This window comes from Agelaius phoeniceus, chromosome 10, assembly GCF_051311805.1.
Source record: "Agelaius phoeniceus isolate bAgePho1 chromosome 10, bAgePho1.hap1, whole genome shotgun sequence".
NCBI lineage: Eukaryota > Metazoa > Chordata > Aves > Passeriformes > Icteridae > Agelaius > Agelaius phoeniceus.
Genome location: NC_135274.1, coordinates 26433620 through 26574889, shown reverse-complemented (window position 1 = coordinate 26574889; position 141270 = coordinate 26433620). Strand labels below are relative to the sequence as shown.

The window sequence follows — 141270 nt, the reverse complement described above, 5'->3', positions numbered from 1 at the left end:
TAAATTTTGTCTCTTTGCAAAGGAGAATGAACTGTTCCTGAAAAAGCTTCTCATATGCTGAGCAGTATAATTAGAGAACTAGTTCTGCAAATGTCACACAAAAATGACCTTTAATGAAGCAATATCAAATGAAAAAGCTATTAAAGCTATGCAGCTTGAAGAAGAGCTAAAAGTTGAATTATTGAAGTGGGTCCTGGGCCTGCTGCTGTTCAGATCCCCTATGTGGGCTCCTTCTTGCATGTGACAGAGAGAGGATGAGATCACACAGTCATGTAGTGTACTTGGCACAGGAAATTGTGTAAGAGCTTGAAGGAAGAATTTCACTTTGTGCCATCACTGGCTGCAGAAAGATGCCAGGATCTGTTACCTACAGGGGCTGTGAAAAAGTACCTTGTCTTGAAGGACAATCCCAGTTGGAATGACTTCCCTTGAAGTTTTATATCATGGATTTAAAAGCACTTCTCATAAATCAAAGTACAAGATATAATTTTACAAACAAATCACAGACAGCATCAAAAATCATGTTGTGAAACATAGATGATATAATGACTCTCAAACTTTTTTGTTGCTGATTGCAGTGTTTCCTTTTCCACATTTACTATGTGTCTAAAGAATCACCTCAGACCAGGTTGATTTTTTCTTAAAGTTTTAGTCTATGTATGTGGAAATATTACTGGGAGGGGAGAAAAGAGACCAAATACACAAAAATTTTTGTGTCCTCTTTTTTACATTGTGGCTTGAAAAGCCACATAGCAGGGAGTGTGTTACAGGGTGGTTATGGCGTGTTAAGCAAATGCAGAAAGGGAGCGACTGAGACCCTTTCCATGACCTGCCCAGTACGTGGCCCTGGTTTTCCATCAGCCTCCACTGTGTCCTGCACAGAGAGCAGGAGAGCCTCCTCCCTGGGACCTGCCAGGGGGCTCCGTGGGCAGGGGACTGCTGGGAGGTGACAGCGTGTGCCAGCCAAACTCTGCTCACAGGACACAGGACCCGCTTCTCCAAAACTAATGAGTGAAATGCCAACGACCTTCCCGAGAGAAATCAGCAATTTCTGATTCATGCTGCAATGTGGGATGGAGATTTTTATTTGATTGCAAGTTTCTTTCATTCTGTAAGAGTTTATTGGGAAAAAAAGCACTGCTGGTCTGTCGGAGTCCTCAGACACTTCATGCAGGAAGTTGGCACCAAAAGTTTATTTCACAATGTTTAAGTTTGTGGTGATTCATACTGCAGAAAAAAGTTACATTTTTTCCTCCAGATTTCTGCCAAATAGCACTTCTGTGCTAGGGCTGTTCTCATCTCCAACATCCCAGCAGGGTTTCAATTGTCTGCCCTACCCAGAGGTAGTGCTGCTGTCCTTTTTTGTTCTCTCAGAGTGGAGTGGTCTGTGGATGGAGTACCATGACAGAGAAGCCTCCAGGATCTGGGAGCTGATTTGGTGTCCTGCTCTGGCGCAGGTTTTCTGTGTGGCCTTCAGCAAGTCTCTTACCATGTCTATGCTTTACTGTCTTTCTGTGTCCAGCCCTCTCAGAAGTGAGATGGTTATCCACACTAGTGCCTTGCAAGACAGCACGTGTTGGAATTTCCACAAGGAGCCCTTGGAGGTTTCATCCTCTGTGCAGTGCTGATGCTTTTGAGAGCTCAGCCCCAGCTGCTTGGCTAGGGCTCCCAGCCTGTGAGCTGTGTAAGCGCTGTGGTACCAACTGGATGGTTTCCTGTGGGTTACAATTCCCTTCTCCTGTATAAAAATAGAGTACTCATATCTGATCTGCCCTCAAATGAAAGGGAAGGATTTCTGTTCCTCCCTGCTGCCCAAGGTAAGGTGAACACTGGCAGCAAGTAACAAATCCACCTTTGCTAATGTGTTTGGGCCAAGGAGTTACTGACAGACCCAGAGCCTAAATTCCCTCTACACCTTGACCTATTTCATCAGTATCAGGAGGCCATCAAAAATGATGTGACAGTAAATGGCTTCAGCCAGCAAGCTCTCATGCAAAATGTTTCAATGGTTGCTGAAGCATTAATCCCTTTTCTCCTCAGCTGTACACTTAGCTGGCAGTGTTTCATTTAATCTTATTTACCTCTGTTTACTTGATCCAGTAGTGTAAAAGCAAAGCACTTTATGGAGGAAATAGATTTTATTTGTTTGTTTTTTAAATGAGTAGTGGTTTTTTGCTTCTTCAGTCTTGTTTACTTTGAGTCAGTGAATTAGTGAAAAAAGACTTTGCCTGTAAGTGCCTGAGTTGTCCCACTCAGATTCTTGGGTTTGCAGTCAGACAATTGCTCCCTTCCTTTGCCAAATGCAGGCTATAAGCACTGGAATTGCGTGTTTGGGGGAGGTGGCTGCCCACAAACTCCTGAGCCCTTCAGTCTGTGCTTGCACATTGAACAGAGTTAGCAAACAGTACCAGAGCTGGGGCAGCCAGCCTTCAGTGGCTCACTGGCTTCTGGTTCTGACAGATGTGACTTGGTTTGCTGTGCGTTTGGGGAGTTTTTCACCCAGCTGAACAAAATACTGTGCTGACTTCAGATGTTAAGAGAGACATGAGGCCATGGAGCAGATCCCTGACTCACGGTGGTAATTTTCTCCTGTTTCCTCCCTAAGCCTTTGTTTGCCAACTCCTTGAGGGTGGGCTTCTGCTTTGATGTTTTATTGTCTCTCAAATCACTGGTTTTACTTTTAGCACCAGTAATTTTTGGAGTACTTTGGAGGGAGGGGGGAAGGGAGAAAAAATAGATGTAGTAATTATTAATGTATTTGGTTGGATTATGAAGTCTCAAAGCTCATTAAAAATGAGAAACCATGGCAACCTCGACAATCCCTCCTACACATATTATATCTACCTAACAATGTGCAAAGTACATTTAGTGAAGAGAAATAAAGCATAAAGAAAGGGGAAGAAAAAGCATTCACTTTTTATATTACTATTTTTAGTTCTCAGCTCCTGCATACCAACACACTTGTGCTGGCAGCCCTTCGAACTCTTCCATGTGAAAAATAAGTAACTGATTATTGGATCTCTTCTCAGTATTGCTCTTTATTCATCTGACATTTCCTATGGTGCATTTTTAGTAAAGGACAGATTTTATGGGAGGTAGGTAGCTGAAGAAAGAAAATGTTTCTCTGGTCTTGTCCCCTCCTGAGACTTTGGGAGTTTGGGGCAGTCCTGCCTCTCCTTGACTGTGTACAAGTGTAAATCTAACATTGGTACTAGTCATCTATCAAAAGAAAGGTGAAATTGCAGCTCTCTTAAGATCACTTAAAGGATTTTAGAGAATACTGGGTCTTACATCTAATTATGCCTATTTTCTGTTTTAAAGTACAGAACATTTGCATCTGAAACTTAATTCAAACTGTTACAGTGGTTTGTGTGGAACAGAAGATAACACTGATAGATAATGCAAAAGCCAAGAGGTTCTGACCTCCAACAGGCTTTCCTGATAAAGGTTTTTCATTTTCTGCGTCTGCATTGATCCAGGATGTTTTGGTAAAAACTTGGAATAATGACCCTGACATCACACTTGAACTGCACTGGCCTGCTCAGGAAGCTCTTCCTGTATTACAGCTCTTCAAAAGGCATGCTTTCCATTGGGGCCATTCATTCCAAGCTTATCCACGCTTTCTACACAAAGTGCCTGGATTCAGATCTTTCTGTTTAGTAAGGCATCAGAATGAAATCCTGATGAATGAGGCCGAGAAAGTGAATACTCTAGAAAGGAGTGCCTGGCTGAGCTCTCTGCCTCCCTGAATTAGCTGCTCTGGAATGGAGCTATCAGCATGGCTGTGAGTGGAGCAAAGGCCTGGGGCAGGGTGTGCACAGCCAGCCCTGGGCTGAGCGGTGCTGTGAGGAGGGCAGTGGCCACAGCAAGCTGTGACTGTGTGCTGCAGCAGCAGCTGGGAGGTGCTTGCTCTCCAGAGTGGATGTAACCAGAGGGAAGGTTCTGCTTTCCTCCTTTTCCTTGGTCCTCTCCAGTGCCCTGACAGGACAGGATAGCTTAGACGTGTAGGAGTTCCCCAGGAGTCAATAAATTCTGCAGAAGGAAAGATGCTGGGACCCCCTCAAAGGCATTTGAGGTGGCTTGCACTGCAGGGGTGAAAATTCCTTACAAACAGGTGGGATTTACAGCTCCCAGGAATCTTTGTAGATAGGCATACATTTTTGTGGAGAAGTATGGGGATACTCATTTATATGCATAGCAAGGGCAAAACCTTTATTTAACCAGTACTGGTTAGCTGACTCCTGGAATTTCCTGGTAGCAAAGGAAAGAGCTCCTGGTGCCTGGAGTATTCTCTAACGAGAATGTATCAGACAGCACAGTGTGGGAGGACTGAGTGTGTTCACAGTACATGCAGTACCAAACTGAAATAGCACGTTTAGCACCCTGGAGACTGCCTGGGGACACTGATGCTTTCTGTGCTTTCTTTGCAGTGAAAAATAATATTATTTGTTTCAGCAGAATGCTATTTTTATATTGAGGTGGTGTAACAACCTGGGGCTAAAGGAACCTGTAGATTAGCATAGCCACAGGGTCTGAGAGAGTGTAAAAATGGGTTAGAGTGCTTCTGAGGAACTGTTTTCCCAAATGCTGTGCATAGGGAGTTAAGAATCCCAAGTCCAAGGTTAATTAATTTCATTTATCTAATGTACCATATGCATGCTGTGCTCATGGCAACAGTGTATGAAATTTAGGGGTACAGTAAGAGGCAGTTTAGCACCAGGGAGCTGAGCACTAATGAACTGCTCTGCCCCATTCAGGCCATTACAGCACCTGGGTTTTAGCAGTATAAAACTCACAAAGGGATAGAAACTGAAGAGATTTTTACCTCTGTGTGAATTCATAAAATCTGATCATTATTGCTTCCTTAATGGTTTCTCTTTAGCAAAAGTCACTCTTGCTTTAGCAAAAGTCACTGTGGCTTTTCAAGGAAGGATGAATTCTGCTGGTTTTCCTGCCAGCTTCTTAGGAATGGCATGTTCTGTTCCTTTGCTGAGGGAATAATACTGAAATTACAAGGGTTAGCTGTAACTGGAACAACGAGGAAAAGGGGATGGCATATTTGGGATCATAATGTTAGAGAATAAGGATGCTGCTGCTCCCGTGTGTGTGCAGTCCATTATCACCAGCACCTGGAGTGGTTTGAGGGACAGTGGCTCAGAGTGAAGACAGATGCCTCACCAGAAGGGAAGGATCCAGTTGCTAATGGTTGATGCAGAGGTTGTGCACCTGTGAGTTACAGCCTCTGCCGTGTGTTTTTTACTGACTGGCCCAACTTTTTGCTTGTGCAAGCCATTATAATTCTCATTATGATTTAACTACGTAACCCATATTGATTTTTAGGTTTGAAAAATTCTTCAAGTTGGTGGTCTGTACAGTGAGAAATAGCCCAGGCTGCTATTTCTCTCCAGTCTTCAGCTTTCAGCATGTGACCTTCAGTGCTGTCCAGGAGCCATTTGCTTCCCTTTTCCAAGAGCTATCACTGCTTTTTTAGCTGCAGTTTTTCCGTGGCTTAAACTGAACAATGCATTCTGAGCTGGGATTTAAGCTGAAGCAATTATTTCATCTGGTATTTCGCATAGGGAATTATTGATGTATATATTGGAATGGGAAGATTTCTTGTCTTATTTTCAATTCTTATTACTCTTGCATTTTCCCTGGTTTTAGAATAATAGTTCTTACTTCCTATAGCAACACCAAGCTCCTTGGTGGAGGACCCAATTCATGCTGAGTCCTGGATGGATTCCCTGGCTGTTGAAGCCAGGTAGGCTTCAAAGATTTAATTTACTATCACAATTTTGCCTCAAAGTTTCTGCGGGGCCTTGGAGAGCATTTGGCTCAAATGCATACACTTAAAATTAGACAGTTTTAACTACTTAGCCTGGCAAGTGGCTTCTGTTCAGTTCTCATTGGGGGTTCAACCAGATCAGGTTGATTCTCTCTGCAGTACATTCTGCTGGGTGTTACACAGTGGTTAGCAGGAGAGAAACAGATTAAATAATTATATAACTGTGTGGGGATAATTACAGGAGTTCATGTTTTATTAGTAGCATGTGTTCAGGATTTTCCTATGTGCATCATTACAGCAAAACACACAAGTTCTTTGCTCTCTGTTGACTGCACTGTGTGATGTCTGGCTAAGGAGCGGGCAGCAGCCCCTGCTCACCTTTGAGCATGCGGATAGGATATGGAAAACTGTAGCATGTTTTAGTCACTTAACTCTTAATTCAGTAAACATGCTGCAGTACACGAGTGCACTGTAGCTGTTGGAACAACTAGTTAAGGTGTGGTTGTCAAATAATTAACACATTTATTTTTGATGTGTAACTCTTACTGCTTTCAGATATTCTAGTTTAAATGGTCAGGTTTTGAGGACAGGGTCATTGAATATGAGGGAATTTCTGATTTGGAGCAGTTGTGAACTACAAGCTGGTGAATAACTTAACCAATGAATAGTTCTGAATGGCTTGCTGTGTTCACACTTTGCCCCCATTCTTGGTGTAAATGTTTTCTGCCTTAACGTGCACAGTCGCTGCACACTGCCCCTGGGGTGGGAGCTGGTTCCCACCTGATGCAGGGAGAACAGGGGGTGACATTTCCCACACCCAGGTACGCTTTTCAAGGTGAGCCAGGATGCAGATCTGCAGCTCAAACCAACGGAAAGGAGGCATTCAGCCATTTGTTAGCATGCTTGTCTCTGGAGACAACAGGCGGCAGAGTTCAGGCTGTTTTGTCCCAAACGCCGCGTGTGGAGCCCGCGGCCGCGCTGTGCGCAGGGCCAGACCTGCGGCTGCTCCATCTCCGCTCGGCTCAGCTCAGCCTGCCGCTGGCCTCTGCTCCATCCCTGCTCGGCTCGGCTCGGCTCGGCTCGGCTCGGCTCAGCTCAGCCTGCTGCTGGCAGCTGTCCACTGCTCCATCCCCGCTCGGCTCGGCCCTGCCGCTGGCCTCTGCTCTGTCCCCGCTCGGCTCGGCTCGGCTCGGCTCGGCTCAGCCTGCTGCTGGCCGCTGGCCTCTGCTCCATCCCCGCTCGGCTCAGCTCTGCCGCTGGCCTCTGCTCCATCCCCGCTCGGCTCAGCTCTGCCGCTGGCCTCTGCTCCATCCCCGCTCGGCTCAGCTCTGCCGCTGGCCTCTGCTCCGTCCCCGCTCGGCTCGGCTCGGCTCGGCTCTGCCGCTGGCCGCTGTCCACTGCTCTATCCCCGCTCGCCTCGGCTCAGCTCAGCCTGCCGCTGGCCTCTGCTCTGTCCCCGCTCGGCTCGGCTCAGCTCAGCCTGCCGCTGGCCTCTGCTCCATCCCCGCTCCTCTCAGCCTGCCGCTGGCCGCTGCCCCGTCCCCGCCTGGGAACCGCGGGAAGGGTTTGTGCGCTCTCCCGGCGGCGAGATCCTCCCACCGCCAACCTGCTTTCTTTTCTCCTCTCCTTTCAGGAGCGTCCCGAGTCTCTGAAATCGCCTCTTCAGGCCCTGAGGCAAGCTGTTCGAGGCATGCCTTTTTATCTCCTCTAGACCATGGAACTTCTCTGACACAGAATTATTATTGTGGCACATAATTATGATTGGATGTCTTCATCATATAATTGCATGATATATAATGAGCAGCAAAAGCTTATTTCCTCTGCTCTTTGAATGCTGAACTTCTGAGATTAATTAAGCTGATACTGAAAATGCTTTTAATTATATATGCTGCATAAACAGTACTATTAAGATCAGATGAGAATATTATTGCCTGAACAGTTTCAAAATTTTTTCAAATACCCACTGTGTGTTTTATATTACTGTTTAAAGAAATGTGGGGATTTTTGAGAGGATAAAAACCTCCCCAGACAGTGAAGGAATACCTGAATATTTGCTGAAGCAAATCAGCTACTTTGCTCTAATTGCAGTGTATAAAAGCAAGAGACTGCAAAATTAAGAGTATTTTATTTGAGTAAATAAATGCTTTCTTCCACATGTCTAATCCCTGATCTTTTGAGGTAGGAAATTCATAAAGTGTGTTTCGATCCTTCCTTCTAAAGGTACAGTCACCCCAAATCAGACTGATAGTGATGCCAGAAATGGTGCAATCAATAGGACACAATCAATTCACTGTGCCAGGCTCCCTGCACAGCAGTGCCCAGAAGAGGAATCCTATCAGCTGGGACTGCTTTCAGCAGCAATCTGTTCTCCACTGACTGTCACTTTTTAAGTATCTATCTAGTCACATCTCTGGTGCCCTTTGCTAGGGGTATTTTTAGCATGCCAGCAGAACACGGGCAGAATAAACTTGGACTTTCTGCAATACCATTTGTCCTCTTGTGTTTCAGATGACTTAAAAGGTTGACTAAGAATTACAGTTCTGTAGACTATGCTGCTTTGTGCTGCTGTCTTTATCCATCTGTAGAGCTCCCCATCTCTTCCACAATGGGCATTTTGGTGTCTGTCAAGTGTTCAGGAAAATGGACTCATTTATGTTTTCCTGTCCCTCTCACTAGTCATTTGCAACCATTTGAAATGGATGTGTATTTGCAGCAAAGAAAACTCAAATTCACTAATTGATGCACAAATACACTCATTTACATGCAATTTGGGGTTTTTTTTTGAAATGCATCTATTTGCATAAATAAAACCTCTTTCCCAAATATTAGTGTGAACAAAAGCCGTTTTCAGGGATGCCAAAAAATGGCTGAATAGAAAAGCCAATTCAAAATTTGCATAATAGTTACTAATTGTTTTCCTTGCTATTAGCCTGTCTCTGCTTAATAGGCAATATTGGCTTCTGTTTCCTTTCTGGGTGCAGTTTGATGCAAGAATATTGAGCTACTGTAGAAGATCCTAATAGTTTAACTTGCCTAGTGTGCATTTCCAGGCCTGGTTCCACAGGGGAGCAGGGCAGTGGCACTGGCAGAGGCCAGCGTGTGGCCCCTCGCCAGGAATGGACTTCCCTCAGTGGGGCAGCACTAGGAGATGATTTATTCTCACAAAACATTATGGGGTTTGGGGGAGATCTCAGTTTTTCTTTGGGGGAAGGAAGATGTATCTTGGTTACAGCCAACATGTTTGGTTGAATGTTTTGTTCTTTCCAAATAGTATTGCTAAAGCCTTGAGAGAGATTAGGGGAAACAGACACAGTTTGAATTGGCAGTAAATAAACAAATAAATTAATAAAGTACTGCTTTGGTCGAGTCTATTTTATCAATTTCCTTCATTTAGAGATACAGACAAAGATCTCCCGTATTTTTACTGTTCTTGGTATTTATTGTAGCGTTCCTATGTTAAAATGTGGATGTCAATATGACTGAAGACCATTAAGTCAGACTGAGCTATCAACTGTCTGCAGGAAACACAATCTGGTTTGCTGGGCAGGGATTTATTCAACAGAGAAGTATTGATTCTCCTTAGAAAGAAAGGGAAGAAGAGTAAACCAGATATGTTTTATGCTAGAGCTGAAAGGATGATTGCTTTATTTCACGGATGTTTTGCTGCACCTTAATACCTTCACTGTTCAAAATTAATTGCTTCATTTCAGTGGAGCTGGGGATTCCAGTGTGCCTGCCTGGAGCAGCAGCAGGGAGCAGGGAGGGTGGAACAAGCTGTGCTTCACCTGCAGCATGGCCCCATGGCAAAGGGACTGCCTGCTCTGGGAAACACTTAGGACTATTTAGAGCATGCACAGTGAAAGGATTCAGATAAAACTGCGCAGATTTAGGAGCTGGAGAAGTTTTGTAAAGCATAGGAGAGAGGAAAATCAAATGGCCTGCTTGGAGGATTTATTGGGAAGTGTAACTGAGATCCCTTTTTAACTCAGATTTGTCTGTCAGCATGGGATAAAATCTGGTTTGTGCTACAGCAGTTATTAATAGAAGAATTGAATTTCCTTAGAAAAAGGAGAAGCAACAGGGTAATTTTGGCTAAGTTTGCCAAAGCAAATTGCAAAGATTTGCAATTAATCTTGAGAAGAATGCATTGGATTTTTATTTTAAAGATCAAATTATAGAGGGTATCTGCTAGGTTTGTATAATATTTATTCAAGTACATATACAGAGAGGAGAAAACAGTGTATCTGCATCTGTATACACTCTTGTCACTTAATATTGTGAAATTCAATATTTAGGGATGAAACACTGTGTTCAACACCCTCATCCTCCTAGGTCCAGTACAGCTTGGGGAAGTTGGCATTCCTTGTCACTGTTTGTCTCCAGAGTGCCAGTTTGGGTGGCAGTGACCTGCCCTGAGCGGCCATGGTAAAGGTTTGTTCATCCCTGCTGCAGCCCAGCTGGCTGGGGTGAAAGGGGCTCTGCCTCTTTCAGGTGCAGCCTGGCACCACCACTCCTCCTGCCACCCTGCAGCCAGGTGGAAAGCTGGCAGATGAGCAGCCACACTGCTGGCTCCTTTCTGTATTAGCAGGGCAGAGAGATCCCGCTAAGGACACCTCCAGGCTCACCTCAGCACCATTCAGCACTCCAGCCAGTTGTGGGGGTGAGAAAGATTTCTTCCCTTATTTGCAACTTTCTTTCCTTCTCTTGCCCATACTTCCTGCTTTTCACAGCAGTAGTTGTAAAAGAATTTCAGGAAGTGAATCTATTATCAGTCTTTACAGATGTTTCTTCAACTTCTTGCCCCTTTCTGAAGCAAATCTGTTTCCTTTGAAGATGCAGTGCCCCTTTCCATGGCCCCAGTGGGAGTTCAGCATCCCCTGAGCAGGGCTGTGACTGGCCTCAGGAACACCCTGGTGAAGTTCTGGCTGGACATGTGTTCCTGTCTGCTCAGGAAAAGTGTGACACTGTGGTTTCCTTCGTAAGAAACGTATCTCTGTTGAAAAGGAAACATATTTCCTTTAGAAAAATGGTGTCACAAGAAACCCACAGGCCATTCAGAGCGGTGAGGCTGGAAGTGTGACATGGTCTGTGCCCTGTCCCCCTGGCACAGCCTGTGCTAGTCAGTGTGCCGTGGGAGCTGTGTCACCCAGCACAGAGAGGTGAGGCTGGAAGTGTGACATGGTCTGTGCCCTGTCCCCCTGGCACAGCCTGTGCTGGTCAGTGTGCCATGAGAGCTGTGTCACCCAGCACAGAGAGGTGAGGCTGGAAGTGTGACATGGTCTGTGCCCTGTCCCCCTAGCATGGCCTGTGCTGGTCAGTGTGCCATGAGAGCTGTGTCACCCACCATAGAGAGGTGAGGCTGGAAGTGCTGTGTGTGACAAGGTCCTGTCCCCTGGGCACAGCCTGTGCTGGTCAGTGTGCCATGAGAGCTGTGTCACCCAGCACAGACTGGTGAGGCTGGAAGTGCTGTGTGTGACAAGGTCCTGTCCCCCTGGGCACAGCCTGTGCTGGGTCAGTGTGCCATGGGAGCTGTGTCACCCAGCACAGAGAGGAAGTGTGACAAGGTCTGTGCCCTGTCCCCTGGGCACGGCCTGTGCTGGGTCAGTGTGCCATGGGAGATATCTCACCCAGCACACAGGTGACTGCACTGCCTTTCTGTGCAATGCTTTCCCTCTCAGCAAATTCCAGGATGTTTGACAAAAGAAAAGGGATAGTGCTATCATTTCCACTGTGCAGAGGAAGAGGTAAAGCAAAGAAGAGTTAAATTTGTAGGAAAGAAACAGAGTGCAGTGTAAGATTCAGGTCTCCTGAGACTGCTTTTTCTGTCACTCTGTTACATCCTATTGCCATTTATGATGCCTTTTTTAGAAATGGATGGTGAATTGGAGCAATAGAGATGAGATTTCATTTATTTATCAGCTAGTGATGGTCATCTGTTTTTTGTTGGTTGCATTGTCCAAGGCGCCAAAAATATTTTGCATAATCTCCTTTTCCTAGAAGATATTTCTAAACTGTTTATCAGTTTAAAAACATCAAAGATGAGCAAGTCAGTTGGGATATTTAATTTTTGCGTGGTCATTCAGCAAAGATGAGTGTAAAGGCTTTATCTTCCACAGTTTTTGATTTCATGTAGATAAGCAAAAGCTACATTAATCTTTTCCCTGTCATGCTTAGCAGGGGTCACCATTCCCATTAACCTTTTGACCCACGTGAGTCTCAGACTGGTTGGTTTGGGGGCATGCAGTGAGGTGCCAGTGGGAGGGATTGGCACTATAGATGCAAACACCTCATGTTCCCAGGTTCTCTAGAGAGGAGAAGAAATTGCTTTACTCCTCATTAATTACTCCTCATTTAATCTCCTCATTCAGTGTGAAAAAAAAATTGTGATCTAAAAATCAAAATTTACAAATACAGTCTTGGCAAGATTGACCATCCTGTGTTTTAGTCATGGTGATTTCAATGATGATATTTCTTTATTATTATTGCTACAAGTATTGGGGAATTTTCTTCTGCAAAATGCATCTCTTAATGGAGCATTCAGCAATCACCAGTTCTCTCTAAATCTGTGGTATCTTGCCTACTTTTTTAACCAATACAACACAAACCTGTGGCATAAAGAGGCAGGAATAACAGAATCAGTAAAGAACTAAATTTGGATTAAAGTCTCTTGATACCTTTTGCTTTTATCTGTATGCCATCAGTATAAATGATCATTATCATAATTTAAAAAAAAGGCACAGTGTGAATTTTTTATTCCGTTGATGATGCCACAGAAACAATATACATGAAACAAATGTGATAGTTGATATAAAGTCAACTTCCACACGAGCTTTTAAGCTTTGCTGTAAAGTCTTTGGTAGTTGCGCCGTTCATGCTGAATTAATCTCTCGCTTTTTAGTTCATTGTATATTTTGAAGCTGTAAAATTAATATTTACAGCTGTGTTATTGTATTGCTGTGTTACTCATTACTGTATTAATGAACAGTTCATCATAAATAGAAATAACATTATATTCTCCTAGAGCTTACTTAGTCAATGCTATTTATTTCTATTGTATTATTTCAGAAATCCTCACCTTAACAGCACTTGGAAATCTGTAAATATTATACTGCTTTTGGGCAGGACTTGAAATGCTCAGTTGCTTCAGAATTACAGACCAGTTTCCCTTTGCTGTTAGAATATGTGAGCTACACATAATTTTAAATACAATTAGAATACCAGGTGTCATGTCTTGAGCAGGGTGTGTCTTAACACATTGTATGAAATGTGGTACTTTTGACAATATTTCACTCCAAGGAGATATTTCATTTAAACCCTTGATGATTTTGTATTTGCCTCTTATTTTCTTTCAAAAACTAGAAGTCTGTTTTGACAAGAATTTTACACATAGAAACACTAATAGCATGGTAATTCTGCTCAGAAGCTGACAGTGCACAACTGGCATTGGGATAACCCCTTTCCCGGGTTGGAATTACAATCAGCCTTCAAAACTGGTGTTTGGGAGACATTGTTAATCTGCCTCGTGCTTACTCACTTGAACAATAACATCAGTTTAGGATTCCCTCAGGCAAAGTGTAATAATGATTTGTCACTTTTGGAAAAAGATGTTTCCATTTATTAATTTTCACTTTTTGACGGGGACTTGGGCTTCAGCAATTGTAGTTTTTTTAAAACACAGTGTTTCATCTGTTTGAATTTTTCCCAATGCATTTGTGTTCTGCGAGATTTGTGGCAGAATTGTCAAGACTCTAGAGCTACATCAAAAATTCTGAGCATCAACTGGGCTTAATTCAGTGGAAATTTTATTTCACAGCCGGTGGTTCCAGAGCTGCTGTGTGTAGCTGTCCCGGAGCGCGACGCTGGCTGTAAGGAATGGTTTCCTCCCGCAGGATGTCGGCTGTGCCTCGCGGCTGTGCCAGCCATGAAATGTGCTCAGGAGACAGCGGGGAGCCTCTGCGTGAGCCAGAGCCGGGGCAGGAAGCTGGGGCTGCCTGTGTGAAATCCCTGGAAAGAGAGGAGGAGCAGGGGTCCCAGCCCCCGTGGGGCCGAGGGCAGGCAAGAGGAGACTGCTGGAGATCGGATCACAGAGATCACAGGAGTCTTCTCTGCGTGGCAAAAGGAGTCTGTTATCCAGGGAAGGGATGGGGAAACCATTACAGTCAGGAGACTTTTGAAAAGGCCGTAGAGAAAACGTGGGAGATCACAGTGTAGAGCACCTCATGCGTCATGTCGTGTGGCACAAGAGAAATGGGGACAAGCCTTTGGGAGCCTCTCCTTAATCCTGGGAGAGAGGAAGTAGATCTGCACTTCTCCCTGACAAGGGTCAGATCCCAAATTAGTCTGTGAGTCTTTGTACTTTCATACTTTATGCTGTCTTGATGTCACCTGAGAAAACAGTCCAGACCGATAGCGTGGCTTAGCTGGATGTTTGCATCTCCTGCTGCCCTTCCATCTGCTCATAGGTCATATGTATTTCTGATGTTACTTTAAAATTATAGCAAGGGTTTCTGCGCCATGTTAACTTCATTATTAGCAGCATCAAGAAGAATATCAAAGCAAAATTGGGGGAAAAAAAGAATTTGAAGGCAGGGCCTGACTGTGTTATTTTTAGCACTTTTTGGAGTGACTGTTCTTAACTGCCAGGAGCTGACAAGCAGGAGAAACACAGTGTGAATCAAGATGTTCACTTGTCATCTGTTCACATGTTTAATTTGTGAATTTGACATGCAAACGGTTCCTGTGCCACTGGTGTTGATGTGGCTGAGTGATGTACCAGCCGTGCTGGTGCCTTAGAGCAGCTCTCTGGGGGCTGGGGTCTCATGGAAACGGGGAGCTCTGGTCATGGGCTGGATAATTCTGCTCAGAATTGTTGGTAATTGTGCCTGTGGGGCTGGGCATGAGGCAGCCTTGTTGCGTTACCAAGGCAGGACATCCTAATATGTGTCGGCTCTTCGTTGTGAGTGTGCTTGTTTATAATTTTTATAATAAAAATAGAAAAAAAAATCCCAAGGGGAGTTTTCAAAAGTAGGAAGTATTCTTATGTATGCTGAAAGTGGGAGAATAGTCAAAAACCTCCCAAAGAGAACAAATACTTCTCAGTCTCCAGTAGGCTCTAAGATGCTCAGCAGGAGACAAAATGTTCACTTGAATGAGATCCTTATTTTCAGGTTTCCCCCCACAGCGTGGTGTGGTGCCCACCTAGCCCAGGCATGGCCATCCAAGGCCTCCAGGGCCCTGCTGGCCAGTGCTCCATGTGCACATGAAGCCTGGCAGTGTGACTGCCACAGGAGAGAGAAAAGACTCATCACACAGAGCAGAGGGAGAGGCATTAAAAATCAGCAATTGTATCAGGAAAGGAAACTGAATAAATTTGTCAAATAGTGGAGATACAGAAGGAGGAGGAGAAAGAATGCATGGAGATGGATTGTTGCAAGAGAATGAAGGAAGCTACAAGGGAACAGTGAGGTGAACTCAGAGATAAATGGGATGAATTTAGCAAGGAAAACAACCATACCTCAGTGAGTCTGGAAGTCAAAATGTCAAGATGTTGTGTTTAGAGGTTTAATAGTTCTATGATGTGCTTTATGGCATGTACCGAGCTACAGCAATTTCATATAGTCAAAAAGACAATAGAAATATTTCCACTTGCCAGTTTTTCCTAAGGCTTTCTGGTTTTTACACTTTCATGTCTGTGGGGTTTTTCCACATGGCCAAAAGATTTCCCAGTGTAATGTGCGTGAGGGCTGAATGGGGGGTACAAGTGGGGTCTAACAAGATCTGTAGAAGAGTAATGAGCATCTGGTAACACTAGAGCTGACAAGATCCAGCAGCAAAGCCTGCAGAATGGCAGAAGGGCATGATATCCTTTATTCACATCATGGTGTCCCTTGTGGATGGGAAGAAGGGGGCGAGATTCCTGAGCTGCAAAACGTTCAGGGTGACTCGCAGCATGGATTTACTCTCCTGCCGACAGACACACTGCTCCTTGTGCAATTGTATGAGATTTTTTTGTTTGTTTCTGGCCAATTGCCTGGGTCTAGTGCATGGCTCGTGCAGCAGCCCCATGAGGAGGGCCCAGCACGTGCCCCTGGGGCTCCTCCCTGGCTCTGCTGGGGACGAAAACCCCACTGCCTGTGGCCTGACACTCGGCAGATTCTTTTGCTTGGTTTTGGCTTTTTATCTGAAAGAGAAACAGCTCCCACCTTTGTGTGGAGTACTGGGGACAAGGTTCCATTGCCTCAGCCCCTTCTGATAGGGATGTTATTCCAAACGCCTCAGCAGCTGATCTGGAGAAGGAACAGGAAAATGTGTTGTATTCCATAGTACAGCTGGGCTCCAATTCTACTGGATTTTTTAAAGCACTAGCTTAACATTTTCTTCTGTGATTCAAGTTAGCATTAAAACTCTGAAAACAGCTGTTGCTTAATGTAGAAGTGGCAAATAGATTTTAAAATCCAAGACATTTTCCTTCCCAATCACTGACATTCTTCCTACAGTACCTAAATGATTGCTGCTGGCTCATAGGGCTAATGAATTGGATTTTAAACTCTGTATTTGCTGCAGCTTATGACCCCTAATTTAGAAGATATATGAAATGTGGAAATGGGTACAGAAAGACTTCTCCACTATTTGCACTCCCTTGTCTGATGATATGTAAGGGACTGATTTTAAAAAATATTTTCTAAGTTCAATATATGAAGGCATTGGCACATACTGATTTATTATTATTGTTATAAACAGGTAAAAAAAATTCCACTTCTTTTGGAAAGTAATATGTTAGTAAAACTAAATGTTGCAAAGTAAGCAAAATATTTCTTTAAAAATATCAGACAGTCTTAATTTTGGGAAGGGCTAAACCTTCAGTGCTGTATTGGCCTTGCACTGCTTTATTACTTTTGTATCCAGTAATTCCAGGGACTTCACATGGGGTCAAGATGCCTGTGTGCTGCTGTTCCCTGCATAAGCTGAAGAATCAAGACCATCAGAAGGATACCTTAATAAAAATTGTACTTAAGATGATCAATAAAATCAGGCTGTGGCAGTCCTGATCAGTGCTCATCTACTTGTAGCTGTTTTCCTAATCAGTGCACACGGGCCACTTCTCTTTGTGTTTAGTTCCAGTGGAACAGAGCAGGGGCTTTCCAGAGGAGTCAGATGGTCAGGATCAGTCACGGGGAACCTGCAGTGTGGGTCTGTGCCTTGCTGTGGGGTAGCACCTCCGCAGACGTGTGGCTTTGGGGCTGGGTTCTGCGGGCAGACACCACGGCAGTGCTGCCGAGCAGAGTCCATCTGAGGTGCAGAGCCCTTCATCCTGATAAAGTGTTGCTGTGGGGTACCTGTAGCCTGTATCCTCACTGGTGGGGGTGAGCATTTCAATCCCAGCCATGGTTTGTAGGTTTATCAGTAGCTAAGTGGCTACATAGCCAAAAAATACTCTTCTTTTTTTTAATACTTAATTTCCTTCTTATCAAAGTGTATGACTACTGCAACTTCCTCATGTGAAAACCAGAGATCTGACTGTGCTGTAAGGGGATGGGAGGATTAATGACTCATGCTAATTGTATGCTTGGAATATGCTGTTTGGAAGACTGTAAATATCTACATTCAGCTTGAATGATCTGGAGTTAATGCCCTGGCTGGGCATTTCAATTCTCTGCAGAACTGAAAGTACCAAAGGCTTTTGTGGGACCCATCTGAAGACACAGTCCCTTCCTCTTCTTCTCCCAGACCACACGCCACTAAGTGATGATTGAAAATCTCTGCTAATGCAAGAGTTTGAGAGTCACACAAGCTGTCAGCTCAGCTGGACAGAGCTGGAGCTGTGTGGCTCTCCCCGGAGACCTTGGCACCGGTGGCGATCGTCTGCCGGCCCTCCGTCCTTTCATTAGTTCTGCTTGTCTAAAGAGATTTTCCTTCGGCTGTTGTGGCTGCTGGTGGTTTCAGCCATCCTCCAGCTGGCTGTGGAGCGTGCTTCCATCCCCTCCTTCCTGGAGCACAGCAGAGCCACAGCCACAGGCTGGGCCTGGCTGGAGAGCCTCCCCAGGTGCCCAGGATAGTGCCTTCCCTCAGAGACACGGCCTCCAAGGGCTCGGCCACCTCCCATGCTGCCACAGTGTACTGCCTTCAAACCTGGTCTTCCCGGCTCTTCTCAAACCCTGCTCTGCCCTCAGCCACCTCCCACACTGTACTGCCTTCAAACCTGGCCTTCCCTGCTCTTCTCAAACCCTGCTCTGCCCTCAGCCACCTCCCACACTCCCACACTGTACTGCCTTCAAACCTGGCCTTCCCTGCTCTTCTCAAACCCTGCCCTGCCCTCTGCCCTGACTTTGGTTTCCAGCCATGCAGCCCTGCTTGTTGTCAGCATTCCATGGAGTAAAGCATACTCCAAAAAGCTGACAACCTGGCATTTTTTCCTGATACTCTGTAATTTAAAGCTAAATATGGCTCCGGGTCTGCCTTGGCTTGTTTTGGAATTGCCTCTTAGTTATTTTGGCACCGTTTCCCTACTACAGTGTAGTAGGCTGCCATGTGTATAGACTGTTAGCTGTCATGGATGTGACTCACTGTTCACTTCAAACGGTACCTGGATTACAATCAGTCAATGAAACATCACCTGAATTTCTGTATGGCCCTTCTGGCAGAGCCTTCCTGAAGCTGCCCCAGCACCTAACCTCAGCTAGCCCTCCCCAGTCCCTTGGAATTAACACAAGGTGGCACTCTCAGGTATTATCACTTTCAGATTCACGTTACTTGGCTCTTAGAATCCCTACTTAACCCAACAGACTTTGTTTCCCAAATGATTCCAGAACTTTTCTGCTTCAGTAAGATGCCTTTTAGATATAATGAGTAAGAAAATGTAACCAAAACCCTACTGAGGGCTGGAAAAGTCAAGCTGAACCCCAGGACCAGGAGCGTGTGGAATTCAGGCCCTGCTCAGAGTATCAGTTCCTCCTTTTTCAGAGAAAGAATCCAACACCCCCCTGCTTTTGCTGGTTTGTTAGCACAGTGTATGCATTAGCAACTTGTTGCTTAGATGTTTGTGTGAGTTTGAGTCAGATGTCATCTCTAAATGTGTGGATAGTGCTAGAACATAAGTAGAAAAGTTCATCCTCTGCACATGCCTCGAGTGCTGGGTAAACTGAGCATTTTGAAGATGTATCACTGGTTATACAGTATGAAAACTTTTCACCAAGTTAGTGATTTCTGGGAATTTGGATAGATCATTCTCCCTTATTTCTCAGCTCAGATGAAGGCAGCCAGATTCCAGAAGATGAGAACATTTTCAGCAAAAAGTCACTGACAGTTTAATAGAGAGAATAAATTTGTAGCTGCAACACTCACAATAGCAAAAATGGGTGTGTTTTTTGTGCTGATAATAGAAACAGCATTGTCAAAAATATCAACGTGGGAAAGCTCTTGTGAGTGCTATCAATAGGGAATTTTCTGAGGAAAAATTACAGGCTTTGGCTGGTGCCTAGAGTGGATAAATTCCTTTTCCTTTGGACACCATTACTCAATGCAGCTTCAATATTTACAGTTCAACACCTACAAGAAACTCAGGATTTATCTTAGGGACAAATTGGTCCCATTCCAGCACTCACAAAGCAGCGCTCACAGCTGTCAAATTGAGTTTCCAAGTGCATTTAATTTTGTTTCTTTCTTGGAATGTAGAGAGGACTGGCCTTGGTAAGCCCCGTAACTGCTCGTGGAGCACTTGCTCTTTGCTCCTTCCTGCTCTGCTTTAGGAATTAACCTGGACAGCCCCTGTTATTCCCAGAGTTCAATGCTGGTGGATTAAACATAAAAATTAACATTGGGGCACAGTGAAGGGCCCCAGTGTGGGCTGTACTTTGCTACCTCACAGCTCACACTGCAAACAGAGTCACATCAGGGACCCTGCAGCGGATACAGGGCAGCAGATACATGTCTCATTGGAATTTCCACTTTATCAGCTTTCTGTGTTTCAGAGCATAGAGATCCTGTTCTTTGGACACGTGTATTACCTAAATGTTTCCCAATCATTCCTTAGGCACAGCATCTCTCAGGTCCATAAGATGCCCCAGCATTTACACAGTCCATTTCCTTCCTGTCGCAACATCCTGGAGCTATTTCTTCAGAGACAGATTGTTTGAGTTTCTGCAAGTCAAAGAATGTTCAGTACTGCAGAAGAATCACTGAAGCTACCATCACACGGTACTTCTGGCTGCACACACTGCATTCTGTTCATTTCTTTCACCTTCCAAAACCTATTTGGAAAGCGCCCTTGGAGTGCTTTAAAAATGTTAACACGTTGTCAGTCAGTATGTTGTCAGAGCTGTTCATTTGTCCTTTCTTGCTTACTTGGAGCTTAGAAATGATTAAAGAATGGAGCTGTTCCAGAAGCTTGTAAATACTGACAGGTTTTTCACTGCTCCCAGCTCCCAGTAGATTTGGCCAAACTCAACAGCAGTGAGCAAACACACAGGTAGTTCACGTACCCAACTTTCTCCCTGTTTTGTATCTAATTCCATGCTAGGACAGATGCCACATGTTGTCTGGAGTGCAGCTCTGTGTGCCAGGTACAGAAGTTCTGTGGAGAAAATGAGTGCTCCCTCTGAGCCCTCAGGTGCTCACCGAGGTGCCACATCTGCCCTGGGCTGGCCACACTGCCTGCAGAGCTGCTGTCTGTCTGTCTGTCTGTCTTTCCTTGCTCCTTCTCCAGGTGCTGTGAAATCACCATCCATAACAACTGATGGCCACTGCAGAAATAACCTCTTTCTCTAAACAACCCTCTCACTATTGCAGGTCATATGTTTTCTGGGAGAATCCAAGCAATGTTCTTGTCACAGACAAGAAATGCTGAGGAAGAAGCTCTGAAAGAGTGAATAGAATGGATCTCTGTCACATTAAGAGCGTTCTCCCACTCTCATGATCTCAAAGGTGGTGTTTGAGTGGTTGCTCAAGAACAAACGTGGCCTTCAGCAGGGCGCCAAGCAAGGCAGAGCTGTAGTGTGTCGTGCATCATCCACACTTGCCATGGCTCTCGTCAGGAGGGCAGGGCTGGGCTCACGAGCTGGCCACATGATAAGGGACAGGGAGTGCTTTATTTGTTGTTTATGCCTCTGGCAGCTACCAGGAGAGTGAGCAGCTCAGCTGCCTTGCCTTGCCCAAGGGGTGACTCCAGAGCTCCCTCCTGTGCACAGCAGTGATCTCCGTGCTGGGATCCCAGAGGCTGCTCAGCAAGGTGGCCGTGCAGACACAGTCCACTCTTCCCTCTGCTGAGTGCAGAGCCACAGCTGGGCAGGAGAGCTCCATTCTGCACAACCCAAACGGTCTGTAACTCTTCAAATGATTCCCTGGGCCAAAATAATTTAGACATACATATTCGAGCATAAAAAAATTGTAGTTCCGTTACCCTGTTTGTCTTTTTCCACACGAAGTGGAAGCTTGAATACACAGCTTCATTGAACATGTGTGTAGATTTTCAGAGATACATCAAGGAACTATTTCCTTTTTTTCTGAATTTTAAACTCAACAGCCAATGTGCTCAACCAAAACAGCAGAAAATACTAAAATGGATGTGAAAGAACAGTGAAAACCCCGATCAAGCCCTACTGGTGTGCAGTGGCTCTGTGCTGCAAACACACCGTGGGCTCCAGCCTCAGTTGTTAGAGCTGCTCTCTGCCTGTGCTCTGGAGACACGGGAGCAGATGGTGCTGGAGCTGTGCCACCAACAAGGCTCGCACATGCAAGCTTCTGAACAGAGATAAATCCGCTGAAAAGGGGAGTTCATCTTACCCATGACTGCTTGGTGGAACTCTGCAGGAACTTCTTTAGGTGCTTGCAGAAAATGAGGCTTTTACTTCCACTCTGAGGGTATGGAAAAATTCCCAGACACTTGTGAAACCCCACAATAACCAGGAGTTTGGTATAAAAGGAAATGATGTCTCAATCCTAAACTCATTCACCATTGCAGGTCCATCAAATGGCCGGTAAGGACTCTGCAGTGTGAAAGCTGGTAGGAACAACTTCTCTGAAAGGAAATAGCTCTGTGTTTGCTTCTACCCTCGGATACAATTTTCTCTGAAGTGAAAAGCAAGAATTATACACTTTTTTACATTTGACCTTCTTGCATTACAGTTAGGTTTTTAAAGAATCTTTAGTGAAGGATCCCAAGGAGAGCATTTTGAAAATGCATGTGCACTTCCCAGGGAGGTTTATGCCCAGTGTCCTCAGCCCTGACATGAAATGATGGTGACCAGCTTGCAGTGCCCATTGCTCCCCACATCCAAAAGGCCAGGTTTAACAGGAAAAAAGCTTATGACTTTTAAACACCTACAGCTTATGAATGTGATAATAGATATTGAATATTACATGTTCTGACACCAGGCCTTCTCTGTGGTGGTGTGTGATCTCAGCAATTGGAGCTAAAGGTGGTGGTGATGGTGGTCCTGGAGGTCACTTTTATGAATAGAAAAAAGATCAAATTCATAACTGATTAAAACAAAGCTAAAGCAAAGTTTATGCAACACTGACCAGAATGAAAAATGAAGCCCAGTCACTGTCAACTTGCATTGTTTGCACAGTTAATCATCTCCAGCAGCCAGCAAGAAGTTTTATTTTAAAATCTTTTGTGTGTTTTTATTTAAAATATAAATATGGATGCAATATGTAATGTTCAAAACTTATCCCAAAACATCTGGAGGCTATAAAAGAAAAAAAAATAACTCAGTCCTTTGTAAAGATGAGCACAGCTTTGCAAATTGGCCATTGGAAAGCAGTGGCTGGGCTTCCTGGGCTCTGTAGCTCCAGCAGTCTCTGCCCTGGAAGCACTGAACAGGGCATTTCAACTGCTCAGTCTCAAATCTCGTGTGGCTTCACAATATAAACCTTGAGCAACCAAATCCACAGATCATTCACATACAGGGCAATGTAGATGCATTTGGGGAAGGTTTTCTTAATGTGCAGATAAAATATTCTTTCTTTGTGTCACTTTTAAAGATAAACTAAAGCAGTTTGCAGTTCAGAATTGACTGCAACCTGTATCTTTTGTTCTTGGAAAAGACCTTAGGGCCAAGCTCCAGTAAGCTAGATCTGAGCACAGCCTCTGCCCCGAGCCTGCTGAGTAACCCAACTGTAATTAATGGCAGAAAACCCCAGGGTGTGAATTCCCAGCAAGCATGAAGGGATTACAGTCCAGCCCTTGGTGATGGAATGTCAGAGTGCACAACCTTTAAACCAATATGGTGCCTAACAGCAAGTCTGTGCATACAGGTACTAGTTTTGCATTCTTGTTTTGTCTCTGTGCAAACTTTTACCATCCCCATTCTCAGCCCCTCTTTAGTATTGAGCTGTTCAGTGTTAAATAAAACTGGTGAATATGAGTATTTTGTAATATAAAGTAAGAAATTCAGGATATTAAAATCAGGAAGTAGCTGGGGTTTTATAGGATGACTGAGAATTCAGCTTAATGCTGAATATGAAGAGTAATACTCATAGAAAGTCAATAAGTAGAACCAACAACATATCAGAAGTTGAGTCTAGGTGGAGGTGAAAATGATAGTGCACAGATTTGTGTGTTACTTTTGCCAGCACAAAACTCTGCCTCGGCAGGGCTTTGTTCCCCTTGCTTTCCCTGCTGGCTGATCGCTGTCTCCTGGGTGCTTTGGCTGTTAACACAAGCAATATTTACCCAAATGTCACGCCTAATTGCACGTGCTAATGCTCTGTGCATGAGAGATGAGGAGTACAAAGGAGCTTCCTTTCACCTATTCCGACAGCACAGAACAGCTTAAGATGCAACCTACACTTTACGGGGTGGAACTAAGATTAAAGGACAATTTTTCACATAGATAAATGCCCTTATCCAGTTTTATTCTGGTGACAGCAGTGTGTTCAGACTGGGGCATACCTGATTGTACTGCAGTGTGGCTCAGAACATCCCAACAGTCACTCCAGAAACAAGCTCTTAGATATCAAAATGGTGAAGAGTATTTTTCATGGGAAGGTAGGAACCTGGAGGCTGTGTTTAACAATGCTGTGCATATCCTCCTTATGCTTAGACTCACTTGTTTGAAGCAAAAGGATCAAATCCTGGGTCCAATAAGCTCAAAAGGCATCTTTTGCCACAAAATCCAGCAATTCAAATCCAAGAATGTCACTGCAGTCTATTTTTGAAAATGTCTGGTCACCTATTGCTCATAAGAACGTCACGTTTTCTCAGCCTTGCCTGAATGAAAACAGGCCTGGAAGGGCTGGGAGCACCCCGGGATGTTTGTCTGTCAGGCAAAGCAGCTGAGAATCGTGCTAAGAATTCGGTTCCAGTTGTTACTGCTGGTTCTGTTACTGAGAGTACGGCTTTCCTCGGGAGAGGAAGCAGTCTCTGCGGTTTAATTTGTACGGGCAAGCAGAGCCCTCGGTAACTCATCCGGCAGACACTGGATGGAGCCCTACTCTCTGAGGATACCGCTCCGGCTGGATCCATGTGGCAGCGGGGATCAGAGGGGAAAAGCCGCCCTGATGAATCCTTCAGGCGTTTTCTCAAGAAATGTTGGGTCTAAAAATAGAGCGTGGAGCAGCAGCTGTGGCTCCCATCCCGGGCAGAGACGGTGCCCAGCCCAGGCAGGACAGGGCCTTCCTCTGGGGCCGGCTGCAAGAGACGGGGAGTCTGGGGCTGGGGAAGGGCCTGAAATGAAAGGGAACGATAAAAATAAGTCTCTTCCAAAAACCAGTCAATCTGGGTTTGATTGCACCAGAGAGGGGAGTTCCTCTGGAACTGGCTGCAAAGGGAAGAGGACTGGAGCCAGCAGCTGAAGCCCCTAGGCACAATGACAACATGTTTTGGAAAGTTCTGGATCAAATCTTTTGTTTCTTTATTATTCTGTGGTTGAGCGTATGCCTCTGCTGGAAACACAGTTTTGCTTCATCAACCACACTTGTTTATTTATAGATTTATTTTTTTTAATCAAAATTATAGACTAGCTTTGCCAGTGCTTATTACACCAAAAATAAAGTCAGGACAAAGCCCTTTGAAGCTACAAACATTTCAGGCCTTTCATTAGTATATTGAGGGTTTAATTCTTGGAAAGAAAAAATAAGCACTGAAAGCATAAAGGTAACATTTCCTGGTTGCTTTTTAATATTTTTATAATATAAGTAAAGGCATTTTTGAGATTCATAATTTCCCTTTTCTCTTGTCCTGCTTCCCCCAGGCAGGCAGTGCTAGCATCTGTCTCTGGTCAGAGGAGACCCCAGGGCAGTCAGTGCCAGGGCTTCAGCCAGGCCTTGCTGGCCACAGCTGCAGGAACTGAACTGAAGCTGGGTGCTTCTTTTTCATTGGCTTCAGATTTGGGAGATTGTTTTCAAGGGGCCCTGATATTTTAAAAGTGGCCTGATGTGGTTCCTGCTTGTTTTGGTGGTAGATTGGCTGACAGCTTTCTGCTTATGGTGCTCTCTTCAAATACCAGAACTTTCACTTGAGCCAGAGGCTGAATGTGTAACCTCATGGTGATACTAATCTCCTTATATTATCACTGAAATCACTGCCAGCCCATTCTATGGACTAGTATCCTTTTATTGCCTGGGGATGCCTTCAGATTTTCCTTTAAATTATGTTGTAGATTCAAGAGTTGCACACACACAAAGAATAATCCAGACTGGGTCCCATTCTGCATGCAGAGAGGAATGCCTGTGAGACATTTTCCAGCGTATTTGAAGAAAGAGAGTCTCAGCTTCTCTAGTACCATTCTCTTTCCAAGCTCTGAGCCTCCTGGAGTGTCTGGAAGAAGCAGTTACTGGCAGGAGTGTGTCAGCCACATCAGGGCTGAGGAGGTAGGGAGCGAGTGTAGATCTGTGTGAGAGCACCAGCGCTGCCTCCCACTCCTGCTCGCCCGGAGCTCTGGGAGCATCCTCACGTACAGGGCTGCACAGAAACCCCACCTGTTTACTTTGTCCTCTCCAAGTGCTGCAAAGTGTTTGGTGATGGTGCCGTGGAAAGGAAAGGGGCCCAGAAGTGCACAAAAGCTGTTACCAATTTCTGGTTGCTAAAAACCATTATTTCCTGCGTCCCTCAAATTCCTGGTCTCTACATGGGACCCGGCAGGAAGCAGCTCAGCTGTTCATCTCCCACCTCGGTGACACAGTCAGATATCTCTGGCAAACTCAGGATATCTCTTCAAAATAATTTTATTAGCTTAAGTATTTTCAAATAATTAGTTGTAAAGGCTATTACCAGCAATTCCATATGCAGGGCTGCAGCCTGAGTTTGGGAAACATATGGACATCCCAAACTGTAATGAGCAGGCCCTGTCTTTAGAGGAGAAAGAAAAGCTGTTTTCCTTTATTCTGAAATCATGAAGTGCATGTTAATCAGAAGAGTTACCATTTCAGCTAGTATCCATCAGGATTCAGGGAAACACAAAATAGCAGCATGTCAATCTATTCCCAGCTGGGAATACAGTCCAACACACCACCTGGCAGCTTGCTCCTCTGGGGAGGAGATCTAGGAAAATAGGAAGTATTAGTTGTCAGATTTCCTCTCATTGCTTTAGCACACTTCCTCTGGATCTCTGTAGCTGCAGTGCTTGTTGGGCCATGGTGTCCTCAGTGGGCTCTGCACAGGGATCTTTGTGACAGGCTGAGAGCAGAGCCCAGGCTGCTCAGGACAGCTGTGACCCACAGTGTCACCTCCCTGCAGAGCAGCTTGGCTTTTCCTGACTTGTAATGGATAGCTCACTGCAGCAAAAACAACATGGCAAAAACAACCCCCCATGGGACAGCAAGGTGGGAGAGTGTCCTGGACCCCAGGGGAGCCAGGAAGGAAGGAAGGAAGGAAGAGAGGGGATCTGCCCTCTGATAGCCCCCAGACTCAGCTCAGCTCTTTGAAGTCCCACCTCATATTCTTTTTCTGGTTTTCTACTTCTTTCTTCTATTTCTAATCATCAGGCCAACCAAGCTTCCTTCTCTTGGAGGCACAGGAGCCAGGGCTTCCTCTGTGCATTTGGTGCCCTGGTTTTTAATTGCAGAAAAGAAAGGTTGCTGGGGAAATCCAGGGTGAGATTTCTCATTCACTGACACTCGGTGCATTTGTCTGTACATTCAAATTCTGTCAGGACCTGCCCAGCCACGGTTTTAATTGCTCTGTGGCACATTCTGTCCTTAGGGTCTGTCCCTCCTTTGCACTGAGATCACCTGAGCCCCATCCCAAGTCTGATGCTCTCCACAGACAGTGGAGTGCTGCCACAGGCCAGTAATTACAGCATTAGTTCTGCTCTTACTTCAAGTGAAGCATTGTCATTTTTCTTTCATGGCAAAATCAAGCCTGTTCCACCTCACAACAGTTTTCTGAAAGCAACTCTTCCTGCTGAGTGAATTGTGTGTTTTCTTCCATCTCTCTTCTGGGCTCAGAAATGTCAAATTCAGTTCACACTTATTAGTGAGTACTTACCTGTACACTGGTACTGCCAGTACTTAACACAAAAGGCAGATAAGTTCTCATTTGAGGAATGAATACACTGGATGCAGACCATCCAATAAATATTGTTGGTTCGAGAAATGTTACTGTTGTTGAAGTAAACTGATACTACCAGGTACCAAAGGAACTCTGTTGTGTGGCTCCTGTGCTGCATGAAAGACCTCTGGTGCTCTGCATGCAGAGGGACACTGCCTTCATTCAGGGAACACTAGAGGCAGCTGAAGGGTATTTGCAAGCCATAGAGCAGAGACAGAAGCTCGTGAGGTACTGTCCTACCTCTGGAGAGGAGCCAAGCACAATATTGAAGATGTCTGGGTTTTTCCTGGGGAGCATCCAATTGCTACAGCAGTTACTACATGAATAAGAGTAAGCAACATTTTTCAAGGTTAGCAGGAGAACAAAAAGCTGAATAAACCTGTCAGTGAATTTAAAGTGAATGCAAGGTGAGACAACAAAAATGCAGAATGGGCAAAGATCTAAATATTCCATCTGGACATTCACAACCCAGAAGGGATGGTGGCTCTGTCAGAGGAGGCTTGGTGTAAAACAGCTTGGCTCTGGGCAATCCAGGCAGCTTCAGCACAGTGCATTTGTTGATCAAAGCCACGTCTTCCAGTGAAACCATCTGCAATGTGATTGTCTTGCCTGACCAGAATGTAATGAGAACACATTCGTGCGTGGCAGTACACGAGTTTCTGTGCTGTTGTTGACAGCTTCAATGGCTCTTTTCGTAAAATTGGAAAATAATCATAATGCTGCCTGTGTAGAAAGTGGAAATATTCTGAGAAAGTTGAATTGTCTTTGAGAGCTCTAGGTTAAAGGGATGGAGGCAATGCAACACTGAATTACCAAAGGATTCCAGCCATGGAACAGCAGAATCCAGGGCATGGGAGGAGGAAAGACAGAATTTACAGGAACTGCCTGGCTGCCTTTGGAGAGAGTATCTTGCAAACCTGTCAAATGTGGCCATTCCTTAACATCTGCAGATGCAAGTAAACGTCTGATGACAAGTTAAGGTTCTGAATGGAACAGCTGCACTGTTATTAGAAGATTCATAAAACCTACAAAAGACCTCATGAATTTCTAAAGCCTCTGAAATGAAGAGTGTGCAGAATAACATCTGCTCATCTTTCCTGAGGTCTATTGTTGCATCTGCCCTGACAAAGAATCCCAAAGAATGCACATTGTTTGCATGTTTTCTAAACACTTTAGGAGACATCATTTCTAGCAGCTCATTTGAATCTCCAGGAATAACCTTTGACACGAATCCCCCCTGCAATCAAACAGGAATTAAGAAGAAAATCTGTTCTTGTTTTACTATTTGAAAAAGGAATCTGCTGGAAATCAAACAAGTACAGTTGCCGGGGGCACTGATGGGAATGGTCAGGAGCTGAATGATTGGTCCTTTTCTGCGGTTTTGCTTTGGTCACACAAAGCTCTTGCTCCCACTAGTGACCGGGGGGAGAGAGAATACCCGGAATTTTCAATGCCTGCAAAAACCTTACAGGGCTTCAACAGCACTGAAATAATTGGATGATGGTAACAGGAGTGGTGGTGAAGAGGTTACAGGGAAATGTACCACCTTGTTCCCCACTCTTCAAAATATTTCAAATACTAACAGATGCAAGAGTGGTAAACCAGAAAGTAAAATTAATCCCCTGTTATTGATTTAGCTTCTGAATAAGCTTTAGTTCTTCATCCTTCTGAGTGCTATCCAGGTCAGAGGGTTATTTTGTAAGATGGGAGATTTTCTGTGGAGAAGCTTGAAAAAGGCAGTGCTGTAGGATAGGCTCTATGGAATCACTGAGCTACTTGGGGATTGTGCAGGGAAAACAGAAGTACTGCTGCTGCTAGAAAAGCCACTGCCTTTCTTCATCACCAAGGTCAATGAACAAACAAGGTTTCATTCAGTGTTGGGCCAATGGGATCCTGAGATTTAACATGTGTTGCATGTTAAATGCGACACAAAGAAAACTTGGAACATTTGAATTTTTCTAACTGGGTAATTCTGGTTTTCTTCTCTATGACCTTGTGAGTGCCTTGGGCAATCTCAACAAGACACAAGGGAGTTCCTTCTTGACTGACATTTTCTAATTGTTTTGTGACCTTTTCTCCTCTCTCTCTCTCTCTCTCTCTCTCTCTCTCTCTCTCTCTCTCTCTCTCTCTTTCTTCACACTCAAGTCAGTGCTTATTAAAATAAATTCAAAAATTTTTTGTAATTAATATTGATTACTGTAGTCAGTGGTGCTGAAAATGCAGATTATTGGCTGTGCTGCCTCACAGATCCTCTTGCAGAAGCTGAAAATCTAGATCAGAGTGGTGGGATGCCTTTAGAATCTGCACCTCCAATCTACTCCAGATAGGTCCAGATGACAGGCCCGGTCTCTTGGACTGGACTGGAATAGGATGACATTTCAAATAAGACAAATGAAATGATAGTTTTAATCCAGATTGATAATATTATTTTAATGTTATTTTTAATGTACATAAACATTATTTCAATATAATCTCTAAATTAGGCTACAGGCCTCTTTGTTACTTTGAATAATTGGTAATTGAAAAATCTTTCCCATCTGTTTATAATAAAAAGCTTCTGCTCAACATCTGCCGAGAAGAAAAGTCTTTTTGGGAGAGAATCTGTGGCTTGGAAAAAAATGTGGTTTCTGTTCAGAGGGCAGAAATCATTGGGTGCACCTGCATTATCTGCCTGTTCCAATTTTAAATTCGCTCACTCCAGAGATGCTTTCCTGGGAGGAGGAAGGGCTGCCAGCTCTGCCTCAGCCTCATTTCCACATCCCCCTCTCCAGGCATTGTCTAGCCCTGCCTGGGTTTAATTTATTATTATTGCATCATTAATGAGAATCACACATTCATCTGAGAATCACACCACACTTTATTTTTTTATCTAGCAAAGTCAATTAGCATTTTATTTAGTCCATTCATACTATGGAATATTCTATTCCACCTTCCATTGGCTTACATATCTGAAGAACTTGAGGGACTAAATAAATCCTTATATATTCTATACCACGTTATTCCTGAGATGGCTTTTCAAAGCAGAATTAGGAAGTTTATATGTTAATCACCTGCAATCCATGATGACCATAAGGTCAGCCTCCAGGATCCAGATAGATCTGTACTTGGAAATGTGTCACTCATCATGCTCACATGGAATTTCAGTTTCATCTAGAAAAATCTCTTCAAAATAAATGCAAGCAAAAGTTTCATTTTACCAGGTCAGAAATACCCAAACCCTTGGGATCTGGACAGTTTTTCAGTCACCATCACATAGAACTGCTCTGAGGCCAGGTGCTACATGCAGAGTTCACAAGCATTTTAGTGTTTTATCTCAGATGTGGAACTGACAGAAGGCAGAGTGATGGTTTTAGCAGCAGCCTGTCAGTGCTGGTGCTAGCTGGGGTTCAGCAGAGCTGTGCAGGTGTGTGCATGGCCAGGGTGTGTGCATGGCCAGGTGTGTGCATGGCCAGGTGGGTGCATGGCCAGGATTCAGCAGTGCCATACAGGTGTGTGCATGGCCAGGGCTCAGCAGTGCCATACAGGTGTGTGCATGGCCAGGGTGTGTGCATGGCCAGGTGTGTGCACGGCCAGGTGTGTGCATGGCCAGGTGTGTGCATGGCCAGGGTGTGCATGGCCAGGTGTGTGCATGGCCAGGTGTGTGCATGGCCAGGGTGTGTGCATGGCCAGGTGTGTGCATGGCCAGGGCTCAGCAGAGCTGTGCAGGTGTGTGCATGGCCAGGTGTGTGCACGGCCAGGTGTGTGCATGGCCAGGTGTGTGTATGGCCAGGTGTGTGCATGGCCGGGGTGTGTGCATGGCCAGGTGTGTGCATGGCCAGGATTCAGCAGTGCCATACAGGTGTGTGCATGGCCAGGGCTCAGCAGTGCCATACAGGTGTGTGCATGGCCAGGTGTGTGCATGGCCAGGGTGTGTGCACGGCCAGGTGTGTGCATGGCCAGGGTGTGTGCATGGCCAGGTGTGTGCATGGCCAGGATTCAGCAGTGCCATACAGGTGTGTGCATGGCCAGGGCTCAGCAGTGCCATACAGGTGTGTGCATGGCCAGGTGTGTGCATGGCCAGGGTGTGTGCACGGCCAGGTGTGTGCATGGCCAGGATTCAGCAGTGCCATACAGGGGTGTGCATGGCCAGGGCTCAGCAGTGCCATACAGGTGTGTGCATGGCCAGGGTGTGTGCATGGCCAGGGTGTGTGCATACCCAGGGCTCAGCAGAGCCATACAGGTGTGTGCATACCCAGGGCTCAGCAGAGCCATACAGGGGTGTGCATACCCAGGGCTCAGCAGTGCCATACAGGTGTGTGCATACCCAGGGCTCAGCAGAGCCATACAGGTGTGTGCATACCCAGGGCTCAGCAGAGCCATACAGGGGTGTGCATACCCAGGGCTCAGCAGAGCCATACAGGTGTGTGCATACCCAGGGCTCAGCAGTGCCATACAGGTGTGTGGATACCCAGGGCTCAGCAGAGCCATACAGGTGTGTGCATACCCAGGGCTCAGCAGAGCCATACAGGGGTGTGCATACCCAGGGCTCAGCAGAGCCATACAGGGGTGTGCATACCCAGGGCTCAGCAGTGCCATACAGGTGTGTGCATACCCAGGGCTCAGCAGTGCCATACAGGTGTGTGCATACCCAGGGCTCAGCAGTGCCATACAGGTGTGTGCATACCCAGGGCTCAGCAGTGCCATACAGGGGTGTGCATGGCCAGGGCTCAGCAGTGCCATACAGGTGTGTGCATGGCCAGGGTGTGTGCATGGCCAGGGTGTGTGCATACCCAGGGCTCAGCAGAGCCATACAGGGGTGTGTGCATACCCAGGGCTCAGCAGAGCCATACAGCGGTGTGCATACCCAGGGCTCAGCAGAGCCATACAGCGGTGTGCATACCCAGGGCTCAGCGGTGCCATACAGGGGTGTGCCGGCTGCAGCGATGCTGGGATGCGCTGGGGCTCTGTGAGCAGCAGCCAGCAGGGGAGGCTGAGCCGGTGGGCGCTGCGGCAGCTGCCAGGCGGGGAAGGGGCCGCTCCTGCCCGGCTCCCCCGGCTCCCCAGGGCCCGGCTGTGGCCCCGCATCCGGGAGCAGCTGGGCAGAGCCGGCACAAAGGGCGTCCTCAGTCGCAGCCGCCTCCTCCGGGCATCTCCGCCGGCTTTGTTCTGCCTCAGCTGCGGCCAGCCTGACCTGACAGCTGCCATCAGGCATGAATTGCCCTTGGAGACATTAACCTGATCAATTTTTCTATCGTTGTCTTTAATAAATTCTCATTTTGCATTAATACTGCACAACAGCCAAATGAGAACCGCTGTTGTGTGCAGCTCAGGCCATAACAAGCAGTCCACGGGGTTTGTCCTGGTGTCTCTCATCTCTTTGGTGATGCTATGGACTGAGTTTGGTGAGTGTAGCATAGGGGTTGTGGCAGAAAGCTCTCTCTGCAGCCATCCTTCCCTGGTGCACAGTGAGAACCATGTGCTGGTTTGTGCCCTCAAAGCTCATTAAATCCTGCCTGCATTTAGGTTTCTCTTTATCCCTCTCCTATGGTCACAAATGCTTTTGTTACAAATCAAAGCAGTGAGGAGACACGTCTGCCTGCACCTTGAGAGGACACATGTGTCTGAACCTCTGCCACTCAGTCACATCCTCCTTTGAGCCACTTGGTGGAAAATACCTTCAGCTCTAAGAATCAGGAGTGACAAAGTTGTGCCTTTAATCAATGTCAGAGCCCAACACACAGAGGCTGAAGTGGAGTAAAAGCTTTGGTAGTGCAGAGCATGTCAGAAGGCTGCCCTGGGGCATCCGAGACAGTGTCTGGCAGGTGACTATTGCCATGGCAGCAAACCCAGCCAAGTTCACGGCGGGGACACACAGAGACAGCCATCTACAGCTCCAGGTTATCATTTGCAAGCAGTGGAAACAGTGATATATGGGATGCAAGAATGTCCTGTGAATGGTGTTTATTGATGCAACTTCTGATCTTCATTTCATTGGATACATCAAACAGCTCAAATAACACTGGCAATGAATTATCAAACAATTACAGGATTAATTTGCCCTTTCAAAATTTGATTACATGTTTTGTGTCATCCTATCCTGTCACTCAGGGAAATCATAATTATGTTTCCCTGCAGCATAAATGTTAGTGAAATGTGCTGTCCAAGTCAATCAGTGTTACGAAGAAATTAATCTAACCCAGTTCCTGTTGCTAATGAACTTTTCCATTAGCTGCGAGCTCTTGTCTGTGGTCTGTGCTGGTCAGGCAGAGCAGCTTCAGCAGCAGCTTCGCTGCCTCTGTCAAGGTGTCCCCGTGTGAAGATGGCATGAAGTGCAGGTCTTTGTGGAGAGCTGTGTCCCTGGCTATGGATCAGAACATGGGCTTTTGGTGTGATGGATCTGCAGGTGCATTTGGGCAGAGTTAGAATGTGAATACCCCAAAATGAGACAGGCTGAGCCTGGCACAGTGACAGCAGCACAGGGTTTGCCTCTCACAGTCTGACAGTGCATTGGCAAAGGGTTTACCTACACAGCAACTAGAGAACACAAGTTCACTGTACCAAATAATTTTGGTAAGAAATTTGTTTTCTGTCCTGGCTCCTTTTAATTTGCTACCCCAGTCTCCTGGACATAAGTGACTGGGGAGTGGTGGAGATGGAGCTGCAAACACAACAGTATCATTGAGGGGCAAATGCTGCAGATTTGAGAGTGCCTCCCCTTTGTGACTAAGTTAGACACAGAGTCCATATTACATTATACTGCTCCTTTATGAAAAGCTGTAGGGTATGTAAAAAATTGTATTATATTTGATAAAATATGATAGAAGATGCAATGTAAGCAAAAGTGAATTGCTGTGATGTAGCCCCACATTCCTGCTCATTACCTAGCTCTTCATTCTTCCTATTGTAGTTCCTTTCACACTGTCACTCTGGTTCTGGAATTGTTTCTTCAGCCATTCCTCCAACAGAGCACTTGAGTGCAGAGACAGTCAGTTCCTTAGAAGATGCTTATTTAGGTGACAACACTTCAGGTGGCAGTTGAGCATGGAATAAATAATACTGTAGCATCCTCACCACAGCTTCCTATCTGAGTCAGCAAGGAGGGGTTGGTCTTTATTGCTGTTTCTCTTTAGCATATGATTAGAATTGAGGTTTTTTTCAGGTGCTTTGCTCATGGATGTTTCATGTTGGAGTTTTGGTTTCCAAGATAACATTCTTCCTTACTGAAAGACAACATAATTTTTCTGACTTGTCTTTTCATCAATTATGCCATGACTTCCCCCTGATAATACAGAGGGAAGATATTTCATTTCCATTTTAATAGCAGAACTCCCTTATGTACAGTGATGAATGGCTGAGATCCTGACCTGACCTGAAGTCTGCTGAAATCAATAAATACCTTCTCTTGGCTTTTGTTATCTTTGGATCAGGCTGTGGAGCATGATCCTGTCCACTGAAGTCAGTGGGAATTGTGTCTTTGATTTCACTGAACCCTGATGAAGACATTCAATGAACAGTGCATTTCATGGTGGCAGGCTGTTTCTCTGGTAAAATGAGCTACTTGCAAAATCCAGGTTGCCCGGGGACATGATGTTATAGGTGGAGAAATGAAAAGTCAGATGGTCAAGTCTTCTAGAAATTCACTGGGCTTTTCCTCCTGTGTTCAGTGTTTCTTTATGACCAACGTGACAGCAATTCTTGTTCCAGATATTGTTATGACAAAGCTTCATGTGTCCCTCAGCAAACTGAATACCTCACTGTCCTGGGACGTTCAATCACCACTGAAGAGTCATTCCAAAATATTTTGTTGGCAATTTGGATTTGGAGATTATTGTTAATGTGATGAGAAAGGCTCATTTAAAGTTTAGGTACATGGGTTCTGTGATCCTGAGGAACACAGAGCAGGTTCTCAAGTGCTGGCTGTTCCCCAGTGCACAGGAGCCACCATATCCAGAGCACAGCTCCACCAAAAAGGGGGCAGAAGGGCTGTAAGGTCCACTCTGTTTCCTCTTCAATGTGCGGGGAGCCTCTGGAAACTCATGAGGACATGAACTTTCTGTGTCTGTTCAATTCTCAATTGCCTGCTATGTGGTTATCACATTGTCTACATGTGGCCCCTGGCTTTGCAGCCAGCTCATTTCTGAGCAGCTCGGTGAGCAGCAGGTCACAGCCAGCCTGACCTGGGCCAGCTGCTCCCTGAGGTGCCACCCACCCCTCGAGGCTCTGGGAGGCTTCTCTAGGGAAGGCTGTCATTGGACTCTGGCAGCAGGCTCAAACTTTGTGCCTTGCTTCTGTATTTCCAGTTAACATGTTAAAGTCCCAATTGGAGGCATACAGACATGGGATTTTAAGACTGCTCCCTTGTTTAGGCTCATGGTGGGGTAAATATAAGGCTCCATGTTATCTGGAGCAGTATTTGCATGAGAGATGTGTCACAGCTGAAGTTAACCTGTGTGTGTCCGAGGAAGACAAAGAGCATTAAACATGCCAGCTGGAAAGCACGTGCTGTTTCCTTTCCTCCCCTCTGACCCTGGCATCCCACAAAGTGCAGCTGTGTAGGGCTCAGAGCGTTCCAAGGAGCAGGAGGGTGGTGTGGCCTTAGGCCTGTTAAGCCATTTAGGCAGCCCTGGTGTGTCAGTAATCCCCTCCTGAATTAAAGCTGGGCAGCAGCTCCTGCTCAGCCTCCTGGGTGCTCCTGCCTGCTCCATTCGATTTGCTGGGGTTAGCAATGGCTTCATCAGGGGAGGAATGCTTCTGGGAATGGAACTCCCTGGCCAAAGCTGCTGGGAGGCTGCTAGGGATTAGTCCCACCTCCCTGTCTCAGGCAGCATCTCTGGAAAGTGCTTGGAACAGAAATCACTCACCATTGGAACAGCACACAAAGACATCACCAATGACTCCAGTTTACCCTGCACGCTGGGCCAGAGCTGCCCAAGCAGTCCTTTGTGCAGGCTGGACTGGGAACATAGCTGGGGATGGGTTTATTCCACTATCCCTGGAGTTTCAGTGGTGCCTGAGGACTAAGCCAGACCATTTTGCACCCCCCTGTACCAAAACATTTCCAGGGCAAAAGCTAAACTGAGAGAGGTGGATGCATGCTCCTCCTGAGCCCCTGGACCTCAGCTGTCCTTGTTTTCTGGCTCTGCAGGAATGCACACAGACATTCCAATATGAGTTTGCTGGCCCCTCCCAGCCCAGCCCCAGATGTCAGCCCTGCTCTTGGCTCCCTGCTGCACAGGAGAGCCCTCACCACTCCAGCTCTGAAGGCCCCTTCATGTGGAATCCATTGGCTTCAGCAGCAGCAAAGCCTGAGCCATGTTTTGACATGAGAAAACCCCTAGTTTTCTTTAGGAGGTTCAAACAATTCCCAACTGTCTTCAACTGCTGATGACAAAAACCCTTTTCCACTCCTCTAGGGATGTAAGCCCCATCCTGTCTCTCCAAATGAGGGAAACACAGCTGGTCCTGAACTTCAGGAGTGGATCTGCATGTTCATTAACTGCTTGGACAGTAAACTGAGTTTAAAAATCCATAGCACTCTTCATTTTTGCCTTCAAAGCTCTGGAAATCCATTTTTCTCTGAAATGATATGGAGAAAACAAATTAAGCAAAAGAATGCACAACTACAGAAATGTAGAATATATTGTATCTAAAAATACATTTAACCTCAGCTGAAAAATCAGAATAATATAAGCCAAGATCTGCTTAATCACTGAGAATGGAAGGATAAAACATTTTTGATACATGGAAAGCAAAGCCTTGTCCAGTTTTGGTCCATGTTGGGAACTGATCAGCAGTCAGCAGTAAGGGCACACACTGCTGGGATGGATGGGAAGCAGGTGAGCTGCTTCACATTAACATTCTGGTGCAACCAGAGGGGCTCAGCACGGCTCAGTAATTGGCTGCAAATTGGCAGATGGCTGTGGTAAGAGGATTACCATGAATCAAGTTAGATGGCAAGTGTAACAAAGCAATAGCAAGCAAAAACAACATTACTTTTTTCATTCCAATTAAAAACTAAGTGAACACCAATAGCTTTGAAGATACTGAATGGCAGCAGCTTTTGATGTCAGCTCAGAGCTTCCCCAAAGCTCCTGTTCCCTTTCTCCTGTCCTGACCTCCCTGGGGCTCTGCCCTTGCTGCCTCCATTTGCACAGAGTGTCTGGAAGTTTTTCCTGCTGCATTGGTCTGACAGCACCTTGGCTGCAGGACTGTCACAGGCAGAACTGCCCTTGAGGCACACCAAGAGAAGGGCCCCAGCATCCCTTGTTCTTCACAGCATCACCAAAAGCCTTGTGAATGCCATGTGTAGGGCCTTGAGCCATTGCAGGGGCCAGCCTGTGAGCACATGGCACTGGGGGACAGGGACTGTTCACTGCTGTGTGTTTGCTCTGGCACCTCTTCTCTGGTCCGTTCAATGCTGGTCCCATCTCCCCTCTGCTACCAAGGGAGGGCACAGCCCACTCCAGACAGATCTGGGACAGCCTGAGTTAAGTTTTACAGAGTTCATCTCCAGGCTGGCAAGGCAAGGTGGAACAGGAATCATCTCTTCTTGTGCATGTCCCACAGGACACACAGCCCTGGGCAGGTCATGCCAGAACCAGCTGCTGGTGGAGAGGGGTCTGTTCCCATGGGTGCCATTCCCAGCTCCCCTTCCCAGGCACCAGTGGAGCCCATTCAGTTCCTGAAGCTCTTTGCATTTTATTGCACTTCCAACTGCAAGAATTTCAGAGGACAGAGAGCCACAGAACCATGGAATATCTTCCCTGTTTGGGAGGCAAAGGGTGGTAGTTCAAAATGAGACATTCCAAAAATCAGTGTGTGCTTGGTGCTGAGGGAAGGCCCCCAGGAGCCACAGCTCCCTCCCCACTTCTCTAACCAAAAGAAGGCTGGTGTGGAAGGAGGCAGGTTGGTGAAGAGCAAAGGTGTAAGGTTTGCTTAGCTCCACAGACCCTGAATTTCACACAAAAACCCAGGATGGCAAAGCACCTGCCAAGGAACAGATCTATTTGGCTCATCAATCACTTGATTTTTCTGTTGAGATTACTACTTAGGTTAAATCACTACCCAAGCAAGGCCATGTTATGTGTCGAGGCAGAGAAGCTTTCCTACAGTGCATGGTGCAGCACGGAGTCTGTTTTATTTAGGGTCCCCAAGCCAAGCCCTGACGGCACCGCCCCTCGAGGGGGCAGCTCCAGCTGCCAGACAGGGCTGGCAGCTGCTGAGAGCAGCAGCACTTCAGTGACAACAAATCACCCCCGACCAGTCCTGCCATGAGAGGGAGACGATAACTGCAGCCTGGCAGGGAAGGAGCTTGCCAGCTGCCCCAGCAGGGCTGCCAGAGCCAGCTCTATCTCCAGCTCCCCACAGTAAGGCAGGCAGCAGGGGAGTGTGTGAGCCAAGCCAAAAAGATAATCCTTGTGTGGCAGCACAGCGTGTGTGCAGGCAGGCAGGGAGCTGGCCTCTGTGAGGATGGCTGCCATGGTGAATCCCCAGGGATGCTCCATTGGCTCCAAACTGCCATAAACCTGGGCCTGCTGGCCAGACACAGCTCGATTAGAGCCTTGAAACTGGACAGGAATGAGGATACAGGTATCAAAATAGAAATAAAATATATATCATTATATACAGCTTTATCTGACACTAACAGTAATGGAGATCTTCTCAAAAGTTTCAGTGGGCCCAAACCATTCAGTCTTCAGAGGAAGAAAGTGCTTGAGATTTTGAAAGACTTTGAAAGACTCTCTGTTCTTGGTTTTCTCCCTGAGCTGTTTCCCTTCAGCTGGTGTCTTGGATACTTTGTGTTTCTGCTAAAGCAAATAGATCATTTTGCTTTTTGTTAGTTCAGTTTAGGCAGAAGTTGGTAGAAGGACTTAGCAGAAACTCTGCACGAGGTTTCTGCCATGGAAATGAGGAAGGAAAATTCCCGTCGAAATGGTTCACGCAAGTGCAAGGGAGTGTCTGCAGCCCTTCCTCGGGAATGGATGGCAATTGCTGCAGTGCCACTTTGTGGTGGGATGGAGAAGCAGATCCCCGGGAAATGCGCCTTCACCAGGAGCAGCCGCGGCACTGAGCCCTGCTTTAACGCGGCTCAGCTCGGGCCGGCTCTGCAGAGAGAGGGTCACGGTCTGACCTAAGGGTGGCTGACCCCCAGCCCTCGGGCCAAAGCGAGTGGGTGTCCCCAGAGCAGTACTGACCTCGCCAGGCTGCCACCCTCCAACCTCTGCAACCTGCAGAGCAGAGCTTGGGACTCAACCTCCGGACTGCGTATCCGTGTCTGAATCTTCCTCGCAGCGTTTCCTACACACCTGCTGATGCTTCCTCCTGCCTCACACATCTTCAAAACCTGACCAGTCCTTTGCCAATGCGCAGAGACCATCAGAGGAACTGACAAAGGGATCAGAGTTTCCTTTTTCTAATCTCCACGTGGATACGACCAACCCCTGAATTCTTTCAAAATTCAGCAAGAAGTGAGGAGGCCACAGGTACAAGAAGTGCCACCGAGTTCAGAAGTTTTACAGCGCTAATTAGCACTGGAAATTGCAATGACTAATGAGCCGGTTTATCGTGCTGGTGGCTGGGCCGGGCCCCTGCATTTCCCAGGGCAGGAGGTGCAGCTCAGCCCTGCTGTCCCGGCGGGCAGAGCAGCAGCTGCTCCTGCCCGGCCCCGCTCCTCCCTCGGAGCCGGCTTTGGGCAGGGCTGTGCTGACAGGGCAGAAACAAACGGGCATCCCCCACCTGCCCTGTGGTGCAGGACCCCCAAGGCAGCCTGGGGGCTTTATCTCACCTCCAGTTAGTGCTGAGCCTGATGCAGGGTGACAGCAGGGTTACTGGGGGAGAACAGCTCACTGCTCAGTGTGGGACCAGGGCAAGGGCTGACAGGACAGACTGCCAAGGTCAGAGTTATCTGAGGAGGTGAGCAAAAGCAGCTGCAGGCTTGTTCTTGAGCAACGAAGACATTGCCTAAGGGCCTGGGGTGTGCTACGTGGGCAGCTTCAGCCCTGCTGTGGCCTTTGCACATCCTCAGAGGGATCCGTGCCCTGCCCAGCCTGGCACAGGAACAGCGCCCGAACCCCAGACGGGGGCAGCAGGGACACGAACCGACGCCTTTGGAAGGGCTCCGGCAGCCCTGCCCTGTGCCACGGCCCGCAGCCGGCCCGGGCTGCACAGCTGCTTAACTCCAATCGCAAGGGGAAATCGAGGCTGCAGCTACTGCTGCAGAAATTCCAGAAATTCCTGCTCCGGGTTGATGTGATGCAAATCAGGGTGTGAACCCGGGGGAACCAGTGCTAATGCCGATCTCTCTCTGCCTCCTCCCGAAACGACAGCTTGCTTTTCTTTAAAGAAAATGTAGTTTACCCTAAATTTCTCAGAAAAGAGCAGATAATTAGTTCTATCGACCAGCACGTCTCCAAGCATTTCAGTTGCTGGGTGATTTCTGCATTACCTGGTGGGAGGGACTGGGCAGTCCTGCACCAGCCACCATCAGGCATCAGCTAGTGCTTAACTGCAAGGTTGGGTTTGAACAACCTGCAGTGTTCTAATGCTGCAGTCCACTCCACTGGCGCTCCCTTAGGGACTGTCTGAATGCACGTTCCCTACCTGGAATGGAAACTTCTCTCTTTTCCAAAGATACTGTTGTTTGAGCCTTTCCCAAATTCTGGTAAAATGTCTTTGACGGTTATTCCACAGCCAGGGACTTGTCACAGCACTTTTAGATCTCCAGGTGTATTCTTCATATTCAAGTTCAACACATACACTGTAGTTTAACCAAGAAAAAACAGATTTTTTTTTTCATCTGTCATCTCTTTATCACTCGCTCTTGGTGAGTGACCAGAGAATTCATAAGGGGCAGATGCAGCTCTCAGCTCCAGAGAGGAGATTATTTATAGTGTGTGCCAAAGCTACACCCTGGCTGCACACGCCAGGCAGTTCTTACAGGCGTGTGCCACTTCTCTGAAGGAGTCTGTAATACAAACTCCTCTTGCATTTCTAGCACATCACTGCACTCATAAATATTTCTGAGGTTAGAAATCAGATGAACAGCTCTGTCTAGTGGCACTTGCAATAACTACATGAGAAGGTTGTTATTTCTAACAGAATTCAGTCCATGTGTTGAATCAAGTGAGTCTAAAAATAGCTGATTGGCTTGCTTTTCCACATGGCAAGTGCTCCAAGTACTTCTGGAGACATGGGATAAACATGTGAGGCCACACTCTGCCATGAGCTTTCTGTTCTTTTAAGAGCTTTACTGCCTTTATTTAGTTTTCACCAAAAGCAGTAAATCCCAGAGGCTTTGCCACTTCTAAAGCTGTGATTGTGATTTGAGGGTCCTGAGCTTCCCTGCCCCTGAGGTGTTTGGTGCTGATGTCCCAAATCCATCTCAGCTCACCAGCCTGTTGTGTGGCACAGTCCCTTTGGTTTGGGTTTTGGGCAAGTTCCATGGCAGTGCTCTGTGTAGTTCTTAACAAAACCATGCAACTGAAGGAATGGTTCTGAACCTGCCAGAACCTGGGCTGGGGGATCCTCTCTTGACCAGTTTCAGCCTGGACAGGTCCTGGTTCAGGTCCTGGGTCAGGAGGGTGCAGAAGCCCCAGTTACAAACAGGACACCAGTGTGCCCCCTCTGGGTTTTAGCTCCCAGGATGTGGCCACATGGTGAGTTGCCTTTGGGCTGGTAGTTCAGTACAGTGAATATAAGATGTATGATATTGGTTATTCCTTACAACAGCCCTATGGGCAGCTTGCTGCACTCCAAAGTGTTCTAAAACACTGTAAAAATTCTAAATCACCTCAAATTTTCTAAAACACCCCAGAAAGTCACAAAAAGATAGGATTTTTTTCCCATGAAATATTAAAATTATAAAAATGTTCTTCAAAAAATTTCCTTTATTCTCATGATTTTGGTACAGCGAATTCATTCTGTGATGTATGAAAGGGGAGCAGCAGCACCCATAGCAGCTGGTGGCTGTTCTGTTACAGCTTTGGGTTCCCTGGCTCCATGGATGCTCTGAGTGTGCACCTCTGGGTGTGCTCAGGTTGGCACAGAGCTGCTGTTCCACCTGGAGGAAGGGGACAGCAAGTGCTTGCTGTGCTTGCAGATGTCCTGGTGTGCCAAGGCTTTGGAGCCAGTGCTGCCAGCCTGGGTGTCCTGAGGCTGAGGTAAATGTGCCATTGAAACCCGCGTGTGCTCCCCTGTGCACAGAGCTCCTTGGCCTCAGCAGTCCCAGGTTTAAGGCCTTTCCCTGAAGGTCTGAGCAGTGTGACACCCACCCACTGGGTCTGCCTCTTCTTCCTGTCACACTGAGCTGCGGGCTCAGCAAGCCTTGGGAGCCAGAGCAGCCCACCTGCCTTCACACCCAGCCACTCACTCTTACCTACCCCAGCTGCTGCTTAGAGAGGGATTTAAGTGCACTTGTATGTAAGATGTTGATGGTAAAACAACACCTTTGTATCAAATGGGAAAATGGGAGGGAAGGAAGAAGGTAAGGAAGTTGCTGGGGTTAGAACTGAGTGGTTTGTGTTGGATGTGTGAGTGTGCCTCCATGTGCAGTGCTGCTGGCTCTGACTGCACCCCCTGTGTTACCTGTGTAATCAAAATTAGGGAGCACAAATAATAAAGGGAAGGCACTAATTGTTTCAGGGCAAGGATTCAGCATGTATCCTTGTGTAGTGACTTCAGCTTGCAGGGCACCAGAGGTCAGAGCCTGAAGAGGGAGGTGGGGGCCCTGGAACTTGCTCAGGATTCCGGGTGAGCCACAGCACAGAGCGCCCGTGTGCTCCCCCTGTGCCCAGAGCAGAAGCTGCAGAGATTGCAAAGCAGGAGGCACATTCTTTTATAGTTAAATCTCTCTTGAAACAAGGACTCTGCCTTTTCTTTGCAGGCAAGGTTCTGTTCCTTAACCATGGCAAGCAGGTAGAGACAGAAATAAAGCTGTGACTGCCTGGGAGTCATGTCCAGCACAACTTTCATACGGAGTCTAAGCTTGCAGGTTTTTCTGAAATCTCCAATGAAGCCAGCAGAATTTCCAAAGGAATGCATTCCTGTTAAATCTGCTCCTCCCTCCCTCCAGCAGCATCGCTTTGCATAGCAGAGCCTGGAGATAAGGAGAGAAGTGGTCACAGAAACCTGCGGGATCCCAGCTTCCATTCCCCTGCCTTCTCTTGCTTTATCCTGGTTCCCTGCAGCTGCTTCTCTCTGTGTGCCCCATCACCCCGGGCTCCTGCCTTTCTCTGCCAGAACCCTCAATCTGGGCTTTTTCAGTTATTTCTGTCCAAAATGTAAAGCTGCGAGTCCTGGATCGTGTCTCCTTTCCCTCCTTCTCCCTTGTGCTGAGTTTTCTTTCTCACATCTCCTTCTCTAGGTTCTGATTCATTTCACTCTTTGTGAGCTCTCATTTGGCATCTCCCGTGCTGTCTGCCTGCCAATTCCTTGCAATCCCCACTGTCTCTCCACTATGTTACTTGGATGGCTGCCAGTTCTCAGCCTTTAAACTTCAGTATTTCTAGGATCTGCTCTCCTGAGATATTTTTTTTATTTCCTCTCCCTTTTTAATATTTCTAACCATTTCTCCTTTGGCCCTGTGCTGAACTCTCTCTAGGCACAAGGAAAATAAGAAGGTTCTTTTGCGACCTGACTTGGAACAGATTGAATTCCGAAGGGTGGTGTAGAGATTTGTTGCAATATGCTCCTGGAGGCTTTATTCAAATTGCAGGAGCTCTCAGCTGCCTCTTTAAAGGGATAGTCTGTAGATAAACCAAAATTCACAGTTTTAATATGCTCCAGTGATCTATATACGCTAAGCACTTTCATTTTTGACAGCCTTGGGAAAGGCAAGAGTTGACAGACAGTGTTATTCTGATAATTTTATTCAGTGTTCTTCCTATTTGCTATAAAGGGCATTTCCCACAAACAATCAAGTACAACTGAATGAGGGAAGCTTACTAATTTACAGGGGAGAAAATATTCTGGGATGTTTTTCCATGCCAACCCTTTGATCAGTACTGCAAATTTGGAAAAAATATCTCTGTTCCAATGTGTACATCCATGCCTCCTCGTGGAAGGCAGCTCCTCTGTTCTCCTTACAAACACGTCTCTGGGCCTGCCTTCAATCTCTCACCTGCTCTGAAATTCTGCTGCTGCTGAGCTGCAGGTCCAGTTCCTGTCAAAGGGTGGATTGGTGCTTTTAGGTACCACAAAGAGAGTGTGGTGTGCTAGCTGTGGGTGGTGTCCTTCAGGAGCTCAGGTTCGTGCTGGGCCTGTGCTGGCCCCAGCACCAGCCCAGGCCTTCCCCAGCAGTTCCCACCCTCCCAAACACAGCCCCAGCTCCCAGCCTGCAGGTTTATTTATCTTTGCCTGAGGCTTCATAGAAACTCCAAGTCCAGTAATAAACTGTGCAGCTTTCTCTGTCACAGGCTCTTCAATACTCTCCTTATGATTTAGTGTTTCTACAAATAACTGTTTTCTACTTACTCTCCTGAGCTGCACCGACAGCAGTGGGACTCTTGTTATAGTCTGTTGTGTTTCTTATTAATGCCACATGTGTTCATCACAGCTGAAATACTGCAGTGAATACCAGAGGAATTATGCCTTAAGTGGAGTCTGAAATGTAAATCTCAGGATACTGCTCTCCAGTGGTTCATCCAAACTGCCTTTCACTGGTTGGCTTCTTAATTTCTTTTCCCAAGACAGGCTGGTCTGTAAGAACTGTCCCTGAGCTGTCACTGAACAGCACTCGTGCTGGAAGCCCTCTGCCAGGGCAGCTGCAGCAGCCCCGGAGAAGGGAGGGCCAGGAGGGTCCCGGAGCAGCCCCGGGCTTGTGCAGGAGGCAGGAATGTGGGGCACAGCCTGTTCCTGCAGGTTTTGCCTGGGGAGGCCTTCCAGGAGGGAACGGGCTGCCAGAGCTGCCAGGGATGGTGGCTGAGAGCTGGGGAGGCAAAGGGAGAGCAGGAAAACCCTGTGCCTGTCCCTGGCCCTATCTCTGTCCCTGTCCCTGTCCCCTGTTCCTGTCCCTGTCTCTGTCCCTCCCTGTGTCTCCCTGTCCCTGCCCCTGTCCCTGTCCCTGTCCCTGTCCCTGTCTCTGTCCTTGTCCGTCCCTGTCCCTGTCTCTGTCCTTGTCCATCCCTGTCCCTGTCCCTGTCCCAGTCCCTGTCCCTGTCCCTGTCCCAGTCCCTGTCCCTGCCCCTATCTCTGTCCCTGCCCCTGCCCCTATCCCTGTCCCTGTCCCAGTCCCTGTCCCCCCTGTCTGTGCCCGGTAGCATCACCCTGAGGAGCAGGAATGCAGGGAGGAGGGCTGGAGCAGGTGAGGACAGTGTGCACAGGACAAGCAGTGCTTGGAGCTCGGGGTCAGCCGATGGCTTTGCAAACCATCCACGTGTGGCTGGGGCACCTATTAAATGGCTTTGTCTCTTACAAACTGGGGCTCTGCAAGTGATTTAATTGCTGCTTGGCTGAATGCTTGGCCCTGCAAAGCACTGCAAAATGAAAGCAGCTAATAATTAATGTCTAATAGTGATTATCACACTGGGTGTCTTTGCTGCAGCTCTACTTCATGCGGGCAGAACTGAAATGGGATTGGCTCAGCAATAATTTCCCCTGCTTAGGAATGTGGGCTTTGGACTCTGATGGACTTGTATTTATTACCTGTGTCCAGGTGAGATCAGTCAGATGCAGAAACCCTCAGTGAATTCAGCTTGGGAAGCTTTTGAAAGCAGATGAAAAAAGCTGTTAGGAATGAGTCTTAAGTTTCCAGGGAGGCTGGGGAGAAAGGCTTATCCATTTATTATCCAGTACTTTAACCAGGGTCACTTTGGCTTTGCTGAATTCTATCCCCTCAAGGACAGGGAAATCCAACTTTCTCCATTTGCTTTTTCACATTTCTCCTGCTCCAAGGCTCTTTTTTTGAACTATATTGTAAAATAAGGTGAAAAAAAGATTGAATGCAATTCTTCTGTTGCTACCAGGGGAAGCAATGACCAAGGTCAAACACTTTCACACTTTTTCCACCTTCAAAGTTTTAGTCAGACTTCATCTGGAGACTTGTAAAGGTTGGTTGAAAACAAGCTTATCAGTCTAGGAATGTAAGTCATGAACAACTTCAGCTCTTTATCTTCCACAGAATTTAACTGCAGAGGAAACAAAGGATTAATAGGCCTTGGATTCTGATGTCCCACATGCCACAGTGCTGGGGAGGGGATGGACAGAGCTGAGGGAGGATGGACAGAGCTGAGGGAGAGATGGACAGAGCTGAGGGAGGATGGACAGAGCTCAGGGAGGATGGACAGAGCTGAGGGAGGATGGACAGAGCTGAGGGAGGATGGACAGAGCTGAGGGAGGATGGACAGAGCTCAGGGAGCATGGACAGAGCTGAGGGAGGATGGACAGAGCTGAGGGAGGATGGACAGAGCTGAGAGAGGATGGACAGAGCTCAGGAGGGGATGAACAGAGCTGAGGGAGGATGGACAGAGCTGAGGGAGGATGGACAGAGCTGAGGGAGCATGGACAGAGCTCAGGAGGGGATGGAGAGAGCTGAGGGAGGATGGACAGAGCTCAGGGAGCATGGACAGAGCTGAGGGAGGATGGACAGAGCTGAGGGAGAGATGGACAGAGCTGAGGGAGGATGGACAGAGCTCAGGAGGGGATGAACAGAGCTGAGGGAGGATGGACAGAGCTGAGGGAGGATGGACAGAGCTGAGAGAGGATGGACAGAGCTCAGGAGGGGATGAACAGAGCTGAGGGAGGATGGACAGAGCTGAGGGAGGATGGACAGAGCTCAGGAGGGGATGGACAGAGCTGAGGGAGGATGGACAGAGCTGAGGGAGGATGGACAGAGCTGAGGGAGGATGGACAGAGCTGAGGGAGGATGGACAGAGCTGAGGGAGCATGGACAGAGCTGAGGGACGATGGACAGAGCTCAGGAGGGGATGAACAGAGCTGAGGGAGGATGGACAGAACTCAGGGAGCATGGACAGAGCTGAGGGAGGATGGACAGAGCTGAGGGAGGATGGACAGAGCTGAGGGAGGATGGACAGAGCTGAGGGAGCATGGACAGAGCTCAGGAGGGGATGAACAGAGCTGAGGGAGGATGGACAATGCTGAGGGAGCATGGACAGAGCTCAGGGAGCATGGACAGAGCTGAGGGAGGATGGACAGAGCTGAGGGAGGATGGACAGAGCTCAGGGAGCATGGACAGAGCTGAGGGAGGATGGACAGAGCTGAGGGAGCATGGACAGAGCTCAGGAGGGGATGAACAGAGCTGAGGGAGGATGAACAGAGCTGAGGGAGCATGGACAGAGCTCAGGGAGCATGGACAGAGCTGAGGGAGGATGGACAGAGCTGAGGAAGGATGGACAGAGCTGAGGGAGGATGGACAGAGCTGAGGGAGGATGGACAGAGCTGAGGGAGCATGGACAGAGCTGAGGGAGGATGGACAGAGCTGAGGGAGGATGGACAATGCTGAGGGAGCATGGACAGAGCTGAGGGAGCATGGACAGAGCTGAGGAGAGTATGGACAATGCTGAGGGAGGATGGACAGAGCTCAGGAGGGGATGGACAGAGCTGAGGGAGGATGGACAATGCTGAGGGAGCATGGACAGTGCTGGTGCCCTGCAGCTGCTGCTGGAGCTCTCTCTGCTGCCCTGCAGGGCCCTGCACTGCAGCACCCAGGGCAGAGGGTAAGGCAAGGAGCCTGACAGGAACTTTCTCTCAAACTGAGGACATCCAAACAGAGCCCTTATTTACTAAAGTGATTAAGTCATCTGTTCATTTTCACTGACTGGGGCTTGGCCTGTGAATACAGAAGTTGGAACTGCCTGTTCTTCACTTGTTTTTCCATGTCTTGGATAATTCCCTCTCCAGTCATGTTTTGTTCCATCTCATCCATTTCCCTGTAAGACACAGTGTCTATTTAGCAGTGACTTATGAAATAAATGAATCTCCAAGGCAGGACACTTCTGCTCTCTGTCTTACCCTTAATAGGTATTGAAACATATGAAGTAATTCCTAAGTTGTTTAAGAATCATAGTAATTATTCCTACTTTACATATGATTATTTTTTAAAGGACTCTTTTTTATAGTTTACTCTTTATGAAGTGAACAGTCTTTAACAGTGTTTATCACAAAGGCACGTTTAAATCTATTCTGTTCCATTTTGGTTTCTCAGAACAGTCTTTTCCCTTCTCCATAGAAAATGGGAATGGACAAAATGTGAAGTATGTGTGAGTGAAATGATGGTACATGGCCTGGTGGAGAAAGGGATCTTTTAAAAATAGTATCTTGCAATCTTTCTCCTGATGGACTGGGAATGGGCCTGTTCTGAGCTCGTTAATGTGGGGCTGGTGTAGCTGCCAGCTCGGCTGCCTCTGTTTAGCTTTGTGAAGAGCTTTCCCTGCTGTATTTTTAAAATACAGAACCAAAACCGTGCTGAGCTTTTCTTTTGCCCTGACAGGAGCTCTTATGTGTGAGCAGTGGCTGCTTTCCATTTGCAGTCCTGTGCTGCAGTGCTGTGCAAAGCCCTCTGTGCTTTGGGAACAAGCAGCCTGGCATCGCCCCTGCTTACTGGGAGCTTCTGCAGGAACAGCCCCTTTTGGGATTCATTATTTGCCTGCCCTCCCTTTGCAGGAATGAGGGAAATACCTGTCCCCTTTGGCAGGGAGCAGGACAATGGAGAGCAGTCCCTGGGGCAAAGGGAGCCCTCCTCTTTGCCAGGGACAGGTTGTGAATGTTTGTGCTTCCCCAGGAGCCAGGGCTGGGCACGAGCTGCTGCTCTGGGAGCCCCCGGCTCAGCTGGGCACAGGGCAGGGCTGGCACAAAGAACCTGACACAGGGGGATTCCTTTCCTAATGAAGGTTTGGGAGACTGTGTGAGCACACACAGCTATGAGACCAATGAATACATGTGCTAAAAGAGGAAAAGTACCTGCATTAGCTTTGGCTTGCTCAGCAGCAGGCCTGGCACTGCTGTGTGCCAGGGAAAGGAATGGAGAGGTGAGTGGGCACAGAGGCAGAGCTCCCCTTCCAGCCCTGCTTCCCTTTGGGACTCCCTCGTTCCCCAGGGGCTTTTCCAATGCTCCTGCAGCCCTGAAGGGCCTCTGGGATCCTTCCAGACAGATCCTTCCCAGCTTCCCCAGCAGCCCTGCTCCTGCTCAGTGGGATGTGCCTGGTTCTGCCCTTCCAGCTTTGGGGGCATCTCCCAGTGCAGTGGCCCTGGCCCTGGCCCTGGCCCTGGTCCCCTCTGCGTGCCTTTCTCTTGCTCCCTTTTCTCCAGGGAAAACAGGATGTCCATCTGTACATACAAGCACAGATAGCTAATCATGTGCCTAAAATGCACAAGTAATTCCCTCACTGAAATATATAGAATAAAAGCCGTGTTTCCAGATTTATCCCCAAATAAAGCATCCCTCCTCCCTGCTCCTGTGCTGAATGCCAGGTGCAGCAGCCTTGGTGTGAACACCTTTCCCTCTCACACTAACACAGCAAGGCTGGGGAATTGACCCTGTCTGTCCATGGGGGCACTGGCCTGTCCTTGGCCCCACTGGCCTGTCCTGAGCAGGGTGAGGGCAGCCACCAAGGCCTGGCTTAGCACACCAGAGAGATTCCCATGGCAGGGATAGAGCCAAGGGCTCACTATCCACAAATGGGATTTCATGTTTTTCATGGATTAAGGCCATACTTCTCTTGAGCTTTCCTCCAAGGAAGGAAAGAACTACAGATGTGCTTTATGAAAACAAGGTGAGTGAGCAGACTTGGGACAGTCCAGTCCTTCTCCCTTTCCATATCAGTTTCCTGTGGGTATAGAACTCCACATAAAAACTGCAGATATTTAAACTGAAGACCTATTTCCTTGCTGTGTTTGACCTGTGTATGTGGTGACATAAAAGACAGGAGAACTGAGAAACGCTTATTTTTATTAGTTTTCTTTTCCTCCACAAACCTGTTTGGTTCAAAATAGAAGCAGTGTAAATAATGCCAAATTTATTGGTACCTAAATCCCTCCAGGTGCAATAATGCAAGGAACTTATGAAACCAGGTATGGACTGTTGTTAAAACACACTTCTCTTTCTGAAAACATAGCCATGGATTAAATCAATTTGGTAATTAAGAACTAGAATTTAACTGTGCAAAGGACAAAGAAAGGTTTCTAATTATATTATATTAATATTATGTATTCACTCAGAGTAGGCCTCTGTGAGAAAAACTATTTTTGGACTGAAATTTTAGAGCAGACCTCCTTTGGTATAATACATCATACTTCTAGTAAACCTCCTGTGTTTCAAAGATCAGCTTTCCAATCTTTGTGTCCCAGGAGCTTGTTCTTTATGGGTTTTTTTCCCCTATTGGAAGCATCTCAGTTTTTGCAGCTTTAGTTTTGGATGGACAGTTACAGTGAGGGAGTTTAGTCCAAGAATATCAGTGTGGTTTTTATCACTGTGATTAGGCTGCTCTGTTAATGGTTTACTTAAAACAAAGAGATCTTTGCTGTGGTGTTTGCTGCCCAGTCATAACTATCTGGAGTATTTCAAGTATTCCCAGCTTTTCACTCAAAGGATAAGAGCATCTGCAGCTGGCTGTCCTTTTGTGTGTATCTTGCTTCTGCCTTAAATATTTCCCTTGGAATTCTCAGGAGCTTTGGGAATGGTTTTTAAACTCTCAATCCCTGGCTGGCTGTAGTTGGACACCCAGCCGGCTGTTGTATCCTGTGCTACAGGCAAAACCTGTAAAAATGATTGAGCAGCCTTCCTCAGAGCAACTGGATTCTGCCCTTGGACAGCCTTGGACAGGCTGGGTTCTGCCCATGCACAGGCTGGGTTCTGCCCCTGGACAGCCTTGGACAGGCTGGGTTCTGCCCTTGCACAGGCTGGGTTCTGCCCTTGGACAGCCTTGGACAGGCTGGGTTCTGCCCTGGACAGGCTGGGTTCTGCCCTTGCACAGGCTGGGTTCTGCCCTTGGACAGCCTTGGACAGGCTGGGTTCTGCCCTGGACAGGCTGGGTTCTGCCCTTGCACAGGCTGGGTTCTGCCCCTGGACAGGCTGGGTTCTGCCCTTGGACAGCCTTGGACAGGCTGGGTTCTGCTCTTGCACAGGCTGGGTTCTGCCCTTGGACAGGCTGAGTTCTGCCCTTGGACAGGCTGGGTTCTGCTCTTGGACAGGCTGGGTTCTGCCCTTGGACAGGCTGAGTTCTGCCCTTGGACAGGCTGGGTTCTGCTCTTGGACAGGCTGGGTTCTGCCCTGGACAGGCTGAGTTCTGCCCTTGGACAGGCTGGGTTCTGCTCTTGGACAGGCTGGGTTCTGCCCTTGGACAGGCTTTGTTCTGCCCTTGCACAGGCTGGGTTCTGCCCTTGGACAGCCTTGGACAGGCTGGGTTCTGGCCTTGGACAGGCTGGGTTCTGCCCTCAGAGGAAGCTGGGTTCTGGCCTTGGACAGGCTGGGTTCTGCCCTTGGACAGGCTGGGTTCTGCCCTCAGAGGAAGCTGGGTGCTGTGCTGGGCCCTGCAGCTCTGGGGACACTGGGCAGTGGTTACAATGCACAGCAGGCACTGGTGTTGTCACTGGTCAGTGTTTCTGCCTGGCCTTCAGATTGAACCTGAGCATTTCCAGTTCTTGTGATGTTTTGGGGCTGAGGGCTTTTAACAATGCAAAAAATGGCTCTTCCAGACCCAGTTTCCTCCTGCCCTGAGGCGCTGCAGTGAATGTTACTGTGGATAGAAATCAAGTTAAACATCAACAGCAAAGTAAAGAGGATCAGGGTACAAGTTGAACTGTTGTGTGCCTGTGTCATTAAAGAATATTCATGGGTTTATGGTCTGAAAACCCCATTTAATTAGTGTTTTGTTCTTCAGATCGTTAGTTCCTCTAAGAAAAGATTTACTTTTATCCCACTAAGAAAATGAAGCTCTAAAAAAAGCTGTTTCACTGTTTTTAGTGGTGACAATTTGCACCTCGCCATTTCCCTCGATGGCCCAAGGTCAGTGCTGAGGCTGCTGAAGGACTCCCCTCACATCCCAGCTGGGCACAAGGAACTTCATTTTTATTGTATACTGATTTAAACTTGTATTCGGCATTAGCTTGAAAACGAATTCCAAGTCAGCACACTCCTTTAGGAGCATTTCCAAAGGAGCTGGGAAGTTGGGAATCCCTCGTTGCACAACTGGAGAGGTGTGGGCTGTGCTGCCCTCTCAGACCAAATTCCTTTCCCGGGAGCTTTGTTGTGCAGCCCTTGCCACGTCACAGGAGTCCACAAGGTACAGGCACAACTGCACCCAGGGGAATCCATAGAAATACAGATGGAGAAAATCTTCTTTGATAAAAATGAACATTCTCTCCCCTCAGTGCACAACAGTTCACCTCATGAAAGCATTTCTACCTGATTTTTAACATCTCTGAGGTCAAAAAATTGGTCTGTTCGACAAGCCCAGGTAACTCACAGTGAGATGACTAAATCCTGTACTTTGGTTATTTTGCTACTTGAAGAATTGATTAATTATGACACAGAGCAGGTAGCCATTGAGCACAGCAAACTGGCTGGTAACATTTGTTCTCCTCTTCTGTCTTAGAGGGAAAAACATGTTCTCTATTTCCTTCTAGTGCCTGGCTTTTATCACTGAAAAGCACGGGATCATAAAGTGCATCCCAGCACTCCCAGGGAATGTTATCCATGGCTGCACTGACCCTGCATGGGAGGTGCTGAACAGGGCTGGGCAGTGCCAGCTGAATTCAGCACCCTGGGGCACGGCATGCCAGGGGCTGAGTGTCCCTCTTCTTATTTGTCCAAATTCTTAAGAGAGAAAGAGCATGCAGAAACAAGAAGAACAGGAAGCACTGAGCCTCACAGCAAACTGCTGCTCACAGTTCTCTTTTTGGGGTTTCCAAGCAATGAAACAAAAGATTTCTCTTGCTTTCAGACTGCATTTGAAAACACTTTCAGTCACTTTATTTCTCTTTCATCTCCTGAGAAACTGAGTAAAACTGTAAATGAAACAAAAGCACTTTAACACCACAGATGAATTTGGAGCTAGTCAACAGCACAGAACTTGCTAGGAAGAAGCCAGGCACCATTTTCTAAGAAAGAAAGTTCTTGCTGTATGCCTGGTATCTTAATCCACTCCTACCTTTTGTCTTCCACACCCCAGAGGAGACACTAAAAAAACCCTCCTCACAAAATATACAATAGCAGCCTGTAAAAATGAAATGCAAAGCACAGTAAGACCATGTACAAATATGAGCTGTGCTGAAACAGAAATCACAGCCCACAGGCTCCTTCTCATCACTTAGAAGGCCACAGAGCACTGTCACCATGCTGTGGAGGCTCTCTGGGGCTTCAGTCCTTGCTGATGCCTTTCTCAGCTCCCCAGAGAGCACAGCCAGCACTGCTGGGACAGAGAGCAGAGTGCTGGACCCTGCACACAGACAGCACTGCCAGCCTGCTGGGACAGAGAGCAGAGTGCAGGACCTGCACACAGCCAGCACTGCTGGGACAGAGAGCAGAGTGCTGGACCTGCACACAGAGGGCACAGCCAGCACTGATGGACCTGCACACAGAGGGCACAGCCAGCACTGCTGGGACAGAGAGCAGAGTGCTGGACCCTGCACACAGAGGGCACTGCTGGGACAGAGAGCAGAGTGCTGGGCCCTGCACACAGACAGCACTGCCAGCACTGCTGGACCCTGCACACAGAGGGCACTGCCAGCACTGCTGGACCCCGCACACAGAGGGCACAGCCAGCACTGCTGGACCCCGCACACAGAGGGCACAGCCAGCACTGCTGGACCCCGCACACAGAGGGCACTGCCAGCACTGCTGGACCCTGCACACAGAGGGCACAGCCAGCACTGCTGGGACAGAGAGCAGAGTGCTGGACCCTGCACACAGAGGGCACTGCCCAGCACTGCTGGACCCTGCACACAGAGGGCACAGCCAGCACTGCTGGGACAGAGAGCAGAGTGCTGGACCCTGCACACAGAGGGCACTGCCAGCACTGCTGGACCCTGCACACAGAGGGCACAGCCAGCACTGCTGGGACAGAGAGCAGAGTGCTGGACCCTGCACACAGAGGGCACTGCCCAGCACTGCTGGACCCTGCACACAGAGGGCACTGCCCAGCACTGATGGACCTGCACACAGAGGGCACTGCCAGCACTGCTGGACCCCGCACGCTCGGGAGGTGCCGTCCCGGCCCTTGGGGCAGCTCCTCCTTTGTTTCCGTGGCCACCGCACTCCCCTGTGTTCCCGGTACGTGCCAGGTCCTGGCAGAGCTGCTGGAGCTCGGAGCAGCGTGTCCTCACGCTCTGAGAGGCTCCTGCCTGCAGCTCTTCCCAACTAGGTAAAGTATGTGGAGGGATCCTGCCCAGCCCCTGCCCCGTGCCGGGCCCACGCTGGCCAGCTGACCTGCTGGAAGAAATCATTTTGCATGGTTCTCGTGCCAAGCTTTGTCAGAGTAACTTGAAAAGCATTTAAACTCTTTATTAACATTTATAAACCAATTTATTCTCCATGGCAGTGATGCTGGGCAAGGCTGCTGCTTATTTTGGGTCCAACCCTGCCTCTCTGTAAGAAAGCCTTTTGCAAGGTCTTGATCACCTTCAGTTTGACTTAAGGAATGAAATCAGTACATGACTAATTTTGAAACCAACTAAAAAGCAATAGAATTGTTTTGACTGTGGGGCCTTGTTTCACTGATAAAAGGAACGGTCTCAGCCAGATTTGCTGCACAGGCAGAGTTCACTGGCCATGCTGCTGCATCAGAGGCCTTGGCAAGGCAGGACTTGCTCTATCCACTCCTTTATTCCCTTCCTTTTGAAACCAGCGTTCCTTTCTTTTGGGAATCTGGTTTTGGCTCAGTGAGCGTCTCTACCCCCTCGTCTCTCTCTCTTCAGTCTTGTTAGCAGTGCTGTGTGAATTCTCAGACTCTCACTGCTCCTGACCCACTGCTGTTCCAGCTGAAGGGCTTTTCTCTCCTGCAATATCCTCACTTACACACCCACTCTGCTTTTGTCCTACTCAGGACTGCACCTATCAGGTCTAGAACTTCACCTCTGTTCTGTGTGGTCACAGGTCAGGAAATAAGTCACAGTAAGGTGAAGGATGAAAAAAGGACTCAGATAATGTGACATAAATTATTTCCAAATTAGAAGAACACTGCTAGAGAATTAGAGCTTGGATCTGACTGGAAAGGAGACAACTCAAGAAACTGAGCTTAGAGAAACCTTAGCATTGAATTTTGGCACGTCCAACAGCAGAATAAATCCCACTAATTAAAATGTATTTGAGCTAATTAGTAGGATCAGAGTTGAATTAGGAACACTTTTAATAGCTTGGAGAGGAAAGATAATAAGAGAAGTGCCAATTTTTCAAAATGTTTGGGAAAGGCGCAGGGGAGGGGAAGGGTGAGAGAGGCCTCTGTAAGCAGATCAGGGAATTGGGTCAAACTCGTGGTTCTTTAGGTCCAATTAGGCCCAGTGCAGCCCCAAGCCTGGGCCTGCTGAAGGGAGGGAGGAAGGTCCCCAGCCCCTGGCAGGCCGGCTCTGCACGCATCCATCCATGCATAGTTTCCACTGCAGGACTGCAGCCAAGCCAGGCGTGGAGCCTGGCTGTGGGGAGCACAAATGGGAAACTGAGGAGGAAAGGCATGCTTCAGAGCTTCAGCTCATTAGAGAAAAACAGACACGAGCTTCCCTGCCTCGCACTCCAGATTTCCTCACTTTCTCATTCTGTTGCTATGGCATTCATAAAATTCCAGCCTTTCAATGCAGCAAAAGGGAAATCTGGCACATAACTGTAGGTTAATCAGTTGTTTGAAATGAAATCAGGTTCAGCATTTCTAATTCACCCCAATTACAGAATCACAAGACCAGTTAGGTTGGAAAAGACCTCTGGGATGATGGAGTCCAACCTTTGCCCAGGCTCTGCCTTGTCAGCTAGAGCAGAGGTGAGCCATGCAGCCAAGGAATCCATTCCCTGGGGCTCACGAGTCTCACCTGAGGTACTTGGAGAGCCTCAGCCTCTGCTGACAGCAGCTGCCCTGTCTGTAGAGGCAGAGGGGCTGTGGAATCTCACCTGAGGTACTTGGAGAGCCTCAGCCTCTGCTGACAGCAGCTGCCCTGTCTGTAGAGGCCGAGGGGCTGTGGAGCCCAGCGTGCCCAGTCAGCCAGCAGTGGGCACCTGGAACCTGCTGGCAAGGGCAGGGCTGGGGGCACAGCCTGAGAGGGGCTGACAATAGGTGACCCCTGGCTCCCCCTGCAGAGTGCCAGAGATGTGTCACACCCAGAAATTACTCTCTATAGACAAGGAAACAAATAAAAAAACCTTGGAGTTCTCCTTTTTTTTTGTTTTGTTTTGTTTTTAATTTCTGTATGGGCAGAATGTTCATTCCTTTAGAAAAAAATAAAAACCACACCAAAAAACCCAGCAGCAGCCAAACTTAGGGAATGAGCAGCAGCCCTTTGGAGACCTGCCCCTGTCACTTGCTGAGGCATTTCTGTGCACAGCTGACAAAGGGAGAACAAAGCAGAGCCAGCCCTGAGCTGCACACGCTGTCCGTGCAGGCTCCCAGCTTGCTTGAGTTTCTAATGGCAACCACAAAAACTCTTCAGCTATGGCAAGCAGTGCCTCCATCCTTTTGTTAGGTCATGTTTGAAATCCTGCAAACTCTTTAAATAGCAACGTCTTATGAAATACAGTCATCAGATTAAAGAGCTTTTATCTACATTTTCTAGGACTTTCTCTTAACTGTTCTCCTATGGAAAGAATGGTCTTTGAGTTACTGAGGGGAAATTCACTGTCAGAATTTTAAAATGGAATTGTAAAACTGGAAAAAAGAATGTATTTAACTAAACTGGAGGTGAAGGGACACACTTCCCAGTTTCACAATTCTCCTTTGATATTCAGATTCATTTCATATTCACTGAACAAAACTTAGAAATAGGTGTAACTTTTAGAAAGTCTGATAATCTTTGACAGAAATCACCTACTTTAATGTTACACTGACCTAATTTTTCTGGGCATGATTATCTACCTTGAAGCCTGTGGGAGTTTTACTGGTGAAAGTATTGGGAGAAATAAACTGTGTTGGAAAATGAAAAGCAAAACCAAAGAAGAACATATAATTCAAGCAATGTGGGAAATGTTTTTCACATCAAAATATGAAATACACACACACAAAATACAGTTTCTATATTGAAATTTTTCACATCAAAATATGAAATACACACACACAAAATACAGTTTCCATATTGAAATCTCAAATACTTCCAGCTGGAAAATTCCCAGACTACTCTATGAATGATGGAGCTGCCAGGCACCCTCCTTCTCTCACAGAGTGACAATCTCTGCACCCACCTCTGAGGCAGCAAAGGAAGAGACACGATCAGGAAATCGGCTGGGAAATCAGCTGGGATACAAGTAATATCAGTCTAAATATCAGCAAACACAAAGTTCATTTTACAAACATAGACAAAGATTTGTAACCTCCATGACAAGAGTAACAGAGCCAGCAGCACCTCAGTCCTCACTTGTGCTTCTTGGGTACACATTCTTTCTTACTCTTTTTCTTTCATCCCAGTTCAGCAGTAAAACAGCATCTTGTTTCAACTTTGATGCTCCATGGGCATTACCAGTCCTTTATTCCTGCAGTATAATGAGATGTGCTTTTGCCCTAGAGCTTTTAGTGAATGCTGCAAAGCTTTCTATTATTGCTGAGTATTTTAGCAACACAAAAAAAAAACCAATTAAGAGGAAAATAGGAGTAATTCAATGTCTTCTGCCATCTTGGATTGATTTACAGTTATCATTTGGCTGAGCAGTGCTCAGAGTGAAGTCTCTCACAGCCTAGGTACAGCTGTAGAGAAAAGAAGGAGGGGGCAGGAGGTCGGAAGGCTCAGCTCTTCCTGAGCCCTGGCAGAGCTGTGGGATTGCCTGTGTTGCTGGAGTAACCGTGTCCTCCTTGGGAAAATCCTGCTGCTTGCATTGGAAAGAGGCTCCGCTGCCTTGGTTCACGTCCCTGGCAAAGCAGTGGCACCAGTGACAGGGGATGTCCCCAGCGCCTGGCTCTGTCACACTGACACCTCGTCTTTGCTAGGGGTGACCCCTGTCACTCCTGGGCTTGGGAAGGGCTTCGTGGGACAGAGGGAGCCTTGTCCCCCTGCATGCTAATTCTGGGACAGAGAATGCTCTGAGCAGAGCATGGCTGGCTCTTCAGCTGCCTGTGAACAGGCCAGGGAAACAGAAGAGTTTCAGAAGAATGTTATTTACACTGCTACTCCCTAGCTGGCAGTTCATACAGATGGGACGTGCAGTCAATTCCTCTGGGGATTAACCAGCAACTGGGCACTTCTCCTGGAGCCACTCCATCCCTCCCCTCTCTGGGAGGCACAGAGGGGACAGATGTGCTGGGAAAGCCCCTGGGGAGCCCAGAGGCAGCAGGGGCTGGGCCTCAGCCAGCAGCCAGGGTCACCTGCGCTGCAGGACATGGCCAGGACAATCCTACAGAACCCTGTGCTCGAGACATGAAACATTTGAGTCATGAATAAAGCCAGGTCTCACTGCTGGATTTGCTCTTTGCACAGAGAGGCAAAGTGAGCTTTTGATGTGGATGTAGGGAGAAGAAGAAGAATCCTCCATTTTCCTTGGTAGATTTTCAGGCAATAAAATTGTTCCCCTCTGAACATATCTGTGCACACCTGCCTCATGCTGGTTATGATAAATGGGGGTTCTGGGTATCACAGAGTGTTTGCCTGCAGGCAGGTATGGACATGCTTCTGGTTTGGTGCTGATTCCTGACACCAGCTTTTAGGTGGCAAATGGGAGATTCGCTTAAAACTCTCCCTCCTAAATGCTCAAGGTCCATGTCTGGGTTACCTGGAGTGCCGTGGAGATGGGTGGAAAGCTAAATGCTTTCGTAAATGCTCAGGGTCCATGTCTGGGTTACCTGGAGTGCCGTGGAGATGGGTGGAAAGCTAAATGCTTTCCTAAATGCTCAGGGTCCATATCTGGGTTACCTGGAGTGCCGTGGAGATGGGTGGAAAGCTGCCCTGCAGGTTCCTGCCCCCATCCCAAGGGTGCAGCACTGCAGGCTCTGTGCTGGGCAGGGAGCTGCCCCAGGGAAAGGCTGGCTGCCCTGCCTGGGCCCTGACTTTGGGATTTCAGTGAATCCTGAAATTGGATTGTGAATCCTGAGTTTGGGATTTGGGATTTCAGTGAATCCTGACTTTGGGATTTCAGTGAATCCCTGCCTTTGTCAGAAGGCTTAATAACCATGTGTACATTTCTTTCTTCTCTTAAATTACACAGTTGATTTTACTTTTCTTGTGATGGCAATTTTATTGTAAGGTTTTATTTCTCTTTTACTGTGCATGAAATGGAACACTGAGGTGGCTGTTCAGGAATCAAAATTATTCCTGTAATTGTAGCACAGTGAATAAGTATGTGCAAGAGAATAATCTTGTAAAAGCTGATTACCTCAGCCATTAATAATTAGGATTTATGAGTTAAGTAATATGCTGCAACTACATCCAATACCTTGGCAATTGCATGTGGAAAGTTGAGAGATAATTTCAGAAATAATTCATTGGGAAATCCCAAGTGACAACTAAACCAGCATCTTAGGTTCTGCCTGTGGTTTCTCCCTTCAGCTCTGACTGTTTGAAGCTGGAGTGGCAATCTGCAGTCTTGTCTCATTTGTGGACATACAATTTGTTCATTTTAATTTCTTTGTGCATTGCTTAATTGGATTCTTAGCAAGATTTTTTGTTTTACTGGGTTCTCCTGGCAGAAGAATTAATAACAGATCTGAAGTTTAAGTGCATGTACACAGAGTTGTCTGGTCCTTACATTTTCCTCTATATTTTTTTCTGATTGTTAAACACGCTCAGTATAAATTAAATTTTCGTGTATTTAAAAAGACAAGACAGCACTTTCAATCTACTCCAAATTTTTTATCTTATTCAGTGATATATGAAATCTGACAAATTCAAGTCTTGCAAGTATGGAGAGGACAATTACAAATCTGTCCCTTCTCCCTTCAAGTTCAGCCAGGAGCCTAAGCAGGTGCCCATCTGTAAATACCAAGTTGTTTATTGAGCACCCCCTGCACGGCAGAGCTGTCGCTGTGCAGGCAGGGCCTGGCCTCCAGCACCTCCAAACATTCCAGCTACTTCTGCTCTGCCAATTACACAGGAGCAGAGTCACACCTGGGTTTTGCCTTTCACGCGTTTGAGGGAAACCGGACAAATAATTCAGCTTCAAGATTCAGTACTAGGGAAGCATTCTATATTGTATTTTACATTCCTAGCCAATGTGGCATTTAATACTGGAGCTAATTTCTCATGAAAATGCTCCCTGTGCTGTGACAAAATAGCTTTTAAAACACAGGACTCCCTATTTTTTCCAGTGGAAGCAGAGGCAGATTTTAACTGTAGAGGAGCAGATAGCAAAATATGGCCACATTGTCATTATTACTGAATGTAACAGAGCAGAAAAATGCCCGTGTGTCTTTATTTCAGGACTCAGTGCTGAAGCTCTCCCCTCCTGGCAGTGCAGGGACCCTTGGCTGGGCTGCTAGAGTGGGCAGAACTCGTGTCCTGGCACAGAAACGAGCATATATTTTGTTTTTCTTTTTAAAATCTACTTTGCTCTTCATTGATGTATGCTCAAGCTATATGTTGTCCCAAAGTCACAGCCAAGTCTCACCATTTTTACAGACACGGGTTTTTCAGGGTGATGTAGTTTGTCAGAATTCCCAGCCGGTACTTTGTGGACGTCCCATTGTTTGACCATTTGTACGAAGCCATTCCTTCCCCAGCCTTCTCCCAGCTCGTTGCGGGCAGTACGGCAGCCGCAGCCGGCCAGGTGCCTCTAAAGAACGGGCAGGTGCGGGGGCACAGCCGGGGGGTCCCGGCGATGGCACCACCGCACGGCTGTGGTGCCAAGCGCGCAATCCAGCACCGTTCCCGGCGGGACACCGGCCAGGGAAGCCAGGGAACCGGGGCCGGGCAGCGCTGCCCGCGGCTCTCCCCGGCCAACCCCCGGTAACGCGGCCGGCTCCTACCGAGAACTCACCCCGCGGGCCCGGGCACAGCCGGGGCACGGCCGGGACGCGCCGGTACCTGCGCGGGGCAGGGGAGGGCCCGGGGACAGCCCGGCCCAGGCGGGGCAGGGGCTGTGCCGGCGGCGGAAGCGCCGCTCCGCCCGCCCCCAGCCGAGCCGCAGGTGGGGCGGGAGCGGCACCGGGAGCGGGCGCTGCGGCTCTGCCCGGCCCTCCCCGGCCCGGCCCGCGCTGGCCCCGCGCCCGGCGGGGCTGTGGCGGCGGACGAGCCGCGCTCCGCGCCCGCCTCCCTGGCGAGCGGCGCCGGGCGGGCGGCGATGGACGGGCAGCCCCCGGCGGGCCCCGCCGCGCCGCGCTGGAGGCGGCGAGCGACCCCCCGCCCGCCGCCGCTCGCCTGGAGCAAGCCGCGGCCGCAGTCGTACCAGAGCCCCAGCGGAGTGCTCGTCACCGACTTCCCCGTGGAGGACAGGTGCGCCTTCTCCGCCACTCAGCCCGCCGGCACCGGCCCCCGCTCGCCCGGCAGCCCCGCCATGGGATCGGTGTCCAACGGCACCGTGCGGCCGCCGGGCTCCCCCGCGCTGTCCCCGGAGCGGCGCTCCCGGGTGCTCGCGCTGGCTCCGGACAGCCCCGTCGGTTCGACCGCCAACGGAACCGTCTCCCCGCCGGGCAGCGGGCAGGGCCGCCGGCCGCAGCCGCCCAGGACCGCGGGGTTGCCCGCGCTGGCCCCGCAGCAGGAGCGGATCGTGTTCGGAGCCAGCGCTCAGCCCGCACCGTGCCCCCGGGCTGCCGGGCCCCCGGCGGAGCCGGGAGGATCCCCCGGGCGCGGCCGGGCTGCCGGGCCCCCGGAGGAGCCGGGAGGATCCCCCGGGCGCGGCCGGGCTGCCGGGGCCCCGGAGGAGCCGGGAGGATCCCCCAGGCGCGGCCGGGCTGCCGGGGCCCCGGAGGAGCCGGGAGGATCCCCCAGGCGCGGCCGGGCTGCCGGGCCCCCGGAGGAGCCGGGAGGATCCCCCAGGCGCGGCCGGGCTGCCGGGGCCCCGGAGGAGCCGGGAGGATCCCCCAGGCGCGGCCGGGCTGCCGGGCCCCCGGAGGAGCCGGGAGGATCCCCCAGGCGCGGGCCGCCGGCCGTGCCGGGCGCGGAGCCCCCCGCGCTGCTGAGCACGCAGAGCCCCGCGGCGCGCAGGGTGGGCTCGCAGCAGCTGATCCCCCGCAGCCTGGCCGAGAGCCGGCCCGCGGGCCGCGCCCAGGGCCACGAGCGGGGCCTCAAGGTGCGCAGCCTGGTGGAGACCCCGCGGCCGGCCCTGGGCAGCGACCCCGAGGACGAGCCCGAGGGCGGCCCGGGCGCGCTGCGGCGCGGGCTCCGCTCCACGTCCTACCGCCGGGCCGTGGTCAGCGGCGTGGACCTGGACGGCTCCGCCAACTGCAAGAAGAAAAACAGAATGTCCCAGCCCGTCCTGAAAGCGGTGGTTGAAGATAAAGAGAAGTTCTCGAGCCTGGGGAGGATAAAGGTAAGGTGTGCTGATAGGTGAAGGTGTTGGCTCCGTGGGAGTGTGGCCTGCTGATCCTGCATTTCCCATAAATGCTGGGAGTTTTCGGATTGCTTTTTTGCTAACCCAAAACTTTTCATAGTGACTGTGAGTTTTAAAAGTGCTGTTTTCCAAGTGAGGTGTTGGAGATGGCGGGCTCTGCTGAAACCCAGGAGGTTCAGAGCCTTTCCTGCTGGATTCTCCAGCTTTCACAACTGAACCACGGGCTTAAAACCTGTGTCCTAGAAAGGAGTAAACAGGAAAAAAAAGAGACATTGTCTTAATAAAGTCTGCCTTTATTAATAGAGACAGAAAAATGAACTTCCTCCCTCACTTCTCTGAGACATTAAAGTATTTTTAAAAATCACTGAGTGATTTTTAAATTGACAGAAATCACTTCAGGTATTTTAATGCCTGAAAGTAATTTTAATTTTTAATGCCTGAAAGTAAAAGCAGCATGCCTGTTTTTAAATCTTGGTTGTAATCCCTTAGAATCCCGTAGTAGAGTTACATTGAATGTTAATGTATTAAATTGTAAAGACATACTGATAGTGTTCTTTTACTTATCATAGTGTAATATTGTATCTCCTTGTTTTAGATGTAACTTGTTACTGTATAAATGTATTCATAGGTTTCTGTGTAATAAAGTACATCCAAGAGCTGATGCTGTAGCTTTAAAAATAATTATCAGCTTTATAGCAGTTTTCAGCCAGTTTGAAAGTATGGTAGTGGATGCTTCTGTGAAAACACTGCAAACAGTGAAATAGAAATTGATGAAATTGTGAACAGCTGCAGAGTGTGGCTTGGTTTGGTAGTAGACTTAAAACAGTGAGTTAAGTTTAAGATAGGAGGACATGAAACTGCGTTGTCCTTCCAGAGTTCTCTGCAAGTAGTGTTTTATGAAATAGACTCTTGGGCCCTGGGCCTTGTTGCACGAGAGCAGCTGTTTTATTTCAGGGGTTTGTTGTGCTCTCAGAAGGCTCCTTTACAAAGCGCTCAGAGTGGTTTTGTTTGCAGAGGGGAAGGGCAGCTCTCAGTGCTGTGCCTCTGCAGGCAGCCCTGGGACAGAGGGATGAGCTCAGTTCACTGAACCCCTCTCCAACCAGTGTAGTGTGTTTTTGAAACACAGGGAAAACACATCTAAACAAGGCATGAGAGAAATGAAACTGGGGTAGCTTTTCACTTTCTCTGGTGACACCATTGTTTTTACTGAACTCTTGTCCAGCACATGAAGTTTACAGATTAGGCCCTGTTGATCTGGTGCCCAAGTCTTGAATAAAACAGACATTCTTGTTACTGTGATTATTTTGCATTCTCCTCCTTCTAACATATCTCTCTTTTCTCTTAAAATGATCTGCAGAAGATGCTGAAAGGACAAGGGACGTTCGATGGGGAAGGTGAGTCCTGTTCTATCCAGACTTGTTAACAACTCCCAAGGGAAATGAACTTCACTATTGTTTTGCACACTTCCTTTGTATGGAGTCAAAGACTCAGTACCTTCTTTTTCAGTAATGCAGCTGAGATGTGGGACTATAATTTTGGCCCTAGACCTACCTTAGGGTTATTTTAAAGACTATGAAGTGGCAGACTAAAAAGGTGTGTCAAGAGCTTCTTTTCCGCTTAAGCTCCTCTCCCTCCCAAAGCCTGAGCTGTTGGCTGTGTTTGCCTCAGCCCTGACAGCTCTGTGCAGTTCCACAGTTAGCTCCTGGAGGTGGGACTGCCCTCCTGCCTGTTCCTGGGGCCGTGCCCAGGTGCAGGACATTTGATCCATTAGGGTTTTGGGCCCTCCCTGCAGCACACACCTGACTCACTACCCTGGGCTGGGGCTCACTCAGCTGTCTGTGCCTTCTCATCAGCTGGGGGTGCTGGCCTCAACCCTTGGGCTGAGCAAGCATTTTCATTTCTTGCTACTTAGGCTTCAGATATAAGTGTCAGAAAAACACTGTCTGTGGAGCTGTATTTTTGTGGTACTCGTTAATTCTGGGTTTGCCAAGTTTGCTGCTTTTCCTGATATTTCAACAAGAAAACATCTATGATGAGTCCACAGAAGTTCTGCTACAATAACTGCTGCTCTCTTGGCTTTTCCCTGTTTAATGCTTCTTTGAGGTCATCTCAGCTGCTGTGTTACCTTCCTCCTGTTTCTGTTTTCAGAGCTTCCCGCTGTGTTCTCTTTGCATCATCCCCTTTCCTACTCTTTATTTTTATTCTCATGCTATCTCCTGATGTTTTCTGGATTCTCTTCCAATGGTCCTGTCTGTCTTGGATGATCCCAGCTAATAACTTTCTCTGGAATGCCTCCCACAATTCAGTTGCTGTCACAGTTTCCTCAGTTAGAAGTGTATAAACTCGACAGGCCCTTCCCCAAGAGCTGCTCCGAAGGCCACACCTGGTGTGAGCAGGTGGGACAGACCCACCCAGCCAGGTGAGAGACTGCAGGAGTTGGGGTCCTGCCTGGAGCAGCCAAACTTCCACTTCAGTTCCCCTTTCTCTTGTAGGGGAAGATTGGGTGTTATCCAAAACCTGGCCCATCTAAAAGTACCTTTCAGAGCCTGCCTGCTTCATGGCTGAATTGGCCTGTGGGTTTGTGTGGTGTTGAATTTCTGTCCTTGCTCGTTGCTGTTGCCAGGGGTGTGTGGCCAGGGAGGTTGGGAAGCAGTGGGAGTGCTCCATGCCTGTGTTCCTTTGCCACTGATAGTTCTGAATTAATGATGGCACAACTCAAATACGTCAGGAGTGTATTTGGTCTGAAGGTTCATAGGTCTCCTGCTTACTCAGACAGGCTTTTAACTTTCTTTTGGAATAGTTCAGACCTCAGATCTCTGAAACTGGGAAACAGTGAAATGTGAAGACAGTATTTAGAGTTGACAGAAGAAGGGTTGGCCTGGGCAGTGTGCTTTTCCTGAACATGAAACTAGTGAGACCTGCAGATCAGTGGCTGCTCCACTGACACACAATCCTGTTTTCTGATTGCTGGTTAATTACAGAACTGGGTGCAGCAAACCAAGGAAGAAAAAATTGTTTGCTATTTTTTTTCTTGACAAAGGCCACATCTGTTCTTTAATTCGGTCTGGGAGGATCTTTGGGTACAGTGATCCATTGTCACTGTACTGCACCATTGTCCAGCCCAAATCAGTTGCTATCTTTGTCTCGTGGAGTGTGAGCAGCACAGTGACACTTTGGTTTCTTTCATTGTTTAAATGTTACTTTAAATTTTTATGAGAGCAACTAAACTAACTTTCTAGCAACGACTGACACACTGTTGTTATTGACAGAAAATGCTGTATTATATCAGAACTATAAGGAAAAAGCTCTGGACATAGATTCCGATGAAGAGTCTGAGCCCCAAGAGCAGAAGTTGGATGACAAGGTTGTTTTTCACTATAAGCCCCTGAGGTCGACGTGGAGCCAGCTCTCTGTGGTGAGTTGGATGGCCAGGGACAGGATCTCAGGGTGGGTTGAAGCAAAGTCTTCTCTTACTCGCTGCTGGAGTTTCTGGCTGAAATTTCTCATCATCTTTTTCACCTCATAAGAACGACATGGAGGTCCCAGTCAGTTACTGGTCTTTGTTTCACATAAAAAACAATGAAACCAAGTTCATTTTAGAGTCCTGTATTTGGCAAAGACTCAACTTTACTGATTCATTAAAAAAAGGGTTGTGTGAGTTCACTAAAAGGGTGAATTATACTAAAGAAAGGCTTCAGTTAGTTACAAACAAGTTGCTGCTGAATTGTTCTAAATCACTGCACACAGCTCTTAGGCTGGCTCGAGTGCAGATGTTTAATGGAAAGCATTTTGAGAAGTGGAGAGCAGAGCTGGTGGTGCTGTGCTGTCCCTTGCACAGGCTGGGAAGTGTCTGCAGGGCCTTGGCAGAGCAGCATCGTCAAACAGAGTAAATTCAGCTGTTCTGCTCAGGGCTGCAGTGTCACTGCCTTCCCTGCCCATAACCTGACAGACTCCTGAGAGCAGCTGGTACTGCCACAGCTCTTTCTTGTGCGTGTGATTTTGGGACTGAAGGAACCATAAAAATTCTGTGTTTCCGGGGTTATTCTTGGACCATTTCTGTGGCTTCTGGAGGGATATCCCTATAATGAAGGGTTTGGGGTTGTTTTTTGTTAACATAACTTGTGGAATGTTGTAGATGCTCATCTCAGGCATTAGAGAGCTTATGCTATAATAAGATCACCTGGAGTATTTGACCATCAGCTCTGTATATCCCAATAAATGAGGGATTAAGCCTCAGGGAGCTCCCCAAAGGCTGGTTAGATGGTCTCATTAGCAGAGCTGTCTTACAGATGCTGGTGACCCTTTGCACTTTAAAGTATTGAAAGGTGAATCTCTCTGATTCAGTAATTATAAAGAAGGCAAGACAATGTGGTTTTGTAAATATGTGCTTTAATTTTCTTTTTCCAACAATCAAATACTTAAAATACAGTTCATTGGCTTCATGTTGCAAAAAAAAAGTGTTTATAATGAAGTCAAATTGTTTTTTCTGACTTCTGGGCAAACTAGCAGTTAAATGTTCAACAGCTGAGGTATTTTGGAAGGAATGCTATTTAGTAATAATAATGATAATTTCAAAACACTAATTTGCTTTGAGACAGAAATAGCATGAAGACCATCTCAGGAGGAGAACTCTTCTGTGCTGTGCTTCACTTACAGAAACCAACTTGTTCTTTACTGCTCCTCACACACAAACTTGTGCACTGTCTGTATTTGATTTGCAAGATTGGAAGTGGGGAGTATATGGGAGAAGGCATGGAGAAAACAAAATCTGGGAATGTGAGACTCATAGTGACTGTGTTTATAATTCTGGAAAAATTACATGCTGTCAATGTGTATTAAGAAGTTCAGAAGTGAGTCTGGAGTTGTTGCAGGAAGTCAGCTGGAAAATGTCAGTCCTGGGTTTCAGCATGTGCTAGGAAAGGAGGGGGAGAATGCCTCTGGTGTTTATGAGCAGTGCCTGTGCTGGGAAGGAGGGGGCAGAGGGATCCCCTCTCGCTGCAGGAGGCTGCCCTGGCAGGGCTGCAGCTCCCACCACGCTGTGCTTGAGGGTGGTGCCCTTCAGGTACGGAGAGCGAAAATTCTTCATGAGAACAGGAATAGAAAAGGGTGTTTGTCTTCCTGAAGTGTATTCACATGTGTTATCTCAGATGTGACTGGTTTCTCATTCATGTAAAAATCAACTGCTGTGAGTGGCTTTAGGGAGCCACTCACAGGTCACTGTGCAGGGTCACTCACAGGGTCACTGTCCAGGGCTGTGTCATTCCAGGGCCACTCACAGATCACTGTGCAGGGCCACTCACAGGTCACTGTGCAGGGCTGTGTCCATCCAGGGCCACTCACAGGTCACTGTCCAGGGCTGTGTCCTTCCAGGGCCACTCACAGGTCACTGTCCAGGGTCACTGTCCAGGGCCACTCACAGGTCACTGTCCAGGGCCACTCACAGGTCACTGTCCAGGGCTGTGTCCTTCCAGGGCCACTCACAGGTCACTGTCCAGGGTCACTGTCCAGGGCCACTCACAGGTCACTGTCCAGGGTCACTGTCCAGGGCCACTCACAGGTCACTGTCCAGGGCTGTGTCCTTCCAGGGCCACTCACAGGTCACTGTCCAGGGTCACTGTCCAGTGTCACTCACAGGTCACTGTCCAGGGTCACTGTCCAGTGTCACTCACAGGTCACTGTCCAGGGCTGTGTCATTCCATGGCCATTCACAGGTCACTGTCCAGGGCCACTCACAGGGTCACTGTCCAGGGCTGCCTCCCTACCAGCCCAGACCCCTGGTGTGACTCTCTGGGCCCTTCAGGGCTGATGTCTGCATGGGCTCCCCTTTCTCTCCCCATACCCAGGCACTTGTGGTCACTTTGGCTGTGGTGCAGCCACTCAGTAGATTCCTGGTGAGTTCCTCCTTTCAGCACCTCCTTGTTTTGAAGGAACTTTTTGTCCCTGACTTGAGTTCACCTGTCCTCCTTTCATCCTTTGCTTCTCACCTCCATGGTTGAATCAGTCATTGCTGGGGAAAAGCCAGTCCAGTGTTAATAGCAGTGATGTTGGGCCTCCTCATTCCTTCTGATCATGTTCTTAGCTTAAATGAAGCTTTTGTTTGCTTAGTATCACACATGATTTTTTTTACATTATTTCAGCTTAAACATTTTGGACACATCAAAATTAGGTATTGAATTTTCTTTGGCCGAAATGGCCAAAGCAGTCTCCATATCTGGGCCTCTGTCTTTTGGAAGTGCTGCTGTTGGTGGGGAGTGCAAGGCTGGGCCCTTGGCTGTGAGTTCATGTGCCCTGAATTCGTGTGTGCTTAGTGGGACACACCTGTGTGTGCCAGCTGCAGTTTGGAGCAGGAATTCAGCAGGTGCCCCGTGGAGCTCCCTGCTCTCTGGCAGTGTCTGTGTTAATTAACAGGGAGCACTGAAATCTGGGGGATGTGTTCCTAGCTATTTCCTGTGTTGGTGTATTTTTAGAAAACTCTTCCACTGCATCCAGAAAAAAGTTACATTGCACCTTTCAGTGCCATTGCACTTCCTCAGGAATGCTCTGAAGCTTTCAGACTCCTGATTAAGATGTACTTTAATTGTTAAATAAGAAGCCATCTAATTAGCTCTTGCTCAGCATCCAGAAGTGTCTGCTCGTGGTGCTGTGGGAGTCTGGCAGTTGTGTTCCAGAGGATAGTGGCTCCCACACTGGAATGTTGATGTAACTTCACAGGCATTTACCTGTGACTCTGTACTTTGGTGTGCAGACCAGAGTGTGGCACCTCCTTCTTCCTGCTGTCCAGCATTGCGGGGCCTGCTGTGCAGGAATAAAATGAGGAATAATATATCCTTTAAAATGCCAGGGAGCAGGTGGAGCAAGAAGAGAAAGCTGTTGGTATAGCATGTTAGGAGCTTTTGGAGAAGACTGGCAGAAATGGGTGTGGGGTCTGGGGTCTGTGATGTGCCTCTGCTCCACAAAGAGAGCAGGGCCTTCCATGTATGTGGTGCTGTGGCCCCTTCCCTTCCCTTGCCCTGGTGTCCCTCCTGACCTGGTCCTGTGTTTAGAATTCCTGTAGAGCTAGGCCCTCCTTGGTGCTTTGCTCTCTAGGTTTTGATAGTCCTGTCTCTCTTTATAATCACATTTTCCCACAAAAGGTATTAAAATATCGATTGATTTGTCTTTGTAGGTGAAGAAGAATGGCCTGTCAGAAGCCATCAGCCAGGAGGAAAGGAAGAGACAGGAGGTACTCTGTGCTTTGGGGCTGCTGCTCAGGGCTGCACTGCACGCCTGGCTCGGTGCTCTGGGTGTTGATAAGGAGACCTTGATAAGAGTTCATTGCTTGCCTTCCTGCTCTCCAGTGAAGTCTCCTCTCTGCCCAGGGAGAAAAAATGAGCCCAGAGTGTGCTGAGGTGCCTGTGTCCATGCCAGGGCTCCTGGGCTGCTCCAGCCTGGCAGCACCAGCATCACTGCTGTGCCAGGGAAGGGGTGGCAGTAACTCCAGCTCACAGAGAGGGGACGTGGCACAGGAGCTTCCACAGCAGTGGGGAGCAAAGAGCAGCTTTTACAGAGCCCCTGGGCTGTACCTGCCCCTGTGGGCAGTGCTGGGCACGGGGTGTGCCTGCTGGAGCCCTGCAGCAGGGCAGGGCTCCCTGATGGCAGCAGCAGCAGGGTCTTGTCTGTTCTCTCTTTGCCCTTTGCTCCTTGTGTCCTCTTCATCCACTTTCCTTTCCCCTTTGCTCCTTGTGTCCTCCTCATCCACTTTCCTTTTCCCCTTTGCTCCTTGTGTCCTGTTCATCCACTTTCCTTTTCCCCTTTGCTCCTTGTGTCCTCCTCATCCACTTTCCTTTCCCCTTTGCTCCTTGTGTCCTCTTCATCCACTTTCTTTTCCCCTTTGCTCCTTGTGTCCTCTTCATCCACTTTCCTCGTCCCCTTTGCTCCTTGTGTCCTCCTCATCCACTTTCCTCGTCCCCTTTGCTCCTTGTGTCCTCTTCATCCACTTTCTTTTCCCCTTTGCTCTTTGTGTCCTCCTCATCCACTTTCCTCGTCCCCTTTGCTCCTTGTGTCCTCTTCATCCACTTTCTTTTGCCCTTTGCTCCTTGTGTCCTCTTCATCCACTTTCCTTTTCCCCTTTGCTCCTTGTGTCCTGTTCATCCACTTTCCTCGTCCCCTTTGCTCCTTGTGTCCTCTCCCTGTGCTGTGCCCCCCTTCCTGCCTGCAGGGGCTCTGTCCCAGGCCAGGGGAGCTTGCCAAGCCTGGCCTGGCCAGGGCAGCTGTGTCCCTGCAGCTCCTCCCCAGGTGTGTCCCTCCACAGCAAGCAGGGCTTGGCTGGGGGCCCTGCAGCATTACCTGCCATGGCAGGCTGTGCCAGTGTCTTCTTTCCTCTTCAGGACATAGCTCAGCCTCCTCCTGCTGGGAAGCTTTTGAGACAAGGCATGTATTTCAGTGATGTCCTTTAGGAGCCCTTAGTCTGTGTTTCCTGGAGCCATACTTGCATCCTTTCAAAAAGAACAAGTTCTTTGGATTCCTTTTAAATGTAAAGTCTTCAATGTTACCAAAAAATATTTTCATGCCTGAGGGTTTTCAATTTGAATTTGAGAGGCCAGTTCTTTCAGTGGGAGCCTAAATAAATATTTTTAAGCTGTAGTTACATTACCAATTCATGCTCTTGCTGTATTTCTTTTAAACTGCCTTTTATCATTTATTCTTTATCTGTTCCTTGAATTGCTTTTTAGAGCCTATTAGATTGTATAGTTGTATACATTGTCACTGCAGTGTATACAACATATAATATAACAAATATAACAACAAATAGATAGTTATATACATTGTCACTGCAGAAAAATATATTTGTTTGTCTTTTGCCTTAATGTCCATGTCCTGTCTTCATACACATCCCATCTTTCAGAATCTGTTAGTGACATGGATCTCTGTGCATATTTTGGCTAAAGAAAATGTGTCACAGACTGGTTTGAACTAAAATCATTTTCAGTAGGTGTTTCCTTGCAAGCCTAAGACCCTGTGTATGTGTGTAGCAGCTGCAGGGTGCCCGTGGCCCCCCGAGAGTGTACCTGTCCTTGGGGTTCATGTCCCTGAGCCTGGTCTGGTGCAGATGAGCCCCAGTGTGGCCTCAGGTGCCCCCCAGGAGTGCCCAGCAGGCTCCAGGGAGCTGCCCCAGCCCCGGGTGTGTGTCAGGTGCCCTGCTCTGGTTCTTGTTCTCCAGAATGTGCTGGGCTCATGGTGAGGTGATTCCCTCAAAGTGTCTGCTCCGTTCCTGCCTGTGCTGATGACTTTGGGAAGGGCTCCACCAGGGACCTCAGCCTGCTCCACTCCTGTGCTCTTGGGGTCACACCTCTGCTGAATTCTCTTCAGTCTCCTGGTTTGCAGTTGCATTGAAAACTCTGAATATAGACTTGTTAACAAAAACTTTTTTTCTAGTATTAAATAACTTATTTATAATAAATGATGCAACTATTATAGAGATGAATATTTAAGTCATAATATCTAGCTTACATCCAAAACTTTGCTTTGCACCCCTGCTCAATATTTTCTTTTTGTTTTTAAGGAAAAAAAGCCCAGTCACTAGTAAGTCTCTTCTTTTCCCCCTTCACTTTGCAGGCAATATTTGAGGTGATATCTTCTGAGCACTCCTATTTGCTGAGCCTGGAGATTCTGATCCGGATGTTTAAAAATTCCAGGGAACTGAGCCTCACAATGACCAAAACAGAGAGCCACCACCTCTTCTCCAACATCACGGATGTTTATGAAGCAAGCAAAAAGTAAGTGTGGCATTCCTGTATTTACCAGAGCTGTGCATCCTTCAGCATAGCAGCAGTTTCTCTTTGGACACTGAGTTAACCATTTTAGTGGTGGGCACTCCTTCCAAAACCCCAGCTGCTTTGAAGGTGGGCAGAGATCTGCACAGGAGTGTGAGCAGGGCTGGCCTGGGATTTGTGTCTCTGAGAATGGGAGGGAAGGAAAGCACAGGGTGAATGGTAGTGGAAATCAGCATCCTTCAAATCTGAGCAGTTCTGGGCTAAATGCTGCTCAGGCATCCAGACCTGGTCCTTAGTCTGCCCTGCTGAGCAGTTGAATTGCAGCTGGGGTTCCATGCTTGCCCTGGAGAGCTGGCTGGTGCCAGGTGTGCAGAGGCTGTGCCTGGGACCGTCACCCCTGTGTGAGCACCAGGGCCTGGCTCTGCTGCCATGGCCATCCCTGCTCTGCTGCTGCTGCTGCTTTGGGGCACATTCCTTCAGTCTGCAGCCAGGGGAACAGACACACTGCAGATAGTGCCCAGAGAGGAGGAAATGGCAGATCTTACATGATACAAGTGCAGGGAAGTCTTGTTGCTGACTGGTAATTACTGCCAGTGTTATTTAATCCAGGACATGCATATGTATGTGCTCTCTGAGTACTTCACACTCTCTTTCACAAAGCTGCTGGATGTGGCTTGGCTTCCTTGCAATTTGCTCTGTTCACAGCAGCAGGTGGACCATGTATTCCACATAAGTAAAGCATCAGACTGTCTGTGTTGCTTTTCCTGGCCCTGGTTTGCAGTCTGCAGCGAGCACAGTGGCTGCAGTGGCTTGTGAAGGTACTGAGTGCTCACAGCTGTAGCTCTGTACAGCTTTACATGGATCTCTTTACCTGTGGAACAGAGAAATATTGGCCTCCTTTCAGAAGGGGGGCTGAAGGTTGAACAAGGATTCTGAATGGGTTTTTATTTTGTTTCTCCTTCTTTTGTCCCCTTTGTGAATTCTTCAGCATTAAACCCTCGTGTACCTCGGTGGAACTTGGGAAGGTCCCCAGTCACAGTAAAGTCATTTCTTGGCTTTTTTCTCTGAGACACCACAAAGTCTGTGGAATTTGGCATCTGTTGTGCAGCAGTTTGACTTTTGTCCTCTGAAGTTCATGCAGCAGAAGTTCTTGTTTTTTGGAGCTGATGTGCTGTGTCAAGTGCAAACCCATTTCAGGAGCTGCAGAGCAGGAGAACGTTTGGGTTTGGCTGGGCACCCTTCCTTCCTCCCTGCCAACCCCCTTTCTTTGTCTCTTGCAGTTGGGGTCTTTGCCAGAGGCTGGGGCTTGTGTGGCCCCAGAGCCACCCCAGTCTGGTGGCACTGGTGTCAGGGAGTGCAGCTCATCAAAGGCTTTATTTGCAAGGAGAATTTCCTTTTACAGGTGCTCCTTACACAAAGTGTGAGGTGTAAAAGTAAGGGACAGTGGGGGTGGGGAGAGCAGCACTCTTAGGGGAGCTCTAGCATCCCTTTTGATTAATAGTCTTCAAAGGAAGTGGGAGGGAGAGGAGCAAAAAAGAATGGAAAAATACCACATTAGCCTAGAATTATAATCTTATTCTTTCTTGTCTGTGAAGTCTCATGGTTTAAGAACTTGGGTTTTTATGACTTGGGGTAAAATCAGAAGTCATAACTCCTTTTTAAACATAAATGAAAACATAATTTATTTCCAAGTTTTGCAATACTGTTAAACTAAAACAAAACTTTGTGCTGGCTTTGAGCAACGTCATTTCTGTAAACAATGGAAGTGATTTTAAACCAGATACCAGCTTGGTGTCTCCAAACTGCTGCTTTCTCGTTTTCAAGGTGTTTCAAAGTAGCAAGATCCACCCTTTTGTTATAAGATGGAGCATCTGTCCCATTCTGCTGGTTTTGGAACAGCCTTTGCTTGGTACAAAACCTGAGTATGAGTGGAGTTACCAGTGGGTTTGGTTGCTTGGACAAAAGTTTGGTGAGCTGAAGAACCTGAGCTGATAGAAATACTTTATAAAAACCTTTAGTTGGAACTGCTTAAAGCCTCTGTCTAGGAACTTTGACTTGGAACATGTTTAATGGAAACTCTCGAGTAACACCAGGATGGGCCTGTAGTGCCTGACAGGGCATTCCTGGGGGAACAAAGCTGCCTTTGTTGGAAGCAGAATGCAGAGAGCAGAGCCTGTCTCAGCCTTTGGGAGCTCCCTGGAGTGTCTGTGGCAGAGGAGTGGAGATGAATGGCCTGTGCAGCGCTGCTGTGTGTGGTTGTGGAAACTCCTGGAAGGTGGCTTCAGAGAGCTGCAGTTCAGTGGCCCTTGTGTGATGTGCTGGAACCCAAACTCTCACTGCTCCAGCCCTGGTCAGGAGCTGCTGGACTGGGCTGTGGGGATGCCAGGGAGCAGCTCAGCCAGGAATGAGGCAGGAATGCAGCCTGAGAAATTCACTGTCAGGTCACACAGCTCCCCAGGAGCCTCTCTGGGGGAAGAGGAGTCCCAGGGAAATTAGGGAATTTTCTCTTTTTTTTCTCATTTTCTAGTCTTCAGGAGCAGCTGGTCTGCAGGGTCAGATCCCCAGTTTATAGGAAGAAGGAAAGCTTTAGCATTTGTGCCTTCTCTGCCATTAGGCCAGCAAAGGGCAAATGCTTCTGTGATACCAGAGCAGCATTGGCAGAAAAAGATCCTGACAAAACCATTTGAACAGATTCTGTCAGGTTTTAAACTCTGCCTGAGTCACAGAATGCCAGGATTGAGCACCCTGGTTGTGATGGGTTCATGACTTGGCAGACATTCCCATGGCTCTGGGTGTTCCCAGCGTGTCTGGGTGTGTTTATTGGCTGAATGGACATTTGTTGTCCTGCAGGTCCCAGGGGCTGTGGGCACCTTCCTGCTCTCTGGGGAATCTCCCTGTCTTGGCAGGGCTGCTGTGGCCTCTCCCTGCCCTGGGTTTCTGCCAGGGCTCCAGGAACAGCTGCAGAGGCAGTGGCTGCCCGGTGGGACAGGCCTGGGCTGTGGGCTGGGCACAGGGGCAGCTGCTCCTGCCTGGCCAGTGCCCACTGAACGCTGCCCTGGGGGCTCTGAGTCTGCAGGCCTGGCTGTTACAGTTCTGTCTGTGTGCCTGTGGCTTGGCTCCCATTATTGAGACTGGGGGAACTCAGACTGATTTCAGTTCTGCACTTTAATCACCCTCTCTCCAGCCTTTTTTATTTTATAAAAACTGATTTTGATTCAGCATGAAAATTCTATGGAAATAATACTACTTTTACTATTTTAAATTCCCCTCCCCTTCCCTAAATAACAATAATGTTGCAGATGCTCAGCTTGTGTTCCTGATGAGAAGGTTCAGATTTGGAGAGGTTCATCAGAAATCTTTGTTACTTCTGGCTGAAGTTATCTCAAGGTGGCAGTTGTTACTCTGGTAACAGCTGCACATATCACAGCTCCTGTCTCCAGGGGGAAGAGGCTGAATTCTGCTTGCTGCCCCTCCCCAGGTTTCTGTCCCTGCTGGTGCCAGCAGCACCTGCAGCTCAACCTGCTTTTTGAATTTGTCCCTCGGCCTTCAGGAGTGTTGCAGAGTGGATGGTTCTTTTAAACAGTACAGGATGAGGGAAATCAAATTCTGTCCTCCAATGCTGCTTGACTTTCTCTGAGTTGGATCTAACTTTAACCAGAAAAGTCCTGGATTTAACAAAGAGATATTTGAAGTAAATCCTTCTGACATTCAGCAAAAATAGCTGCACACATCACAGCAAATTCCTTGTTGGTTAAATTGAATGGAATCATTCCATCCCTCAGTCTTGGGCTCTGTGGCAGAATCTATCCTAAAATTGTAAGTGAAGGGGTTTATGATGTGTCTGGTTCACCAATTGTATCTAATAATTAGCAGATTGGATATGGAAAACTACAGCTTTTGATTCAAACTTTGATGCAGGATTTCCTTATGGGACATGTTGGGAGGTGGGACTTTGATAAACTGCTCCTCTTTGTCTTTCTTTTCCCTTTTTTCTTTTTTTTTTTTCCTGTCTTCGACTCTCCCATGTCTTTACTGGGACTGTCTCTGATGATGTCGCTGATGAAGCACCAGATAAATTCTAAAGGTGGAAGCTGTGGCCCAGCAGGGTCCAACACCTTGTCAGTGTGCCATAACACAGCAGGAAATGTTGGATTTCCTGAGCAAAGGGAATTGGCAACAGTGGGAGGCTCTCCCAGCCATGAACATGTCTGAGCAGAGAGAAACAGATCCCAGTGTGGGATGGGGCTCTGCTGTGCCTCCTGAGACACTGCAGACTCCATACTTACAGGCTCTTTTTTCTGTAATTTTATTATTTATGTGCCCCTTGGGGCTGGTCCTGGCACTAAACCCAAACCCACAGCACAGGACAGGTCTGTGGCAGCTCAGGATGTGCTGTGCCCTGGAGGGGCTGCGTGGGGCCAGGAGGTGCTGGAGGCTCTGCCTGCAGGGCTGTGACAAATTGTGCCCAGCACTTGCAGGCAGAGCCCTGTTTATCAGCCAGTCCATCTGCAGTTCCTGTGTCAGAACTGTCACAAAAACAAAACCAGACCAAAATCCACTTGATTGTGGTGGCTCTGGCTGACCCACTGAGAGCCTGGCAGCCACTCAGGGCAGTAGCTGCTTCTAAACACACCTGGAGAGTGCCTTAATTTAGTTAAGCTCTGTTGCTGCACACAGTCAGCTGCTGCTCAGCCTGTTCTGCTCCTCTAGCATGTTTGAGGTGTGTTTGTAAAGCAAACTGTGGAGAGCATCACTTGAAAAAGGGGGCAGATTTGAAGAGCCAGTGTTAGTGATTAAAAAATTGACTAAGGGGCTGAAATTAAATAAAGCAGATTTCAAAATATTGGAGCTTAATGTGAGCTCATGTGTTCTAAGTATTTCCTTAATATTTTCTGTGCTGGATGAGAATTTTTGTATGAACTTGTTGACTCCAGGGAGTTGAGGGTTCTTGCAGTGAATGCTGATGTACAAAGGCTTCAGCCAGGACAGCTGTTCATGTGTGAGGGGTGACCTGCAGAGGTGATCTGTGAGCTGTTCCACCCCGACACTGGGGGATTTCCAGTGAGCATCATGGAAATCAGGGCTTGTGCTTGTGGAGCACTGGGAGTGCCGAAAGCAGTGGGAGGCATCCAGTGGCCAGAGGCTCTCGTGTGGGACAGACAGACAGCAGGGAAGCTGTCAGAGCAGGCATGGCCAGGGGAAGAGCCAGCTCAGGATTTTGGGTTCTGTGCCCATTTTCAGCGCTTCCAGTCCCTGCTTGGTTCCAGTGGAGGGCTGCAGGATGTGGAGCAGCGTGTCCTGCTCCACCACCACATGGCTTTGTCCTTGGCTCAACAGCCCCACATACCTGTACTCCATCAAGCACTTCTGGTGCTGTGCTGCCTTTAATTGCAAGAGGAAATGTGTTAATTTGTGTATGAAGTCGTTTCATTTCTTTTCCAACTCTGTTTCTGGAAATTCTGGTCTGACCAGCTCAGTGGTGCTGTTTGGTTGTGGCAGTGGGGGAGTGGGAAGTGGCTGTGCCAGCGCTGCTGAGCTGCCAGGGGCCGTGTCCCGGGCCCTTGGGGCCGTGTCCCGGGCCCTTGGGGCCGTGTCCCGGGCCCTTGGGGCCGTGTCCTGGGCCCTTGGGGCCGTGTCCTGCCAGCACTGCCCTCGCTGCCCTGTCAAAGGAGGGACGGCCTCGCCCTGTCCCAGGCCAGCCCGGCTGGCATCGGTGGCTGACTGGGTTGTGTCAGGGGAATGTTGTGAGAGGAAGATGCTGTTTGCATGTAAAAGTGAGCAGTTGATGTTGACCCCCCAGGTTCTTTGAGGAGCTGGAGGCCAGGCACCAGAACAACATTTTCATCGAGGACATCAGCGACATCGTGGCGAGGCACGCGGGCTCCACCTTCGACCCCTACGTGAAGTACTGCACCAACGAGGTGTACCAGCAGCGCACCCTGCAGAGACTGCTGTGAGCATGGAGAGCCTCCTGCAGGGCACACGGCGCTGGGGGACTCTGGGTGCACCCGTGCCTCCCAGCCGGGCTGGGCTGTCCCTGCTCCGCCTCCTCCGAGGGCATGGGCCAGCCCCCTCCTGCCCGGTCATGGCTCACGCTCCCCTCACCCATCAGTTTAGTGTCACACAGTGTGACAGGGGCCCTCCCTGTGTGGCACACCTGGCTCTGCCCTCACAGTCAGGGTTGGTGGCTCCTGAGCTTTAGTGTCAGTGCTGGGGCTGCTGGATCTGAGGAAATAATGCTGAAGGCTGGGGTGGTCTGACTCCTGCAATTCACACTTCCTTTTATAAAATCATGGTTTATTTAAAATGCAGCAATTCACACGATCATTTGGTAGAACATCCCGTTGAATTCTTTCATCCTCTTTCCCCCAGAGCCACAAACCCAGCGTTTAAGGAGGTGCTGTCCCGGATCGAGTCCCATGAGGATTGCCGGAACCTGCCCATGATCTCCTTCCTCATCCTCCCCATGCAGAGGGTCACTCGTCTGCCCCTGCTGATGGATGTGAGAGCCCCTGCTTGCCTCTTTGCTGCTGCTTGTTCTCACACTCTCTCATAACATTCCTCGCACTCAGTTCTGGTTCTCTCCAGTCTCTTCCTGCCCTCTCCCTTACACCACTCCTGGCTGTGGATTATGGGGTCCTGCTGCATTTGTTTGCTGACTGGGACTGGGCCCTCCTGCTCCCCCATTCACAAGTTAAATACTTGGATGTTCTAGTGGGAAAATTGTACAGTAAAGGGTCAGAATGGTTCTGAAACTCAGGAGGAGCCAGCCCAAGAATTGTATGTAGTGCTAGGACTGGAATGAACCCTGCAGCTGAAAAACAAGACCTGCTGTCCTGTAGGAAGGGTGAGGGCCCTTAGGCAGGGAATACTCTGGGAAGCTGAAGGATGGACTCCATTCCCAAGGGAGCTGTGTGTGAGTGGCACTGAGCTGTCCCTGCCTGTGCAGTGACCAGGGACTCAGGGAGAGTGATGGAAGTGCCAGGGTGTGTTTGTCAGGCAGAATTCACAGCAGGAGTTGGGGTCTTTCAGTTAAGGTGCTGCAGTCTGTGCTGCTTGGTCCTCTGAAGTAACTGATGTTTTGTTCCAGACTATTTGCCAGAAAACTCCCAAGGATTCAGCAAAATATGAGAACTGCAAACAGGCTCTGAAGGAAGTCAGCAAGGTATGTTCTCACGTCATTCCTGAGTACTTCCAGGGAAAAATGGATGTTTTCCATGCATAAATACTGCAGGCAGGAGGAGCACTGAAGGTTCTGCATTGTTGTATTTAAGGAAGGGCACTGGGGATTGGGTTTGTGCAGAATTACTGGCTCCTACTTGGGAAGAGATCCCAAAGTGGACGATACCGTGGTGATTCTGGGTTTGTGGGGGAACCATGGGGGAAGTGAATCCAGCTGGGAGGAGGGTGTGTGTTTGGAGCTGATCATCAGCCTGGGTCAGAGCAGTGGCCCTGCTCAGCCAGAACTGGGACTGAGCCTTTGTTCCCCCTGGAGAATCACAAATTATGGGGTTCCTGTGGGATCACTGGGGTCAGGGGGAGCTGGGAGCAGGGCAGCCACGGGGCCAGCCCTGGTCACTGTGACCCTGCAAACACCACGTTGAGGTGGGGGTGCCCCTGCTGGGCTCTGTGCCCCTGCTGGGCCCTGCAGTGCCCTGTGCCTCCCCAGCAGTGCCCTGTGCCTCCCCAGCAGTGCCCTGTGCCTCCCCAGCAGTGCCCTGTGCCTCCCCAGCAGTGCCCTGTGTGTCCCAGCAGTGCCCTGTGTGCCCCAGCAGTGCCCTGTGCCCAGCAGTGCCCTGTGCCCAGCAGTGCCCTGTGCCTCCCCAGCAGTGCCCTGTGCCCAGCAGTGCCCTGTGCCCTGCAGTGCCCTGTGCCTCCCCAGCAGTGCCCTGTGTGCCCCAGCAGTGCCCTGTGTGCCCCAGCAGTGCCCTGTGCCCAGCAGTGCCCTGTGCCTCCCCAGCAGTGCCCCAGCAGTGCCCCAGCAGTGCCCTGTGTCTCCCCAGCAGTGCCCTGTGCCGCCCCAGCAGTGCCCTGTGTGCCCCAGCAGTGCCCTGTGCCTCCCCAGCAGTGCCCCAGCAGTGCCCTGTGCCTCCCCAGCAGTGCCCCAGCAGTGCCCCAGCAGTGCCCTGTGTCTCCCCAGCAGTGCCCTGTGTCTCCCCAGCAGTGCCCTGTGCCTCCCCAGCAGTGCCCTGTGTGCCCCAGCAGTGCCCTGTGCCTCCCCAGCAGTGCCCTGTGCCTCCCCAGCAGTGCCCTGTGTGCCCCAGCAGTGCCCTGTGTCTCCCCAGCAGTGCCCTGTGCCTCCCCAGCAGTGCCCTGTGCCCCAGCAGTGCCCTGTGCCTCCCCAGCAGTGCCCTGTGCCCAGCAGTGCCCTGTGTCCCAGCAGTGCCCTGTGCCTCCCCAGCAGTGCCCTGTGCCCAGCAGTGCCCTGTGTCCCAGCAGTGCCCTGTGCCTCCCCAGCAGTGCCCCAGCAGTGCCCCAGCAGTGCCCCAGCAGTGCCCTGTGCCTCCCCAGCAGTGCCCTGTGCCTCCCCAGCAGTGCCCTGTGCCCCAGCAGTGCCCTGTGCCTCCCCAGCAGTGCCCTGTGCCTCCCCAGCAGTGCCCTGTGCCTCCCCAGCAGTGCCCTGTGCCTCCCCAGCAGTGCCCTGTGCCTCCCCAGCAGTGCCCTGTGCCCTGCAGTGCCCTGTGCCTCCCCAGCAGTGCCCTGTGCCTCCCCAGCAGTGCCCTGTGCCTCCCCAGCAGTGCCCTGTGCCCCAGCAGTGCCCTGTGCCCTGCAGTGCCCTGTGCCTCCCCAGCAGTGCCCTGTGCCTCCCCAGCAGTGCCCTGTGCCTCCCCAGCAGTGCCCTGTGCCCTGCAGTGCCCTGTGCCCTGCAGTGCCCTGTGCCCCCCCAGCAGTGCCCTGTGCCCCCCCAGCAGTGCCCTGTGCCCCAGCAGTGCCCTGTGCCCTGCAGTGCCCTGTGCCCTGCAGTGCCCTGTGCCCTGCAGTGCCCTGTGCCCCCCCAGCAGTGCCCTGTGCCTCCCCAGCAGTGCCCTGTGCCCTGCAGTGCCCTGTGCCTCCCCAGCAGTGCCCTGTGCCTCCCCAGCAGTGCCCCAGCAGTGCCCTGTGTGCCTCCCCAGCAGTGCCCTGTGCCCTGCAGTGCCCTGTGTGCCCCAGCAGTGCCCTGTGCCTCCCCAGCAGTGCCCTGTGCCCCAGCAGTGTCCCAGCAGTGCCCTGTGTGCCCTGCAGTGCCCTGTGCTCCCCAGGGAGCTGCAGGCTGTGCTGCAGGCCCTGCTCAGCCCTGTCCCGTTTGCAGCTCGTGCGTCTGTGCAACGAGGGCGCCCGCAAGATGGAGAGGACGGAGATGATGTACACCATTAACTCCCAGCTGGAATTCAAAATCAAGGTAGGGTGAGGAGCATGGTCCTGACCAGCCAGGACAGTGAACGGGGGAACTTCCCCAGCATGGTCATATCCCACAGTGATTCTTGCAAAGTGAGCTGTTGAGGCATGGCAGAAGTTAAAACTTTTGGTCGAGTATTTTAATTTTATTAGAAGGTGATGCTACAGCACAAGGGATTTTGAATAAATACTGAGTGTAGAGTATTCTTTGCTGTAAATATAAGGCTGCTGTGCAGATTTTGGTGTTAGGAAAGAGGCCAAAGGCTGCTGCTCACTGCTCAGTTTTCCTTATGTACTTGATGGGAAAGGTGTGCCTGGGAAACACTTCCAGGCCAGGGAAGGATCCAGGGGGTGTTTGTCCTTCCCCTGAAGGGTGGGATATCACAGGTTTCCATTAAAACCTTCCCGTACTATCAGTCTTTTGTAGGAAACACCAGCAGACCCGCTCATGGGTAGGGGAGGTTTATTGGACTTTCTTCAAGTACATTTATTGTTTCTAGTCCATGTTTGCTGCAATCTCATTTCTGTCTTTGATGTCTGTATTTCTATAATTCATGTCTGATACCATAACACAATGAGGACTCTTTTGGGAGAAGATAGTTTCATTATCAGGCATGTAGTGAGTGGAGGTTGGTTCATGGTTTTAAAAGCACAGCTCTTGAAAAGCCCTGGGTCAGGCTTGGGGCAAATTCTGCCTCCAAAAAGATATTTTCAACTGGCCTAAAGTATTTTTATTCTCAAATTTTGTCTAAAAATTGATAGTGATAATATTTGCTTATAGCAACAGCAGCAACAAGCACAACATTTCTGGGCAAGTGACACCAGAGCATTTCCTGGTGGGTGGTACCAGACTCAAGTCTTCAGTGAGTCCAGCCCAGTGTGGGGGCTGAGCTGCTCCAAGGTTCCCTCGGGGTCTGGGTCCCTCTGCCCTGCCCATCCCTCTCTGTCCCTCTGTGGCTCCTGGGTGACCCCTCCTGCCCTGGGGCTTTGTCTTTCCCTGCTTTTCTGTGAGATTTCCCATTTTGCATCCAAGCCCCAGCCCTGCAGCCCCTCAGGCCCCAGGGCAGGGAAGCCCAGCTCTGGTTAAAGGCATTTTTCACTTCTGAGAGCCTCTTTCCTGCAGCAGGGACATGGTGCACGTGATTGCTCCTTTGGCAATTAAGGAAAACTTGAAGTAAAACCAAGCTGTTTCTGGAAGAGAGTCAATTAGGAAAATGGGATGAACTCATTTGGAGTACAGATTAGAGGAATTTTTTGTTCATCCTCAAATAGAACTTTTAAAAGTATTTTTTGCTTGTAAACCAATCATCATGGGACTGTAATTCTGTTTTATAGCCATTATAAATTAGTTAAAGTATTTCTGTTCTTGCCCAGTCTCACAGAGTTTTGGAGATTTGTTTATTATTTAGTTAGATGTAACTGTGGAGAGCTTCATGGGAACCCAAGGGAAGTGACTCAAATCTCGTGGTGCTTGTGTACATGGCTCAACTGTGGAATTCAATTTTTAATTAAGTTTCAGCAGTTTTTGTTCTTCAATTTTGCATCTTTTGCACGAGAGAAGTTGTGGGGTTTGTTTTAGGGAGTCAGTGTTTGTTCTTTAGCAGTGAGGTCTTAGTCCCAGCACAGGGTTTGGCTCACAGGTACAGGCAGGCTGCAGCTGGCTTGGCCAGGGATTAGCAGATACAAAAAGCCAGCTCATGCAGAATGGGGGAGGCAGCTGCCAAACTGCAGGAGGGGATGTTGTTAAAGTGTGTGAGAGGTGCTAAAATGAGGGGAAAAGAGGCAGTTGTGTCCATCACCTTGGTGTCTGTCTGGGGGCAGCCTCACAGGGGTCTGTGTGGCCAGTGCAGTCCCACATCTCCCTCCCTCCATCTTCCTGGCCCAGAGGAGCAAGAGGGCCTCCTGTGGGCTCTGGGTCTCCTGCAGCTGGGAATAATTTGGATTAATGAAGGCAAATCTTCACATCAGGCAGCTCAGATCCTCTGGTGCAGCTGCTGCAGGTGTTGGCCCTCAGCTGGGGAGAGAGGGAGCTCCTGCTCCAGCCACACGAGCTGGATAAAGAGAGGAGCTGTAGGGTCCCTCACCAGCCATTTCCAGTGAAGCCTGACACGCAGCTGAGACCTTGGGGAGAACAGCAGGGCCATGGAACCTTCCTGTGGTGCTGCCAAGGAGAGCACACCAGGGTGAGGAAGGAACAAGGCTGTACCTGCACCTCAGGTGAGGGGGCTTTGTACACCCTGCCCGCCTGTCCTGGTGACACTGGCACAGGGAGTGTCACCTCTGCTGCCAGAGCAGCCCTGAGCTACCAGGGACACTCCTGTGCCCCTCTTTCCCAGTGACACTGGCACAAGGGTGTCACCTCTGCCCTGAGGTACCAGGGACACTCCTGTGCCCCTCTTTCCCAGTGACACTGGCACAGGGGTGTCACCTCTGCTGCCAGAGGAGCCCTGAGCTACCAGGGACACTCCTGTGCCCCTCTTTCCCAGTGACACTGGCACAGGGGTGTCACCTCTGCTGCCAGAGGAGCCCTGAGCTACCAGGGACACTCCTGTGCCCCTCTTTCCCAGTGACACTGGCACAGGAGTGTCACCTCTGCTGCCAGAGCAGCCCTACCAGGGACACTCCCATGTCCCCTCTTTCCCAGTGACACTGGCACAGGGGTGTCACCTCTGCCCTGAGGTGCCAGGGACACTCCCATGTCCCCTCTTTCCCAGTGACACTGGCACAGGGGTGTCACCTCTGCCCTGAGGTACCAGGGACACTCCCATGTCCCCTCTTTCCCAGTGACACTGGCACAGGGGTGTCACCTCTGCCCTGAGGTACCAGGGACACTCCCATGTCCCCTCTTTCCCAGTGACACTGGCACAGGGGTGTCACCTCTGCCCTGAGGTACCAGGGACACTCCCATGTCCCCTCTTTCCCAGTGACACTGGCACAGGGGTGTCACCTCTGCTCCCAGAGCAGCCCTGAGGTACCAGGGACACTCCCATGTCCCCTGGTGCTTCAGGAGCTGCTGTCACCCTGCAGACCTTGCTGAGGCCAGGCTTTGCTGGGTGCCCCCAGGGGCTCTCACAGCCTGTTCCAGCCCCATGGGACCAGGCAGGTCTGTTCATTTCTCTTTTCCATGAGCAGCAATGACAGGTGCCCAGTGATTCCCAGGTATTTGCAGCTGTTACCTGTGTGTTGTAGCAACGATGCAGGCCCTTGAACTTTGGTAACCTCTGTGTTTGTTATCTCTGAGCTTTGAGTTTATTCAAGCATTTTCCCCAAATAGATTGTACTCTGTTGTCTGTTTTTTAAAAATGGTTTAATTTGGAAGGATTACAATGTGATTTTCTTGCCTTGCAGCCGTTTCCATTGGTTTCCTCTTCACGGTGGTTGGTGAAAAGGGGTGAATTAACAGCATATGTAGAAGACACTGGACTTTTTTCCAAAAGAACCTCTAAGCAACAGGTGTACTTCTTCCTCTTCAATGATGTCCTCATCATCACCAAGAAGAAGAGGTAAGAGCTTCACCAGTATAAAGCTGTTTTTGTGTTCAGTCTTCGAATCACAGTGACTTTGAACATGATCCTGGCTGTGGAATGAGTTCAGGAGTTATTTGAGCCTCTGTCATGGGTTACCAATAGCAAGTAACTGCTTGTTAAACAGGATTTACTTCTGGCAAACACAGTTAAGATCCCAAATTGTCAGAGGAATTAAAAAGATGGTTCTTTATGCCCTAGCAAAGACAAGTTTGGGAAGGATGAGGTGCTGGGACTGTCCTTTCCCTGCGCACACTTCCCAGGATTGCAGGAGCAGTCCCTGCCCCAGTGCCAGACTCGTGAGCAGAGCTGGAGCTCGGCTGAGCCCTGCTCCCACCCACAGCGTTGCCATGGCACCACAGCATGGACAGAAATGGTTGGAGTTGGGCTTGAATGTTTGTGGTTTTCCTTCAGCAGCTGAATCTCAGAAGATTCTTAACATTGCACCAAGACACCTCTCCTCACTTGGTGCTAAAAATGGGCATTTCTGAGGCTGCACTTGGGGCTTTTCCCAGCGTTCATCTCCTGCCCTGGCTCTGCCCTGGCTCCATTTCCTGGAACTGCTGGGGGACTGTGGCTCTGACCTACTGGAGATGCTGCAGAGGAGGGAGCTCAAGGGCTCTCCAGTCCCAGGGCTGCTCCCCAAGGCTGGGCAGGAGGGGACACGGTGATTTGGGATGTGTGCAAGAGGGATAAAAATCCACTTTTCCCCTCTGTCCATATTTTAGTTTATTTGGAATGTTTCTTCTTCTGCCAGTTGTCCTTGCAGCTCCTGCTGTGTGTAGATACAATCTGAATTTTTTTAAATCATTAAAAATGATGTAATACTTGCCAAGCACTGATGCAGTGTCCTGAGAGGAGCAGTCAGTGCCAGCAGGTGTGGGGATGCTGGGTCCTGAGGAGAGAGAGGTTCAGCCAAGGGGCTCGGGAAGGCTCAGCCCAGTCCTGCTCACACAGACCTGGCTGTGGGCTGAGCTGAAATCAGTGCAATGTTCACCCCAGAGGGCTCGTGGGAAATGCACCGACTGCTTTTGCTTGTGCTTGGGTTCCCTTCAGCAGGAGCCTGATCCAGCGGGTCTGTGGGATGGAAGTGAGGAGTAGGAAGGATTTGTAGAGCTTTATCTGCTGATTAATGAGTAAGAGGTTCTGTTTTGATTAGCTGTGCACATGTACAGCCTAGTGGTTAATTCATAAGAAATGCATTTATTATTCACTGCACAAATGCATAGACAGTTCTTTTTCAGACACAAGATTCCCATGTAGTGATGGCAGCACTCCCAGCTGGGATTTCCAGTTCTTCCCTTGGCTAAGGAGTTGTTTAGACTAAAACACTGAACTGACTTCTTTAAAAAAAAATACACCTCCAAAAATCCCCAAACTTACCCTAAAAAACCAAGGCCCAAGCAACCCTTTCCCTGGTTCAGAGCATCTGAGCAGGATTGGCTCCATTAGAAGCACGCTGTGTGTCCATCGTTTGGGAGTGCCCAGAGGCATTCTGCAGAAGGAGCCCAAAGCCCTGTCAGTGTTCATTTCCCAGAGCACGGGTGAAAGTGTCCCCTGGGCGCTCTGTGTCACACCAGGCCTCTGGCAGAGGCTGTTCCCCCGTGTGGAGCCGGGAGCTGCTGGAGGAGCTGTCCCCACCGCCGTGTTGTGCCTGGGGCTGCCTCCAGCCCTGACCGGGCTTTGTCCCTTCCTGCCCTCAGTGAGGAGAGTTACAACGTGACCGAGTACGCGCTGCGGGAGCAGCTGCTGGTGCTGCCGTGCGACGGGGAGGAGCCCGGCCCCGGCTCCTCTCCCGGCCGCAGCGCGCCGGGGATGCTGCACTCGGGCAGGAGCGCTGCCTCCCACCTCTTCAGGCTCCTGCTGCTCAGCAACCACGCCGGCGACAGGGTGGAGATGCTCCTGGGAGCAGACACTCAGTGAGTACAGCTACTAAAGGGATTTCTTCACCTGGTTGTTTCTGCAGGCAGCTCCTCCCGCCTGCCCAAAGTAGTACATATTTAATTATTTATTTATTTCTATTACTTATTCTGGTTTATTGATTTGACTGCTGGGTAAGGCCTCGATTGCCCTGCCTGCAGAGATGAGTGTAGCTGTGCTTCAGGCAGGTTCCTTCGTGGGGCCGGTGTCACCGCGGGGCTGTCACTGCAGGCACAGCACCAGGGTGTGGCACAGGAGTGTCCCCGGGCACAGCCAGAGCACTCTGGGCCCTGGGCAGGGCGCTGGGATGGTGCTGATGGCTGGAGGGAGCAGCAGGGTCAGGAGTGCCTGCCCTAGAAAGCAGCAGCACCCAGTGCCTGCTCTGGGATGTGCATGTGCCATCAACCTCCACACGGCTTCCCAGCACTGAAAGAGTTCACTTGTTCTGGGGGAAGCTGGAGGCAGGACAGAGACATGAAAGGGAGTGCTCCAGACATGTCCCTGCCTGGAAAAATCGATAGTTTTAGGTTGGCTTTCAAAGTTTAGAATAACCATGAAAGGAACTGAAGATCATCAGTGCTTCCTATTAAAGATCTCATTATGAAAGCAGGAGATGATTCAGACTTGTTTGGAAATGCAATTTTATTGGGGAAAAAATGCAGGGCATTTTTAGTTGTCTGGGCTTTGTATGAAAAGACATTTTGTTCTGCAGGCTTATTATTGATTTGTTCTGTGCTGTTTGCAGTATAAATAGCAGTCCAGCTGATCATCACTCAGAGCAAGAGTCTGAAAAGAATTCCTGTGATTTAAGTTACCTATTTTTATAGTCTTATCTTTTGAGAAGGATGGAAAGGGAATTTCCAAGGCCAAACAGTTCAGAGAGGTGAGCGTGCCTTCAGAATAGTTTTGTGCAGGTAAAACTGAAAGGTTTTCTTTGAGCCAAAGATTTCCAGCACAGTTTGATCGTGTTTCACCACCTCTGTGGCATGTGGGTCCTAAGGAGAAAAGCACCAGTTTTAGCTGAGAACTTTCTATCGCCCTGTGAAGAAGGCAGAGCATGCACAGAGCTGGTGATACACAGGGGTTACTCCCAGGTGCTGAAGGGAGAGATGCTGGCACTGGAAGAAGTAGGGGCAGCCTCAGAGCTGACCATCCTCCAGGGCACGAGCTGAGACAGGGTTGTGCTTTGCAGGAGTGACAGAGCCCGCTGGATCACGGCGCTGGGCCAGGACAGCGACAGGCAGCACACGGACAGGACCAGTAAGTCACAACTGCTGGGGCTTGTGAGTGCTCTCAGGGCAGCCACTGCCCTCAGCGGGGCTGGGCTGGCTGCAGATACCCTAAGGCAGCAGAAGGCACCGTGGGGGAAGGTGTCAAGTGGAAACGTTTGAAATAAATGGTGATGTGTTGTAGTAAAAGCCCTGCCCTGTGACTGCTTTAACTGAGCCTGGCTCGCTCCTTCCCCAGCCCTGGCTCAGGTGGAGACCATCAGAACGTACACAGCCAAGCAGGCCGATGAGCTCTCTCTCCAAGTCGCCGATGTCGTTTTGGTCTATCAAAAAGTGAATGACGGTGAGTGAGGGTTCTGCTGTCAGTAACCATCTGTCACCTCTGCAGGGGGATCCAGCTACAAAAACTTGTTTCCTATTAGCACAGGGCTGCAGTGAGTAGAAGTTCAGCTTCCAAGGAAAACGTGAGCATTTGGATTCAGGTTTCTAAAGGAAGCAGCAGATGAAACCAGCTGTAGAACGTGGCTGCTGGCCAGTTTTGGCATGGGAGGTGTCCACAAATAGGAAATTGAATTTTTCTAAAACCACAGAGCTCAGACATTCTAGTGAGTGCCAGGGTTGTCCAAGAGAAACAGCCCTAGACTGTCATGCCATGGCCTGGGCTTTCCTGCTGCAGCTCTGGCTCAGGGTGGTTGCTGAGGTTTGACACAGGATCAAGTATCCCAAGATCACTTTGATTGTTGCCCAGACCTGCCCACAACTGCACTGATAGCACCAAGTGCTGGCTCAGGGATGCAGGACACTGTCAGTACTTGAGGGACTAAATTCTAACTTGCTGTTGCTCAGTTACCTGTGAAATCAGAGATTCTGTCACTGTACTGTAGCATTACTTCAAACTCTCTTTGAATGACAAAAAAAGACAGCGAAATTATGCAATGCTTTGCACATACTATTTGTTACCTGCTCTGGCTGGATTAAAAACATCTGCCAAAGCTATCCTGAACTGGTACTAGAGAGCCAGTCAAGGCAGATGCAGAATGTTCCTCAGTGCCCCCAGCCGGGGCAGGGCCAGTGCAGAGGTGTCACTGCTGTCCCCCCTGCAGGCTGGTACGAGGGGGAGCGGCTGCGGGACGGCCAGAGGGGCTGGTTCCCCTCGGAGTGTGCCAAGGAGATCACCTGCAGGGCCACCCTGGACAAGAACATGGAGCGCATGGGGCGCCTGCTGGGGCTGGAAACCAACGTGTAGCCGTGTCCTCAGCCCCAGCTGGGGCTGCTCCAGGCCAGGGGACGGCAGGGCCACAGCCCAGCAGCAGCAGCACGCTGGAGACTCGGGATCCCTGCTCTGACAGCTCCGCGCTGCGCCCTGGCCCCAGCAGCAGCGTCTGGGGCACTCCTGCAGCTCCTGCCCCGCTGCCTCCCTGCGCTCCTGCTTCGTCTGCTTTGGAGCAGCTGAAGTTGTTTTCAGCAGTGCTGGGTGTCCTGAGGAGCTGCAGCCCCAGGCCCTGTGTCACGGCCCCTTGCCCTCGTGGCAGCAGCCGAGTTCCCTGGGCTCGAGGGCCCAGCTCTGGCCTCCCTGCAGCCTCACCCACCTCTCCAGGGCAAAGCCAGGGCTGGCCCCAGCCTGGCACAGGCAGGGCTGGCACCACCTCGTGAGGACCCTGCAGCTGCACCTCTGGGAGGCTGCACAGGCTGCTCCAGGGTCTGCTGTGGGCAAAGGATTTCTGCACGCTGGATAAAGGTACCACCCTCTGCAGAGCAGCTGCTGCTCCATCCTGGCACAGGGATTTATTTGACTGCAGGGTAACTGCTGGCACTGGGGGCAGCTGTTTCTGGTTGAGGTCTGGCACTTCACCAATGCTTCAGAACAGCACTCAGTGATGAGGAGAAGGTGGAATGCACTCAGTGCTCTGGGAACAAAGGCACTCGTGGCTGGAGAGAGGTGTGAGAGTGTGGATGAGAAAAGTTAAGGACCAGCTGCTGACTCAGCAGTGTAGAAACCAGGGGACAACTTGTACTACCAAGGCTTTGTTCCTGTTGCCTTCCCCAGCCCCTGCTGGTTTTTATCCTGCAAGATGCTGATTTGAGTGGTGAGTGAATTGAGTGTTTGTAAAGATGTGTAGCTCTAATAATTTAAACTACATTAGGAAGGCAGTAATTTTGTACAAAAATACTTACCTGGACAGTGTGACAGTGGTTATATAGCCTTGCAAATTAATTTATAAGTGGACTGATAAAATAGTAATGAGAGAAACTGTAAATTGAACAAAGACTTATTTAACATAGTAAAAACACTGCTACTGTTTTAACAAATTTTACTGTAAACATGTGGATGTTTAACACATAACTGAATGTATAAATCCAGGCATTAATTTTATTCAGATTTTTTTAATGCACTGTATATATTTTTCATACCTAGTTTTTCCAAAAATGCTGTAATGTTTTGTAAAGACATTTTTCATTTTTCCTATTGTTGGACACAGTTCTTCAGGAATTAAAAGACTTCTATGATTTTATAGGACAACAATCAATAAAGTGCTTTTAAATCCTTACTAAAAAAAGTTTTGATTTTGTTTTAAATGCCATAAAGCCACCAGTTGATAATGTCATTTTTGTCAGAGAAAGTAAATCTCTTCAGTAGACACTGGCATTTTACATTTTCCTCTTCTGTAAAGATAAATAGCACAATCTTGTGTCCTACCTCATCTGTCATAGATCCCATTTACCTGTTGGACTTGCAGCAATGGCATTTTCATTGCTGAGGCACCATTAAGAGAGAGATGGGAAAAGTCTTCAGTTCCCTCTGCTTTGTCTTCAACCTGATGTGGTGATTCCCCCAGAGGAGGAGGCCTCCTTCCCTCTTCCCTCCCTGCAGCCACCGGGGGCTCTTCTCCCCTTCCTCAGGCTCCTTCCTCTCTTCTCCCCTTCCTCAGGCTCCCTCCTCTCTTCTCCCCTTCCTCAGCCTCCCTCCTCTCTTCTCTCCTTCCCCTTCCTCAGCCTCCCTCCTCTCTTCTCTCCTTCCCCTTCCTCAGCCTCCCTCCTCTCTTTTCCCCTTCCTCAGCCTCCCTCCTCTCTTTTCCCCTTCCTCAGGCTCCCTCCTCTCTTCTCTCCTTCCTCAGGCTCCCTCCTCTCTTCTCCCCTTCCTCAGGCTCCCTCCAGCCTCCCCAACCCAAAGGTGCTTCTCCTCCTCCTCAGTTAGAATCCTGAGGGTGGAAGGGTCACTTGGTGCTGGGGAGGGAGGTTAAACCACCTTTTGTGCAGCTGGCAGTGGCAATGAGGAGCTTGGCACCCTCCATCCCTTGTTAACCCAATGAAAGCACAGCCTAGCCAGTCACTTCAACTTGTTTCACCTGAGCTGCTCTGCTTTCCTCAGAATAAAGCATAAATCCTCCTGAACTTGATGGTTAGAGTCATTTTTGCAAAGAAAAAGAACCAACAAAACACCAAAGAAGGGAGAAAAGTTATATTTCCAGGCTTTTTTTCTCAAGGATAAACCTCAAAATCCTTAACAAAATTGTTATTCAAATAATCTTCCAGAGCTGGAGATCATTCAAAACAGAACATTCAAAACAGTGAGAACAGTTGAAATAAGACTTGCAAAAAAGACTCTTAATGGAATACTATAACCCATACATGAACTTCTTAAAAAAAAATAAAAAACAAAAAAAAGCCTCCAATGCAATGAAACCTTAACACATAACCCAACGTGACTTTCATCTAACCATGCTTTCTGCAATCTGCAATTTCAGTCAGTAGTGATGATGGATGGGGACAGAAAACAAAGGAAGATTAATTGAATGGGATGAAATGCAGAAAAGGAGAATTTCTGAAGATTGTTTCCTCCCACGGTACAAATTCAACAAGTGTTTTCAAGTTTAGTTAAATTAAGCTGTAATTACCGTCTGTGGAATACTGGTGAGCAGACTGCTGCACAGCTGGAATAACACAGCAAGTGTAATTACTCACCACACCCCAGTAAAGGAAAAAAAACCAGAACAGTTTAGGTATTACTAAGCAATATTGTAGCAGGGTTTTTAAATATCTGTTACCTGATGGGTAAAAATCCCAAAGAAAACAGCTCCAGCAGGACAAGAACCTCAGAGCATCCAGCACCTGCCCGTCTGTCCCTCAGGAAGCTCCCCCGAGCACAGAACACATGCACATACACCCCCTGCCAAGGAGCCCCAGGTACTGCTCCTCAGGAGGGGAAGCAGCAGCTCCCCCAGAGCTGCTCTCTCACTGAAGAGCTGCTGTGCAGAGCAGCTGCAGCCAGAGCTGAGGGTCAGCTGTAGCGCTCGCCCTGGAAGCGCGGCGCGAAGTTCCGCACGCCCTCGTTCTCCTGCGTGGTGATCAAGTCTATAATTGCTGTCAGCACGGCTGTGTCCCTGCTTTTTATGTCATTCCAGTCCACGGGACGGGGGCTTTCTATTTTCTCTTGTAGAAGATCATCGAGTTCTTTTCTCAATTTCTGCAAAGTGTTGTAACAAAGGAAAAGAAGGAAAAAGAGCTGGGTAGTTCGAGCCACACGCAGCATCAACAGAGAGGTTCCAGTGCCTCAGGGCCCCTGTTCTCCCAACCTTTACACCTGCTCTCCTCCCCTCAGCTCATCTCCACACTGCTCTTTTCAGTGTCTCCCAAAACCCACCTCTTTGATGAGAGCTGACCATCTCTGGCAGTGATGCCTCTAACAGCCCACCCAGCACCCAGCTAACGAGCTCAGGATTAAAAAGACTGGTTTAAAATAAAAATAGCATTAAAAACAGAGTCAGGTATGATTTCTGGGATCTAACATTAAACAGTTCTATGGAACCCATTCCTGTTAACTGAGGAACCCCACTCCCCTGTTTCTGTATCCCTGTGGATATCTCCTGTACTGACCAAGTCATCCCACAGTATCTGTGTAAAATTGGATCTCTTTTGCTACACTGTGTGCTAGAACTGCTTGCTGGGAGTGCATTTCAAACATCATCTCCCACAGTGATAAATCAACAGGCCCACAGGAATATCAAATCCAGAAAACCCTAAGCAGAACCAGTGTGTTACATTGAGCCTTCCAGATACATGATTTTGAAACAGTTACCTTGACCAAGTTTGCTATTTTTTCTGGAGACTGGAAAACAATCCACTCATCCACAGCAATGGTGTCCTGGTCCTTATCCTTCTGAATGGATATATCCCCTCCAAAGAACAAGAGGCAGTATGGAGACACCTCTGTACAATCATACAGGTAAATCTGCACAACAACAGAATTGGCTGATCACCCTCAAAATATCTCCAGTGCCATCAGAAAGCCTTAATGAGACTCCTACAGATCTCCAGAAGATCCTTACTCAGTTACAAATTCTAAAGAAATGCACGAAGTAACTCAGTTCAAAAGTTTTGAAATCAGATTGCACAAGGGCAAAAATGGTCCCAAGTCTTTCAGTCTTTCACACAGTGGTGAAATGAAACCAGATGCTCCATAACAATGAGAGGAAAAAACATCAGCATATTGAGAAGTGTTAGGACTGTACTGAAATGAAAAAAAACCCAAAAAACTAACAGAATTCATACCTGTTACTGCCAGACCTTAAAAAAACCCAAATCCTCAAAAACAACCCCAAGAACTAAACCACATTAGTTCATTATTTGTGGTACAATACTCCAGTATCACAAAGGAAATCATTTGATGGTGTGTACAAGGAATGGCCTAGGACAGGAAGGCCCCAGAACAAAGGCTGCTCATGTCCCCTCTGAACCCTGAGCCAGTCTCATTCAAGAGGGGATAATAAAACAAATGAAGCCCACAAGCACAGCTCTGACTCACACTGCTGGTCCTCATCTTCAAATGGTACACCAGCCAGTTATAATGGAACTCTGTCTCCTCCACATTCACTGATTTGGGGTGGATATTAACTGATCCATCTGTCTTGGTGCAAACTTTCACCCTTCAAAGAAAAAAAAACCAACAAAAAAAGAGTCTGATAATACAAGAAGTGATAAATCAACAGACCAGGATCCCTGGGGTCTCTTTTCCCAAAGAACCAGAAGTGACAGTGTTTGAAGTGCTGCTGTGGAACCCCTTTAGAGCAGTGCTACTGAGATGCTGTAACATTGTGCATGGCTTGAGAAGGTCACACAAGTTCTTTCAGGTGTTAGCAGGAATCCAGATGTTAAGAAATCAACAATCCCACCCTTCTCAGAGGAAGTAACACACAACCATGACTCAAACTCTAAAGTGAGATTCATTCATGCACTCAAGCCACTGCTTCACCTTGCCAAATTATGCCATGTAGAAAACACCTTGAATACAAACCAACTTTAAAGCAAACCCTCACATTTTTCTCTTTTTGCTGAAGCTGGGCCGGATCTTTGCCACTTTGGGATAGAGGCCAGCACAGATGACTGCTTTGAGCAGCTTCTCATTACCTGCAGGAGACAGCAAAGTGAGTGAGGCACTTCTGCAAGCTGAGGTTTCAGCTGGGATAAATTCTCCCTTTCCCTCCACGGTTACCTGAGTTGGTGTTAGATTTGGGATCCTTGGGGTTTCTACTATTCACAAACCCAGCTGCAAGGAGATGCTCAGCAAACTGCCCTTTCATGTTATGCAGCATCTAGGAAACAACAAAAATTGCACAGAATGGTGCTGTGCCAAAGGCTCCTCCTCTTCCCCACACACAGGATCCTGTTTGAACCTGGCAGGATGCTGTTACCTGCATGGTGTTTGAGGACAGGAAATATTCCCAGCAATAATCCTTCTCATTCCTGAAACCACAACTCCGAGCCTCTTCCCAGCCCTAGGAATGAGAACCAGAGGTGTAAGGTGATTGTAAGTGAACACTACAGACTTAAGGACAGCCACAACTGGAGGTCAACAAACAGTCACATATTCCCTACCAGGGAGAAAGTAACTCCTTTGATCTCCCTGTATATGTGCACACACCAGAGTGCAGAAAAGCACACCTTCACAATATGCTGAATCACAACCTTCCTTTTTCCCTGGTGGGCAGTGATTCCTGGCTGGGTTTGCCAGAGCACCCACCCTCTGTTGGAATTGACAGAGTTAAAGTTCTGGGCAGTAACTGCATTTCCCAGGCCATTTATTTCCTCCTCTCCTCACCACAACACAGTTCAGCACAACACCCAACACTTCTGAAGTTGGCTTTAGCCTCCTGTAGAGGCCAGAAGGACAAGAGTGAACAACTTCAGCAAGGTAACTATAATACTGTGCTTCCTTTGTCTTTTTCAGACTTGTCCACCAGAAATCAGGTTACTGAGCCTGGAGACAAGATTATGCAACACTAGAAGGGTGAAAATCAGTTTGGTTTTATGTTTCTGTAGAAGCCAAACAAGAAAGCCTACAGAGCATAAGCTGATCAGCTTTTTCCTTAGGATCATCAATATTATTGAAATTAAAATTCTAGAAGAAAAAAAGCACATGAAAACATGCTTACAGTGAAGGCATTCACCACAGTCAGATGGTCGCTTTTTGAGTTCTTTGACAGCTCCTTTCTTCTGGCATCTGCGATTTTCTCTTTGCCCTAAAAATCAGAACCTACATAATACCTAGACTGACATGACAGTTCTCTTCTCCAAATTCAGGTACATCTGTACAGCTTTACTTTGCATGTAACACATGAAAATTATAGTTGTTTCAAATATTCCACAGGAAAAATGACAATTCATAGTATGCAAAGGAAGTCGCACTAGTAAAAATGTAATTACTATGACATTAATGAAAGTGCTCTTAAACTCTAACACCTCACTGAGTCCCAGCATCCTCCTGAGATTCCTAAATCCCCACAGGTAACTGTCATCTGTGAGACTTTACCAGAGGGATGACAAACGGGTCCTTGAAGCTGAGGCTGGCTGCAATGGTCAGCACGGGGTCCAGGCAGCAGAACAAGGCTCCAAACAGGATCATCTTCCCAATGTGAGGCTCCACGGGCAGCCGTGCCAGGTGCACACCCAGGGGAGTCAGCTCCTCCTGCCTGTCCAGAGCATTCTGCCAGCACGAGGGCACAAAGGAAAGAACAAACATGCCATGTGAAATGGGGAGGATTCCCTTGGGAAAGCCACTGCTACACAGATATCACCCACTAATACCCAAACCAGGTGTTTCTACCTATGGCTCCAACTCATCTGTACAAATAGCACCAGAGCAAGGATTCAGCAGAACAAACGTGCCATGAACCTCTCCTTCCCCAGCAGCCAAGGGAACAATGACACAAGGTGCTTCTCCTTTGTCCCCAACTCCTCACTGAGCCACCTGCAACAGCAAGGCAGGGAGGCAGCAGGGCACAGAGCAGGGAGTTAAACCAACACCCACGGGGAGCTGAAGTGCAGGGTCATGTGTCTGTTTGGAGCCATTTCCAAAGTCCCTCAGAAGCACTCTGCAGGCCCCTAAGCACCATGGACTGTGTGCAGTGTCCCCTCTGTGCAGTGAGGGTCCACCAAGGCTCTGCACAAGGGAAAGGGGCTGCAGTGCCCAGAGCTGTGCAGTCACACCTGCCTGGTGACACCCACAGTAGCACGGCTCTGAACAGATGAAGCAACACTTTACCAGCTCCATGAGGTGATTGATGGCCAACATCACAGCATCACGAGAGGGGGGGTCCATCAGTTTGCTCAGAAAATAGGCAATTCCACCAAGCCTCAGGATCTGAAAGAAAAATCACAATAAAAGCCTACAGCAGCTGGAGAAAGATGGTAGTCTAAAATTGGTTAGCAGTAACCACACTCATTGAAATAGTGTGAGGAATTCACAGTCTGAGTTAGAATTTCTTTGGTAAGAACTAAGGACAAAAAAATGAGTGATGGAATTTGCAGCAGAAGGATCTATTCTTCATTCAGTTCACATACACACAGCAATCCTTCTGCTTTTGTAAGTAATTCTATGCAAACTGCCAACAAGGGAAATTCCCACCAGTTCTAAAACTACTTTGTAGTAAAATTCTTTTAAGACATCATATAAATTGACTCACTGGCATTCTCACTGAAGCTTCTCTGATTGAATGATTTATGATACTTGGGGGACAGCACAGCCCATATTTTTGTTAGTAGATGTCACCTTTTATTGACAGCAGACAATTCTGTTTCCCCTGGGTTTGATGCACCCAGATCCAAGTGTGCATTTACAAAAGTTGCTGCAATTATTAGCTAAATACACAGCATTTCTGGTGTAATAGAATTTTGGCTGAACAACCCTAGGCTCACAGTTGCATTAACTTATTCTCTCAACCACTGAATCCAATGGAAAAGTAGACAATAAATATATTTGAAGCTTCCTGCCTTTACCTTGATTTGTAAGCAGAGCTCTTCCAAGGGGGTCCTCAGGATCTCTGGTAACTGATAATCATCCAGCAGGCTGGCACGCAGTCCATTGTACAGATGGTAACAGTGGCCTGGCTGAACCCTGCAATCATTTCAAGAAACCATTCTTATGGGTTTGGTCAATTGTTGGGTTTTTTTACCAATGAAACTGTGATATTATGGTTCTGTTTCCTACAAAGAACTTCCCAAAACTCCCCAAGGAATTAGAACTGAAGTGTAATCAATTGTAAAAGCCACTTCAGTCTTCTAAAGACCCATCAGCAGGAAAGAGGCATAGAGAACAAAAAAATAATTGTTACAGTGTTTCCATTTTACTGTATAAGCCTCATAAATCAGGTGTGAGGCTAAAAAAAAAATTACAACAAAATGCAGGACATTCTTCTATAGGAGGGAAACTCTGGAATTAAACACAGCACAAGTCAATTCAGCTTCCTAGGAAGACAAGGAAATCATTCCCTGCCCAGGAACAGGAGCCAGCAGTGCCAGCACATGCAAATAATAAAGAACCTTCAGCATTGTGGGAAACTCAGCATCCCCAAACTTCCCTAAGCACCCCCTGTTCCCACCTTCCTGCTCGACCCTTCCTCTGCTTGGCATTGGCTTTGCTGACCCACTCTGCTGCCATGGTGCTGATGTTGTTCTGGGTGTCAAAGTGAGTCTCCTTTATCTTCCCCCCATCTATAACGAACACGACGTCATCAATTGTGATGCTGTTGGAAAAAAAAGAGGGAAAAAAAGCAACTTTTCATCTTTGCAAGTGTGTCCTAGGATTGGGTTTGGCCTTTCTTTATTCCCTCCCAAACAGAGTCAGCAATTAAAAAAATTTGCCTTTGGAATTTCATTAGGAACTATATTACTGATCAGTTCAAGAAAGAACTGATTAATTCTCCTTGGTCTAGCAGAAGTTCCCACTTGGATTCTGAACAGAGCACAGGCAGCTCAGATTATCCTGTACAAATCATTCTAGCAATTGTTTAGTACTCCTATAGTTTAACTGTTCAAAACAACATAGTTGGTTGAATTGTTTAAAACAATTATAGGAAAACTCTTGTTTAGTCTATAAATATTTCTAAAGATAAAGTGCTATAAATTAATGGCACAAACACAAATGTACTTTCAGGAACATCAAACAGGTTTATACTTTAAATTATCGCTTCCACTTCTTCTGTTAAACACACAGCTTTCCTGGCTCTGGGCAGCCAGGCACTTACCTTGTTTCTGCAATGTTGGTTGCAATCACAATTTTCCTCACTCCTGGCGGCGTCTTCTTGAACACCTGCAATTATCCAGGGCCCATTTATGTCTTTGCCAAAACCAAACTTGTGCTTCATTCTTTTTTTCATAGTTGTGAAATATTGCAATAAAAGAGAAGCATACCTGAGTCTGGTTAACAGTAGGCATCAGTGAATGCAAAGGGATGATAATAAACCTATCTGAAAGTTAAAAATCAGTAATAGATATGGTTTAAGTGCAGAAACTTCCAATTTTACAGGAAAATCTATTAAATCTACTATGCAGAACAGACAAAATAGGCTGCAAGTCAGGCTACTGCTTCTTGCTCTGAGATCACAAGTATTTGTATCATAACAGCAAATTCTAATGTAAAAAGGTATAAAGGCCTTTTTTTATGATGCTATAACATGATGAGTTAAGACAGTATATGAAGTTATGTAGCAATTCAGACTTCCTTTCTAAATTCTGAAGTTATCAAATAATTGGTCAAGTTTAATACACAAACTGACACTCAATCTTTCAATGAACTGGAATTCTGCATCTATGGAATGTACACAACCACACTTCAAGTCACCATTGAACAGGCAGGAGCCCAGCTAAGACAGATGAGATACAAATATGAGAGATGCAGAAGGACAAGTGTGTCAGACAGGCACAGAGTACTTGAGAGTCTGTAAGAAATTCTCAAATCAACAGGATTTAAGGGAACTATCAGCAAAGCAGGGAAGCTGCTCAAGGATGAAGCACAGAGGAAGCACACACAGAATGAAGTTTAGTTTTGGATGGGAGTCCTCCCAGCTGCAGGAAAGGACAAGGGGAAGAAGATGCAGGTCAGGCTGTTTTTCAGATTGCCACTCCCACAGTGAGAAAAAGGAGTTGTTGTTAGCAGAGGAAAGGACACCAGACACACAAAAACTGCTGAACACTCTGGAGAGGAGACAAGGGAAAAAATGAACCCAGCCCAACTGCAGCAACCCCATGCAAAAGGAGTCTGTCCCCAGTGCCACTGCCAGAAGTCCCACAGAGAGTTTGGGTTTTACCTGACTTAAACATGACTTGAGACATCAAGAGCTCATGCAAAGTGCTGATGTTATCCCAGCCTGGCAGAAACACCAGAATTGCACCATCCTATGGGGAAAAGAGGCAGTGAAGGGAAGAGAGGTCAGAACACATCACACACTGCACAGAGAGCCAGCTCCTTGCACTCTGATATATGGTGGGCATGTGAGATTTGAAAGCTCACTGAGCCAGCCTGGTACAGTCAAGGGTTGTTTTTTTTCTATAAAAGAGCTACCTCTGTGTATTTATCTGAACATAACAGTAGTTCAGAACTGTTCAATTACTTAGAAGAACAAACAAAAATGTCTCTTCTTTCTGTGTGACCAGCCAAAGTCCTTGCCAGCTCTGGCACTGCCCCCAGCTCAGTCCCACTGTACCTCCTCTTCCAGCACAATGTGTCTGATCAGTGCTGCTATAAGGTCCAGGTCCACCTTGTCATCATCCATCATTTCCAGGGCACTGATTGTGCTTGCTGAATACCTGCAGCAGAGAAAGCACAGACATGCAAAGCCAGGGCTCCTGCTGCCTGGCTCTGAGTGAGCCACCCAGCCACGAACCCACCTGCAATCAGCTCAGTTCTCTGAGCAACTCCTGAACCTCCAAACTGCTCTCCACATTTAGTTCAGTGGGATTACAGGCAGTTCAGAACTGCACAAGAATTACCATGTCAGGACTGAACTGTTTTGAAGCACTTGCACGACCTCTCTCCTTCTCATCCATGAGCCAGGGACTGACAATTTCTATTTGGCTAATGAAGTGAAATTTAACTTGAACAACTCAGAAGCAAAGGGAGCTAGTCCTGCTGCCTCTAAAGCACTTCACTAGCTGCCAGCCAACTGTACAGACAATTCCATCACCATTTTCCACAGCAGCCACTATCCCACTGTTACTAAAGTCCAGCAACACAATACAGCACTACTTTATGGTTGTCACTTCAGAGCTGTCTGAAAACAGAAAGCAGAAGAGAAACTTGGGCCCAACCTGCCCTGCAGCTGCCTCAGGTAGCCTGGCCACTGCTGCCTGTAGATCTCCTCCTTCTCCTCCTTCTCTGGCCTGCTCATGTGGCCCTGCATGAAGCCCCTCCTCCAGTGCAGCCGGCGGTCTGTCTTCTCCGGGGTGTACCTTTACACAGCAGGAGCAAACACAATTCCATCTGAAACTGAGGGCATTTAGAACAGCTGCACAGTTTTCCAAACCATGGACAATATGCTGTGCTTTAGCTAAATCACGTGTCAAAATCTTCAGTTTCTCTTCTGACAGAAATCTTACAAAAGCAGGGAGCAACCCTAGTAAGTATGAGAACATGTAGGGGAAAAAAGTGAAGAGAAGAAAGACTAGCTTGATTTAGAGACCTGAAAATTCACCACAGCAAGAGAAAGTGTTCTCCCCCTCGAGCCAATATTCCCAGGTAACTGTGTGCCACCTGTAATTACTGTACAGGGAACCCCTTAGGAGGTTTTCTGTTGAAAAATACAGGCAACTGTTCTTTATGCCAAGTTAATCTTTGAGCATACATACACTAAGCTAAGCCCCCCCCACAAATACTCTCTGAAATGATGTTCAGAAAAAACACTTGCCTCAACTTCTCAATGACATCTTCAAGCAGATATTCCACCACTGGGAAAGTGAACCCAGGGATGTGAATCATAGGGCAATGGTCTGTGGAGGGAGGCAGAACCCGGTTTTAAAACTACTGATGAAATACTGCACTGAAAGAACAGAAGCAATAAACATTCCTCACTAGTTCTGCAATATAGCTGCCATGTCTACAGGACATTTCCAATTGTCAGGGAAGATGTCACATTCCCTCCCAAATAAGGCTGCTGAATAAAAAAAGGACAGGCAGCAGGCAGTATTCTGCACACCAGGATGTTCAACTGATTCCAGCTACTGGAAAAAGCTGGGAGACTGAACAACTCAAAGTTCAATCTGCTTGCCCCCTCAGAGCAAGAATGCTAAACGTGGTAAATATTTACTAGGAAAACACTCTGTGGATTCTGTTTCCATAATGTGTCTGGAAAGCAAAACCAGAAGCAATGAGATCAAACTGAGAGAAGCTGCATCTCCAGCAGCTGGCAGCTATTTGTAAAACTGAAGTAATTTCTTCTTTTGATACAAATCAATGCTATAATTCAAGAACTGCACTATACTGTAGAAGCCTAAATTACTTAGAAAGAACATTTCTAGGAAGCATTTCACCTACCAAAGTACTCGGAAAACTTCTCTGCATTTAAAGTAGCACTCATCAGTATGACTTTCAGATCCAGCCGAACATTCAGAAGATCTTTAATAATGCTCATTAAAACATCTGATTGAAGATTTCTTTCATGGATTTCATCAAGAACTACATGACTGATGCTGGACAAGTGCCTAAAAATAAAAGAGGAAGAAGTTAAACTTTTGCTTTTAGAAAAAAATAAAAAGCAGAGCCATGACTGTTTGGAACAGCTCAGGACTCATTCTGTAATTGCATTCAGTGTCCCAATAAACAGGAGCTCTTACTTATCTGACTGGAGCCACTGCAGGACAATTCCTGTGGTACAGTACAAAATTGAACCTTGTTTCCTTGGCAAGCGACTGAAAGAGACACAATAACAACTCCTCAGTTTTCCTCTGTATTTAACAAAATGCTTTAAACCTTAAACCCCAGCTGCAGGAGCCATTGCAGACATGATGCAGATGGGCCTCACTGCCTCCCTCACACACAGCACAAGGAATTAGGCCACTGTTGCATCACTTTTGTGGCTGGGGAATGGAGCAGGGAGAGGCCCTGACTTCCCAGGCACCCCGTGCCATCCCCTGCACACTAAGGTGCTGATCCCCACCTCCAGGCTCAGCACAGAGGGCACTCACATGCACAGCCCTGGGAGCAAAGAGCAATAGCAGAGACATTCTATGAACCCCAATTAAAATACTGGGAGGGCTCAGCTCTCCTCTCTCACCAGCAGTTTTGCTTCAACAAAAGGGTTCCCTTATGTGCTGGTACCACTTCAGATTTTGAAATTATAGCCAACTACAAATGTAAAAGCTTTTGCTCTGCAAGCTTCCGTCACTGCACCTATTACATGGTCCCAAGGAATTAGTCCATAAATATGGGTAGCAAATGCACAGCTTTCCACAGAAATATGGTTTGGAGCATTCTCCCCTTTAGTATTTTCACTTTTTCTTAAAATTCATTGATTAGGGACAGCAGTTTTATTTCTGCCTACAGCAGAACCTTTTACAAGAGCTGAAGACAGGACTTATTAGACAAAGCCTAACTTAGAATAGTCACTGTCACATAAAACATAGTAAATGCACTCAAACCTTTTCCTAAAATTCAAAAACCTCATTCCTTCCTCACAGGAATTCCTTCAGGGGAAAATACCAGCAGGAAAGCAGTTCTTTCTTTTTAGAAGTACTTTTCAAATGGTCTCCTTAGGATAACAAGAGGCCCTTGCCAGGGAGCCGCTCACCTCTGCAGGCGGATCTGGTACCCCGTGCTCCTGCCATTGCCACAGCTCTCTGCCCTCTCAGCAGCCACTCTCTCAGCCACCTGAGGGGACAAAGAAAATCAGGCTGATCTGTGACTGAGCTGCTCACCAGTAGGAACACCTGGTACTGAGAGGTTTGTAAATAAAGAAATGCCCTGAAGAGCACCTTTTCTCCTCTCCTGAGAGCAGCAACCCAGGGACAAGACTTGGAGGAACACAAGCCTTAGCAGCAGGTTCCCCTTTCAGAGCTTGGCCATCTGACACTCAACTATCAAGGAGAGTAACTACTGAGCATTTGAAAGCCAGATTCTTTCCTGTTCATTAACACACCTCTAGAGGGCCTGACACAACATTAGTTTTTATCTTAATGGGCATTTGCACCGCTCCAATCCATTAAAATCACAGATCTAACCCGTGACTAAGCCAGGGAAGAAGGAGGCTGCAGTTCAGTGCTCCACGGATGCCAAAGCTCGTGAACACCCCGTTAGTGCAGGCTGGCAGCGCCGTTCCTGCAGCAGAGCGGGCAGGGGCACTCACGGAGATGGCGCTGATCCTGCGGGGCTGCGTGCACACGATCCTGCAGGTGGAGCCCAGGCCCCGCTCGATGTGGTCGTCCAGGATGAACTGAGTCACCTGCGTGGTCTTGCCGCAGCCCGTCTCGCCGCTGATCACCGTCACGCGGTTGCTGTTGATCAGCTTCACCAGCTCCTGGCCACACAAAGACACGACTGTTACTGCTCTGCTGCTGCAAACACATTCTAGAGGACTCTGAGAATTCTCTGCTCCTGCGGGATGAGCTCTGAGCAAAGTATCAATGTGCTCCGCTGCTTCCTGTAATGCTACCAAAAAAGTTTAGCTTATACCTCACAGAAGGTATATACCTCACCATTTCTGCACTTTGCACTTCCCATGTGTAGGGTTTAAAGCATGCCCAACCTCCACACTAGCTTTAAATGCTTTAGATCCTGTATGAAAGCAACACAGAAGAACTAAAATGAAAGCCTGAAATACATTTTTAACCTTTCTGCTTCCTGCTTGGCTCCTGTAGATCTTTGCAGACTGAACACAAGAGTTTGCCCTGTTGGACTCCAAGCCTGCACAAACTAAAGGTTTTCAGCACGGTATTTTAATATTTCTTGTACCAACAGGAACAGTTTCCCAGCCTCGTCCTCCCCACCCCAAGGACTGTTAAGGGGAGTGTCACTATTTTAAGACACAAATGCTAACAGAAAGAACATGATGGCAAATAGAGGGACTGTAGGAAGGAGCTCACTAATCACCCACTGAGCCTGCAAAAGCAAACATATCAGAATACTCCATTTCTACTGCATACAGGGGATATCAGCCTAAGAATTAACATCAATTAGGAACAGCTCCTACTGTCACTGCCCTTATCCTGCAACTGGGAAACTAATGGCACTGAGGGCCAGCAGTGCAGCCAGTAAGTCTGTGGTTAAAGCTAAAAAGGCTTAATTGGCTTAATTGTACTCAATTCTAAACTGACTAATTGTTCAAGAAAGGGCACCATTTTATACACAGAAGAAAGCATAACAATCTGAGTAACCAGGAATCTTCTAGAAGTTCAACTGGCAAAAAAAGAAGACCTATTATTAAATGCATGTAGCAGCCTTGTATTCCCATGATACTCCCAGTTACATTCCCATGAGAACGCTGTACTGAGCCCCGTATCACCATCAGTGAGCCCCTGGTACTGTCTGGAAAGGAATCAGGCTCAGAACCTGGGAGACCTCTCCCCTTCCTGAGGGCCACGAGGGATTGCTGCCAGTCACAGGCACAATTGCTCTCCCTGTTTTGGAGCACTGCACCAGAGTCTCTCTCAATGCACACTCACCTCTCTCATCCCGTATGAGGGGAGCTTCTCTCGGAATCTCTGGGGAAAAAGAAAAAATGTTTCTCTGTAAACACCTTTTCAGCACTGAGGCAATAGAATGGATTTCAGCTCCATTAGATTTCACCCTTTAGTTTGGGCTAAACTACAAAATAATGACAAACTGCTCAGCAACACTTGTATAAACACAGGCCCATGGGAAATAACTTGAATTCCATGTGTTGCTTCAGTTTTGTTCAATTTAGAAAAATGATTTCAGCCCAACAGTTAAGTACATGACAAGGCAGGTATATACAGGTGCAAGAGCAGGGCCTGGCATGGAAGAGAGAACTGGTGTTCAGGGAAAGACAATTTTCTGTATGTGACTGTTCAAAACAAAACCTCTGTTTTCAAAAGTCCATTCCTTCAGAGCCCAGTGCTGTGCTTTCAGTTTCAGACATAACTGCAGGGACACAACCCATAAAAAAGAAAGAGAAACCCACCCAACAGAACAACATGTCAGCTTCAAATTTCAGTTCTAACTGTTTCTGAAATCTGTCATTTCCAATTTTAATTGCTCTTCTATCAATAGGTATGAATTTTATGAATTCTAGAGATAATTTTTAGCAAAAGTAACATCATGACAACTTTCTAGTAAATTACGAGGGATTACATTTTGAGGTTAGCTTAATTAAAAAAAAATCCAATTAAAAGTTTTCAACTTGACACAGGGAAAAGTACCTGCATTTCAATGTATCTGGGATCAGATCTCTTCTTCATTAAGTCTTCTTTAAGTTGCTCATCTAAATCAGCATCCTGCTCGGTTTTTTCACAGAGGAATTCCACATCCAAATCCAGGGATGTTTTTTCCCAGGTTGGTGTCTGTCTTACAGGAGCTTTCTCAGCATCTGGTTTCACTTTGGCAGGCTGTTCTGGAGCAGGGCTGGAATCACAGAACAAGAACTTCAGACTCCCCCAGCGGTGCCTGGCCACATGCAGAGTGCAGGTTCATTAACTACATCCAGCAGGTAAAGAACCAACAGTCCATGGGAACAGAGAACCACGGAATGGTGTGGGTTGGAAGGACCTCACACCCACCCAGTGCCAGTCCTGCCATGGCAGGGACACCTCCCACTGTCCCAGGTGCTCCCAGCCCCAATGTCCAACCCAGCCTTGGGCACTGCCAGGGATCCAGGGGCAGCCACAGCTACTCTGAGTCTGTCCCTGCAGTGAATATCATTAAACCAAAATAAAGTCTCAAACTACAAACCCCAAAAACCTGACATCAGGATCTAAGAAACAACACATTCTTTTGTACCAAATGAAGCCCCAAAGCAACAAAACATCATCAGAGAATTACTGCTAGATCCACTGCCCCATAACTGGATCCCTCACCAAAAGGAGCCCCAGTCCCCTCGTTTCAGCACACCAGCCTATTCCAGCTATTCCCACAAATCCTTAACGACCCCAGAACAGACCCTGCGAAAATGTTCCAAGACTGCACAATAACCGAAACCAGAAGCCAAAAGCCACCTCTGGAAGAGTAATTCCAGAGGCCAAGAGAGCTGAAAAGTCCCATGCATTTACTGCAGAAGGCCTTGAGATGACTTAGAAGTTTTATGAGTTTAAGTAGAAATGTAACACCCTGAACTAAGCAATAACGAAAGAGTTTTACAGCAATGACTACAAGCATTTCAGTGTGACAATACATGTGGAGAAACTGGAGGATATTTGTTGAGCCAGTACACTCAATAAAGGTAAGTCACTTCTGACACGTCTTCCTGCCAGGTTATGGAAAGTTTGTGCAATTCAAAATAAATAAACAAACTGGTAATTATATCTCTTTACCCTTCTTCATCCCCAGACCACCAGGACATGGCTTCTTGCTCTTTGTCATTTTTAGTCTGGACAGAATTCAGCAGCTGCACGATCTGCTCTTCCCGGCGCTCATCCATGCGCACCACAGCTCTCTAGGGCAGAAAGCACAGCGTCCATCATCAGCGAGGAGCCGAGCATCCCAACAGCGGCCACAGGAGCCCTCACACACCGGCCCGCCGCTGTGCCCAGGGCTCCGGGCACCACGAACAGTGGCCACAGGAGCCCTCACACACCGGCCCGCCGCTGTGACCGGGGCTGCGAGCATCCCAACAATGGCCACAGGAGCCCTCACAGGGCCCGCCGCTGTGACCGGGGCTGCGAGCATCCCAACAATGGCCACAGGAGCCCTCACACAGCCCGCCGCTGTGCCCAGGGCTCCGAGCATCCCAACAATGGCCACAGGAGCCCTCACACAGCCCGCCGCTGTGCCCAGGGCTCCGAGCATCCCAACAATGGCCACAGGAGCCCTCACACACCGGCCCGCCGCTGTGCCCAGGGCTGCGAGCACCCCAACAATGGCCACAGGAGCCCTCACACACCGGCCCGCCGCTGTGCCCGGGGCTCCGGGCACCCCAACAATGGCCACAGGAGCCCTCACACACCGGCCCGCCGCTGTGACGAGGGCTCCGAGCATCCCAACAATGGTCACAGGAGCCCTCACACACCGGCCCGCTGCTGTGCCTAGGGCTGTGAGCATCCCAACAATGGTCACAGGAGCCCTCACACACCGGCCCGCTGCTGTGCCTAGGGCTGTGAGCATCCCAACAATGGCCACAGGAGCCCTCACACACCGGCCCGCTGCTGTGCCTAGGGCTGTGAGCATCCCAACAATGGCCACAGGAGCCCTCACACACCGGCCCGCCGCTGTGCCCAGGGCTGCGAGCACCCCAACAATGGCCACAGGAGCCCTCACACACCGGCCCGCTGCTGTGCCCAGGGCTCCGAGCACCCCAACAATGGCCACAGGAGCCCTCACACACCGGCCCGCTGCTGTGCCTAGGGCTGTGAGCATCCCAACAATGGCCACAGGAGCCCTCACACACCGGCCCGCCGCTGTGCCCGGGGCTCCGGGCATCCCAACAATGGCCACAGGAGCCCTCACACGGTCCGCTGCTGTGCCTAGGGCTCCGGGCACCCCAACAATGGCCACGGGAGCCCTCACACACCGGCCCGCTGCTCTGACCAGGGCTCCGGGCACGACCGGACACCTCCGGCTCTGCCTGCGCGCAGAGGCACAGGCCCCCGCCCCAGAACGCGTCCCCGCGTCCCTCACCTGCTGCCGGTCGGCGTCCCGGTTCTTCTGGCCCTGCCTGCGGGCGTACCACATCCCGATCTCGCGGCCCTTCAGGTGGCCGGGGTGCCGTCCTCGCCCGCCGGGCCCGCCCGCCGCGGAGGAGGCTGCGGCGGCGGCAGCGGCAGCGCCGCCATCGCCGCCCCGGCCCCGGCCCCGGCCGCGACCGCGGCCCCAGTCACGGCGCTGCTCGTAGCTCATGGCCGCGGGTGCCGGCGCGGCTCAGCCCGGCCCGGCCCGGCGCGGCCCCGCCTCATCCGCCGGCACCGCCCGCCCCATCCGCCGCCGCGCTTCCGCCCGCCCGCCCGCCCGCTGACCCGCAGCGCACGGGGCCCGGGTTCGAGTCCCGGCCCGACCTGATCCACCCGCGGGACCCGGTTTGAGTACCGGCAGGACCGAACCCACCCGGCTGGCCACGGGTTCGAGTCCCCGTCCGATCGGAGCCAGCCGCCGGGCCCCGGGTCGAGTCCCCGACCGGCCGGTGTGTTGCCGAATGGGGAATTTGTATCGTTTTCCTAATGTGTGATGTTCGTATACTTTCAGGCCTAATCAACAGGAAGAGAGATTTAATCCGTGAAACAAAGAGCAGCCAATGAGCTTTAAGTGATGTCCAGGTGTTTGAAAAGTATTTCTAGTATTGTGTCGATTTAGATGTTGACAAGGACTGCAAGTGAATCAAACCTGCTGTAACCTCCCACATGTGGAGCTGCTCCCTCCTTTCCACAGGTCCCTGCAGACACGCCACCCAGTGCCGGCAAACACCAAAGCTGGGGTTTAAGATTTTATTTCGGATTCCCTTTAGACACACGTGTGCCTCAAATAAATAGGTATATAAATAAATAACTTAAAATCCACTGTGGAAAGCTGTAAAGCACTTGAGTATTTGTTATCCCCTTGATACAGCATTAACAGTTTGAATTGATTCAACAGTGCACCTAAACAAAATTTGCATGATAGGAAAAAACCAGCTGATATTGTGTTTGCTCGGGTAAGTGCCAGAAGCAGCACTGCCTGTCAGGGCAGCTGAGGTGCGCAGATTAACCCCCTGTTTCAGCCGCTGCCCGCCTCCTCCCGCTCTCGGTAGGCTTTGTTCAGCAGCTGTATCTCCTCCTGGTAGCCAGCCCTGGCCGAGTGCTGCTGCTGGCTGTTGCGCCGATGAGCCTCCACCGTGTCCGGGATGGAGATGCTGAAGTCGCTGTTGGACGGCACCAGCAGGGAGTAGGAGGCGCTTTCCCCCAGCTCGCAGCTCACGAACCGGTTCTCCCTGCGGGAGTAGCGCAGGGAGGGCGAGCGGGCGTGCGCCGAGGACTGGCTGATGCTGCTGACGATGGACACGGTGTCCAGCGCCTCGGCGGTGTCGCAGATCTCCAGCACCTCCAGGTGAATCTTAACGCTCGTGTCGGCGAAGCCGGGCTCGCCCGGGCTCGGCTCGTGCCCGACGCTCTTGGAGCGGTACACCTCGATCTTCTTGGCCGTGGGCGCGATCTGCTGCCCCTCCGAGCTCACCTCGTACGTGGACAAGGAGAGCGTTTTGCCGCCGGGAGCCTGCAGGGACACGGTGCCCTGGAAGGCGCAGAGGGGCACGGCCAGGGCTCCACCCGTGCGCTGCGGGGAAACAACAGTGTTAGTGCTGAGACTGCCCAAAACCCGGCAAGATCAGCCTCATTGCCCAAAATCAGCACCAATCAGTCACTGTGCTGAGATTACCCAAAACTCGGCAAGATCAGCCACATTGCCCAAAATCAGCACCAATCAGCCACTGTGCTGAGATTACCCAAAACTCGGCAAGATCAGCCACTGTGCTGAGATTACCCAAAACCCGGCAAGATCAGCCACATTGCCCAAAATCAGCACCAATCAGTCACTGTGCTGAGATTACCCAAAACTCGGCAAGATCAGCCACATTGCCCAAAATCAGCACCAATCAGCCACTGTGCTGAGACTGCCCAAAACCCGGCAAGATCAGCCACTGTGCTGAGATTACCCAAAACTCGGCAAGATCAGCCACTGTGCTCATTGCCCAAAGTCAGCACAAATCAGCCACCGTGCTGAGACTGCCCAAAATCCAACACAAATCGGCCAGTGCTGATTGCCCAAAATCCAGCACTAATCAGTTACTGTGCTGAGATTACCCAAAATCCACCAAAATGAACCACTGTGCTGACATTGCCCAAAATCAGCACCAATCAGCCATCGTGCTGAGACTGCCCAAAGTCCACCAAAATCAGCCACTGTGCTGAGATTACCCAAAATCCGTCAAAATCAGCCACTGTGCTGAGTGAGATTGCCCAAAATCCAGCACCAATCAGCCACTGTGCTGGCATTGCCCAAAATCCAGCACAAATCAGCCACTCTGCTCCCTTGTTAACTCCTCTTACTGCCTGCTCCTTGCAGAATTTTACACACCTAGTATCTATGATTTGAAAGAGCAGTGAAAAGTTTTTTGTGGTATTATACACCTTAGTGTATGAAGTCCCAAGTGCCTGTGACTGACTGTGAAATCTACAGAATATGAAAACCAGAGTTTAAATAAAATCTGATTCCTTCAGTGCAAGGTTATGTCCAGTTTAATCAAATTCTTTGATTTGCCAGACTGAACATGAGGCACCTGGAGGGAGAATGAGCAATCTCCCCTTGCTGGAATGAGCACTCCATGTCTGGAGAATGAGAAATTTCCAATCACTTTCTGAGAGTGCCTCTTTCTGAAAGTCTTCTCAAGCTTTCTCTCGAGAAATCAGTATTTACTGTTAAAGTGAAAAGGATCCATCAAGCCTCCTCTGTCACTGCCCAGTCAGTAACCAGGGAGACACTGAATGCTGTCATTTCCCACTTGAACAGCTCCAGTGGAAATGTTCAATTCCAGACACCTCTACCTGTTTCTAAAGTACAGAATCCATTTGTCAGTGCAAACCACAATGCTGAGCTCTGGGGAGCACTGTGGACACAAGTGCTGGGACTAAACCCATGGTTATGGGGCCCAAGGGAGGGATAAATGCATTTATCCTGGGTTTAGGTACAGCCAAGTAGCACTGATTGTTACTGGAATTACTTTCAGTATAAATTATTATTAATGAGAACAGAAAGTGACCTTTATCTTGTCCTTGATACATTATTAATTATCCTTTTTGCTTCTCATGACACATCCATGGCAGCAAACCAGCAAACAGCAAACCAGACTCTGCTGGTACACCCTGTGAGGTATTTTGCCTCCCAGTCCCAGGGTTCCCTGCAGTTCAGTGTTTGCCTTCATCTCCCAGCCATTTCCTCACCAAGCTCCACTGTTTGTGGAGAGGATTCCCCACGTCAGGGCATCCCCCATGCAGCCCCTGCCCACAATGCCTGGAGGGTGTCCTGGCTTTGGAATCTGGGACAGGGATTTCACCAGAGATCCCCATGTACCAGCACAGGCACTCTTCAAAAGCAGAGACCAGAAAATCCCAGTGAAATAAATCACAAATGTCCTTGTTCCCTATGGAATGCTGATGTATTCTGAGCAGAGAAATCTCTGCAAATCCCTCATTATTTAATTACACATCCACCTTCCAGAGCTCACAGAAGACAGGAAGGCAAAGCCTCCCCCAGCATCCCTGTGGGTCAGGAGCAGGCTCCTGTCCTGCTCCCGCTGCCTGAGCAGGCTCTGGGCTGCATTCCCCAGGGAGGATACTGTCCTCAGGGAAGCCTTGGGTGTACCTGAGGCCCACAGCAGCTGGAACAGGCTCTGACACTCAGATTTCCATTTGGAAATGGTCAAAGCACAGCTGGGGCTGCGTGGGACACTGGGACACCATCCCAGCTGGTTCTGCAGTGTCTGACAGAACCAACTGGTTCCGTCCTTGGTAGACTGTCCCTCCCAATTCCTGGTTTCCCAGGCCCTGGAAGAGCAGACAGGGGTGCCAGCAGTGCCCCAGTGAGGCACAGGGTGCCAGCAGTGCACAGGGTGCCAGCAGTGCCCCAGTGAGGCACAGGTGAGGCACAGGTGAGGCACAGGGTGCCAGCAGTGTCCCAGTGAAGCACAGGGTGCCAGCAGTGCCCCAGTGAGGCACAGGTGAGGCACAGGTGAGGCACAGGGTGCCAGCAATGCCCCAGTGAGGCACAGGGTGCCAGCAGTGTCCCAGTGAAGCACAGGTGAGGCACAGGGTGCCAGCAGTGTCCCAATGAAGCACAGGGTGCCAGCAGTGTCCCAGTGAAGCACAGGTGAAGCACAGGGTGCCAGCAGTGTCCCAGTGAAGCACAGGGTGCCAGCAGTATCCCAGCAGTGCACAGGGGTGCCAGCAGTGTCCCAATGAAGCACAGGTGAGGCACAGGGTGCCAGCAGTATCCCAGTGAAGCACAGGGTGCCAGCAGTGCCCCAGTGAGGCACAGGTGAGGCACAGGTGAGGCACAGGGTGCCAGCAGTGTCCCAGCAGTGCACAGGGTGCCAGCAGTGCCCCAGTGAGGCACAGGTCACTGGACTCTGCTGCTCCTGCCTGGGACAGGGTTCTGCACCAAGAGCACACACAGCTTGTGCCCTGTGCCTGTTGCTCCCCTGGGCCCTGCTGCCTTCCCAAACAGAAACCCAGCAATGTAAAACAGCTCTGAGCAGTTTGCATTCCTAATTACTTTGGTCAAACACATCTTGAGATGAAAAGGTCTATTTTTAGAATGTTTCCAGTAAGGATCCTGGCTTCTCCTTTCCAGAGACAATGAGTTTTCTGTTTGTTTTAAAATAGAGGCTTAGCCTTCTACTTCCCTAAGAGTGCAAATTAGCTGCAGTGAAATTAATTCTGCAATGATTTACCTTTTTTGAGGCTGGCTGCAGTACATGCAGAGCCAGGGGGTATGGCAGGAAGAGAGCAGCTCACCTGAGATGGGCTGAGCCCAGCACTTCCATTGCCTGTCTGGTGCAGGATTTGTATCTGTCAGTACCAGGAGGGGCACAGAGCACCAAGGTGAGGACACCTTGCAGGGAAGGGCTGTGGGAGCTCTGTCCAGCCTTGCCCCCCTGGGCACATGTCCCTGCTCTCAGCATTCCTCTGCAGCTCCAGAGAGAGCCAGAGGCCCTGGAGCTGCAGCAGGGAGCACCACGCAGGGGGCACACGCCTCTGGGGCAGGGGGAGAAGGTGAAGGGAAAGGTTCCATTGATTTTCCAGCCACAGGAACCCCTTTGGAAATCAGGAACACGTTCCAAGGAGCTGGGCAGGAAGAGCCCCGTTGGGCAGAGCTCAGCACATCAGCAGGGCTGGAAGTGCAGATTCCCACCAGCAATGGAAACCTCCAGGGCCATTCCTAACTCAGCTTCTGTGCTGTGCCTGGTGCTCAAGGGCACGTTCAGAACCCTCCTGCAGCCAGGGACATGCTGGGCATTTCCCATGTCAGACACTCCTGCCTGCACTGCTCCTCCTCAGTGAAGTCACTTGCACAGCCTCCCCCTCTCTTTCCTTGCAGGGCACAGAAATGGGCCCTGTGCAGCCTCTTCAAAGAGTTTCCTCAAGGCAATCCACAGATGAGGTAGAGGAAAATAATCAGCAAGCCTGGAACAAACTGCCAGCCTGGGAAGTTTTTGTTGCCTGAGGGCACTGAAGCATAGACAAAATAAGACATGACATATTTACACTCAATCTCTTTAGGAAGGGAGATACATGGGTATTTTATGAGATGTTAAAGGTATTTTTCAAAAATGCAGCCGAGCAGGAGTTAGACATGACAAGTACAATTTTCTCTCTCCCTCTCCATTACAGCCATCCTACCATATATTCAATATGGACCTTGCTGCCTCATTCTCTCATGCCACTTTTATTCCAGAGAAAACACTTTGATGGAGCAACTCTTTACTTACAGAAGAGCCAAGCAGCTCCACAGTCACTGCTGTCACCCCAAGGAAGTGCCACTCTCCAGGCCCACAGCTTCCAGAGGGAGCCAAAGGCATCCTGGGTCCTGCCTGGCACCTGCTCTCAAGCATCAACCTCCATCAAACTGGCTGATCCCACATCAGTGGGGATGGCTGATGCCCTCCTGCTGTCAGCTCTTACAGCTCCTCCTCTTGATGAGAAAAAACAAGAGCCCCTGTATTTATGGACTCTCAGAAGAGCCCCTGGATTTCCTGCAGAAGGATGTGGCAAATCAATGCTGGGGGAATCTCCTTCTTTAACACATGTAGGAAATGCAGAGTGATGAGAACAGAGTGGCTTTTCTTAGACTTTGGGACTTGCAGACATGATGAATAAAGGAGATGGTTTTCAGCTCATTAATGTGTGGCCCAAATTGATCTTTCATCCAACATAAACCTGAGCAATGCATTAAAGTTATTTTTACACAGCTTGCAGGGGTTTCAGGCTCTGCCCTTTCCCAGCTGCAAAGCAAATGTCAGCTGTGAAGCTCTGGCAGCTCCTGCTGAATGTCAGAAGCAGGCAGAGCTGTGACTGCAAAGCCTGGAGCTCTTACCCACAGGAGCTTCAGTGCCTGGCTGTGGGTTATACCTGGGAAGGTGTCAGAAGTGCATGAGTTGTGATTGTTTGTAATGCAAGAAGGGAAGAGTATGTCCAAAAGGGCCATACAAGGCCCCAGGGCACATAAAACACCCCCAGGCAGCCGCTGCCAGCTGCTCACACAGAGCTGCTCACACCTGCTGCAGTCCCAAGGCTGCAGCTGAACTGGCACCAGGGCACATGGGGAAAGGAATTTTGGGGTTTTTTTAAACATCATCTGTAAAGTCCTGCAAAGAGTTATGAACCTGATACAGTGATTTTATTAACCAAGCTGTATATGGCACATGAGGCCTTGGCAAGAACTGGTAGATTAAAACCAGGCTGAGTCATCACTCCCTTTTGCCCCCAAATGCAGGAATTCATCTCTGCACACTGCAAGAGCATGAGCATTGGTTTTTTATGAAAGGGATGATCAGTCCCATTTGAAACATCAGCCAAATTCCTACTGTGACTCAGATGATAGACTTGTGTTTATCAGATGGAGAGAGAAGCCCATATTTGAATAGAAAATACACCTTATCCATCTCCTGTGCATGTGCAGAGGCTGAGCACGAGCTGATCTGGCCCTGAAATCATCCTGCTTGGAGCAGGTGACTCCCAGAGAGCCCTTCCTAATGAGGCCTTCCAGAGCTCCTGTCTCACAGGCTTCACCTGGGCTCTTACCCCACTCCCACCTGCTGCAATGCCCAATGGCCACTGAATTCCACAGGAGAATTCTCAGGAAAATGTCAGCTTTTGGAGAGAAACTTCCTATTCATTAAGATAAAGTAACATCATTCATACTTACTTCTTACCATATACAAACCATGCAGGTGCACACAAAAATAAGAAAACCCCACAAATAAGAAGACAAGTGAGAAATTATTGCAGGATCAACACCTGCAAATACGTCTGTGGTGACTGAACATTATTCAATGCCACGTATGAGTTTTACCAAATAAAAATGGGAGTCATAGAAGTATCACTGTCAGTGAGACTCATTCCCATTTCATAAGGAAACTCTTACTACCAGCAGAGAACAGATTGCTCCTTTACCTGCCGAGGGTTCCTCTCGGACCTGCTCCGGCACCACTCCCAGTCTGAGAGCTCGGGCGCGTGGCTCTCCTGGTGGCACAGCCTCCACTCTGCTCCCTCAGGGAATGGGGCAGGGCTGCTGCCCCGCTGCTGCTGGCAGGGCCCTGGGCCAGCCCTGGCACCTTGGGGGCCGTGTCCCGGTGCCCCCGGCCCTGTCTGTCCCAGGCTGCCCCTGCCTCTGCCCGGCTCCCCGCAGGCAGAGCCCGCCAGGCTGGGGTGGGACGAGGCTCTGCCGTCCCTGCTGGCCTGGGGAGGGCTCTCCAGGGATATCCTGTAGATGCCACAGCCCTGCTGGAACGACAGGTCGAACTCAAAACCGCCACGCTGGGCTAGGCAGGAAGGAAAGGAACTGCGTTAGGAGTTGGGACCAAAAAGAAAAATGAGGTTACAAACACAATGCAAATGGCATGCTAAAACATGGAATAAATTATCCAGCTCCTGCTGGAAACAGGCAATTTTCCTTCCATTAAAAAAAGGAGTTGTTGAGAAGAAAGACTTGTGAGAAGGAGCTGCCTTCTAGATGAACTGCAGTTGTTCTCTGTGGGAAAGTGGCTAGAAGGGCAGCAGGGGCAGCACAAGCCATTCTGCACCTGGATGGTGTTTAAAGCAAGTGAAAGCCATGCACTGAGGCTTTTCTCTAAGATTCAGGAGTTCTTTCTCCCTGAACAAGCAGGGAACGTCAGGAATTCGTCCACTGATGGTAGAGGATTTTCACTCCAGAGAATGGGAAACAACTCCCACATCCTCAGAAATATTTAGCCCTTAACATTTGCAGTTGAGACCAGATGATCCCCGTGAGCCTCTTCCACATGACCCCCTCTGTTCCTCCGGCTATTTTTACACAAAGCCCAAGCGAAAACAGGGCTCTAGAAGATGCCAAGAAGGTTCCCAGGGCAGGTGTGGCTACCTCTGTCACACCAAGAACCCTTCCACACTTACTTTTGGCCCCTGGTGAAGACACTGCATAGGAGCTCCTCCTGCAGTTGATGACGCAGCCGCAGGGCAAGTGGAGCCAGTGCTGGGACAGCACAAACACGGGGGTGACTGCAGCAGCCAGCACGGTCAGCAGCAAGCTCAGAGCCTCAAAGGAAAGGCTCTGCAGCCCAGCGGCGTACTGGACAGCCATCTGTACCTGAAAGGCAGAGCATTTGCAAATGTAAATCACTTTGGGCGCAGGAGATGCTTCCAGGACCAAGGAGAACATCTCGCTGTGGATATGACACCACTGTAGGACACAGACTGTCATTAGTGTTGGCTGAGGACAGCTTCTGGCTCCAACAGGCAGCAAACACACTGACTGCTCTCCTGTCACGCTGCATTTCTCAGAAAAACCCTCACTGAAGCTAAATGTAGATGCTGAGCAGCAGTGAGCAGCTGCCAGTGCCAGCCAGTCCCGTGTGGCACCGAGGAGCCCCAGCCTCACACGTGCCCCATGTTCCCTGCTCCCAGCAGATCCCTTTCTCAGTTCCTGTCCCCAAACACACACACACGCCCACAGCAGCGCTCCCTCCCGCCTCAGCACTACAGCGTTTACAAAGGTGCCACCAAACTGCATTTTCCTGCCAAACTCCTCTTTTTTAACCCAAAGGATGCATCTCAGAGGACAGGACAGAGGGGCCCTTAGCTCAATTCCCAGCCCAGAATGCTGAGCAAGCCCTGTCCCACAGCTGGCAGTACCCAAGGGGGACCTTACTGCCCGGTGTTCCCATGACATGAATGATGTGATGGGAGAGTGTCAGAGCCATGAACCAGGCTCTGCCAAACACACTGGGCTCCAGTGAAACTCATGCAGTGACACAGACCTGCTGGAGAGGACTTCTGCTGGCTCAACTACCCTACGAGGAACAGCTGCAATGGCCACTGTTCGTCTGTTCCAATCCATGGCCCACAGGTGACGTCCCATGAAATGTAAGTGAGCATTGGAAAGTGAAGCCATCTGAGAATTTACCATCATCGGCAGCCAGAGAAGGACTTTGGTCAGTGCCAGGATCAGCGAGAATCGTTTCTGGGCCAAGCCCACCGTGGAGCTCCAGCTCCGTGCACTGCTCTCAGCCGCGCCCTTCCCGAACAGCGCCTCCGAGGCCGGGCGAGGCTCCCGGGGTCTGTCCCCCGGGGCTGGCAGCGGCAGCGGAGGGGCCCCGCAGCCCCACGGAGCCCCAGGGCAGCTGCAGCCCCCAGAGCCCCGCTCGGTGTGCAGCAGCTGGGGCTCCCCCGAGCACAGCAGCTGCAGCGAGACGGGAACGGCCAGCACGGCCAGGAGGGAGAAGCACAGCGAGTACACAACCAACACCAACAGGATGTAGGAGCTGGCACAGTCGGCAAAGCAGCCCCAGGACGTGGGGATGTACCTGCCCCAGCCACAGAGAGGCAAAGCGCACAGCAGCAGGCTGGCAGTCCAGATGCTGAGGATGGCCCATACCACACTCACACGGCGCTTGGAGGAGCTGCAGCTCAGTGTCCCGGGCGTGCTGAGGGTGTAGAAGTTGTAAGAAACTAAAAGAGACCCTTTCAGGTTGCTAGAAATGCCCTGGAATAAGTACAAAAACGCTGAGGTGGTGCACAGAGGCTGGGGCAGGACTTCACTTGACCACTGCATGAGCATGAAAATAATCACTGGCACGATGCTGATCAGATCATCTGCTGCCAAAGAGGTCACAATCATTGAAATCGTGCTCTTGGTCTGCAGTTTCAGCAGGGAAACTAGTGAATAAATGCTGCCCAGAAGGGCTGGGAGTGCAATGGCAAAAGTCAAGCAGAACAGAAAGACATTCCAAGTTCTCTGCTCACTGGGCTTGTCCACAATGCTGTGATGCTCAGTCGAGAAGCTCGTCCCATTGAGTGACAAATTACCAGGAGTCACCGACGTTGTCCTGGGCATTTTGTCCTTTGCCTTCTCACTGATTCTGCAAGTTGTCACCAGCTGAAACCAGAACTGTCAGCTCCACATCACAAGTTTCTTTGTTTTCCTAGACTCTCTTCTGTGGCATCTGATGAGGAAATATTCCGGTGGCAGCACCCCTAATGACCAGAACTCATGCTCAAAAAGCCAGGCAACAATGAAGGTGATGAAAAAAATTTGATTCTTCAAAATCGTTTCGGTGCTGTCAGGTGGTGAACTGGGGCTGCTCGGGTGTCCCTGTGCCGGATGGCAGGCACTGCCCCACTGCCGAGCGGGGCTGCGGCGGGCAGAGCACGGCCCTGCCGGGGCTGGGGCAGCCAGAGCAGCATCGGGAGAGGCTGCGGGAGCTGCGGCGGGAGGAGCGGAGCGGGCAGGAGGGAGCGGGAGAGGAGCGGTGCCAGCAGGAGGGAGCGGGAGAGGAGCGGAGCCGGCAGGAGGGAGCGGGAGAGGAGCGGAGCCCGCAGGATGGAGCGGGAGAGGAGCGGTGCCAGCAGGATGGAGCGGGAGAGGAGCGGAGCCGGCAGGAGGGAGCGGGAGAGGAGCGGAGCCCGCAGGAGGGAGCGGGAGAGGAGCGGAGCCCGCAGGAGGGAGCGGGAGAGGAGCGGAGCCCGCAGGAGGGAGCGGGAGAGGAGCGGAGCCCGCAGGAGGGAGCGGGAGCAGCCGTGCCCGCAGGATGGAGCGGGAGAGGAGCGGTGCCCGCAGGATGGAGCGGGAGAGGAGCGGAGCCAGCAGGAGGGAGCGGGAGAGGAGCGGTGCCCGCAGGAGGGAGCGGGAGAGGAGCGGAGCCCGCAGGATGGAGCGGGAGAGGAGCGGTGCCCGCAGGATGGAGCGGGAGAGGAGCGATGACCGCAGGATGGAGCGGGCAGCAGGGACGCTGCCAGCCCGGCCCCTCCCGGCTGAGCGGCAGCATCAGCGGCCCCGCCAAGCCACACCTCCGCCGAGCGCTGCCGGCTGATGGCAGCCCGGGATGGCAGCCCAGGGTGTAAGCCCGGGATATTAGCCCCGGATGGCAGCCTGGGATATCAGCCTAGCATATCAACCCAGGATGTCAGCCCAGGGTGTCCCTGCCGGCAGTGCCCAGCGGCTCCGGGCTCGCACCCCGCCTGCAGTGCCCGTGCTCCCTGGGGCAGGATGGGCGGATGCAGGACGGGCTCTGCTCTCCCTGCGGCATTCCCACTCCCGCTCGGGCACACGGCTGCTCCCGGACACCGTTCGGGGACGGCAGGGAGCTGTGGCACTGAGGCAGCACGCTGGCATCTGCCCCTGGCCGCTCTGAAAGCCTTCATTCCTCGCACCACCCCATCATCATCAGGCACTGAGAAACTGCCCTGCTGTGCCCTCAGCCGTCACAGGCACCTGCCCCGACTGCAGGGAGCAAGGAACTCCCGCAGGGTCCCTCAGATCCTCCTCCTCCCCCGTGTCCCTGCCCTGCTTCCTTCCTCTGCCTCCCTGCAGCTCTCGGCGCAGGGAACCCTACCCCTAACCCGTCCTGTGCCCCCGTTTGTGTTTGCAAGGGAATGTTCATCAGTGCTCTTGGGAAGAAAGGCACTTTTATTGCCTTGCTCGTTCAAGGCAGGTGACTTATTACTTCAGTTTGTCTTCTCACACAGAGTGTTTGTGATCTGAACTGCACCTTGCTACTCCCTGTGGCAGCTTTTATCATAACTTACAACATGGTGGGATTTCCTCCAGTTATCACTGTGCCCTGTGTCCCGGTTTTTCTAAGGAAACAGGGAGAGTGGAATGGCACAGAAAGGCACGGGCAGTGGTGGTGCAGGGGTCTGGAGGCAGGAGGAGGCACCCTGTGTGTGTGGGGCACCCCAGGGCAGTGCCAGGCAGGCAGGGAGCTGCAGGCTCCTCAGTGCCTGTTCTCTCCTTCCCTGACACCCCTGGAACATCCCAATGCCAGAGCTGTCCTTCACTGCTCCTGGATTTATTCCTTATCCTGCTGTGAATTCTCCCCGCTCAGGAATGGTCCCAAAGAGAAGATCCATCGAGATGGGACCTCCCCTCTGGCCCCCTTCACCCAGAGCCCAGCAGGCTGGGGATGCAGCTCATGGGGCAGCAGGAGGCGGGTGAGTGATTCTGGGCTTGCTGTGGTGCTGCAGCTGCGGGGAACACCTGAAACCCAGAGTGTCAGTGAGGTCACACCTGGCCCTGAGCAAACCCAGCCGTGCCACACTGCTCAGGAGCCACTCCTGCTGGGGAGGCTCCCAAATGTCCCTGGCACGTGGGAGAAAAGCCAGTGCTGTGCAGTCTGCAACACCACACCACTGTGGGAAACTGCACAGGGAGGGTTAAACAGAGAATCCAAACTGCTGAGGAAACAGTGATCCCTTTTGAAGGGAGGGAATAAAATAGAAGAGGGCATATGCTTGGAGTGACCCAGCTGTGACCCCATCTGGAAGCAGCAGAAAATCGGCTGTGTACATGGGACTTTCTCCAATAAAGATAAAATTAATGGCTGCAAGAGCCATGTGTAAAGCTGCACATTTCCCTGCCTGCTGTGCATGCCCAGGAGCTCTGCTGTGGGTTGTCTCAGCCCCTCATTGCTCCATCTTTACTTCCCCATCACCTTCTCTCCCACCCAGCTCCAAGGGAGGCAGAGGAAGCACATTGGGAAAATCAGCCCCAGGAGTTGTGATCAAATTGAGTTTTAATGACAGATTGAAAGCTCTGGAACCAAATTCTGCCTCTAGAGAACCAGGAGCTTGTGTAAGAAGAGTGCTGGTCAGCACTTCTCTTACCTACACCCTGCATTTGACGGGGAACCTTGAGCCCAGGCTCCAGGGCTGCCACCCGCTGTAGTTGCTGGCAATCTGTGCCTTGGGAAGTGCCCTGGCAGGGTCAGGGTCCTCGTGTGTCTGAGGAGGGGATGCTCAGGGCAGGAACACCTGACAAGGCAGAGCTCTGCACCCTGATCAGGAGGTGTCACATTGGGAGCGTGTGGAATACTGAAAGATCCATCCAGAAAGGAGTGCAGGGCTATGCCTCTGACAGCAACTATTTATTAATGGTTCCAGTCAAGAGAAAGAACTCATGAATATTTTAATGAGATTGTGAGGGGAAACGTCCCAAAGATGATAAAATCACACTTAGCAAACAGCCTTGCAGCTGCAGGGACAGTTCCAGCCTCTCTGATGTGTGCTTTCTGAGACTCAGATGGTGACAGACTGCAGGAGCCAGGCTGAGTGCCAGCCCAGGCTGGACAGAGCGTGGCAGCATGGAAAGCCCTGCCACAAACCCCTTCCTCCATCAGCCTAGATGGAAACCATGGCTCACTGCCCCAGAGATGAAGCTTTCAGAGAAAGATAAAAGAAATCATGCTTGAGAAGAAGGCAGAGTGTTTTCAAACACTGAATCTTTTCAGTTCGTGTGTTCATCTTATTCCCTGGGGCTGGTGACAAGCTGGGCTCTGTGTGCACAGGGAAGTGGAGTCCCTCAGTGTCACAGCTGGTAAAGCAGTGTCCCCATCCCTGGGACAGCCGGTCCCCTCCTCCTGGGGACACCCAGCCCCTCCTGGAGCATCACCTGGGGACAGGCAGGGCCTGAGAGCTCAGCCTGCCCAGACAGGGCAGGGAGCAGCTCTGGCAGCAGAGAGCTCTGTGTGCTCTGCCAGAGCATCAGGGGGGTGGCACAGGCAGGATGGATGGAGAGCAGAGATCTCTGGGGCCAGCTCTGGAACTTGGGGTTATTGCAAAGGGCCTGGGGCAGGGCCCTGCTGGGGGCTGCCAGCCACAGCTGGAGCAGGACTGAGACAGAGAGAGAGATAAAGAGAGTGGGAAAGAGGATGAGAGAGCAGGGTTCTCATTACAATACAATAAATCTTCTTCTGGTTGTGGAACTTGGGGTTATTGCAAAGGGCCTGGGGCAGGGCCCTGCTGGGGGCTGCCAGCCACAGCTCAGAGCAGGACTGAGAGAAGAGAGGGGGAGAGAGGATGAGAGGGTGAGAGAGTAAAAAAGGCAAGAGAGCCAAAGCATAAGAGAGTAAAAAAGGTAAGAGAGTAAAAGGGGCAAGAGCTAAGAGAGCGAGGTTCCCGTTCCAATACAATAAATCATCCTCTGTGTTGAATTTTCTACTTCTCACTAACCAATCCAGTACAAGACACAAATCCTATAGCATTTACATACAGCCTATAAGAATCACTACATTACCACACTGGGTTACATTTTAAACCCTAAAAACTCCTCTTTGGGCCCTTCTGCCAAGCTGTAGGGTCTGCTCTGACCCTTGGAGCTGTCTGCAAGCAGAGGGTGTTGTTCCATCAAAAGGGGATCACCTTCAGCCAGCCATGCCATTGTTTTCCAGTTGTTCAGTAACTGAGGGATCTCAAAGCTTGCTTTCATTTCAAGCTCACTGATAGTTTCCACACTCTCAAATCTTTTGCCAGACAATCACATTGATCAGGCTTTCCTGTTCCCTCTTCCCCAGCGTCGCTCCCCGCACCGCGGCTGCTGCTCTGGTTTATTTTATCCAACATTTCCACAGCCATGAGCGAGCAGGGCTCCCTCTAGGCTGGGTTCATGCAGAGCCAGCCTGGCCAGTGCTCAGAGAGCTGAGGATCAGCAGCCCCTTACACAGCGTTTGCTTTGCAGAACATGTACTTATGCAATATGCATGTGCTCAGAGGTGATTAGGATGCAATTCCTCATTTTGATTAAAATGCTGCTTCCTTTGTGTTTACTGAGCTTCACAAAACAGCCTGATTTGTATGCTCACATAGTATTTTTGTGAGGTTTTTTTACAAACTAAATTTAACTTCACTGCTATATGAGCAAAAATGAATGCAAATATGCAACTTTCTTTAGCTTACAGTTGTTAACCTGAGAGATAAAGTGTTAAGTCCAAGCCCAAAATGATGGCTTTATTTCTGGGGTGGGGTGCTGGGGTTCTGGCATTATTTTTAATCACCAGGAACCCTTTTTTCCCCAGGATTACATGCCCAGATGCTGCCAGATGCCTTGGGCCTGGAAAAACAGGTTACTGTTAGACCCTGAGCCTAAATTGGAGAATCCCATCAAAAGCCTTTACTGCTGGAATTCCTGAAGTTGTTAGGATCTGCAAAAAATTTCCTAGTCTGGAGAAAATTGAAACTCATTTGGAGCAAGCTGCATTAGATGGCAAAATGGGCCTTTCTTTCTCACAAATGGCAGAAAACAAGCCCTAGAGGACAGAAAAGAGATTTATGTCATAGGGAGAGGTCCAGTAATTTTGTTTTCCTGTCCATTTTACCAGTGCCTTTATTACAGATTTTGTATTATTCACCCCTGTGCCAGCACTCCACCAGGGCCTGATATCCAGTAGCACAGTTCTGAAATGCAGCTGGCTCCTGAATCAGATTCTGTTATTATTTTAATGTCTCATATATCAGTGCCTCTGCAAGACCTGCCAGAAGCCTTTTCACAGTGAAGATATCCCTGGGCTTTGAGCCCCTAGCAGTGTCCTCTCTGCTATCCTATTTTGAGACAGTACATTTCCTATTTCCTTGCCAATGCCCAGCCTCCCTTCAGTCCTCGATTTCAATTAAAACAGAACAAAGATCTTAAGGCAGTGTTCTGGTATCACTCACTGGGTATCTCTAACCTTCAGCAGCTGGGAGAACTGGGAGCTGGTCAAGCCTGGCACAGCTCCCTGTTCAATGAGAACACGTCTCTTAAACCCTTCAAATCTGTTCAAACAGGAGGCAGAACTGAGTTATTCCTGCAAGAAATGTCTGCCAGTGCCACGATCCCTCCACTCCATTTTGTCTGCTGATAAGAAAATTCATGGGAGTACCTGTGTGATTTCATTCACCACTCCTCAGTGAAATATTAATGAGCTTTTTTCACTCTCCTCTGCTTCTCAGAAATGTTCCACCCTTTATCTCCTGCCAGATTTGAAAGAGGACAACAGCAAAGGTCACCATGACAATGGTAACTGTGAACTGCTTAAGCACAGGATGCATTTACCCCTGAGCATTGCCAAGGCCACTTACAGATGTACTAGGAATCCTAAATGCCTGCTTATCTTCCATTGAAAACATTTTAATCAAACAGCAAATGATGAGCAGAGCAGCAGCTCCCTGTGGGGCTCCTTGGGCACTTGGTGCAAGTGCAGCACTGCAACCACGAGCAGACAGTGAATAATGGTCTGTATGAATGTGTAAATTGGTCTGTATGAATGTATAAATGTATAAACTGGTCTGTATGAATGTGTAAATTGGTCTGTATGAATGTATAAACTGGTCTGTATGAATGTATAAACTGGTCTGTATAAATGTGTAAATTGGTCTGTATGAATGTATAAATTGGTCTGTATAAATGTATAGATTGGCCTGTATAAATGTATAAATTGGTCTGTACGAATGTATAAATTGGTCTGTATGAATGTATAGATTGGCCTGTATAAATGTATAAATTGGTCTGTACGAATGTATAAATTGGTCTGTATGAATGTATAAACTGGTCTGTATAAATGTATAAATTGGTCTGTATAAATGTAAAAACTGGTCTGTATGAATGCATAAATGTATAAATTGGTCTGTATGAATGTATAAATTGGTCTGTATAAACGTCTGCCATGAGCAGACAATGAACACTGTATAAATGTATAAATTAGTCTGTATAAATGTATAAATGTATAAACTGGTCGGTATAAATGTATAAATTGGTGTGTATAAATGTATAAATTGGTGTGTATAAATGTATAAACTGGTCTGTATAAATGTATAAATTGGTTAGTATAAACGTCTGCCATGAGCAGACAATGAACACTGTATAAATGTATAAATTGGTCTGTATGCATGTATAAATTGGTCTGTATAAATGTATAAATTGGTCAGTATAAATGTCTGCCACGAGCAGACAATGAACATTGGTCTGTATAAATGTTAGGAAGACATGTAAGAGAAAAGACACTGAAGTAGAAAAGGGAAAGAAAATGACTGAGCCGAATTCCAGTGGAGATGATACCAGGATCCAAAACCCTGGAGCCGGTGGCTTCCCAAAGGCACAGAGGATGCACAGGGTGGCTTCCCAAAGGCACAGAGGATGCACACGGTGCTTCCCAAAGGCACAGAGGATGCACAGGGTGGCTTCCCAAAGGCACAGAGGATGCACAGGGTGGCTTCCCAAAGGCACAGAGGATGCACAGGGTGGCTTCCCAAAGGCACAGAGGATGCACACGGTGCTTCCCAAAGGCACAGAGGATGCACACGGTGCTTCCCAAAGGCACAGAGGATGCACAGGGTGGCTTCCCAAAGGCACAGAGGATGTACAGGGTGGCTTCCCAAAGGCACAGAGGATGCACAGGGTGGCTTCCCAAAGGCACAGAGGATGTACAGGGTGGCTTCCCAAAGGCACAGAGGATGCACAGGGTGGCTTCCCAAAGGCACAGAGGATGCACAGGGTGGCTTCCCAAAGGCACAGAGGATGCACACGGTGCTTCCCAAAGGCACAGAGGATGCACACGGTGCTTCCCAAAGGCACAGAGGATGCACAGGGTGCTTCCCAAAGGCACAGAGGATGCACAGGGTGGCTTCCCAAAGGCACAGAGGATGCACACGGTGCTTCCCAAAGGCACAGAGGATGCACACGGTGCTTCCCAAAGGCAGAGAGGATGCACAGGGTGCTTCCCAAAGGCACAGAGGATGCACAGGGTGGCTTCCCAAAGGCACAGAGGATGCACACGGTGCTTCCCAAAGGCACAGAGGATGTACAGGGTGCTTCCCAAAGGCACAGAGGATGCACACGGTGCTTCCCAAAGGCACAGAGGATGCACACGGTGCTTCCCAAAGGCACAGAGGATGCACACGGTGCTTCCCAAAGGCAGAGAGGATGCACAGGGTGCTTCCCAAAGGCACAGAGGATGCACAGGGTGGCTTCCCAAAGGCACAGAGGATGCACACAGTGCTTCCCAAAGGCACAGAGGATGCACACGATGTCCCAGCCGAGTGCAGGGGGCAGAGGAGGCTGCAGTGGAAGAGCAGCAGGAACGCGCGCAGTGCAGAGAGCAGAGCCTGCGGGCCAGGGCTGGCAGCAGAGCCTTTGCCCTGGAGGAGCAGGGGTCCCTGCTGCCCCAGCCTGGCCTCGGTGGGACATTCAGTCCTGAGAGTGCCCTGCAAGGATCTGCACACAGGGAGGAGCTGCTGCCCAGCCCTGCTCCCCACCTTGCTCCCCTGCACCGCCCTGCCCAGCAAAACCCACGGCAGGAAAATTCCAATTTCCACAATGTGCTAAGGAAAACTGAAAGAAGGATCCTTCTCTCATTTACTGTGCTCCCAGGAGAAAACCCACCTGCCTTTATAAACTGCACTCTCCAAGCTCAACAATAAAATTACTGTCCTTACACCAAGGATAGGGAACAATGAAGTCATTTCCATGGATATTTCCTTCTTTCCTTGCTGTTCAAGGATGCTGGATGGCAGCAGGCAAGGGAGTCTCTCTACATCACCACAACAGCCAAGGAGGGCTTGGATTAGGGTAGCAACAATAGAAGGGGAGATTTTTACTTCTTCTCAACTTCCCCCACACTCATTTTCCCATAATGGATCATTTTGTGTGGTCTGTTTCCAGACCTGATGCACTCAGGGTGAGCACAGCCAGAGGCAGACCTGCCATGGGCACACGAGGGCACTGCACGAGGGGACAGACACTGATGGCAGGGACAGGGGACAGACACTGGCAGGGACAGGGGACAGACAGACACTGATGCCAGGGACAGACAGACACTGATGGCAGGGACAGGGGACAGACACTGGCAGGGACAGGGGACAGACAGACACTGATGCCAGGGACAGACAGACACTGATGGCAGGGACAGGGGACAGACACTGGCAGGGACAGGGGACAGACAGACACTGATGCCAGGGACAGACAGACACTGATGGCAGGGACAGGGGACAGACAGACACTGATGGCAGGGACAGACAGACACTGACAGGGACAGGGGCTGCCTGAAGCCACAGCTTCTGCATGGGAATGGGATCCCCTGGATCAGGAATCAGCATTTCCACCTGAGGCCACTGGAGGAGAAGTTTTACAGCTCTTCTGTCAGCCCTGGCAGTCCCAGCCTGTGCTGAATGCAGGGACCTCGGGCACCTTCCCAGGCAGGAAACCTTTCCCTGGCCATCACAAAGAGCAGAGGGAAGGAGCATCCGTGGCTGTCTCCTGAACCACAGCCCAGTCAGAGAGCCCCAGAGCCCACTGCAGCTCACACCAGTGCTCAGAACAAGCTGGCTGCTCTAAATGGGACATTGTAGAACATAATGAACTTTCATTATTCATTCTCACTCTGAAATCTGCCTGAACATCTGTGCTTGTTGGGATTTCAAGGGGGATTGTTCTGACAAAGTTACAGAAGAATTTGCAGTGTGTGAGAGGAGGTTCTGGTATGATCAAAGGAAGAAAATCAGAGCTTTACAGGGTCTCACATGACAACATTGAAGAATCTGAACTTTCATTCTGCTCATATGCACCTCATTTGCTGCTTTTGTGACCGTTCAGGAGCGCCCAGTCCATGGCTCCTCGTTTTCACCTGTGTGAAAGTGATCACAAAACTTCCCTGAGTTCAGAAAGTGAGGCTGGCATCAACTTAAAACAGAACAATGAAAGAAACATTGATCTCATCACATACAGCCACCTGTGCCAAAAGCTGGGCACACAGCTCTGTGCTGCACTGCTGCCTTGTGCAGCCCTGAGGGATGGAGTTTAGTCCTTCCTCACAATCCTGAGCAGCTTTTGTTCTATTTTCACCTCCTCAAACACAGGATAATGTCCCTGAAAGCAGAGTGAGAACATCAAAACAACTTCTGGAGCCAAAGTTCAGCCCCTGGAATCAAGGCACCCAATCTCTGACACAGCTCCCAGAACAGGCAGCAGTGCCAGAAATGGCTCCCAGACCCAGATCTTGCTCTGCTAAAGCCTGGAGCAATCACTCCAAAACCTGCATCCTGTCAGCAGATATCACACTGCTAAAGGATTCCAGGGAACTGGAGCCAACATTCCTGCAGCCAAGGAAAGGTTTCCTCTCAGGGAAACAGTTGGAGATAGTCTTGAACTAATTATAACAGAATTTGGAAGAGGCCTGAGATTTTCCAAAATAGGGAAATCCTTACTACCTCACTGAATTTATTTAGGAAATAATAAATAAACCCCCCCCAAAATTAAGGACAAAGCAAGTTGCAATTGGGAATACAGAAGGATTTTCCCTGCTGAAATTGGAAACTCCTGTGGAGTTGGTCCCAGTGCATGACCTGGTCCCAGGCTCTGGGACTGCTCAGCTCTCTCTTCCAGCAGAGGGAGAAGGGACACAGGAGCATGGACACCCAGGAAAATGGAGCATGGACACCCAGGAAAATGGATACAGGACATCCAGGAAAATGGAGCATGGACATCCAGGAAAATGGATAATGGACACCCAGGAAAATGGAGCATGGACATCCAGGAAAATGGAGAATGGACACGCAGGAAAATGGAGCATGGACACCCAGGAAAATGGATAATGGACACCCAGGAAAATGGAGCATGGACATCCAGGAAAATGGAGAATGGACACCCAGGAAAATGGAGCATGGACATCCAGGAAAATGGAGCATGGACATCCAGGAAAGTGAATACTGGACATCCAGGAAAATGGAGAATGGACACCAGGAAAGTGGAGCATGAACACCCAGGAAAATGGATAATGGACACCCAGGAAAATGGAGCATGGACATCCAGGAAAGTGAATACTGGACATCCAGGAAAGTGGAGCATGGACACCCAGGAAAGTGGAGAATGGACATCCAGGAAGGTGGAGCATGGACACCCAGGAAAGTGAATACTGGACATCCAGGAAGGTGGATCAGGTGTGACAAGAACCACCACAAACCATTTTCCCATTTGTTTGGATTCCTGCCCCAGTTTGATGCTGTTGAGCATCAGGTTATTGCAACATCTCTCCTTGTCTTTATGCATTGCCAGGACTCCTGGCACAGAATAGGGACCCATTTTCCAGCTTGCATTTCTGGTTTGTTTTTCTTCATCTCACTTAATTACCTGAAAATTTATACTGGTGATACAGCTTATCCACTCTAAATGTCTCTGTTCTTGCTCAGCTGCCTTGAGCAGAAAGCCTGGCACCAGAAATATGCAAGATAACTGCATGTACAAAGAAAAATAAATAGATATGAGTCACAAAAAGCACAGCTCTTGCTCACATGCCTGCACTAAAGGAGCCAAGTTCTGCCTTCAGTCACCCTTCAAAGGGCTGAAGAAATGACAGCTGAGGTTCAGACACACCACCACTGGAGATGATGGAGTTCACACCCATTTTCATGGTGAAGTGGTAAAATATGGATGTTCCACAAAGAAGCTTCACTCCAAAGGCCTGGAGTGCAGGAATGACTGAAAAATGACAAAATTGAGCTAAAGGAGCTGCTCCCATCAACTGGCTGGCCCAAGCAGGATGCTGCTCCCACACAGACAAACCCAGGGACAGGGAAACAGGGAGTGACACCTGGAACTGGGGGGAAAGCACAGGAAAACAGGGAATGGCACCTGGAATTGGGGGGAAAGCACAGGAGAACAGGGAGTGGCACCTGGAATTGGGGGGAAAACACAGGGAAACAGGGAGTGACACCTGGAATTGGGGGGAAAGCACAGGGAAACAGGGAGTGGCACCTGGAACTGGGGGGAAAGCACAGGGAAACAGGGAGTGACACATGGAACTGGGGGGAAAGCACAGGAAAACAGGGAATGGCACCTGGAACTGGGGGGAAAGCACAGGAGAACAGGGAGTGGCACCTGGAACTGGGGGGAAAGCACAGGAGAACAGGGAGTGGCACCTGGAAGTGGGGCAGCTGTTGGGGAAAGCACAGGAGCTCATGTCGCAGCAGTGAGCAGAGGCAGCGCAGCGCTGGGGCACATGGAGGAAGGGAGGCAGGTGGCAGCAGAGCCCCGGGCTGCTCCCTGTGCTCAGTCACTCACTCACTGCCCCACTCCCTGTGCTCAGTCACTCACTCACTGCCCCACTCCCTGTGCTCAGTCACTCACTCACTGCCCCACTCCCTGTGCTCAGTCACTCACTCACTGCCCCACTCCCTGTGCTCAGTCACTCACTCACTGCCCCACTCCCTGTGCTCAGTCACTCACTCACTGCCCCACTCCCTGTGCTCAGTCACTCACTCACTGCCCCACTCCCTGTGCTCAGTCACTCACTCACTGCCCCACTCCCTGTGCTCAGTCACTCACTCACTGCCCCGCTCTGCCCGACTGACAGCACAGGCTCCCTCCTGACAGATCTCATTCCAGAACAACTCAGGCACTCTCCCTTCCACACTGAGCTGCAATCACTGCTGATTACCAGCCTATTAAACTCATGGAATTGCTGAAGTGCTGCCTCTGGAATTAGTGCAGTTAGCAGCATGGCTAATGGCGAGTGGTTTCAGTCACTTCACCACACACTTCTCATGTTCAACTTTATAGAATGAAATAAAAATGACATTTTGACACAGTGTGGAGTGGAATACCTTCTCTCTCAGTATCTTTCCTCTGTGTATTTTCTGGAGGGGGTGTTTGATCATGATTTTCCTGCACATTTTCCTGCTCTTTAGCAGGGAACCAGCAGCTGGAATGCCACAGAGGGGAGCAGCAATCACAGCAAACACTAATGGTGCTTTAAAGGGCTGCTGATAAACACACACAGTGTGAGAAACCTCCTTTGAACCAAAGAAACTGCACTAAGGACAGACCAGCTCCTGTGGGTTTTAGGCACCCATTTGTTCCAGATATGCCACCAGTGTCTACAACAGGACCCAGAGAAAGGGCCTGGAAGCATACAAGTGTTTCTCATAAAATCATTTTCATCTGTACATGGAAATTTAAAATTTCATGTAATGAATATGCTTTCTAACATAACAATTAAGCTCATACTACGACTGAGAGCAGAAAAACATGAGCAAACAGGGAAAAAAAAAGGTATGATAACACCAAAGCAAAAACCTACATATTCCTTACAAGTGCATTGATGTGAGCTTGAAATATAAAGGGGGAAATTTACTGTGCAAATTGCTTTTGAAGCCTTGGAGAAGTTAAACTAATGCCCCTAAATGTCAACATTAAAGGGAATTTTATGAAGAACCAGGTTCTTTCCCTGTGCATAAGGGGAAACTTATTTTGGAGGTAAGAACTCTGCTCTGTCCATTATTATTATTATTTTAAAAATTCTTATTATTAATCACATCTCCATTCTTTATAGACTTTATAGAATCACAGAAGGGTTTGGGTTGGAAGGGACCTTTAAAGCCCATCCCACCCCACTCCTGCCATGGCAGGGACACCTTCCACTGTCCCAGGCTGCTCCAAGCCCTGTCCAGCCTGGCCTTGGGCACTGCCAGGGATCCAGGGGCAGCCCCAGCTGTGCCAGGGCCTGCCCACCCTGCCAGGAACAATTCCTGCCCAAGATTTAACCCAAATTTCCCCTCTTTGAGTGGGAAAGAGGGAGGAAAGGCAAACCCAGCACAAAGCCAGCAGCCTCTGGCTGCTTTGCTGGAATCACACGGAATGCCCAGTGCCTTCAGCACCGAGCCCTCAAAGGTTTTGTGGCTTTCCTAAGAGTCCAGACTAGGCTTATGCTCCATGGAAAACAAGGAATGATAATTACAGGCAATTTTAGCCCAGGCAATGCACTGAGTGAGGAGGGAGCAGAACTGTACAGGTCACTGATGCAGGATGAGGTGCTAAAACCACCAGGGAGCTGGGGACACAGCACAAACTGCGTTACAGGTTGTGTCCTATTGTGGACACAGTGGAGATCCCGCCTGGGGGGTGTCTGCAGGCGCAGCCCCTGCGGGCTCTGCTGGGGCACGGACCCACGGCAGGGCCGGCCCGGGAGCTCTGCTGCTCTCAGCCGGGATGGGGATGGGGATGGGAGCTGCAGCAGGGGCAGCTGCGGGCCCGCGTCTGCACCGCACCTGCAAAACACCTGCAACACATCTGCACCGCATCTGCAACACATCTGCATCACATCTGCACCGTGTCTGCACCACATCTGCAACACACCTGCAACACACCTGCACCGCACCTGCAACACACCTGCACCACATCTGCACCACATCTGCACCCTGCAGGAACCCCACAACTGCACCGCATCCCCACCCTGAGGGACCCGGCCCGGGGCAGCCGCTGCCGCTCGCAGCGCAGCACAGGCCGGGGATGTTCCTGCAGCAGAGGGAGCTGCAGCCCCGCATTTCCACCGCGTTTCCATCGCGTTTCCAGCGCATCCGCAGCCCGCAGGCAGGCAGGCAGGGACCCGGCACAGCCCCGCAGGTGCAGGGCAGGGTGAGCCGGGCCCAGGACAGCCCGGTGCCTCTGACCCGGCCCGGAGGAGGCTCTGGGCAGGTGAAACCCGGGGTTTTCCATCCCTCAGGGCGTTCCTGGCCAGGGCAGCCCGGCAGTGGGCGGGGGTACCCCCGGGTCCCGGGCAGAGCTGTGCCCGCGGCCAGGGGACACCACAGTGGCCGAATGTAATGAAACCAGCCACTGTTATCTTCTATTCTTCCTATCCAGTGACACCTGCCGAACTCTTCCCGCTCCCTGTGCTGCTGCTGCTGCACTGGTGCTGCTCCACAGGGCACCTCCTGTGCCCTGCCAGACACTTCTGTGAGCTCCAGACGTGATTGAGGGGCAAAAGAAAGAATTTGAACATCTCTTCCTGGACCTGGTTCCAGCTGTTGTCTGTGGGCCACCCCGAGGTGTTTAACACCACCACACAATCCACAATGGGGTTTGCACAATCCTCTACACTCGGTATCTCCCTGATTCCTGATGACATCAGGCAGGACCTGACCTTTACCCCAAGTCTGCTGCACCTGAATATTCAAAGTAACAAAAATCAAACTTATACAAGATTGGTACAGGGTGAACAAGCGATCTAATTCCTCAGAGCCTCATTATACAAAGTCAGGGTAAGGGGAAATCTGTAAGAATGGAATGAGAAAATTAAGGACTTCACACAGATGCTGAAGAGCCTAATCAAAGTTATTTTTTCGTGTTTTTATAGGAAGGATGACTAACTGGAAGATACAGTGCCTGTGCCTTCCCTTTCAGTCACTTCATCAGTTAAAATGTGCCTCTCAACCTGTTTTCTGCATCCCCAGATGAGGAGATCATTGACTGAGGTTCCAGCTCAGCCCTGGGAGCCAGGAGGAAGGGCTGAGCTCCTCCCTGTGCCCCGTGGCACACCCGTTGTGCCACATTCCAGTGGATTGCAGTTCTGTGCAGTGCTGAGTCTCGTGGTGCTGTCCTGGAGCAGAGCCCGTGGCTGTGGCATGGATGGGGTGGCACTGCTGGGACCTGCTCACCCAGGTGTGCTTTGGACTGCAGCACCTGCAGGGCAGCACCCACCCTGCAGTGCAGCACCCACAGTGCAGCACCCACCCCGCAGTGCAGCACCCACCCTGCAGTGCAGCACCCACCCTGCAGGGCAGCACCCACCCTGCAGTGCAGCACCGACCCTGCAGTGCAGCACCCACCCTGCAGTGCAGCACCAACCCTGCTGTCACCCGTGACCCTTCCTGTCCCCCCAGCCCTGCCCACAGGTCAGTGCTTCAGGGAGCTCTGGAGCTCAGACATTTTCTCTCAGCCCTGCTGCTGCCTGTGCATTGGCCTGAGTGGGTTCGAGGGCTGGGAGAGCAAAGTTTGGCTGCAGGAGGGTTTCCTTCTGTTCCACTGGGGCATTCCTACTGAACCCCCTCAGCAAGAGCAAAACACAACCCATCTGTGAAGCTGATTCTTAAAAATCCCTCTCAGCCGAGTCGGAGGTGCCTGTGTATGCATCCCCTGGAGGCAGCTGGGGGAGTTCAGCCATATAAAAGTGTTTGTTGTCAATGCACTCCCCTTTGTTCCAGGAGAACAATGTCCTGAAGGATCTCCCTTCCCTCCCCATGGCCAAAATCAAGTGTGAACAAGAACTGAAATAAGCCTGGATAGTAGAAGAGACTTCTTTAAAACCCACATTTCCTGTGGACTTTTCGTTTGTTCTACAGCACGTGGTAGTTTTATATTGCATGGAAAGGACTCAGCAGGAGCAGTACCACAGACAAAGGCCTTCATAAGCAAGAAAAACCCCTCTTTTTCAAATATCTCTGCCCTCTGGAGAGCTGGAGTACCTGCCACTGGGATTCAGTCAGCATTCTTCTTGTCCAATCTCCACATGATGATCTCACATAGCCCTTAGTGACTCAATGTGTTTATTATTTTTAACAGGGAATATTACAGTCTCTCACCTACTTTTAGGCCCTTATGTTACCTTTTTTTACATTTCATTACAGCAACAAGCAATCATTTCTAATAAAACATTGTACATTTCTGTATGTGCTTCTACCCAGTCCTGAAAGAATGCTACAGCACTGACAAGGGCTTGAAGAGATTGAAAAGGATGATAAAAGATTCAAAGACTCTGCATCTTTGATCTCAAATGATATCCTAAGCTGTGTTATTAAATTAAGTCTAACTGAAATGTCCAATATATGAAATGCTCTAATTGGAGCAAGGTTAATGAATAGATCGAAAGCATTTCCTAGAAATTCTCTTTTAAACTGTGCATTCTGTGGTAAGTAATTCAAGTCCACCCAAACTCTGAGGCAGTAGTAATCCCTCCTCATTTTCAGAAGCCACCACCCAGGGGAGTTCTCTGAATTCTTTGTGGAGCATCAGTGGTTCATGGGCACTTCCAGGGGGTCTGTGGAGTTGTCCTTGTTCTCTTCAAGTATTTCCCAGTTTTCAGCAAAAAAGGGCAATCCCTGGGAGCTTTCAGGAATTTTTGGGAACGCTTCAGACCTCCCTCCTTGTACTTGCTCCAAGTCCTTCTCTCTCGTGAGTTCCTCACGTGGGAATTTATTTACACTAAAATTTGCTGTTTCAGGAGAAGCAGCACACCCAGAATTGCATCCCCCTGTGCAGATGGGAGCAGCTGGAGCTGAAGCCAGCACAGGAGACCCAGAAACGCTGCTGAGCACAACCCCTGCAGGCAGAAATGAAGAGCAGAGGCAGGGCGTGGGGGAGAGGAGCTGCACACCCTCGCTCCAGGCAGGAGCTGATTGAACTCCCTCTCACGCAGGGCATGGCCCAGTGCCACCCAGTGCCACAGTGCCCCCGCAAGGGCAGAGGATAAAAAGCAGCACAGTGACTCCCAAGGGGAAAAGGAGGTCCCCAAGCCCTGTCCCACTGCTGCCACAACAGGAGGGCTGCAGGATGGAGGCTGCACAAGGGCAGCTCAGCCTGCTCAGACACTGGAGCCAGCTCTCCCAGAAGGGACGGCTTGGACAAAAGGAACTCTGGCAAATTTCCATGTGGAAATTAATTCAGACATAAAGGCTCTGGCTGGACAGGGTCATCCAGCTCCCTGCAGTCATTGCCACAGCCCTTAGGGGTACCTGCAGGAGGCCCTCAAGGCCAGGTGGCAGAATTGTAATCCCTCTCTTCCACAGACCTGTGCTCCACCGGCCAGCAGGTGAGACTGAGTTCTCTTCTTGACCCCTCCAAAGCCAGGTTCTACCTGCCTTTCATCTGAGTTTCAAGCCCTGGTGTGTGAAGAACAAAAGTAATGGAAACCACATGGTCAATATTCCCTGCAATGCCTTCACTCTGCTCCAGAGTGCCTCAGGAGTCACAGGGACTTGTGCAGTTTGGCTCAGACAGAACAGATCTCTGTCTGTGGTGCATGCACACTGCAGCAGTTTTTGTGACAGATTTTCACTCATTTTTTCTCACAGGATTCCGTGGGAGTCTGACTGAATGAGACATGAACAAGGGCTCAACCAAAACCTCAGGACCTGGTTCACTGGACACTGAAGGTGCAGAGCAATCCCAGAGTGAAAGGAGGTCAGTTTTCAGTGGAAGCTCACAGGACTGACTCACTGGAGTAGGTTTTCTCACCTTCCTGGTATTTCTAGAACTCGGTCTTTCAGGCCTGCCTGTAACACGGCTCATCTGGAAAACTGTGCTCAGGTTCTGGTCACCTTTCACAGAACAGAACTGACTCTGTTTGCCCTTCTCTGTAACTGCATGGACACAGCAGCTGGGATATGTCAAGCTCAAATAGGCAACCTCTGCATTAATGGAGATCTGTGGTTCTGTCTCTTTGTCATCCCTGGCTACCAGAACTTACAGGCATTAATTCCTTCCTGGCTGCAAGGAAGAGAAAGCTCTGTAATCCTTTTATTATAATTTAATACTCCATCGTTTCTTCAGCCCTGCCCCACTGCTGTTGCCAGCTAACACTTCTGAGTGGGAATATTGCCATTTGGAGCAGCTGGATGTGCATTTCTGTACAGGTGATAGGGAAGACAGGAATTGTGAGGGATCTCTTTGCTTCCCCCCATCACCATCCTGGCTACCTGAGATTATTCCCCACTGGGAATGAGAGCAGTGCTACTCAGCCTTCCTCATTTTGAGCTGTCCATTGCCAAAGCCTGGAAAATTGCTAATGACAACCGTGTTATTTCCTGTTCTCTCACATTCTGAGCAGCTTCAGACAGGGCAGACACCAGGCTCCTCAGCCAGCCCTACCCACACCTCAGACAGGTCATGTCTCTGAGCTGCTTCCTGCTGGAAACCCAGCCCAGTGCCCACCTGGAAACAGCCACAAACCTCAGGGCCCTTCTCCCCCCCTCCTGTGCAGACAGGCCCTGCAAAGGACAGCCCCTTGTTCCCCTGGGCAAGGCTGCAGGTGCCCACACTGTCCCAGAGCAGAGCAGGGTCTGTCCCTCTGCACCCTCTGCACCCACAGCTCTGCACAAGGGCCAGCCCCAGGGAGGCCACTGCAGCTGCAGCCTGGCCCATTCACACGTGGCACTGCCCTGAATGTGCCCAGCTGTGCAGAGCAATCCTCCTTCAGACAGGGACAGATCCTGCAGGAATGTGTGCACCCGTGGGAGCTGGAGCAGGAGAATGTGCACGCTCTGAAAACAGGATGGCCTGGCTTTCCTTTCAGCTCTGGCTGTGACATCGTGCCAGGAGTGGCTGTCCCTGGGCACTGCAGGCAGAGCTGCCACCCCGGCCCTGCCTGGTGTCCCTGTCCATGGGCAGAGCTGCCACCCTGGCCCTGTCTGGTTTCCCTGGGCACAGCAGGCAGAGCTGGCACCCCGGCCCTGCCTGGTTTCCCTGGGCACAGCAGGCACAGCTGCCACCCTGGCCCTGCCTGGTGTCCCTGTCCATGGCACAGCAGGCACAGCTGCCACCCTGGCCCTGCCTGGTGTCCCTGTCCATGGCACAGCAGGCAGAGCTGCCACCCTGGCACAGGCACAGCAGGCAGAGCTGCCACCCTGGCCCTGCCTGGTGTCCCTGTCCCTGGCACAGCACCCTGGGTGCTCACACACCCCACGTGTCACAGCACAGGCTGCTCAGGGTGTCACTCACACACTAAACAAGGCAATTCCAGCTCCATTTGGTCTCAGCCTGTTTGAGGAAGTGTTGAGCACCAGCTAATAAGGACTTAAGGCAGAGATTATAATGAGGACTGACAAGGCTAATAAGGGCTCTAAGCAGAGATTCCACTCAGACCCACGGCTCCAGCTGAGGCATGTGGACTGAACTGGGAGGGGAACACTCACCAAAGCACAATCCAGGCCTTCAGGGATGGGAAATCAACATTTCTTTAGCATCAGCTTCTCCCCACTGTTTGCTAGAAGGAGGGAGAAGGAAAAGAAACAGTAGAAGTTTGGGAATAATTAATTTGCAGTGAGCCCTGCTCAGGCAAGTACTTCTCCACCAACTCTTCTTTAAATATTTCTGATAATGGGATGCAGATACTTACACCTGTGAATTACAGAGGCAATTTGCACCCACTTAGAGCTCCGTTTTGGGGAGGTATAAAAATACCCCAATAACAGGAATCTGGTCCATTCCTTATAACTGTTATTAGAAATGAAACTAGAAATTATTTTAGCTTCACTAATAACAGGAAAATCAGGCAGAAATGTGCCTTTGAACATTCTGTGACAGTCTTGTCTGCCACTAAATATATGAACACCATTCCTGCAAAAGTTCTCCTGGGTTTTTCATCCTCCTGCCCTCTTCAGCCACCTCCTTCACAAGAACCCAGCCCTGCATGCTCCCTCCACAGGGAGCCTGGGCTGTCAGACCCCGCTGAGCCTGGCTGCACAGGCCTGGAATACCAGGGATCCAGGGATAAAGCATTCCAAGGAAAGGGACTGAACAATAGACTCCAGCACTAAAGGCATTGGTGTCCATCCCTCCTGGGACATCCTGGGTGTAAATCCTTTCTGGTACGAATGCTGCATAAACACACATCATTTAAATCCTGTAAGTGAGCAAGCTCAAACTTTTCATAAAGAACTTTTCATAAAGAACTGCCAAGAGAACAAAAGATTTTTTTTTTCCCCTGGAATTCTTCCACATACACTGAACAGCACTAAGATATTTTGGGAATGCTGCTCCCCCTGTAAAATTGGCTCTAGATTCTCCATGACAGGTAATTGTGGCAGGTAACAGAACAGATGACCTGAGACTGTCCAAACAGATTAAAGTGAGCAGGAAAATGAAGGGGTTTGAAGGCAAGCCATTTGGATCATCCCTCTCTGCAGTTACAGCTGTCATACTCCACATGACAGCTACAACTTCAATTTCTTTCAGCTTGATTTGATCCCTGTGTGACAGTCCATCAAACTCAGGAGTCAATCCCAGAACTGTATCATAACTTTCCCTCAAATTCACAGAAATCACACTGCTTCTAATTCTGTTAAAAGAAATGGCCTGAAATGAAAACTCTCCCCAACCTTTGATAATTATTTTCAGTGAGAGTGCAGCACCTCCCTAAGCAGATGTGCAGCTGGGACCCATGGCAGAGAGCAGGGCCTGCACAGAACCCTCCAGTGGCTCTGGGGACCCTGCCAGGGCAGGACTGGAGCGCAGTCTGTGCTGCAGGAGGGTGCAGGCAGCAGTCCCACCCATCCTGGGTGCTTGGCAGGGCAGTCCTGCCCCCTGAGCCCCCTGAGCCCCTGTGCTGGCTGCTGAGCCCACCAGGGCTGGCACACCAGGGAGGAGCAGCCACGAGTGTCACTCCTGACCGGGAAACTGCGGAACAGCTTCACCCTCCCAGCTGTGGGACACATCCCTGATTCTGGCATGCACTGTTGTGCTCAGGATTGGCTTGGGGGCTCCATCCCAATCTCCCTCCAAAATATGGAGAAAAACCCAAACAAGGAGTGCAGAGAGGCCACACAACTTCCAGGCCAATCCTGCTGGCACCAGCACCTCTGCCCGCTCAGGGACACCCACGTGTCCCAAAATCCAGCACAGGAACCGGGATCAAACACAGATTCACAGGACAAGGAGAGAGAAATACAAATAGAGATTCACAGGACAAGGAGAGAGAAATACAAATACAGATTCACAGGACAAGGAGAGAGAAATACAAATACAGATTCACAGGACAAGGAGAAAGAAATACAAATAGAGATTCACAGGACAAGGAGAAGGAAATACCAATACAGAGTCACAGGACAAGGAGAAAGAAATACAAATAGACATTCACAGGACAAGGAGAAGGAAACACAAACACAGATTCACAGGACAAGGAGAACCAAGAAAACTTCTCCCTTAGCACTCCTCATCAAGAGCCTCCATCCCAAGGATCCATGGGTTTATTGTGGGGCACTTTACACATCCTGGGAGAAGACCTGAGCTCCAGGCTCAGCTGGCTCCTCGTGGGAGCCTGAGCCTCCCCACACAGAACTATTCCAGGCATCCTGAGTAATTTCCTCTGTTTACCATGCCCAGGGCTCTCCTTCTGCCAGGCAAAGGCTGCTGGGCTTTCTGAGGGTGTCCTGGCAGTGCCCCCATCCCAGGCAGTGCCCCCATCCCTGGCAGTGCCCCCATCCCTGGTACAGCCCCATCCCTGGCCCCTGCAACAACAGCCCCTGGCCATGCTGGGACACCCTGACTGAGCCCCTGCAGAACACCTGGACACCTGGGCGAGCTCCTGGCACAGGGATCAGGTTTCTCCTTCACCTGGGGCACGGTTTGTGAAGAAACCCTTCCCACGTGCCTTGAGCAGGCTGGGGCTGTCAGTCATGGCACAATAGCAGTGCCTCAGCTTAATCACAGCCTTTCCATCAGCTGCTGCTTTGGGGGCTTCCACAATCCCACCCCTCTTCCTGGTGCTCCAGCCTCACCCC

General features: G+C 49.4%; 3 protein-coding genes across 3 annotated transcripts; 1 reads left to right on the top strand and 2 right to left on the bottom strand.

Moving 5' to 3' along the window:
- Nucleotides 1-61446: 61446 nt before the first annotated feature.
- On the top strand, nt 61447-91163 carry ARHGEF26 (Rho guanine nucleotide exchange factor 26). Its single transcript, XM_077183582.1, has 14 exons — nt 61447-62784; nt 64163-64199; nt 66075-66220; nt 69971-70027; nt 72400-72560; nt 78358-78510; nt 78930-79059; nt 79648-79722; nt 81847-81936; nt 85281-85435; nt 87160-87375; nt 88569-88636; nt 88844-88948; nt 89709-91163. The coding sequence occupies exons 1-14, from the start codon at nt 61597-61599 to the stop codon at nt 89849-89851; spliced, it is 2724 nt and encodes a 907-aa protein (XP_077039697.1). The 5' UTR covers nt 61447-61596; the 3' UTR covers nt 89852-91163.
- Nucleotides 91164-92050: 887 nt separating this feature from the next.
- On the bottom strand, nt 92051-108943 carry DHX36 (DEAH-box helicase 36). Its single transcript, XM_054639385.2, has 25 exons — nt 108659-108943; nt 107356-107477; nt 106249-106450; nt 105532-105570; nt 104217-104387; nt 103662-103741; nt 102709-102783; nt 102410-102576; nt 101784-101865; nt 101188-101328; nt 100584-100686; nt 100188-100275; nt 99292-99347; nt 99126-99190; nt 98481-98624; nt 97879-97996; nt 97145-97243; nt 96413-96586; nt 96036-96122; nt 95295-95378; nt 95096-95195; nt 94920-95010; nt 94409-94529; nt 93683-93835; nt 92051-93070 (listed from the first exon to the last, which is right to left on the bottom strand). The coding sequence occupies exons 1-25, from the start codon at nt 108875-108877 to the stop codon at nt 92885-92887; spliced, it is 2967 nt and encodes a 988-aa protein (XP_054495360.1). The 5' UTR covers nt 108878-108943; the 3' UTR covers nt 92051-92884.
- A 501-nt stretch (nt 108944-109444) lies between these two features.
- GPR149 (G protein-coupled receptor 149) lies at nt 109445-119591 on the bottom strand. Its single transcript, XM_054639677.2, has 4 exons — nt 118163-119591; nt 117154-117346; nt 116176-116543; nt 109445-110281 (listed from the first exon to the last, which is right to left on the bottom strand). The coding sequence occupies exons 1-4, from the start codon at nt 119090-119092 to the stop codon at nt 109727-109729; spliced, it is 2046 nt and encodes a 681-aa protein (XP_054495652.2). The 5' UTR covers nt 119093-119591; the 3' UTR covers nt 109445-109726.
- Between the last annotated feature and the right edge of the window lie 21679 nt (nt 119592-141270).

Bases quoted from the DNA above. Each gene is read 5' to 3' on its own strand.
- DHX36 (XM_054639385.2), bottom strand. From the start codon at position 108,877: ATGAGCTACGAGCAGCGCCGTGACTGGGGCCGCGGTCGCGGCCGGGGC. The intron at 100,276-100,583 runs GTACAGTGGGAC...TTTTCCCCATAG, and splicing joins ACATTGTGCTGGAAGAGGAG to GATGGTGCAATTCTGGTGTT. The intron at 93,071-93,682 runs GTAACTGTTTCA...AACACTTTGCAG, and splicing joins AAATAGCAAACTTGGTCAAG to AAATTGAGAAAAGAACTCGA.
- GPR149 (XM_054639677.2), bottom strand. From the start codon at position 119,092: ATGCCCAGGACAACGTCGGTGACTCCTGGTAATTTGTCACTCAATGGG. The intron at 117,347-118,162 runs GTAAATTCTCAG...TCTGCCTTTCAG, and splicing joins TTCTCTGGCTGCCGATGATG to GTACAGATGGCTGTCCAGTA. The intron at 110,282-116,175 runs GTAAAGGAGCAA...GTTTCCCCGCAG, and splicing joins CCGAGAGGAACCCTCGGCAG to CGCACGGGTGGAGCCCTGGC.
- ARHGEF26 (XM_077183582.1), top strand. From the start codon at position 61,597: ATGGACGGGCAGCCCCCGGCGGGCCCCGCCGCGCCGCGCTGGAGGCGG. The intron at 79,723-81,846 runs GTATGTTCTCAC...TCCCGTTTGCAG, and splicing joins CTCTGAAGGAAGTCAGCAAG to CTCGTGCGTCTGTGCAACGA. The intron at 87,376-88,568 runs GTGAGTACAGCT...TGTGCTTTGCAG, and splicing joins CTCCTGGGAGCAGACACTCA to GAGTGACAGAGCCCGCTGGA.